Source organism: Pagrus major, chromosome 6 (genome assembly GCF_040436345.1).
Source record: "Pagrus major chromosome 6, Pma_NU_1.0".
In the NCBI taxonomy this organism is placed as follows: Eukaryota; Metazoa; Chordata; class Actinopteri; order Spariformes; family Sparidae; genus Pagrus; species Pagrus major.
The window spans coordinates 15,270,113-15,385,261 of record NC_133220.1 but is presented as its reverse complement, the minus strand read 5'-3'; the positions used below and the strand labels follow the sequence as shown (position 1 = coordinate 15,385,261).

The window sequence follows — 115,149 nt, the reverse complement described above, 5'->3', positions numbered from 1 at the left end:
TTATCACCTCAGTTATCACATCTGTATTCCTAGAGGGACTCCATGTGTGCCTCAGCAATCTTCGGCTTCAGCATTGGGACTTGTGACACTTTTTTAAAAATTTTTTGTTAAAGTAGGATAAGTGCAGCTCTTTTAGGGCCTCTCTCTTCCCTCGCTTTCTCTGTGTGCCTCAGTGTGTTTGGAGAGGCTGATCTTGCGCGTAAAACATCCCTGATATTTGAGGCGCTCCAGGGATTTAGCGAGCATGCCCAGTGCGCCCCTCTCAGCGGCAGAGGAAACCACTGGTGCAGCATAGGAGTCATACCAAGCATAGCCTGCGTGTCAGTGCAGTCGACTTACAGCTGGCTGTGAGGAGAACTGACGCTACTCTTTTTGTGTTTGCTCTTTATCACCGCGATACATTCACCCGCATTCAAAAAGAAAAGAAAGAAAAGTATCTCAAACTCGTTAGAATAACTGCGGATATCCGGTTTCTCTCCTCTCTGCGGGGTTTTATTTTTTATTACACGAACTAAAGTTGGAGGCTGGGCCTTTAGCTTTTTGACCATCGCTCGAGAAGAGAAGAGAAGAGACGAGAAGAGGAGAAAAAAAAAGCTGGCCTTTTTTCCCGTAAAAACTCGATAAATGCTACTAACGAAAATGGACCTGTTGAACTACCAGTACCTGGACAAAATGAACAACAACATCGGCATCCTCTGCTACGAAGGTAAAGTGAGTGTTTTTGCGGGTGTCCCTGCGGTTGTTTTTTTTAAACCGCTGCCGCTACGCTGCGAGTTAACGTTAGCGACGTAACTACTAGTTGAGTCGAAGTTTTACCTGGAGTCAGTCGCGCTTAGCTGCTACTTTTCACACGCCTTGGAGAGAAAACAAATGTATATTTCATTACACTTTGGTTAAATTGATCTCAGCATTATTTATAAACGCGGTTCAACTTTTCAGGTTCGAACTTCCAACGTACGTTAATGTTCCGCTGAACGTAGTTGTTGCCGCTAGCAACGTACAGCAGTTAGCCTCAGTTTTCACTTTTGGCTAAGCTAGCACGCTTATTTGCTCGTTATCTCAATGAACTGGATGTGTGTTTATAAGCTTGACTTATCATTTCTGCTCTAAAGGAAGACCTGGCTAATGATTGAGCTGAAAGGCTGAATAATAGACGGTGTGAGCCATGCATGTGTGGGTTTAATGGCTCTCCTATGGCTGACTCACTCCATTACTAGTTGCTCAGTTATTCTGACTTTCTGCTCTCTGTTATTCATATCAGCCTCCCGCATTCCTGGCTTTGTCATATTTGTGGTTTAATGTCTGACTTTAGCGGAATCTGAAGTATCAAGGGTTGACACCATGTGTTGTTTACAGATTTGAGCTCAGTAGAACAAACTGATTTTGCGTTGGAAAGTCTGTTTCTGTTGTTAAAGGTGCACTGTGTAGATTTGGGGAAGACATTTTGATCAGGAGAGAAAGATCTTCATTGACTGATTTTTTTAAATTTTTTAAATGCACTCAAAAAACTTGTTCCTGTTCATGACTGAATAAACAAGCTGACCTCAAAGGACAACACTACTTCATACTGTTTTACCTTGTTTATGTGTGGCGGACCCTGCCACCTTTCTGGTTTCAAACAGTGTTCTGGGGACCTTATTTTCCTCTGAGAACAGCTTGTTTATTCATTTATGGTGGGGAAAAATGTATTATTACCTCATAACTAATGTAAATATTGAAATTCTGAGTTTGAATTTCTTCTCCAAAACTACATAGTGCCCCTTTAACCTGCGTAAAGCCCAGCATAGAAAAGTAAATCCACCTGTTTGGATCCAATTGTTAATTCATTTATAGGAAATAATAATATTTCTGAGTTTGTATTATTATAAATATTACAATTCTGAGTTTGAATGTCTTCTCCCAAACCACATAGTGCCTCTTTAAGGGTTGGGATTTTTTCTTGTTCGTCTCATCTCTCCTCTTCACTTCTCTCTGCAGTGTGAACTACAAGGTATTTCTAGCATGAGCAGAATAGGATTTCATGTTATGTCATGAACGTACAGAGCAGGAGCTTTGATATCTTAGCAGAGTTGACTGCCTTTGGAGTAGTGTGACTCCCGTCCTCTGCTCTGTCAGTGTTCACATGTTAGGGGTTGTAATATCATCTAGTAGTCTTTCAGGGGGCCAAATACAAGTACCTTCCTCTGTCCTCCTGCCCCTGACTTCTACTGCAACGTGCAGAATTAACTCTAGCAAGTCCACTTTAAGAGCCGGATTTTAAAAAGAACTGCAGCGAATTATATGTTTTAAAGACAGGTGTTTCTACACATGACCTAGTAGAAAGAAAATGTTGGGTTTATTAATAGTAAAGATCTGTTGAAGGTGGTGACCAGTGATTAATCTCCATCTGAGGTTGACTTATATAAAATGCAAAAGCTGCAGCAACACAAAGCAAAACATTTTCATGCAAAACTGATCAGTAGGCTTTATTTTTATTTTCATCTCAGCCCATTTTTCCTCACACTACTACTGTAACACAGCTAGCAGCTCCTCTCTACATGCAACATATAATGAACTTGTAATAGCTCTCCTATTTAGACTGCATGACTGAAAAGCATTTTGCAGATTTGCATGGAGGGTCAGAGAGGCTGTTCGGCAGGTGGCCAAGTACCATTTTACAGGAGTAGGTAAAAGATGACAAGGTTTTTTTAGTAGTAGTTAAAAAAGCATGTAAATTATGCTCTCTGTCAACTGAGTTGTACTCGTGTCTGTTTCCAATGCATTGCAGGAATAATTGTGTTTTGTTGCTGTAAATGCTGTTTGACAAACTTGCTTTTAGGCATGTGACTTTTCAAGGTGTGCTCAGGAGTTTGAGCTTACTGTCACTGAAATTTCACCAAAATGCCATGTGTGTCCACTCTTGATGATGTAGCAGATAAGAGTGCCCCTGGTCTGGGATTGAAGTGTTTTCTGTGTCACTGTTGTGCTTCATCTTCCTCAGATTTAATCCTGTATCTCAGTGAAGAAAATTACAGGAGTAAAGAGGGAAGAGGACTACTTTTTAGTCCTATTTTTGTACTTGTTTATCCCTTGGGTGTGTCTTTTATGAGCTGGGTTTAGACACAATGCTTTATTTCTATCTCTGGAAGCACATCTCTTCAGGATTAACCCAAATATTCGTTTTTCCGGGTGTTATTTGTGTGTTGTTTTTAGCTGACTGAGCTTAAAAATCTGACTCCATCATGTGCCTCATGATAAGAAAACAGAGATACAATAACAGGAGAAGGAGGCCAATGAGTAAAAAGAGTGAAAGAAGAGCCCTTCATGTTCAAACATGTTGAGCCAAGCAGGGGTTGCTTTGTGATCGTGTGGGTGTTCTGGCTTGTTGTTGAATGCATGAGCACTCACATTCAAATACATTCCCCCACAGACAAACACATACATGCTCATATATACTGGTACCCTGTCCAAAGAGCTTCAGTGTGATAAGAGCAGACATGACACTTATTATCTTATTGTAGTAGTGGTGTAGCCTGAGCAAGACAAGTGTTATGTGTGTCAATACAGCATGTGGCCAATTTTTTTTTTTTTAATGCCTACCTTTAATGTACATCATGACAAAATCAAACCTACATGCTACATAATCTGACGCCTTTGGAATACTGCCTTAATATAATTGTTGGAATAAATTGTTTGGATAGTTTGCATTAATGTAAGGTTCAATGATTTGTTTGAGGATCATTTGATTTTGGGATGGTGAAGGATGAAGTGGCATACAGAAAGCACCTTGTCTTTGTCATTAAAAAAGTAAGAAACAACATAAATTGATTTGTTGTTGGGGTCCATGCATTGACACATAAAGTTTAGTAAAGGGCAGCATATTGCGATTATTTAGGACAATAGGATTGGGAATGACTCTGTGACTTTTCTGGCCCATGGATGTTAAACAAATTGACAAACAGAATCAGACGTAGGTGTTTGTATGCTTTAGTAAATTGAAAGGATATTAATTCTTGGTGTGTTAATTGGGTTATGGTACCACAGATTTGTGATCTTTATGTGACTGCCGAGGTTTGGATGAATGAGTCCAAAGATGATGGATGGAACAGGTTTGCATATTACTTCTGGGATTTCATGCTTAATCATAAACGGTACTCAACCCTATGCATGCATGACAGATTTCAATTATTTATCAGCAGTAATGAAGTCTTGTATTGCACTTGGCCTTGAAGTGCTGGCAATCAATGCTTATGATGCCAGGAAGCATGGCAGGAAAAGATGAAAAGAGTTCTCATTGCTGAAGTTTAAAACAAGAGTATGAATTTCTAGTTGTAAAGCTGTGATTGATTTTTATTAAAGGATACATACAACAAGGCTAACATGACAACAACAACGACTTTTCTTTCTTGGCTAACAGCAGAATTACTGTAATAAACATGAAATAGCCGCAGCTTGTACCTGTATAACAATACTGCATAAAATACTACTGCAATGCCACACCAGATGATTGCTCCAATTCATTTATAAATCGTTTTGTTTCCCAACCATATGAAACTGTGGAGTTGCTTATATTTTTGGAAGCGATTGACTTGCTCTCAGTTTTTGTTTATGCACTATATGACCACCCTGCAGTGTTTTAGCACTTTCTCTGTTTGTCCATCTGTCTCTCCCTTTGCAGCTCTCCCTTTCTCTTTCTGTAAAGCTGCTATCAGTTGTAGTCCTGGCAGTGAGGGGTGCAGGGGAATGCTGACTGTCCCTTTTTCGCTGCTGAGCAGGAGAAAACAAACAAGGTTGAAAAACCTCCTCAAAGCCATGTACTTTTGTCAACCTCTCTCTCCCTCTTTGTCTGTCTGTCTTGCTCTCCCTTCCTCCCTCTGCCAGAGATCAAACCAATCTAACATCCGGTTTAAAAGTTCAGCTCACACAGACAAGAACTTCTGTTGAAAGGCTTTTTTGTGTGTCCTTTTAAGTATTTAAAGCCCAGAACCTCTATGGACTTAAAAAATAAAGGCAACCCTGAGGGGTAAGTTCAGGTTTCTGAGAAACTCTGCCAAAAATAATCAATTTGCTGCTTTGCAGAGAAGGAAGAGGACATCATCTTTTTTTTAGTATCTGAAGGGGGAAAGAAGGGAGAGGGAAAGAGAGAGGGGAATGGAGAGATAGAGAGGTTCGCCCCCATTTGTAATCCAATCTCATCCTGATTTCAAGCTGTTTGAAGTTCTGTCAAGAGAAATAGGCTTTGATCATGTGGATCTAATGAACTGAGAGAGCAGAGAGGGGAAAAAGGTAGAGTGGAGTTTTACTTCTAACAGGCCTCCTTCTACTGATTGGCTGCTGGTTGGATAAAAAAAAGCATTTCTTGTAATATTGCAGTGTTCTCTATTTACAGAACAAATATGTAGGATGGATATGCCCATAAACTATAGTACCTTGAGTCTGTTTTAAGCTATAGCTAATTTCCTCATGTGTTACACAGCATGTCTTCTTGTCAGTTGTTTTATGAGTACTTGGCTTCTTTCCTCATCTGTATTTTGATTTGAAGGTAAATTACATGAAAGACAGATGAGGATGGCAAAGTTGAGTCGCGTCACACACATTTCACATGTAGTTTACCATGTATGCCTAGCTATCTAATGCAGTCTAAGTCACTGTTGTTGAAGCTTGAAGATTTTGTTGAAGCACAGACTACATCCTCCAAAGAAGAAGAACAACAAAAACAGACCATCATAACCTTCACAAATGTAGGATTTATTGCGGGGTTGCAGTGGTTTTATATAGGTGCACCTAACTGGAGTGCTATGTTGCTCAGGTTCACTTTTCAGCAGCATTTACATTAACAGTGTTTGACTATGCTGCCAAATGTCTTATTTGTTTGCAGGGGAAACAGTCAAAGATCCCCCCCCCCAATTGATAGCTTCACTCCTGAACCTCTGATGAGCTATTATGCGTCCTGGATCCTGATTGGATGGTGTGGTGTCCCTTCTTTTATAGCCATCCCTCTGTCCTGCCAAAACAATGATGTCACCCTTGTTGCCATGGTACACAGTGGGGCGAGCAGGAACATGCCAGAGAGAGAGGGAGAGGAGATGTTGCTGTGTTTTGGAGGCCATGCTAAAACTACACATGCAAAGACAAACAGTGGAGCAATAGAGCGCATTTTACTACACTACAAAACCTTTTCTGTGTGTGTGTGTGTGTGTGTGTGTGTGTGTGTGTGTGTGTGTGTGTGTGTGTGTGTGTGTGTGACTGAGTGAGAACGCTAAAGCTTTCTGAACGACTTAATGATTACAGTCATTTTCAAATTGGTTTAAACTGGTTTTCACTCAGATTTCATGACTTCTCCAAAACAATCTATTCACTATAGTTTACAGTACAGCCTGATGCTGATACTGGATTTTTGGGGGCCGATACCAATATTGTGGGGGTAAATAAAAACTCTATATGGTTCTTGTATACACAGAATATGTGCATGTGCAGTGTAGTTTGGAACTTTAATATAAAAAATACATAAATATTTCTTAAAGAGTAATCAACATTCGTTTAATATTGTTTGTAATATAAAAGATATTGGAAATGAATCAGGAGTGACCAATTGGTGTTTCACTATGGGAGCAGTTATGGAGAAAGTTGCAGTAGGAATGGGCGTTTAAGACTTTATGTTTTGTTTTGGGAGAAGTCAGACAGATACATGAAGCTGGAGCAGTGGAAAGTCCCCGTGCTGAGACAGAGCCAGTGGTAGTTTTCCTGATTCTCTTCTGCTCTTACTCCCACTCACTGACAGCTCTGTAGGCCTTCTGTACCAGGACAGGACTGGAGGAAAGCAGAGAGACTCAGACACACAGAGAGAAATAGTTCACACCACATGCACGTATATGCAGAACCCATCCACAACTATTTCTTCCAAAACATTCCCTACCAAATACTCCTCTTCTTCAGCCAGAGGTTTGTGCCTCGCTCAGTAAACTGTACAAGTCAACAAATTCAAAGTTTGAGCTGGAACGCAGCCTGTGCAGTGACACTGTCATGAAGTAGTTTTTGTGGTCGACTTGTTTAAAGTGGCAATAAAACAGCTGCCTTCTACTTTAAAAATACCATAATTTTGACTAATTCCCATAATTCACATTCATGGCTCAGCACTCTGTTGGGAGTGTGAGCACGTGACAGCAACAGCACGAGTGTTAGTTCATTCTCAGCCATGTTTGAAATGACCATAAGTATAGTCAACTGTTGTTCTGCAAACTCGATGAAAATTCAAACTGTACAATAACACAGTTGTTTTATTAATTGTACTTAAAATTCTGCCTGGTTTAATCATATCCTCCTCTTTTGGAGTTTGTGTTAAGGCAAAGTTAACCTCATCTCTGCCTCATATTGATGTTTAAATTCTCAAACTTTTTTTGTCTCCCCCCCTTGCAGGTGAAGCAGCTTTGAGAGGGGACCCCAGACTCCAGTCCCTGTCTTTGTCCTCGTCTTCCTCCTCCTCATCCTCCTCCTCTTCTTCGTCGTCATCTTCCTCATCCTCCATCTCCAGCCACAGGACAGGTCCTCCTCCCATCAGCCCCACCAAGAGGAAGCTGAGCGGGGACCAGGGGGACAGCGACATGGACGACAACGAGCATGTGGCAAAGATGAGCCGACTGTTTGCTGCACAGCTGTGAGTACACGTACTGAGGAACACACGTTTGTTGTTGCATGTGGGAACAGGCACTTTCTAATGAAAACCATAATGGAGGCCTTTATTTAGTTCTTTTCTAAATGCTCATTTCCTGAAGTGCTAGTTAAAAACATCTCCAATTTTCTATCCTTGCACCCTTTTCAGTCTCTATCCATCTCTCTCTCTCTCTCTCTCTCTCTCTCACTGCTTTTAAAAGAAGTCATTTTGACTTGTGTTTCTTTTGGCCATATATCTGCGGGCTACTCGCTTGGTGAAGCTGCTCATAGGCAGGCTTTCTCAGATGTCCCAGTTTGGACTCCAGGGTGCTCGGCCAGGTTTAGCTGGCTCCGCAGCGTTCTCCTTATAGCCGCAGATCTCTGTAGGCTTGGAAACAGGGTCTGCACAACAGAAAGATTACTCACATCTCCAACGTTCCCACATTCCCACTTCCAGAGATTCCAGAGATTCTGGAGCACTTAATGGTGGTAAGGGACTGCTTGAGCTGGGGGGCCGGGGGGCAGTGGAGTCAAAGCCCCCCCCTCTCACCCTGTCTCTCTCCATTTCTTTCTGGGTTTGACTGAGTCAGTCATGGGACTCCAGCCATTGCTATTTATTGCAGGGACAGTCAAGGAGGTGTTAGAGCTGTGCAGTTGTGCATGCATGCTAACTCGTAGCAATATGTCCTGTTGCTGAAAATAGTAGTAATGTTAGGAATAAATGATAGCTGTTGATTTTATATCAGTCAGCTGTTTGTCAGTCAACATGGCTGCAGGATGACACAATGGAACACAGTAGCGTAGATGCACTGGATATACTGGAAGCCCTGGATTAAGAGAATAGCACAGTTACGGGCAGTGTATTTATGTGGTAAAGCATGTGCAAATACTCATGCAGTACTAGTGACAGACTGATGATTAGGGCCAATATTCAGCATTTTTTGAATTATTGGTATTATTGGTGTTTTTTGTGTCAGATTGCCGATAAAATAAGTCAATTTAAAAATACCAATACTTTGGCTCCGATGCAGCGTCCTCTCTCTGGCTGTAGTCACCACTCTGTGGTCTAATCAAAGTCCTGCCCACAACACTGTCTGATTGGTTACAAGTCACAAGTAACAGCCTATCAAGACTGAATCTGCAAAGTAACTAGTAATGAAAGTTATCGAATAAATGTAGAGGAATGGAAATTTAAAGTAATAGAAAATGGAGATACTGAAGTAAAGTAGCCCAAAATTGTACTAAAGCATAGTACTTGAGTAAATTGTACTTGGTTACATTCCATCACTGGTTATTGTACATTTTGACACGAAGATTTTTATTTTTACTACCAATGTTTCTTAATAACGGTTATCGATCCACCTGATTACTAACAATCAGTATCGGCCCTGAAAAAAACACAGCGATCAATCCATTTGCAGTCATTTGCGTAGGCTAGCACAAAAACCTTTAGACTTCAAAGCTAACTCAAAGAAGTATCCATAGCATCATCATCCAGTCCTGTGACAAAATGATCTTTATGTTTAATATGTTTCAAACTCCTCATAACCTACATAAAGTTTCTTTGCTGTGGTTGTTTGGCATATACTGAGTAGCATTTTTCAGCATCTTTTAAGGACTTTAAACACGACAAAAGTAAAGCAGGGGTGGTTCATGTTTATTTGCGTGTGTGACAGGACAGAGATATTTTGCACAGCTTGTGTTACAGGTGTCTCCTCAGTCAAGTTGTTCCAGTGGCACAGGGGGGAAGGGTCTTTGTTCCTTCATCTTGTGACTGTCTGGTCTCACATAACAAAGGATTAGCTTGTGTGTCTTGACATTTGTGCCGAGTCGTCTTTTTTTCTGTTGTGGATGTGTCAGTGGTGGGAGAATTACCATTATAGTGTTCAGAGAAACCAGGCAGTAAATCCGTCTTCCTACTTGGTGTTTTATTCCCTCAGTTGTCTCGGTTGTTTTTCAGTCTCTGAGATACTTTCATTGCACCATGCGGTTAACTTCTGCATACATTGATAAGAAAATGCTCCTACTCGTGTATCACGAGTTGGATTTTATTTTGTAAGTCTGTCTGACATAGTACAATGGGAGTTATTGTCATATCAGCTTTCAGTTGGTGTCGCAACTCCCTGCTGCAAACTCTTGATGCAACTAATTTGTGTAGTTGACAATAAAAGTGATCTTAAAAGTCTGTGATGTTTTAAGGCTTTTCAAACTGCTCATTGTATTTCCTAGAAGTAACCCTTGATAAGCCATAATCCCTTTTATTTAATCTTCATGTTAATTATGACCTTGAAGTACTTTGACTCTAGGGCTGTAGGTTAATCTCTACCTACGAAAAGTCAATTGCTAGTTGACTTGCTGCAACTTGAAGTTAAAGTCAGGGCTCTCTACAAAGCCTCACCAAGATCATTTTTTCATCCTGGAAACCTATATGCCTCAGGGCCATCCTGAATACGTCTTATTTTTAGTCACTTAATTTAAGGCTTCTCTGAGGGCTTTCTTTCCCTGGCAGAGGTACCTGCTGAGTGACTTGTTGAAACCTGCAGTCAGAGTCAGCCTCCAAAAAGTTTTCCTTCTCGTTTGAACAGTCGTGCCTGTCCAAAGAACGGTGATTACACTAAGTGGAGAATGATAGGTTGTTGTTACAGAAAAAGTTAAGCTAAAAATAGCAGGTAAAAACAGCCTCTATAGAAAACACTGTGGGGTACGTCTTTATTTAACATGAACGAGCTTTCTGCTTCATTTAACTCATCTGTCAATTGTAGGAACAATGATTAGGTTTAATTTGAAAACAATGGACTCCTTGGGAAAAGGCTAGACAGAAAAGCAGAAAATGAACACACACACACACACACACACACACACACACACACACACACACACGCACACACACACACACGCACACACACAGTTCATATGCCCAGAGATGGTTATCTGACACCATTCTAGCTGTTGGATTTTGCTGGCTGCTTCTGTCTGTGTAGCTTGTTTTTTTTTTTTGTCAGCACTGATTGCTCTGCTCAATGTTAACCCGTTTAGAAGCTTTTGTGTTCATTCACCTCTTTTTTTTTTTAAAGAATAGGTTTCTCTGTTTTGCTTGAATGGAAGTCCTTTTTGCTGACTATAACAGTTAGGGTTGTTTTTGCTTGAACTGCTTGTAGTTCTTCAGTCTGTAAGTTCAGTCATATTTTCGGTGAGTGTTGACACAGACGGACACCTGACACCTCAGACCTGAGGCGAGGCCATGAAGGAGGAAGCTCAGGTTTCCTTTGTTGTCCAATCACGACAAGCTGAAGTCAGGGGGAGGCACAGGCTGGGGTGAGAAAGAAGACTTTCTGAACCAACTCATTTTTTTTTAAATGTGGGACAGCATTAATAAGCATGTTAAATGAAAGGATTTTGTTCAGTCTGTTTAACAATGTGGTTGTGAGTATATTCTCAGCAGTCTTAGTGTTTTAATAGAGTCTCTTTCTGTTTTTACTATGAAGTCACTACTGCAATACAGAAAAGTTTATGACATGGTAAATTCTACATATAAAAGTCTGATTTGAAAATATTGGCAGCTCTAGTGGCAGGCTGATGTGTGTGGGGCTGCATGTGTTTGTGCAGGTATGCACATGTGTCGTTGTGTGTCCTGTCTGTACACGCATGTGTGCTTGCCAATCTGTGATCATCTGTGTGAGTGTGTGTGTGGTGAGTGGGCTCCTTGTCAGGCAGCAGGGGCTACTTTCTCATTTTCTCTGAGGAGTAGGAGGAGTCTTGAACAAAGAAGCCTTATCCTGTCCACTGGAGCCTGCGGGCTGGAAGCTTGCTGCTGCCTGCTTGCCTGCCCGCCACCCTGCAGTTGTAGACACGCCAGTATAAAAGTCCTCTTGCTCAGCTGTTTCATCCCTACTTAGGAGTAAGAGCCAGTCACAGAGCATAGGCTTTTAATTATGGAGTAAAACTGCAGGAAGTATCAAGTATTTACTGTCTTTAATTGTAACCATAATGTGTGTTTTTCAAAAATTATTAATATTTTGCTCTGGAAATTACCAATGACAAGCAATTATTTAGTCGAATTATGATGAACTTAAAGAGTTGACATTGGTTGGAGCAATTGTTCCTTTCCTGTGTTTTTCTAGTTCTTTTTGCTGAAAAAAATTGGACATATGGATAATTATTTAGAGGTTTTAAATCACAGTAGTACGTGAGCTTTCTTTCTCATTCATGCTATGTAACCCTGTAAAGTAATGTTGTAGATAAGGAGCTAAAGCCAAATTCAAGTTATTCAGTCTCCTGCAAGACTGTAGCTCAGAAACTGCAGCTGCTTTCTACTGGGAACTTCATCAGTGAGTTGTTCTCATGGAAGTTTCCCCAAAAGCCAAATGGGGAGAAAATAAGAGAGAGGAAGACTGTGTGTGTGTGTGTGTGTGTGTGTGTGTGTGTGTGTGTGTGTGTGTGTGTGTGTGTGTGTGTGTGTGAGAGCGTGGCCAAGGCTGGTGAAGTCATTGTTACCCTCTTGTTTTACATGGGACTATTTATGTAGTGTATGAGCTTGTGAGGAAAGGAGGGAGAGCATGTGGGTGTTTTTTTTTGTCTCAGTGTGCATATGTCTTTGTGTGTGTTCACATATTGTTTTCTTTGCCTTCTTGTTGTGGTTGTTCCCATATCCGATCGGTCCCAGCTTTAATAACAAAGACTTTTCCAGTTTTCTTTCTCTTCAGTCAGTTCACTCTTAAATATGTGCTTGATTTCTATCAGTACTTCTGCGGGAGTTAAAATCTGACTTTCTTTTAACAATTATGCATAACATGATTAAACATAGCATTTTCATCAATTTCATGTAAAGTTTTATATTATCTGTTTTATGTCAATGAGGATGACTTCATTTATAACAATAATAATCTGTAATTGACACCTTTTACAGTGCATTTCCTCTGGGTTTTGACTATTCTATTTTGAAGGATACAAAAATTATCACTAACTTCCGCTCAGCCCTGCTACTAAAACTTGGAGTCAGCAGAGTAAACTGTGTTGAGTTGTTTGTATACTGTATATACATAGCTTGGGTAGGCCCCCGTGGCTCGCAGTCTATGTGTGTGTGTACATATATATATATATATATATATATATATATATCCATTTTGTGGGTTTCTGCAGACCTCGCTTGGGTCTGGTTGTAACCTGTGGTTGAGCCTTCATCCTCCTCTGCTCTTTTTTTATTTTTTGTCTTCCTCTTCTCTCTACACCCTGATTCTTCCCAGATGTTTCCTGTGTGTATCTCTCTCTCTTTCTCGTCTCGCTCTTTATTTATTTCTTAAAGGAGTAGGATATGAACCTCTGCCCAACCGAAGATTTGTAGTGAGGTTTTCTCTGAAGACTTTGGAGCACAATTGTGAGAAAAAGCATAGCACTTTTATAGCTCCTGCATCTTTGCCTCAAAGTAAAATATAGCTAACTCACTAAATTGGCAGTGTACTACAGAGCTAAACCTGGCACACTTTTGAAAACTAAACCATATTTTTAAAGTACTCTGTTCATATGTTTATATTTGTTTTATTTCGTTTTCCATTGTGGCAATTAGATGAGTTAGGTCATACAAAGCTGCTTGTCAAGCCAGCAAGAACAAATTACAAGTTTCCAGATTTTACAGGAATACAACAGTTTTTTTCCCCCTATAAGTCATTCGAACACATGGTCACGGTCAGGATCTTTAACTTGAGGTTAGCTTGAAGACAGGGTGTCATGTGAATGGTTACTTAAAAGGCTGTACTTAATGACAGATCCCAGTGTTGTAATATTGTTCGAGATATATGACTATATCATTTTTGTATCGAGGGTTGGACTCTCTGGGTTTTAAATGAAGGGATCTTTCACTGAGTACCCACCACATTGACTACCACTAATGCCAGGCTGCACATAACCCGGACACTAGTAAAATAGAATCAAATAGATATCTGCTCTTTATTTTATTATGTCAAGCTGTCCATTCTGATGTCAGTCACACGGTTCTCATTTTCACAACAAGTCAGCCAAAGAAGAAAAAAAGGCAGAGAGGTGCTCCACAATGTTTTCAACAGCTTAAATACTCTCAAGTATGTTTTTTAGTGTAACAAAATGAGTTAAAGATATAATTTTGCTAACATGTGTTGACATTTGATTAAAATCAATTTAGAATGAGTGAAACAGAATGCACTCCTTGTTTTACCTGTTAAACAAAAACTGAGTCATGAATGAATATTTTTAAAAATGTAGTATATTACACTGCTCAGATATAATATATATCTGAAGTGAAACTTCACACTCCAGTGTGTTCACATCTAACAAATCTGAATCCATCCATCAACATAAAAGTCCATCAAGAAGCAACACAGATCTGTAACCAGATTTTCTTAAGATAGTTGAACACCACTATGTTTGAAACTATGGAAACCACCTCAGCCAACTGGATGTCACATGATACTGCATTATAATGATGAGAATGATTACACATTGAATGTTGTCGTGTTTACTGCCATTTATTTACCGTCCGCCATTTTATCTGAGCATCCAAATCAGGAGTTATCCACTATATAGTTCCCTAAAAAATTCACTGGATGGAACCAACATCAACAAGTAGTCTTTGGCATGTACTGCATTTTCTGCTAACAATGTCGCAACGTAACAAAGCAAAAACCTTCGTAAGAATCAAAAAATGTGTCAGAAATCTTTAGTAGTAGTAATTGAGTGAACGAGAAGAGATTCTGGACACAGCCAAATGGTACGTGTCCACAAGATCTGTCATTTCCAGGCTTCCCATTCATTGTCCGTGTAAGTAGCCGTGCTATGCATACTGATAGCTTTGCATTGCATTTCAAGAGACGGGGCATTGCTTTGCCCATTCTTCGCTTGCATAGTTGAGACCTAGGCTACTTGATACAAGTCAACTGTTTGGCTTATTTCTCACCTAAATGGTCTCCAGAAACACATTTCGGTGACCTATATTCAGAATATAAAAATGTTTTCAAATGAGCCAGGATTGTGTGCAGGATTAAAGAAGGAGGGTGATGGTCAAGTGTTAAAAAATGCCCTCATGGACACATACCATAACAGTAAACTGAGAGATTCTGATCACACTTTACAAGTCATTTACACTCAACTACTGGGTATCATGTAAACTGCTAACAGGTAAAACATGTCTTTGGCTACATGTTAATAGGATCAAGATGCACTCACTCCCTGCTCTTTATTGCTTTCATTGTTTGTTCAGTATAATAAAACAACTCAGTCTAATTGATTTGACCTGCAAAATATCGAGTCTTGCCTATGTTGAGCCAGTTCGAGAACGCGGGTTGGACTGACCTCTCCTTGAGGAAGGCAAACGTTTTATTTTGTAGTTCAGCTAACTTATGGAAGGATCGTTATTTATCCACAGCAGTCAGTTCAGCAGGCACCTTCTTCTATAAATGAATAGCCTACAGTCATTATTCTGGTAATGAGAGCTTACTTGGTTGTCATAATTGAGAGCTTTCTCTCACGTCTGTACATACATTATTAAATCTGAGCCTCTTGCTCACTTTCTCTCCCTGCCCTCCTCAGTGTGCGGTGTTTACCCCATATTGATGTTTGATCCAAGAGTGATTAGTAACCCAGTGAACATTTATTGTGAAAAAAGATTAAGCTGCATCCCAACCTCTTCCCCTGTCTTTTTCTCCAGTCAAGTCCTCTTGCCTTCTTTCTTTTTTTTATTCAGTTCGTCTCTTCCTACTCCTCGTAGGTGCCAAGTCTCAGACTTCTTTACTTTTCAAAGGCTCCCTCCAACTCTCTCTCCCACTTCTAACTCTCATCCTCTCCTCTAGCCCCAGACCTAGCAGCCCTCTCTCTTCGGCTTTCGCCTTTGTTACTGCCCCCATCCCCATGTCTCATTCGTAGCCCTCGCCGTCCGCCCTTTGCATCCTCTCCCTCTCTCCCCAGCTGCGACCCGGACAATAATTGAGAGGTGAGTAAGAGAGACAAAGACACAGGGTGGGTTTTGAATGCCTGATCCCTGGCATGAAATGTGGTACGGGGTTTGGTGGGCAATCAGGCGAGGGGAAGGCGGGGGCGGCGGTGGATTCGACAGCTACGCCATTCATTGGTTGGATTTGTTGATCCCGTTCACTGGCTCCTGCAACGGCCCCTCTTGTGCGAGGATGTGGGCATGCCCGCTCTTTGGCAATGATTAAAGTTTGGAACAACTTCCACAACCTAACTCAAGACCCAGCTGCTGGGAGGAGGATGAGAGAGAGCGAGAGAGAGAGGGTTATTATCTGTTTGCCTCTAAGCTAATCAGGGGGTTGTTTATATTTGAAGATAACAGTTATACAGGAGGACCTTGGTTTGTAGCATTTGATTAAAAGTTGATGTAGAAATAATTTAAACATCATATTCACTTGAGCAAAGTTGTGATTGTGGTGACCTGATTTGTTTGTTATAAACTCCACAATGCAGTCATTATTTTTGAGTATTTGATTAAGAGTGAAACGGATAATTGATGCCACTACGGGAAAACATAAAAGCTTGTTGGTGAGCTGCCGGCTAGGGTTTATAAAAGCGCTGCCAAGTTTCTCCCTCTTTAACCCCCAGGAAGTTTGCGGCCGATTGTGAGGAAAAAGAAAGACAAAGAGAGAAAAAGGGGGGTCCCTGCAAATGTAAGCTCTCGGCACAAACGAAGGAAACTACCGACCTCGCTCTTTCTTATAGTAGAGGTCTGGACTATTCACACGTAGCTCCCCCTCCTCTCCTCAGCTCTTCCTCTCTCCCTCTCTGTATTCTGTGGGGACTATTTTTTTGTGGAGGAGGGTGCTGTGGGCTCCAGATGCTTGACCCAGCAGTCAGGTTGCCTGGTCACATGGAGCTACAACTGTTTGCCTGAACTTGTTGTTGTGCATCCAAACAAACCTTTAAAGGGCTGCTGCAGCTTTTGTATTCTCATTCAGACTTTTTTTTTCACATGGGTGAGGAAATGCCTCCATGTGTTATCTGGTGAGGAATAAAGAAGGAATGTTTGTGCCGATCTTATTTATAGTCAATTGAGGCTTTATTGTGTGTGTATAGTGTATATGTAAGTGTAGGAGGAGGAAGTCCTTTGTGAATGGATGTGTGTATGGAGAGAAAAGAAGAGATAGCGAGAGGCAAGTACAGTAAGTCTTGCTCCCTGTAACTGGGCCTCAAATTGTAGGAGGGGAGTGGAGCTGCAGTAAGGGTGTAATACACAGTTGAACACACACAGAAAACACAGACCACATTTGACGCACTGAGCAGAGTAATTGCTACCTGTTAAAGTGCAAGCAAGTGTGCTCAGTATCAAACATTTCAAAGTCATTATCATCAGAGCCGGGAGCTGGAAGAAAAGAGGCCGAAATCTGGGTTGTGTTAAACTGTCGTTACTCGAATCCCTTATCCTTATCTCTGCTTTCTCAACGATTAAAATATGAGATCACAGTTTGTAGAGAACGGAGAGATTTCTCTGTGGTCGAAAGTGTGTGGCCAGCCTCTACCGTCTTTCACCTTTAGTATTCAGCTCTTGGTTGTGCGTTGTGGACAAGAGGCCAAAAGAAAGAGAGTGAAAGACACAACAATGACAGTGAGATTGGAGATCAGTCCTCAGATCACGTCTGTGCTGCATTAGCACTGCAGGACTTTTTCATCTGACAGCAGTGAGTGCAGCTGGCATCATGTTCACCGGAGAGATAAAGTTGATTTGCTGTACTGAGGAAACCACTTTAGAGCTTTGAACTTTGTGCCCGTTTGCCCCTATGTGCAGTTTGGAGTCCATCCATGTTGGATAAAGTTAGAGTGTTCCTTCCTCCTTCCTAGACTCAGCAAAGAGATAAAGTGTGTGTGTGTGAGCATGTACTTGTACCAAACAGTCTTATCAACCCCTCCAGCAATCTGAGAAGTAAGAGTGTGTGTATGAGTGTGTGTGTGTGTGTGTGTGAGGTCGGTATTAATAGCTTCTACTGGTCCTGCAGTGTTTGACACAGAGCCCCATTTACAAAAGTTCTTTTGTTTATCTCCCCTCTTTTCTCCCTCATTTTCTCTCTCTGAGCCCATTTTTATCTCTCTCTTTCCACTCTTTTCTCTGTCCGTTTTCTACCTCGACATTGGCTAATCTTGTTTTATTTTGAGACAAACCCAAGGTTTGTTTCTCGATAACTTTGTATTTTACCAACATGGCACCAGATCCAAAGATTATTTAAGCTCCAAATTTCTCAGCAAACCTCTTTTTAGTAGCAAAGAGCAATGTAGAAATCATTGAGGAAGTAATTGAGCTTCTTAGCAATCTGGCAAAACTTAAGTTTTAGTTTATTAGTCTTTCTTAGTTACAGTCGTGTTGTTTGATTCAGAGTCACTATAGTGCCAACAGACCCCAATCCTAAAATAAATGCATATAAAATAAACACTCCTAACGTGCAGAGTAAATGAATGTACCCCTCTCTGTTCTCCAGGAAACCTAATGGAGACTACCGCAGCTCTCCCCTCTCCAAGGACCGCAGCCGGAGCCCCATTGAGCGTGTGGTGGTGCCCAGCGCTCTTGGAGTCCACAGCAACCACCTGTTCAGCCATGCCCACCACCACCATCACCACCTGGCCAGCTTAGCCGGCATGGACCAGCCACTGGCACTCACCAAAAACAGCATGGTGGAGTCTGCACGCAGCAGCACAGCCGCTATGGCCACCGTGCCGCACACAGTCAGCGCCGTTGAGCGCCAACAGGTAAGCTGCACATCCTGTTTGTTTGGTTCCAGTACTGAAAACGTCTCTTGCAAATTGTTGGGTAAAACCTCAACTCTGGTAGGTTCCCCACATGATGTGACTAATGTGCTTTCATTAGCCCGGCTCCTTGGATGGTGGAGAGTAGAAATTTCCTATTTAGTTTGTTAGCCAAAACTGTTTTCAGACCGTGGTGGTCACTGAATCATTCTTCCTCCCACAAGCTTCAAACCTCCCTTTGGTCTGTCGTCTTTACTTTTTTGTGAATTAACGAATCCGTTTTTTTTTTTTTACGCCTACTCTTGACACACTCTTGTGTGTCGTTTTGGTGATCCATAAATGTTGAATTTGTCTTTGTGTTTCAGAATCGTCCTTCAGTGATCACATGCGCCCCCGCCAACAACCGCAACTGCAACCTGTCTCACTGTCCAGTCTCCCACAACGGCTGCTCAAGCCTCTCCAACAACTACAGGAGAATCAACAGTGAGTGCACTCATGCAACTACAGACAGACAGAAGACATACTAGTTTTTTCTATCCTAGTACTTTCTTCAGTTTTTTTTAGTACTAATTAATACTGGTTGTTACATAGATACCAATATTGGACTCAATTGTGGATGTGGATATAATTTTGGAAACAAACAAGTTTCCCATAGAGAACAGTTTGTGGGAAACCTCTCCACGAGTGCAAATCACCCTCCAGAGAGAACCCAGCCTGCTCATACTCTCCACATTCAGACTGACTTATATAACTATCGATGCTAAAAAAAAGTCCTCCCAGTTTTTGTCGGTGAGTCTCAGAGTGTTTCTGTTTTTAGTATGAGGCCTCAACAATCTTTTACTACAGTGTCTGTTATCTCTGTGTGACTTGAAGCCTCAGCCAAACACACGTCTGTTTTATTTGTGTCAGTCATGTTTTCTGTGGGTTGATAACTTAACTGTGGCTGTTTTTATGATCCCAGTGAAATCCCTATGATCTCATTGAGGTTAACAGTGAAATTTAAAACAGTGATTTAATATAAAAGAACTGCAGTGAAAGAGTGAAATAGATGTAGGAGTTAGTGTTTTTCCATTGACCTAAAATACATAATACCACTGTTTGAACTGATGCTAGGCAATAAATTGCCCACTGAATTTTACACAAGTGAGTTTTAGAGATGTTTCCCTTTTTATTATGGGCACTAAAAACTCTTTTCTTTATCTTCTTTCAGCCAACACAGCCTGCGACCCAGTGATCGAGGAGCATTTCCGCCGCAGTCTCGGGAAGAACTACAAGGAGCCCGAGCCCACTGCCACCAACTCGGTGTCCATCACAGGCTCGGTGGACGACCACTTCGCCAAGGCACTGGGCGAGACCTGGCTGCAGATCAAAAACAAGGGGAGTCCCTCGTCGTCCGGCAGCAGCCCAAACTCCTCCCCCGACAGTCACATGGTCAATCACAACCACTCCCCTTCTGTGGTCTCCTGAAGGAGGAGGGGCTTAAGAGGGATTTGCCCCCATTCCCCCCTACCCCCCCAACCACCTCCCGGTTCCAACACCCATGCCCCCGTCACTTTGGTCTGTCACCAGCATCCCTGAGGGAATGCCTGCCTGCTGGTCTGCTAAAAACATCCAAACCCCTCAAGCCTGCTCTCTCTTTCTATGCACTCATAGAGGATCAACCAAGCAATAACAACACGGTCTTTTTATCCTCCTTTGCTCTGGTGTGACAGTGCCAGACAATAATCAGCAATGAGCGATGAGGGTTGGACTTTGGGACTTGACTGGAGCATCAAACTGCTCCCTCCTATCATTCATCACCCCTGCATGTCAAGCTTTGGAGCTGAGCAAGCGTCTGTAGTTATATGTACATAAAGAGAGAGAGGAAAGGCGGTGTTTTAATTATTAATTTTCTTCTTTGTTTTTTGTTTGTTTCTTTAACAGTAGTTTTGTGTAATGCTTTTGCGTTATGAGATGCCCGACATTTGAAAGAAAAGATAAGTGAGAAACACTTTGGAGAAAATAATCACAAACCACCTGACTGTGCTACCAAAGAAACCTCAGACACTGATGCTTATCAAAGCCCAGTTTGAAAACAAAACAACAAAAAGCCATCCTGTGATCTCCTCCCTCTGTTTTCACTCTCTCACCCTCCTTCTCTCTCCCTCTCTGTCCTGTGTATGTGATCTGGTGGTTCTGTTACTGTATGTGTACACTCAGTGATCGACTCGGTCTGATTTGCACTACTGCCGTAGAGGGTAAAGGGTGGCATGTCAATACTGTAATCTGGCACTGCACACACTGAGGCTGATAAAGCCGATTTTGACGCAATCTGATATAGTCCATCTTTTGTTAGAACCCTTTATTTGATTTCCCATTAAGGTTTTTTTTCTTTTCTTTTTTTAAATCTACCTGGGAATCATTTCATCTTGGCCCTGACAGAAAAGTACAAGCCGCATTTTGTATGCATTATTTATTGAATGCATTTTTGATAAATTGAAAATACATGCCACTGAGGCTGGGCAGTATCAAATGTTAGACATATGCAAAAGTATTTTGGATTTGGATACCGTGTGTTTGTGTGTGCATTGCATGGTTAAAAAAAAGGTGGGTGAAACAAAGGTTCTTTGTATTGCCACTTCTGGCAACCACTGCAGGTCTGACAATCTCAAACCAAGCTATCGATGGAGCAACTTTTCTAGGTGAGGATTAAACGATGTGAGGGCATAAATAACTAGGTGAAGTGGCCACTTCCCACGAAGATTTATGTGTGAATACACATGTAGGAAGAGGCCAGACAGAATTTAAAGGTCCCACAACTTTGTTCATCTCAAAATGTGAATTCAGTTGAATTTATGAGGAAAAAAGCTATACAACACAGTATGAATCCTCTTTATCCAAAATAAATTTGGTTTGCGAATACATCACACTGCTGCAACTACACATGCAGTTTCTTAATTAATTGGTGTTGATTGGTGTCAGCTTAGATAAATATATTGCTGCCCCAACAAAGAGAAACAAAACTACTTCAGCCGCTTCAATCCAACTCATTTCATGTTAAACGCACAGTCAGGTTATCAAGTCAGCTAACTGTAGAAGATTAGGACTGAAAAGAGTCGTTCAAACCTGCAGTGTGTTGAAGGTTGTGCTCTGCTGAACATTGTCCTTTGATGTGTTTCATGGGCTTAAATGTTGACAGTGATGAGGGGATAGATGATGCTGCACGTCACTTTGTGGTTGAGGAAAAAAAGAAAAAAGTCTGGTTTGTAGACCGGGGGAGAGAAGATTATTCAGATCTCTTCAAACACGCCTTTGTTTTTTGTAACTCTTTGAACACAGGTGTTGTAATTATATTTGGCTTACACACCCTGCTATCCCTCCCTCTCCTACACACTGTGGTTTGATAGATTTCAACAAGGTTTGAAGGGTAAACTAATGCTTTTACAGATGCATGTTTTTTTTTGTTTTGTTTTTAATAGCTGGTATCTATTAATGTTTTTAAGCATTTCAATCTTAACTACTATTAGCCTTTTCATTTGGACGTTAGTTGTTACTTCTTTCATTGTCAGTAACAGACATAGACACTATACACTCACTGCTGGGTCAGTTTTACTCCATATTATTATTGTTATTGTTATTATTACAATTTTGTATTGTTGTTTTCCATTAATATCAGTATGGTAACAAACATCTATAGTGGGACAGCCTCCGGACAGGCTCTGTTTAACGATGAGGGCAGCGTTTCTCAAATCCATCTCGCCAACGGTGATCGATCAGCTCATTGCTGCAGCAGCAGAGCAGTGACAGTTCTGGTGTCGACTTGGCTTTGGGATTCGCAGCTCGTAAAGGTTTTCTTAAGATGTTGATCCATCGGTGGTACAGGATGCTACAACCTTCAGCGTGACTGAGCTGAGACACCAAATTGGGACAAATTTGTCAGCAGGGCCTTGTTTTCCCCAAAAGCACCTTCATTCTTCTGAGTCTTCTGAGCACCACATTCTCTGAAAAGTACTTTGAACAGCACAGGCTAACACAGTATGATGCTTTTGGGAAACAAGGTATTGTTGTGATGACGGCTGTAAAACATCTTGACAATGTTTTAGAGTCGTGGAAAACCTAGCAGAGTTGGTAGCAAACAAAACAGAACAAAACAAAACACTTGGCTGATAATTTGGTGCTGATGTCACAGCTCTTTAAACCGTCATCAGTTGACCGTTTGTGCCCTGACTTGGTGTCCAGACTTATTTTTTGTTGTTGTATTTCAATGCTTCATTATATTGTTGCTGCAGTTAAGCTAGACTGCTGCAGTCTGAGAAAATGAATCTAACTCTGTAATCGAGCCTGCGCCAAGGTGGCATACATTCCTCCTATAGGGAACTTCGTACAGGCCTCATACACACTCAGTATCTCCATATGATCAGAGAGAGCTAAGAACCAGACGGGGCTAACTGTCCCAGAGGTCCCTGCCGATAGGGTTTGCGTGTGTCTTTACCGGATTTACAAGGTGTCCACTTTTTATTTTCTTTGTCTGCGTTAAGCAAAACGGCCATAAATCCATACAGTATGATAACATTTTTATGGACATTCAGAGCATAAAATTTAGAGAACAGTTGACATTGAACAAGTAGCAGACTTGCAGAATCTTTTGATGTTTTTGTGTGGTTTAGGTCCTGTTTTATCAAGCATAACAAACACCATTACAAAGCTCTCTAATGGAACACTTTCTCAGTGTTCTAGAATGCACACACATTCCATCCCCACCTATCAGAACAGACCTAAAAGTTCTAGAATCTCCAGATATACACACAAAACGAGAATCATAACACAACTGTCAGTGCATTAATTTCCTTAACAAAGGACGTACTTTCTGATCTAAATGTGCTTTTCTGAGACAGGTTTGGTGATCTTTAGCAGGCAGGTGTTAGGAGGGGGTGGCAGAGCTTCAGGAGCTGAGCTTCTGTAAGCCCAACCTGTGTGCCATGAGACGTTCAGCTGCCACTGAAAGTCTTTTCAAGGTCTCACAGCGGTGCCTCCCCCCTCCTCTCAGATTTAGTCGACCCTGATTCAGATTTGGATGTAGAACATGTTAGAAAACACGAGGGAAAGGGGCTCAGTGTCCAGAGGATTTTGTTTTTCTATTATTATTCTTTCTCATTATCATTTCACTACCACCCTGTAGGTAGGAGGCTCTCTTTCTGCCTCGGCACACACTCCCTACACACTGTAGGAAAATCACTTAATAAAAAAAAAACTTTTTTATAATAGGTAACTATAAGACCATCATTACGCTGTGCGTAACGAATGTACAGAGAAAAAAATCGTAGGTATTTTTTGAGGAACAATTAATTTGTTAATGATATGTAGCTATTTAATTGTTGGTTTTCCCTGTCCTTATATTGTAATCATTGCATTTTCTTTTTTTTTTTTTCGTGAAAAAAGTTGATCTTTTTTGTTTATAGTTTGTCTTGTTAGAGTAAAGGTTCAAGTGCAGGAACACAGCAAACGTATGAAACCACAATAAACCACTGGTGTGTCGGTGACAATCGCTACTTCCATTGGTCCCCGATGTTCTGCAATCATTGAACTTGTGTTCGATCATGTGACTTCTGAGACACCTGAACAAACGTTTCAGTCATGAGCAAAAACAGGTTGTGTTAGAGGCCTCTCGAGCAATTTGCATGTTTTGCATTAATGGAACAAAAAACTTTGCCTCTAGCTCAGCGAGTCTTGCTGGCCATTTCCATTCAACTATTAAAATAACATAACATTCAACATTAGTGATGGGCTAGCAGGCAGTCAAAATTTCCACCACAGCATGCAATATACATTGTGGATTTTCAAGGTCTTTTGATGACTGTTTTTGGTCCACAGATGGGAACTTGGCTTCAAGTAAAACCATTTGAGAACATTTGTCAGACTGGTTTAACTTCACTGAAATCAAAACACGAAAGCTCAACCGATGAAACCTGACAACATTTTCTTATACATTTGTGCAAATGAAATGTATGGATGTCACCTTGTATCTTGTCACTGTTCCCCATCTGTGGAGCCATTTTGCATCTGTAATCAAATGAACAACATGAAATTTGTGCAGATAAATCAAAGAGAAGTTGGTTTTTACTCTTGACTGCACCGCATTTCCAAGATCCTTTTTGAAGTGGAAGTAGCCTGTACTTAGTGGTAGTAATACTCTGAACTGTAAAAAAAGAAAACTGTATCAAGAAAACAGTCAATTTGTGGCTCTGTGTCTCCTCCTACTAAAAAGGTTTTGGCAGGCCACCTTTTTTGTACGTAAAATAGCCCTGATGAACAATAAAATGCTTTTAAACCACTGTCTGACTGTGTGGGCCTCTGTTACTGTTCTGGTGTGTTCGTGGCTGTGTAATGGTGAAGACTGAGATGCTAGAAAGGAGGGAAATGGGTGTTGGAAAGATGCAGCTACACTGAGTTTATGGAAGGATGTATTAGAGTGTAATAAAGCTCACAGACTGAACAGAAATAATAAAGAGACATTTTATTCCAGTTTTTGGTGAAATAGTTTAAAAGGTACAATATGTGACAATTTTCTTTTAAAACATTCAAAAATGAACATCAACAGAATGTGAAGAAGTTACAGTTTTGACTGAATGTCTGAAGTTAGCATGCTGTCCGGCCTGTCCTGTCACGTAATACCACTCCGAGCTCCCAGTCTGGATTTTTTAGCATCAGTTAGCAGCAATCATGGTGATATGCTGCCCCCTATTTTTTTGAGCTTTGACAGGTGGCCACTTCTTACATATCGCACCTTTAAAGAATGAAACTTCAATCTCTAATTCTGAAATTAATCTCAGTTCTCTTTTTTCACATTGCACCAATTCATCTTCCATAAATTTCCATGTGGCTGTTGAAGTTTACATTTCATTACACTTAAAGTATTGTAAATGTTAGCAGTTCAGACAAATAGGCTGCGTTGGAGTAAGAAAAGCAATGCAAACTGCGCAGACGAACGAGCATGCATCAGCAAAAACAAACCATAAAGACCTTCAGTCTCTCCGTAGATTAAACTGCAGTTGTAGGTTCCATGTGGTCCTACAGTCCCAGTAGATTTTTATACAGTTCAGTCGCTGTACAGTAACGTCTCTGTCTAGGCTTCCTGTTTTCAAAGCAACAAAGCTGGTTAAGTATTAACTCTACTGCATGTATCGCAGCCTCCAGTAAACGGACAGGGAGACGGATGGATTTGCTGAGTCTTCAGCCTTGTTTTTGTATTTTTCGTAATTTTACCTGAAGCTCTTTTCCAAACTGAGTGAGTGAGCAGATGCAGTCTGTCAGTGTCTTGCCAAAAGACTCTTCAGCAAACCCATTAAATGTGTTGATGGAGAGACTGTGGGAGGGATTGAACCTGCGAGTATTCAGTGAAGCTTTCAAAAGTGTTAGACAAAAACAATAAAGCCCCTTAATACAAAAAACAAAAACAATAAAACAAAATTGTTTTATTGTATTTTTGTTGAGGAAATTAAAATACTGACCACATGTGACTGATAAAACATCATCAAGTGACAGGAACAAGTACATTCTGCTTTAAGTGCAACAGCTTCATACACACTAACACACAAACCATGTGGAAAACTAACTTGTTCAAGCTCTGATCCTGTTTTTAATGTAACAGTGAAAAACAGTATGATTCTTTCGCTATTTCTGTTTTTACTCCAACATTTTGGTTGATCTTGTATCTAAATTGAGAATATTAAGAATTTTAAAGCTTTTTTGGCTATTTTTCTCAACGAGTTTTTGTAATGTGCTTGTTTTTTGATTATTACAAATTTGACCACCCTGTTTGCTGATGACTGCAAAGCCCTTGTCCCCTTGTCGATTGTAAATATGAAAATTCCTTTAAAAAGAAGTAGACAGAAACATGGAATGGAGTGTCCAGTCCTTGGGAGGCTCAGGGTTTGGTCCTCCAGTTCCTTAGATGCTCTCATCATCGCTCATGTCCCAGATCTAATGAAAAAAGACACAAAAGAAAAAGATATTAAAGACTGAAAAAAAAAAAACCCTGTGGAGTTCGGCTGTAAACAAACAAATGCATTGTGTGTCGTGTGGTAGGTAGGAGGGGTGAAGTCGTCTGTTGCGTTGCCTCATGTCGCCTGTTTCTCGGCCAAAAAGCTGCACTTGAACACACCACAAAGACTACAGCCGGCGGCCAACAAACACATACATTCTGCACCTGCGCGAGGGGAAATACCTCTGGGTAACCTCTGGGAAACTAGAAGATTGTGGATATACAAACTGTTGTTAGGATAAAAGAGCGAAATAATTTAAATGTCATGTTTACTGTGCATGTCTGATATACGTAGTGTACTCATGTAAAGTATGTACATACATAGAGTCACAAGGTATCACTAACATATCAATGAAAGCGCTGTTGGGCTGTTTAAAGTAGGAATAATGAACTCAGTACAAATCTCAGTACATTGTAACAGAGCAACAAGGGCTCTGTTTACAGTTAGCCACTGATGTAGGTCAAAGTGTTCGGACCGTGGAGGCTGCACTGATTTGATACACTTCTACTAACAGCTATGGATGTTTGATTCAATTCACGAGAAGATAAACGGAATAAACAAGCGACCTGTCGTTCACAACAAAATGCACTTCAGTGAACTCACAGAGTCTGCAGCTCTCTCTTCTTGTCTACATGCACCAATCGCTCTGAAAATAATTACCCACAATCACAGCTAAAAGGTCTCTTACCAGGAAGTGACAGCAGCATGTGACCCTCACACACACACACACACGCACACACACACAGGAACCTCCTTTTCACGACTGTGTCAGTAAACAACAGCGGCCTTCTCATGGCAGCAGATTCTTCACATTCTCTCTCTGTAAGACGTAATTCACATACCTCTAACACTGTCTGGAATGTTACACACACTGCTCCAAGTGTGTACACACACACACACACACACACACTCACACACACACACACACACACACACACGTGTACACACAGTTTCTGACACATACACGCTGCATTCCTTTGAATGTGCTGCTCCACAAGCTCAAAGAGCTGCAAATGCGAATTCCAGCGCAACAACTGAAGCCCACTGAAAACTGAGAGAAGAGTGATAAAACTTTCAGCTCGGATCTTTTTCTTTTTGAGTGCCTGCAACACTGAAATACATTTGTGCATGCACGCAGACTCAATGTACTAGAACACCCGTATCTAAAAGAAACAAAGAAAAAGTGGTTTATTTCTTTTTAAGCGGCCTTCAGGAAGAACATTTGTAATCATTTAGAAAAAAGTAAAAATATCGTAGTGCTGCGGCTGACAATTCTTGTTAATATCAATTAATATGCAGATTATTTGCTTGATTAATTGAGTAATCATTTTGTCACGAAATGTCAGAAAATTGTGCAATGTCCCTCACAATTTTCCAACTTTTCCAACTTCAGATGTCTTGTGTTTTTCTGCTCCAAAGTTGTCTAACAAAGATTAATCAACCACAAAAATTGCTGCTCATTCCTTTTCAGTTACTTGGTAATTTAATTAATTTACTGATCGTTCAAGCTCAAAGAGAATGTTTCACACACAAATGCATAAATGTTATGAAAATCAAATTAAGGTTTACAAGGTTGACTGTACAAATGAACATCAAATGCTCACTAATAGGTTTAAAAAACTATTTCTGGCAAAGCTTTATTTCTCAGGTCTTCAATCTCCCAAATTCTTCCCGAGTGCTTTCCATAGGAGGTTTCCTGGTCAGTCTACATCGTCTGAACATGCAAAAATGTGAAGTGAGTGCAAAATTCAACATATATAGAAAGGAAAACTTTCTGATTCTAAATGAATAATGATTCATTATTATGAAAGGTTTCCATGGAGCCATTATTTCAGGGAAAATTCATACCAAATGACATATACTCTCCTCTCCTCTCCTCTCCAGATCTGTAAAATAAAACACAACCATGTATTTCTCTTTCTAGGTGAAGACATATTTTGTGCTTCTGTGAAGAGAGCTGAGACTACAGGGAAAAGAGACTATATTTATACACATAATTACAGAAACTACTGTGTGCACTAAATGACTTCAGCCCTATGACGGGAACAGAAAATGGACAGTACAGTACATATCCTCAACAGTGTACATCATTTACTGTCCAGACTTGGCAGGTTCATGTGAAACAATCAATTTATTACATCAGCATGGCATGTTGCATTAAGGCAAAACAGCTTTCGCAGAAAAGGCAACAGAAGCATCATCAGCTAAACTCACCATTGATGCATCTTGGCTGAAAACAGCCCCTGTACTCTGAACCAGCATCTGTACTGCATGTGGCTTTTATCCTAGGTAACACATGTTGCTATGACTGCACGTGAAATCTATTTCTGGATGAATGTTTTTCAAATGATGAAACGCAGTTAATTTCCTTTTAAGTTCAATGTGTGGGTTTTAGTAATAATTTTAGGAAATTTCTAAAAGTAAAATGAGCTGATACCACTAGTTGCATATTAAAGCTGCCGTAACTGATATTTTCTTATTTAAACAAGTGTTAAATAGCCCTATACTGCAACAGTCATCACTGTTATAGAGTATTTGGTCAGTGTCCAATGTCTTTCGTCCCTTCGCTTGTGCGGTAAAAGGGAAAATACATTTTCTGGCATCCCTGTCCACTTTATCCTATCAGGACAGAGAACTCCATAAAGATGCGGTCCTGTCTGCTTGTGAAGGAGTAATGTAGGAGGAATGTAACCAGAGGTCTTTGTGCTTGTCCTTCACCTTGAGTGGGAACAAGGGAAGCAAAAAGTCGTCTAACCTGTTCTGCAGGACGTTGACCTGAGCAACGGTTTTGTGTTCTAGTCCCAATGATTTCATTATTCTGACTTCAGGAGGCCTTTTTCAGAGTGTAGCTGGAGAGTCACAGGACAGTGTGGAGAACGAGGGACAAATTCATATCAAAGCTCGACGTTCGGCATTTCTGCTCCACTGCTGCTGGGGAGCGAGCATCAAAAGGACAGCGAGCAAAGAGCTCTTTGAAACGGAGCGACACTGGAGCCCCTCTCTGGACCGCTGCCATGCCGCACTGATGGCGTGTGTGTGTGTGTGTCTGTGTGTGTTTTGTGAAATCTTTTGTGCGAAATGAAAGAGAGAGGGGGGAGAAGAAGGAGGCAATCTGAAGGGGGGAGAGACCTTATGTAACGTGAATAGCTCCAGCAAACTGAAGCCAACAACTTTACTACACTCTTTCAAAACAGGCCTGAGTACTTGCAATGTTTCTCAATCATTCACCTCTGTTGCTGCAATGCATAAGCAGATTTCTGTTGAGCCGAGATCAAAAATAAATTACAAAACAAAACAGATTACTTCTCAGTTTGGTACGCTTAGGGAGCTTATTGGAATCTTCAAGTTTACAGAACACACAATTTAAAAATCCATTATTGTTTTTGCCTTTTCCAAAATGAGAAAATGTGCTGCTTTCTTTTCGCTTTCTATTGTTAAAATTAAATATACACCATGACAGCAACTGAACATTCACTAAACCCCTCCCCCGAATATTGATTGTCCAATCATAGCTCAGCAATGTGAGCAGAGATGTGCATTAGGCTGCAGTTACAGCGATGCTCGTAATAAATCCGTATTTGGAGAGTATGTATCTCCTTTTCAGCGTCTCTGAAACCAAGACCACGAGAACATGTGTTGACATTAGCATGTCCAGCGAACTAGCTTACTACCTCGTACAGTAGTATCTGAGCCAATGAGCATTTTATTCTTTGTGGAGTTACCGATTATGCTTAAAATAAGGATGCTACTATATCAGAGTTTATAGTAAAGTTAGTGATTCGTTACATTTTTCACTCAACTTGGGAAAATCACACTCCAGCAACCCAAAGTTAACGACATCTGAGATCGGAGTGTTCGCTTCTCTGGGAGATTGTGATAGGCATTTTCTTTGTTATTTCAAAGACTAAACATTTAGAGAAAACAATCACCAAACTGAGCAACAGTGAAACGACATAATTGTCAGTTGCAACCCTTGCTTGCTTGCTTGGTTGACCCCCAGCCCACACAAACACATAAACACACCATGACAGCACCTCAAAGGGATTGGCAGGAACACAATCGACGACACATCTCTCACTTTGAAGCAGCCTTATCGCTTCAGGACCTTGAGCGACTGCAGGTCAAAAAAAGAGGGTTTGCTGGATGTTTCATAAAGTCCTGCAGTAAGCTGCATGTAATCATTGTGTGAATGTGTTTGTGTTTGTAATCAGTTGGGCTCTAGCTGATATGACATCTATAATTCGGGCTACAGTAGTTGTTGAAACAAGGCCGGGATCTGATCAGATAGAGGAGGTTTTAGCTGGAAGCCGAGACCGCTGCACTCACAGCCAACTCTCTGCTGCCACTGATTATTGTTCCCACACAAATACAACACAAGCATCAGCATGAGGGTCTTTAGCAGTATTTGCCACTCTGCAGGGCTGGCTCGTAGCGCTGCATGTGGAAACACCAGCACTACAGTATGTACTGTCTAGAATCACAGTTTTTTCAAGAAGCAACTTTTCAGATTTCTATAATATCACCACTTTCAGGCAGATGTCTCAGGATTGTTTTCTTCACGTGAGCGGGTTCAAACTACTGAGCCTGCTTACAGGAACACATCCGAAGCGTGGGTGGCCCCAGTGGGAATCCAACCTCTAAAGCCATTTAACTAGGCAGCGCTACACAACCACTGATGGGCTTTGATATTAAACACACATCTGCTTTACATATTAGAACTGACACCAAAGCACAAAGCGCAAAGTCAAGCTTTCATCATGGAGACTGGCTCCATCTGATATGCAATTAGTGGACCACACAGAGTGACGTGGTTTATGGCTGCTGGATGCAACAGTGAGGAAGAAAAGTAAGAAATCCAGGCTGACTAACTCTCTGTTTCATCATTGTGATTCGGGTAGTTTATGTGAGCTTTTACAAAGCTTACGAAGCAGTGTGGACTGTGACTGATACCTGTCATTACAAACACAATGCCACCCCACTGCTTACTGGGGAGAAGCTGCCAATAAACTCCTTTTCAGACATGGAAACGTGGCTTTGCTGGCTTCATCTGTTTGTTAAAGTGATGGATTTTTGTTGTTCAGATATGGTTTTATTCAGATAGACAGGTCCACGATGCCAGGGTAAAATTTGGCTCTTGCTGCTGAGCTGTGAGTTCAGTTGTACAATAATATGACAAAGAATGTTTTCAGTTCTCACAGGCTTATGTTGCAGTTGAAGCCTTAAAGATATAATATGTCAGAATTCTGAATTACAATGTCTAAAAAAGACTACGCCTTTGTTGAGTTGTGTACTTTCATTATCCCAAATGTTTTCAACAATGTTCAAACCCAGAGAAATCCATACGTTTACTCAAAGTCATTTCATTTTGGCGAAGTCAGCGAACAAGACTAAACTTAACAAGGAATAAAACATTACCTTGTCTGAATAGATTTGCCCTAAACAGCCAGATCACTTTACTGTACAGGAGCCATGAACTAGCAAGCAATGACACACATCAGGGTTTGTTTAAATTCAGGTCAACCCTCATTGAATTCAGCACTCACCAGAGACCCTGGTTCTCTCTCTTCTTTTTACCCTCTCCTCTCTGAAACATTACATTTGTGCAGTAACGTACATTTCCTCTTCAGCCTCAGTCGGCAGGCAACATCACAGTACATCACCCAACAATGGAGGTAACTTCCGTGGATCACTGCTGTAGTCAGGTTGATAAATGGGAGTGAAGATAAATCCACTTTTTAATCCAATGAGTAAAAAAACCAAAATAAATCTCTGAGCTCTCCTCACGTCAGTAAACGGCTCCAGATGAGAGCAGAATCCTGTGACTCTGGGTGTTTATTTCTCCAGAAGGTCTGGCTCTGCACCTGACTCTGTCCTCCAAACATAGCTGGCTCTGAGAGGCTGCAGCGGCAAGTAGTTTCCCACCACAGCTTTGAAAAGATCATCGATCAATGTCTTAAAATTGAACCTGATGAATGGCAGCCTGTAGAAACATCAGCTCTGGGCAATTACTTCAAACTTCACAACGGGGTGTCAGCAATGGAAATCTTGTTTCCTTTAACAAATGATCTGAACATCTGTTGACCAGGAGGATGCGTTTGATGATTTATGTTAATGAGGGGGGTGCTCCCCCTCTCATCCCCTCTCATAAGGCAGGTTTTATATCCAGAAGGGGAGAGGAAGACCCACAAAGCCACAATGAAACAGAGATTAACTTGTTTGGAAGTCTATAGTGGAAGTAAATACACTAGTTTTGAAATTTGTTCTAATTGTAACAGTTTGGTGATCACCAAATCCTTCCACACGTCAGATCTCACATCACTTTACATTACTGACGAGACTTTGGGAAAAGAAGTTTCTTCCTCCATTTATTTCTACCCTCCACAGCTTCCATCATCTTTTTTCTCGTCATCTCTTTTTTGGTTTTTAATTCTGCCCTGGCCAACCACAACCCACTCAACATGGAGACACTCTGAAACACACTGAAATGACTGGAAATTACCTAAACAACAAAAACAAAAGCAGGTGTGTTTGTGTTTATGTGTGTGTGCTGACCTCACAATGCTAAAATAGTTTTGAAACCCTGGATGACATGTCCACTCACAAACACACGCAGCCGACAATACACCCACACCTACTGACGAGAATGCACACACATATAAACCGTGGTTTCGGGGTGATTGATGTAAATAAATAATGTAGTTTTGGGTGTAGCCTTTCTGAGGATTCAGTTTCTGGTATGGTGGAGCATTCAGGTGTTAAACGGCACCACTTTGAAGTACAAAAGAAGTGATAAGGTCTCCCATCACCTGAGGTAACAACCTCTATCTGGATTAACTGAAAGCTGAGCCTTTATCTGGGATAAAGAAGAAAAGAAAAACTTCTAGCCGTTTTCTTTGCTTTCTTTTTTCAAATCTTAACTAGATAAAGAAGCAAGAGCTCCAGTTTTATGTGTTATATGTGAGCTCCAGGGATTACTGCCATCCCGTCACTTGACATTGGATTCATTAAGAATCACCTCTGTCATTTTAATTTCAGTTTTCCTTTTTGGTGTGTCTTCCACTGAGAACTGCTATTCTATAGAGAGCACTTTCAAAGGTACACACATTAAACTGGACATATTTTTCTTGTTTTACTGATTTACCGACTTCTCGTGGTCTGCTCACAGCCTCGAGGTCTGATTATGGTGGTTAAGGTCATGTCTGCATTACATAACAAATGTTTGACTGTTCTTTTTGTAGGGATGCTAATCTGTTTCTCTGTTGGTCCACAGTGTAATGTCTTGACAACTATAAGATGGAATTTGCTACAGATATTTGATGTGCTACAGTTTAATTCAAGGATAAATTCTGATGACTTTTGTGATCCTCTAAATTTTACTCAACAGCAGGTCAAAGTTTCCACTTATTATAAACTGTATCTTAGCATCTACTCACTGGATTAGCACCAAATTTCATACAGCCATTCATGGCTCCTGGATGAATTTTCCTTAATGACTTTGGTGAGTCTGTGGCTTTTCCTCTTGCTCCACCAGGAGGTTTACATTGTCGTTTTTTATTGAAATATCTCAAAAACGTTTGGAAGGATTGCCTTAAAATTGAATAAAGTCATTCATGGTCACCAGAGGATGATTTGTACATAAAACAATGATCCCCTGACTTCTAATCTAGTTCATTATATACTTACAAATACCTACAAATATATATTATACAAATATATATATATATATTATTACAAATAATATACTATACAAATACCTGAAAAACGAGTAACATTCAGCCTCAGCTGCTGTACTTTGCTTTGAGTGCTATTTAGCAAATGTTTGTTATTAACAAGCTAAACTAGCTAAACATTATACCTGCTAAACATCAACATGCAAAAATATCAGCATGCTGATGTTAGCATTTAATTCAAAGCATTGCTGATGATTGTTGAGTCTCTTTCACAGCTCGTCAACTACTGAAACTCTGGATTGGCAGGTTGGGCTGGCCACCAACCCAAAGCATCAGTAGTTGTTAATGAGTCTCAAAAATCAACTCTCTCACAATTTGGACCTTTAAGTATGACCTCATAGAGTTGCTAGCATGACTGTACACTCTAAATCTTGTTTGACTGTACTTGACAGCAGCTATTACATTTAAAAACAAACATACATTTATTTTATTGTGTTCTGTTAATTACTAAGAATAACTGTACCAGGCAGCAGGGAGATGCCTGAGATAAGACCCATCCTGTGACACCCTGTCCAGCTGAAGCAGCCCGTCACCAGTATGGAAGTGCTGCATGTTATCTGAAGTAATGTGGGAGGCCTGCCCGGTTACTGTATGTGACTCCACAAAACAGCATATCTCAGTGGTCCATTTCTATCACAGTACATGTGCAAACACTAGCTGTGTTTGGCCTCCAAGCTCAGCTGCTTAACTCATAGATAAAATGTCTTTGCATCCTCCATGCTCCCGAGTGTTGCCAGCTTTACTGATCCCTAAAATCCATAAAAGTCTTTTGACAGCTTTAGTAAACAGAGAATCACAACATTCTGGGTCCCATAATGACGAAACAGTCTTCTTGTCTTTATAGGTCATACAACAGACTGACAACAAGTCTATTTAAAGTCTAATTTTCTCAGTAGTCTACCAATTCTAATCTACTGATCCTCTTGCACAATTTGTCGGAAAACATTACTACAAACGTCAGTGGTTAAATAAATATTCAGACTTAATCTCGGTCTGGGAAGACAGTGTGTCATGCACCCGTAAAAAAGATCGGCTAGGATTAAGAGAGTTAAACCCTATTTTGTTTGAGTCTCCTCTTCTAGTAACACACTTTAATGGTCACACGCACACAAATGCAACCACATGCAGCAAATGTATGCAGACACAGATGCTGGTGAGAGCATGTGCATACCCACTTTCAGCAAAGAAAATGACCTCATGCAGCCCAACGTAACCCTGCTGCTGCAGCACGCTGCATTCCCCACTACATTCCTGACTTCCCCTCGGACATTCCTGCACAATGTGGCGGGAATCTGCAGTGCGGTGGTTTCACCGGTTTAAAGCAGGGTGAAAAGGTAAAAGGTCAAATCCCTTACAAAGCCAGGATAAATAAGAGAGGCTGTGGCCTGAGTTTCTGTGTCTAAAACTGAAGAGTGCCTCACGGTGAAGGTAGGAGAGAAACAGCCAGAGAGAAATACTTCAAATACCACAAATCCTGGGAATGCAATTAAAGGATATTTTAACGTAAAAGTTTCTTGGTAAGATGTTCTTCCAACTCAAGCTGCTAGAACATCTTTGTTGCAAATTAGTAAATATTTCCAAATCTCTGAAATCTGTTCCTCTGTAAGATATTCCCTCATTTGATGATGGTGGTGGAGAGTGCCGTCTATCACATCAGTCTAAAGGCCACGTGATTCACATCAGCACAGAGCATTCATAGTATAAAAACAATCTGTAAAAGCATGATTGACCTCATTCTGTCTTCTTGGAGAATATTCAGACTAGTCCTGTGCAGACACTCGACTAGGATTCTTTGTGGCACATTCAAATGCTTCCAGTCTGTGACTCTTGGTGAAGTTGGCACGGTTTCTGGTTTGGTGGACAGAAACCCTGCATTTCTTAACAAGGCTTCTATTGTGAAACATTTGCAGGAATGTGTTGTGGATAACTCATTCACTTGCAAGATACAGGTACGTGAACCGTAGCTTCTGTAATCTATTCTTCAATTTTGATGTTAAACTTCAGAATAAGAAAAGTGCTGCTGTCATTTATGGGCTCTCATTATGTTCCTCTTGGGAGCGGCTGAGTCACGTGCGACAGCTAGTGAGGAAATTCAGTATATCCAGTCCAGTCAGGTGTTAAGAGTCATATCAAACCATTTTGAACATGTCTAGATGGCCCAACCCTACCGCTGAGGGTAAATGTGTCTCATCTCTTGGAAATAAACACATCAGACGATACAATAAGCAGATTAATAAGGCAGTTGCTTATCTAATGTGTAAAACATGCAGTTTACTGCTGTATAAAAATTGCGGTAAGGGGTGTGGTACAGTGAAATAAAATTAAACTAAATAGCATAAATGATAAAAGAAGATGTCGAGATCCCATTACAATATTGTAGGCTTTCTCTATGTGTTGCTTGTGGGAATTTATGTCGCAAAAGTGTGTGCTGTGTAGTGTTGCAGTCGTAACAAACACAAACTTCACATTACTGATGAAGTCCAGAGTAGAGCACAACCAAACTGATGCAGCCTTACTTGATTCCAGCAAAAAATACGTTTTCTGTTTTTTTCCCCGATGGAAATCCCACCCAAGTTACTTAAAACTACTGTTTGATGACTACCACAACAGCTGTGTTTAAAACAAACACTTGTGGTTTATTTCATCTCGCTACACAACTTACAGTAACCACCATCGTCTGATCCGCAGTCCACGCTGTGCACAAAGCTTCGTTCTGTAATCCAAAGATTGCCTCTAATGTGACCAATCTGTAAAATATTTTAGGTGACACATGTCAGAGCCCGTGTGAGGAGGGCCGTCATGTTCTTTGGTGCTTTTGCAGGGCTTCATCTTCTGCTCATTACTACTTCAGGCTATCTAAAGCAACCCGACAGCAGAAACACAGACTACTGAAGTACTCTAAAGCCTATAATGTCTTCCGTTTAATAAAGTAATGTCTCCGGGCAGCAGACACAGTTCCACACAATAAGCGGAGCTTTGGCTAATATTGCTTGGCAGTAAAAACACTCATTTGATAAAGTAGTTCCAGATGCCACAGTGGATACACCGTGTTTGGACTGTGTGATGTGAAGCTGTAGGTGTGTCTGATCTGGACGCAGAGGGCGTCGTCTAAAACTGGGAACAGACCTTGAGAATGTTTGAACCTACAAAGTCTAGACGTCCCACACACAACAGCTTTTTCTACCAACATACAGTCAGAACTTGACAGTCAGAGACGGGAACATTTTGAAGGACTCTTCCTCTTGCACTCTTTTTTCCTTCTCGCTCTTCTTCCGCCTCCTCTTCATGCTCGTCTTCTTCTAATTTGTGCTCTCCTTCTCCGTCTTCCTCTTTGTGCTCTCCCTTCTTCTTCATGCTCTTCTTCTTCTTCCTCTTCCTCTTCTTCTCTTCCTCTTTGTGTTCTTCTTCTTCTTTTTCTTGCTTTATCTGAGTTGGCAAAGAAATGGCTTTGCCTCCGCAACCTTTCTCCCTCTGTTTATCACATCGATGTGTAATGCAGCCTATACTGCCAACTTTTAATGAAACTATGTTTTGCATAGCCTTGTTTATTCACTTTTTTCTTCTTTTTTAAGGCCATTTAAATTTTGGTTTTGATCAAAACGATCTTGTGATTCACATCTCAGCAGCAACTGAGATCCCATGAGAACATTACACTAATGCTTGCGTGTTCATGAACAAAAACAGAAATGATTAACCATCAGTTCAAATTTTTTGGAGACACTCATTCATTTTCCCAGACAGGAACAGACACCGTACATCTACTCTATGATTGGTTCAGTAACCTTATGCGTGTACTCGCCTGATGCGCAGCCTCGCTGTTGTCTCTACAGTCAAAACTACTGATCCTGTAGAGCCTAACATTGCACTTTATGTTACTTTTCCTGCCAGAAAATATTGTAATCCAAGTTCAACAACTCAAGGACTCAATAACTCATCATAACACATCATAATAAGGCATATTATATAGCAGCCTGCCACATGGTACCACACTAGCTATTCCTTATGTTAAAGGAAAGCTAAGTGAGCCAAATCTAAACCGTTTCCACATCGAACGCTCCCTCGTAACACAGCACAGTATGTCTGGACTGAGAGCACACAGATTAAGGTAGGTTTTTCCCCCCACCGTGTTTTAAATGATCACTTTGTGCTCTTCCATTTCCTGCAGCGATCCCCTGTGCTCTCTCTGGTGTCCTCATTGTTCCAGGCCTACAGCTCTCAGGGGGGAACAGGCTTGATACGTCTGTGTGTGTGTGCAACTGTGTGCGTGTGCATGACTACACGTTCTATTCACTGAGACTTGAGACAGGAAGAGGAAGAGGAGATGGGTGGAGAGAGGAAGAGGAGAGGCACCTACTAACCTAACCTGCCCTCTCAGCAGCATATGTCCTCTGGGTCAGATACAACACTATATCTAAAACGTAAATGTTTGCAAATTTAAACGATAAGGATTAAGGATTTAAACAAATTCCATGAGAAAACCAAAATCAACAATAGATGTTTCATTCCCTCAATTTCATACTCAATAGGCCCATTGGTTCCTACTGAAGACTAAATCTTTAAGAACAGGTTGGCCTTAAACAGCTGGGCACTGTAGTTATTAGTAAATTCGACACAAACTGTACATTATTTGGGGATTATTTTTAGCTGTGGATTAATACACATTTGTCACATTTGGAGATAGATGAAGCCAGAGAGGGGCAAAAGGCTGAAGATAGGTGTAGAGAAGGGACAACAGAGGCCAAGTGAGGGATGATATGTCTGGGAGTGAAAGTTGTCTGCCACTGGTTAAGAGAGAAAAGAGGTGGTTTAGAGGAGCTTTGGTGGGAACAGAGTTAGTGTGTAGGTCCCAGCTGAGGTCACGTCCCCTGGCTGTGTTTTTATAAACTCTTGAGTCTCGGGGTAATCAAACAAAGCACCGGCCCAGATAGCAAACCTTGGAACCAAACCTCATAACAGAGAACCGACAAACTAGGAAGTGATGCAGCAACCGCCTTTTTCCCTGCTCGTCCCATTTCCTAACGAGGGGCGGCCGCGCGCTCCTCTTCCCTATTTTTCTTTTCTTTACTCTATGTCGGTCAAACTCTATCGCAGCCGCCGCCACCACCTCCGCTTTCTCCCTCTTTTCTCCCAGAGTCATAAAGGCCAGCTACAACAACAAATGGAGTCTCTCTCGGCTGGGTGTGGTGGCCTGTGGAGCAACAGCTGGGTCCTGTTGTTTCTCCTGAGACACCGGCTGACTGCTCGCCCTCGTTTTCAGGACAGCTCTCCCTAAATGTCCTCAAGCTTCTCTTAAATTTTTAGCTTTTATTTCTGCTCTCACATTCTCGTGATTGCTTTTCAAATTCTCTGATTTTCTTAAAGTGAATCCCTTACTCTTACATGTTTGTCCTCTTGTATACTCTTTTCTCTTAAAAGTTTGAATTTTTTCTAGATCCATCTGCTTTGCTCTGCTTTTCTGTTGTTTTCTCTCACTTAATCTGTCAGTCCCCATCTCCCTCTTCCCTTCCCTCTTCCTCCCTCCCTCTGTATCTCCCCCCGGTCCCCGTTTCCCTCTGACACATTTCCTGTATGCTAGAAAAGGTTATCAACTCATTCTGAGTCATACTAGTGTTTCATAACGCCACCAGTCTCTCATACTTGTTAAAAAAAAGTGTAAAAATGTACAAAATTAACAACACATAGTGTAGATGTGCAGTTTTCTATAACTCTTATTATTTATTGCTATCATACATGAGGTAAAATAGAACATTACAGTCCTTACAGCTCGAAGCCTCCATTTAGTTACGTTGCTGTTGCCCGTGAAGAGGCATTAGCGTGTGCATGTGTGTGTGCAACCAGGATAAACTCTACCTAATGAACCGTTTTGAGCGTGCAACTACCCAAATGGCAATAACAGATCAACTTCAGAGGCGGTGTGTGTGTGTGTGTGTGTGTGCGCTGTGCCAGTTCAGACCTGCCCTAGGTTTAATTAGAACTGTGAGTCAAAGCCAACTGACGTGTGGTCAGAGGAGCAATCAAACACAAGTAGGGCCCCATGGGCACGTGCACAAACTTGCGCACAGCATGTGTGCTTGCTTGCTTGACACACACACACACACACACACACACACACACACACACACACACACACACACACACACACACACACACACACACACACACACACACACACACACACACACACACCCTATCAGGGGAATCAAAAAATTATGAAATCAAAACATTTTTTTCCCTTATTTCTGTTGTTTTGTAAGGTCTCAGCACTCAAAGTGACTTAGAGCGAATAACATTTCAACTAACAAATCTTTATGAAGCTACAAGCCCTGACACACACACAAACACACACAAAACACACACATACAGTGAGAGAGAGAGAGAGAAAAGAAGGCAAAATGCCTAGTAAACCACAGTCGAGGATCTTTTGATCTGATGCTAAGAGCACCAGACAGTCACAGTCTTTCATTACAAAGACTTCTTTTCTCTCTGAAACAATCACTGACGACAACTTCTTCTTCTTCTTCTTCTTCTTATTCTTCAGAGACAGTAACAGGGAAAGATCATTTTTGGAAAATCAGTTGATCAAACCATGCAAAGCTATTATAGTCAACACTTGTCCAAGAGCTGATGGCACAATATGTTTTTTCCACTTCATTGTGGCCACACTGGAGGCTGCACACTGGAGGCTGCACACAGATGTTCCTGAATAGTAAATAAAGACATTGGTGTTGTTACATTTTCCTATGCTAGTGAGTAATGAGTGTCACAATATATCAGACACGGCATTATATCCGCCAGAAGAATATTGTTTTGGTCCCCCCTTGTGCTGCCAAAACGGCTCTGACCTGTTGAGGCATGGAGGGGAGGAATCGACTGATATGGTACAGCCAATCAGAAAGTGTTGTGGGCGGGACACTGAGGCAGACAACAGAGAGGTGACTACAGACAGAGTGAGACGGCTGCGTCAGAGTCAAAGTAGCGCATTTTTAAGTTCATTTATTTTATCGGCAACCAGACACAAAAAACAAGGAAACTGCTGAATATCAGCCCCGCGGTCTGAATAGGTTGATAGCCAGTGACTCCAAAAACTGTTCCCAGAACAACATGACTGTTGCAGTGACAGCCGTAGAAGACCTTTGTCATACGCTTGCAGTTTGTTTGGGTTCAGGAAAAGAAAACTTGGTTAGGTTTAGGAAAACATTGTGGTTTGGGATTTAATAAATACGTTAGTACATAACTGCAGTAAGGTTATGTACCTATGTACGTATCTTCACTATATTAAAAGATAAAATAACTCACTTGTGGCTTTTAACCTTCAACCTAAATATCCATAAGGCTTGGATGATTTTAATATATATATCACGATATCGTCCCTCCCAAATATCGCGATAGGCAATATTTTTGTATTACGGCAAAGACGACATGTAGCATCATTCCGTTCCCTTGGCTCTTGGAAATATTGCCAAACTGTTAAGCTGACGCTCTTCTTAGAAACTAAGAACTCCATGTCTGTATGTTAAAGTGCTACGTGCATGCTGCTACATCAGGGCCAACTAACCAGTAGTAACATTTGCCAGCCCGGTCTCATTCCTACATCGTTAAATATTGTTGCCTCCGCTGCCACGACAGCTCAGCGTGGATTTTCTTTTCAAAAAATAAGCCTGAACATGCCCCAACAGCTGTTCGATATTCGATATTAGGAAAAATATTGCAAAGAACTGCAAATATTCAGGACTGCGATATTCAATAATGTCTAATATTGGCCCAAGCCTACCATCCATCCCCAACCTCCTCCATATATGGCCTTTTTCGCCTTTTATCCTACTTCTCCTCACTTCCTTCTTTGCAGCCATAATGATTACTACAGTCCCTAGAGGTCGCTGCCCAACAACAAACTCCTTTCATGGTCGACCAGTGTGGTTGCTGTTTTCCTGATGTTGACAGGCTAATTCTACTGCAACAATGTTTGGGTGGTTGGTACGTGTCAAAATAACATTATTACTATCATTATTATTATTATTATTATTCACTTCAGCTGTCTTTGGTTTTCATGTTGTGGCTGATTGGTGTATATTCACACATTACGCACAGGAAGACCTTCAGTGTCTATTTTGTAGGTGGACTGAAGTATGTCATTAAAGTGATTTTGTTTTCACATGAAAAACACCTCCAAGGAAACGATGCCGTCACAGACATGCGTGTACGTGAGCAAGTGGTAGTATGAGGTTGAACAAACACACACGAGTGGTATATAAACACAAATGGAAACATACACATGCGCGCGCACACACACACACACACAGATCTGTACATGTATTATTTCTGCTTGTGTGGGAGAGAGTAATTATCTGAACCACAGGCTTGATGCTATCACTGTCTTCCATGTGCTGAACAGAACAGCATCAGGGGGAAAAGATAAGAACTGGCATATTGCGTGTGTGTGTGTGTGTGTGTGTGTGTGTGTGTGTGCGTGTGTGTGTGTGTTTCTTTTTCAGGCCAGAGCTCCGGGGCAGATTACCTGTGACCAGCCAGGCAGGCAAGAATCAGGCTATATAAGATACAGACACGCACATGCAGGCATTGATATGCACACACACACACACACACACACACACACACACACACACACACACACACACACACAAGCACGCACGCACACGCACACATGACCGGCTCTTATCTTTGTCTTTGATGCAGCTGCAGCGTTTTTCTGTATCAAAGATTATCCAAACCAGGAACAGAAGAATAAACAGTCCTGCACTCAGATGGGATCCATGAAAATACTTTGTTTATGCACATGTAGTTCAGTAGTGGGTTATGTTTATGTAAACGTAAATCCGATTTAAATTTGTGTGCAAAGGAAGTCGTGTGTATGCACATTCACAAACAGGAAAGCAGGACTTTTTTAAATAATTTACTTACTACATTACTTATCACATGCTCTGTGGTCATCTGACAGTCTTAAATACATCAACTGTGTGTTAGTCAGAGAGTATGAAACAATAGAGCATTAACAGGAAACAATGTGTGCTTAAACATAAAGATAACATTCACTTCCTGGGACTTCGATGAAATGGTTTAGAAACTCCCCAACAGCATAGACTTGAGCTCAAAGACAAAGTCAATCAGGTTAATATCCTTCAAATTCAGCATTCAGCATCTTCAAAATACCTTTAAACTTCTATTATAATAATTCCACTCATTCATAAATCAAAACTTTCAGTTTGTTTAAAATCTTATTAAACTGAAACCTCAAAGTCCATCATCTGTGTAAATGCGGTGTTGAATGCCTAGCACAGAAGATATCGTATGTTATCCTACATTCAAATGGGACTCGTCATGTCCTTGATACACAACATGATTGGCGTTCAAACATTAAAGTCATTTAGTAAAACAGTCATGCATGAAAAAAATCACTGCTTCATTTATTTCAATGAAGCCTCTGTGTCGACACGCAGCCGTTTGGAACCGCAGTTTATCAAGGACACTACTTGCAGGATCGGGCATTCCATCTCATTAACATAACGCTGCCGGGCAACTAGCTGTATCCAGGAGAAGTCAGGTTTGGCAGGTGTAGCTAATTATCTTTATTTTGCATTCTGAGTTTTCCTACTTTCCAAAAATGGCAGAGACATGTTCGGTTTTTGGCTACAAAGTCGGAAAAGGAGAAAGTGCGGGCAATCATGTTTTACCAAAGAACCGGATAAATTTGGGAGATATGGGTGCAGTTTATCTGGAAAAGTCGTGATGTCCCAGCCAAACTTCCGCAGAAAAGTTGTCCATTGTTTTGGCATCTGATAACCAGGGCTTCCTGGATCACACTGCACACCTGTATCTGAACCAACTTGCCCTCATCAACTGAGCCCTTTGATTTCTTTTTTTAAAACACAAGTCTGTTTTGGCTGAAGTCCCACCAAGTTGTGAGAACTAGGTTGACTGGCAACAAATAACTATAAAAAAGGATGCCATCTTCATCCCTTTTCAAAAATAGGAAATGTATTTAAATTCCATGCTATGAATAAGAAAATTGGTAGACAACAAGGATGTAATGATACACTGAATTTTACGACTTCACGATAAAAACGATTTTTGTGGTTCTGGTGGTCCGCTGGACAACAAGAGGGAGGGAGATCGATGGGACCAGCGGTTGAGTGCCTGTTATTGGCTGTCCTCCTCACACCCCCCTGGGTGCCCTGGTGGTCCCGCTGTACAACCAGAGGGAGGGAGGGATTGCTACCGGCTGCTTCATTGTTTTGCCATATTACATGATCCAATGGCTACTTTCTACACATGCGTAAGTCATGGCTAGCTGCTTTTATTTTTCTTCTTTACATGATACGCCTCCGTAGTGAAACGATCCCCCTTGATGTGTGAGTGGAGCCTTCGGAGCTGAAAGTCATTTCTAAAAGTGTAATGCTGACACAGACACAGAAATAGTAGTTAAAAGCTACTGAAGAGGAAGAAGAGTAGGAGCTAAAGAGGGACGACTAGACTACTACTCAGTCTGTTGCAACCCAGACATCTGTCTGTCTGACTGTCTGTCCATGTATTCAGCCAGCTGCCAGGCCAGAAGAAGGCATCACTCTGGACTGAGTGGCGCCGGGGAGGAGAGGCCATGTATAGGAGCAGTGAGTTTCCCATGTAGTGAGGGAAAAGTTGGCTTAATGACCTATGAAAATAACTCCCCTATGATTGATGATTGGTAATTCTGAATGAAGCCTCATTGGGCTCAAGACGTGAGACAGCTGTCCTGGGTGCCAATGTGTCCCCTTTGCCCCCCCCCCCCGACTACAGTACACCTCGTCACAGGCTCAAGCCCCGTGCACAAGTGTATTAATAATATACAGCCCACCAAAGTAGAATCACTTCGAATTGGAGTAATGTGCTCACCAAAGAGATTCAGATCTTATCACCTGCTATTCTTCACTTTACCCTCTTCATCAATTTAATCCCTGTAGGAAAAGTCTAAATAAAAACTTAAATAAAATAGCCTCTGACTAAAGTTAGCCTACAGATAACCTAGTAGGTTTAAAATCTCTGGAGAAGCAGATGTAAAAATTATTTTTTTTTTCCCTCTAATGATGATAAAACAAGACAAAAGAACAGGATACATCACTGACTGGATATTCAAATATCATTATATGATATTTTTATATGTGCTGTATGCATTCTGGGTATTTATATTTGACTGGTATTTTGCTGAAGATAGCACCCTGTAATAAGGGGAACACTGAGCGCCTATGCTGGCTCTGAGACTCATATTACCTCAGCTACAGAAACAGGAAGGGGGGAGGGAGGGATTAAAGGAATGATGACATAGCCGGCCCACCTGACCGAAGTCCTAAATGAGTATCTGCCCTGACACAGAATGTGTGCTATTTAACAGATTATTTCCCCCCCTCTGTTGTCCAGGGCCAATATAGACTCAGCAGGATTTTCCCAGTATGGTGAACAAATCAAGTAAAATAGGCTTCTTCCAAACTTTAACTGAAAGACAGCTGGATATTAAATATGTGTCTCTGTTTAGTGATTTCAAAATCTATGCTACTAGCGATGTTTAACTACGATTGTAAATTGTCTATGTGGCCTAAACAAAACAATAAACCACATTTTTAGCAAAGATTATATCGGATATGTTATACAGTACAAAACCAAGGGACCTTTTCAACAGGGATGGGTCATGATTTCCAAATATTCAAGTAGTTGTTAGAAAAATTCAAATAGTTCATGTGACTATGGTTTTGTCTGTTTTTCGGTGTTTTTATCTTGTTTGCCATCACGGTTGGTTAGTAACAGATACATGTAATCAGAATTACACAATAAGATTACTAAAAAAAGGTAATTGCACTGATTACATTTGAAAATATGTGCAATTACATAATAGTTAAACAGACATGGATTAACTTCTTTTTTATTACGTCTTTAAATTACAGCCATATTTTAAAACAGCTAATGCATTTTATTTGTGGAACTCTAATGTTTGTGTCTGCGCCTATTTTCTTTAGCGGTGCAATATTTTCATTGTTTGATTTTGAAGTAATAAAAAAAGTCATTACAGGTGAGCTCAAAGGCATTTAATGTGTGAGCTCATTCCATTTTTTTTGCAATCCAATGGATTATACTACTTATTGCAAAAATTGCCATGTAATTTTATTAAGTAACTGGCTGCTTTTGAGAGCTGACCCAATCTTGTTTGCCATATTTGTCGAACTAATTCTACCTAATAATTTTCATTTTTGTTCGTATGCGTCGTCAGCACTCAACCAGGACAGGATTTCTAAATATGCTGTTTGAATGTAGACTCTGGAAGCTAATGACTCAGACATGACTCAGACACTGGACTGCAGCTATTAACACAAATAGCTAATGACGAAATGCACTCTAAACCCCAAACCTGCAAAGAATATTTGTCGGTAACGAGTCATGCGGAATTAATTTGTAACCTGGGAGGACACCATGACAGGTTAGTTAAAATCAGTCAGGACAGTTGGCAGGTTAAGAACTGTTAACACATAGATACCCTGGAATCCGTACTACCAAATATACAAACATCCACAACAGAGAAAAACCTTCTAACACTCAGGAGAGGGTTAGGAAGGTTAGCAAGGGAGGTTATAAGTCAAGCCACTGACTGACACAAAGTTTCTGAATTTAGCCTGTAAAGACCAGGGAGATTTAGACCAACTATGTATAGTGTTGAATGTGTGTGTGCATGTTTGTGTGTGGGAGAGACAGCTACACAGAGGAAGAGGTAGCTATGTACAGAAAGGAAGGAGAGGAGGTGCGATGTGTCTGGACATAGCTGACATACATCCTGGCAGTAGAGCACACATTTATAATTAGCAGTACATTAGATAGCTAGCAGACATAGCTAGCATACCTACAGGACTTATATACAACGTGTTTAGTGCCAGTGACACATGATACTCACATACATTTGTGAAGAAACAGGCAAATTATATTATGTACTTCATTTATATTTCTCTAATGATTTTCTTTTACGGTAGGTTGACTTGGTACCAATTATGAAAATTGAGGTTGCATTCAAATGTACTTTCAAATAAGTCGTTCCAATTGGTCACTAGTTAAACGAGCAATAGACCCTTTTCTTGCTTTAACTCATCATCATGAAGTGAATGTTGATGACACAATGTGATGGCTATAAAATAATGACTATGAAAAAATAGCAGCCCACACTATTCCAAAGTTAAAACAGTTTTGGTGCTGATGAAGGCTAGTACATGTTTGTTTTTTGCCCACAATAAAACTTGACTGGTTTTCTGTCCTCTTTCACGATGCAATTTTGTCTGCTACCAAAATCTCCTGAGAAAAAAGAAGGCTGGCTGGCGGTCCAGTCAAGCTGGCAGCTTTGCACCATTTCTATCTGCTTTCACATCTCTCTTATAGACTAAATAAATGAATAAACTCACTTCATGTCCTGAGTTGTTGTAGATGCTACAGCGAGGAAAAAGGAAAGCCATTCAGCTGTCTTTGCAGCAGCGACGGTAACAGTAATTCCACTTTGAAATGCTCACCCAACCCGAACCCTACAATTCAAGTTATGAAGAATAAAGTTTCCAGTAGTTAATAGCTGAATGAATTTGTCGGGAACAACTGCTTACAAACTCTACACTAACTAAAATAACTTCTTTTGGGATGTTTTTCTCAGACACATTAAAGATGCCGGTCAATGTTTGCCTACCTCCATATAAAACTTTGCTTCTCACTATGTATATCCTTACTATATTAACATAAATCAATTAAAGTTCCCAAGAAATGGTGTTGATTTTGTAAATCCTTTTAGTCATTTACATATTTCTGCCTGAAACGAGATGTCAGGCACAAAGACTTCAGAGCGATTTTAGCATTTGAGGATAGCTCGCCTTTGACATCAACCCTAATTAAATAGCAAGGGAGGAGGACAGAAAGGAGGCCTGTTAACATCTCATGCATGTGTAATGGCAAGATACGGTTTGTTTGACCCTGTAGCAGTGAGAAAAACTGTTGCCAAAATCATATTTCCAATTTGATCTGCAGGTAGCGATGATTTTCAATATAGATTCATTGTTTGTCTAGAAAATGTCACATAATAAAAATCTTTAAAAACGGCACCCTCATATTCCTTGTTTTATCCATGCATTAGTTTAATTTACAAAAAAAAACAAAAACGGGGAAAAACATAAAATCATATTGTCCTTTTGGCTGTTACCAGTGAACATCAGGCATTTTGTCTTCACAGTTAGCTCAAATGATTAATCAATTATTGACTGATTAATTGACTAATTGTTTTTTACACCACTTCCAACCCATGTGAATGTCGCTACTTCTCGTGACGAAGGTAAAGTTGTAAGTTTTGGTGAAGCGTGGAGGCAGAATCTCATTCTGTAATCACATTTTATTGAATAACAATCCTTTAAACTCCTCTGAGTGTTGGAAAGAAGAAAAAGGGTGGGACTTTTATACAAACAGACGTAAAACTGGATGTTTTGTAAACATAGCAACAAGAACACAAAAATCATTTTTGATTTAATTGGATCTTAAAATAAATGGAAGAAAATGGAGATGGAAAGATGCAACCACAGTGGCTGACAAAGGTCCATTGTGTTCGATTAAAAATTTTAAATTAATCATGCTTTTTTTTTAAATGTCTCTCTCACTCTTCTGCCCCAGTTTCTCTCTCTCTCCCTCTCTCTCTCTCTCTCCATCTCTTGGGCTCACAGGAGGGTGCGCAGTGTGCTAATGAAAAAGCAGACTTAATATGTTTTCCCCGAGTCCATCTGGTAATAATTGTAGCATGTAGCAACCGTAGCTCTGTTTGGATAAAGCTCTGACATACATGGGGCCCTCTGACGCTCGAGTGTGTGCGTTGATGTGGGGGTGAGAAAGAGAGAAAGGAGGGAAGGAGCATGTGACTGATGAGGGGAGAGAGTCTGTGTGTCACTTTGTATGCGTGCGTGTGTGCATACATGCTTGCGCTTGTGTGTTTTCCAAGCTGCTGGGTGATGAGCCAACATAACTAAATCAACTTTATCGCCAGCACACTGTTTTACGTAGAGAAGCACAGGCCAGAGGAGGGCCGAGCGTGGGTGGTTGGGTTGCCTCTGCTCCTTCGGGGCATTAGCATGACTCAGGGTGATGATTTGTGGCATCTGATGGCGCACAGACTGCTATCAAGCAGCCAAACACGCAAGTGTGGAGAAACACAGGTGTCTATATTTACTGAACATTGCCTCTGTTCACTGGAATCAGGCCAGAAGGTGGTCTGTGTTAAGACCTAGGATTTTTATCAAGACAAAGATTGTCTGAAAGAAGGTATGTTATGCTCATTTTCAGGTTCATAATTTTATTTTGTGTTACTACTAGAACAGGGTTACATGGTTTAGTGCTCAAAAAACACATCAGTTTTCTCATACTGTCCAGTGCTGCAGCTCTGTATTCTCCCCTCTGTCTGAAACGCTCTGTTTTATCTCCTGTCCCTTTAAGGCCCGCCCTCCAAAATACCCAGTCTGCTCTGATTGGTCAGCTCACACACGCCTGACCCAGCACCGCTTACAACAACAGAGCTGTGCTTAATCAATTTGTACATGCCATTGCATAAATTATGCAAACGTATGACATGGTGGCATAGTGTGGTGTCACAAAGTCACGGAATTAAAGGCGGCACTACTGACGTGACGTTTCAGGAGCAGTGTTTTCTGTGGGAGAGAGGAGCTTCTGTCGATGCGGACTTTGACCTTTTTCACTTTCAAGACGTTTTTTACATGCACAAGAACTTATACAGTATAACAGACTAAAGGAAAGGAAGAACACAAAAAAGCATCATAGGTCTCCTTTAAACTTGTTGGAAGTCGGGTATAGTTCAAACTTTGGGTAAATTTAGCTAGTAATGCAATTTTCTACCAAAATTATTGCACATATGCAGGTTTTAAAATGGCAGTAAACCTGCTAAAAACAGGCAATTGAATATTTTCCCATTGACAGTAGACAAGTTTACCTCTGTTTGTTAGTTTTTTTTGGTGCGTCACGTTCGACATCACAAACACCCTGGAGAACACGGTAAAGTGGAAAGCAGCATGGACACTGGTGAAAAATTACCGGTGATCACTTTTTGCACATGTGTTACGTCAGTCTCTCTTTCAAACTCTGAATGAACAATGTTGGAGCACTGCCTGAATGGCAACAGATGGAAAACTTTTTTCACACCAGCATCCTAACAGTAACTTGCCTCATGGCATTGAAATGGAAAATGGGCCAAAATTAGCGTGTGAACCAGGGTTTCATGTTTCCATCATTGCCAATCGAAGCTGGAGTTGGTGAATATCCCTGAAAGCCAATGTTACCCTGTTAGTGGGTGCTAGGGAGTTTTTGGTCGAGTGAAAAAGAAGTTCAAGATTGCCCTGAAACTTAATAATCATATGTTCGATACACCCAGCTGTGAATGAGTCTTGTTGAACTGTTCTTGAGCAAGACACTGAACTCATCATAAGTTGCCCTGGATATCTGGAGTATCAGCTAAAAAACAAATCGGGGCCCCCAGACCCCAAGGAGTCCTTAACATGGAAACTTCCAGGAAGGTCGCATATTATTAAGGAGTTTCACAATGATTTCATTTCAAAATACGACAGTGAGAGGATGATGCTGTACAAACACAGGTTACACCCTCAACAGTATTATTGCATAACTAAATCCACAATATAAACCGTCTCTATGTCACCCAGTTCTGTTCTAAATCTATGGACAAAATCACATCACATGCAGACTCTTCCTCCACATGAGTTCTTGTCACAAAATTGTTTGAAAACCCTTAATTATAAGATGTTCTGTTGAGTTCAACACCCATTTAACAATTTCATGTTAATCACTTTGTAGGAGTAGCTGTGGCTTTTTTATTCAAATGAGACTCATAAAAATCATGTCACAAGATCAAACCAAAACAACGACTAAAGTGTGACAAGTGACACATTATTCACTGTCAGCGTCCTTATCTTGTGACTTACTGGCAGCGCTGGTTGGAGTAGGTGGAAGGGAGTGGAACTCTGCAGAAAGACCCTTTGTACTGGGAGGGTCACACATCCTCTGTATGGGGCATTCACAGTTAGACAGATTAATGCGTGCGGGAACAGACACACATGTATACACGCAAGCAAACGGCACTGCTTCCTGAATATGACAACAGCAATATTGAATAGGAAGAATGAACACTGATCACGAGCTTCCGTTAATATCAAGTGAAAAAGTAAGTATGGTGGCACTGGAAAAATACAGTAATCACACGTCATCTTTAAATTTCATTTCTCAGATGTATGAAGTTGTTTAATCCAACTTACTTAATAGCATGGACATTTCTAAAGGGCTGGACTGACCCATTATGCCAGTAGTTCTTAATCTTTTCGAGCAGTGACCCTTCTGAAAAATCAGGTTGGTGTTCCTGACCCCCCCAGCACTGGGACCTTTAACTCACAACATCTCATATCATCCTAAAAGTACCAAAATGAAAAAAGAGGGTTTTTGTGTGCGTGTCCAATCAAATCTCATGTTCACACACGCTTTGAGTCTCACAAACAAATCAATAAAATCTATTTTAACCACCAGAAGCCCAAAAGTCCCCAAAACCCCGTGGACGACTTTAAAAGACAAGTTTTCTTTGGGATAAATAAATAAAATCGCCATAATTATACTATTTCTCAAGCTGTAAAATTGGGAATTATCATTGGATTTTCAATTTTCCGACAGTCCTTGCACAAACCATGTAGTAAGAACACTTCCATTAGTAAATGGAACCGAATCTAGGCTTAAAATAGTGTGTTTTCACCAAAAATCACTTAAGGCAAACTATATCACCGGTACAGGCAATGGATCATAAAAACTACTCCCCAGTCTAAAATATGTTATTTTAATTATTTTCTCCACAACCATTTGTTAACCCCCTTGAGGGTCCTGAACCCCAATGTTGAGACCCAGTGCACTAGCGCATAACATTTGTGCTGAAGCAAAGGCACTACATTAATATCATATATAGGTCTTCATACTGGTACAGGCCTTTAAAATTGTGCTGACAGAATTTTTGTGAGGAGAAAATCCATCTCCCTTGTCCTCTTACATAATATGGATTATCCTGATCCCTGTACTGTATGTGCCTATATGGATGTATACAGTATTTTATATAACTTTTAAATCCGCCGAGCTAAAGACAGCGTAAGAGGAGAGGTACAGTGTCCTGTACAGACACTCATTTCCTTTCATGCTCTGTGAGTGTGTGTGTGTGTGTGTGTGTGTGTGTGTGTGTGTGTGTGTGTGTGTTGATTTGTCCGACCCAGGCCTTCACAATGAGGCTACATTCAGGAAGGTTAATCAGCTAACACAATACAGTGTTCTGACATGCTAACCCAGATCTCCACTAAGACACAGTTACCTGATTTAACATGTTTTTAAATGCAGGGTAAAAGGGCTCAGTTCAGTTCAGGCGACACCTCTAATGTGACCACACAGTTGATCTGAATGGACCGGCCAATGTATGCCATTTACAGGTATTTCTATTATGGATGCTAGATTTTTTGAAAGTTTTAATGTTTAACCAAGATACTGAGTCAGCACCAGTGTTTTATTTCAAAAACTGACATGTTTATACCTAGAAAATATGTTTATATCTGTTCCAAATGGAGCCTGGCTGCTTTACACTCAAATCCCTGATCGCTCTTTAAGCACTGTGTATCTTTGGTCTTGATGAAATGAATTATACACTTCCAGACTGCCTCTAGTCAAAGGCATTCATAGTGTTATACTTAACTGAGCACATGAAAAGTGACAATGAATGGAAAAAAGAGAGCTTAAAGATATGCTACGCAGGATTTTCCTAAAAAAAAAGTTGTTTTTTGGCAACCAGGCGAATTACTTTCTACAATCAATCTTTCTCCAGAATCTCTTATTGCACCTTTGAATGGTGTGTTTACAAAACGGCAAAACCAACAAATCTCGCATAGTGTGCCTTTAAGAGAGAAGTTTAAGCCCTTCCTACTCCTCACAAATTTTCTCCCTGGCCAATTGCTACGTGAGGTGGGCATGATGTGGGTTTGTCCAAAAGGTCCCCCAAATTGAAAGCAGTGACGATTAGGCCAATGTGGGGCCGTCCTGCGCCACTGGCACTACTCAGCGGCTTTTTGAACAAATGAGCATGTTGAATCGGTGGTTGAGCCCATCAGTGATAGAAGTAACTCTGAAACAGTGCAGGTGAAGAACCAGAAAAAGAAAGAGAAAGCCACTTGAGCCTGTTGCTTTTATATCCACGTTTTCATCCATTTAGAGTGGTTTCTCCTTGTTTTTTCGCTTCAGCCTCTTTGCCAGAGCCTTTTACAACTTTTTACCAGATATATTCTTGATTAGAATTGGCTATATTAGCAACAATGGTGTAAAACAAAGAAAATGGTTTGTTTATCTGCAGGCCTGAGTGTTACGATTTCCATTTTTTTAATGAGTAATACAGACTACTGCCACCTGGTGGTATGGAGAGTTATTTCCTCTCACGCAGGTGCAGAACATACAAGCCGAGACACAGGTGATGTGAGGCAACACATCAGTGTGCCTTCATCGCCGCTAGTTCTTTGATGTAGGTTTGTTGTGTCTGGGCCCTTAGTGTTAAACCTCAGTTTCCGATGTGATGCCAATATCGGCACAATGTCATAGTTTGTTCTTTCCAAAACTGTTACAAATCATTTAAGAGTCTTTTATAATATTTGTCACAGAGATTTTGCCACCAGTAAAGAGACTTACAGTACAGACGCTGTTTGAAGATCTGACAAGCAGTTCATTGAAGTATACTGAGGCCTTAAACTCTGGGGAGTGACAGTGGAGGAAACGGTTACAAGGGTGAAACTGGCCATACCAAACTGTACAGTAAATGCTGGAAAACACCCAAGTACAAGTACAAATCATGTCATAAATATTTAAAAATGGTTTGCCGTGTTGGATTTTCCTCGCCACAAATATGAATGATCTCATGAGGCTTAACATATAGTATGCTGTATACAAAAACAAATGTTCAACAAAGTTTCAATAACATGTAACTATCCAGACATCAGATTTGTAGTACATTTTCCACCCTGCCATGCTCCAACCAGAGTATGAAATCCCAACAGGACTGATCTCACAAAGAAGCCATTCACGCTTTTGCATGCTCACACACAGACACACACGCACAGACGCGGACACGCGCACACACAGCTTTCAGTGAGTCTAAACTTTTACCGAACTTGAACTCCTCCAAAACCCTGTGGTGACCGCGTAAAAAGCAGTTCTCAGGTTACAAACTCGCCCAAAATAGGCCATAAGTACATAGTACTGCGATCTGGTGACGTAGATTATAGTTTAGAATGGTTACACACGCTTGAACGAACAAAAGCACACACAGATACACACGGCCTGGAATGAATTCAGTACCATGCTTTAGGGAAAACGACAACAATGAAAGAATATTCTTTTATGCAAATAAAGTCATTTAAGCCCACTGAAATCCATGCCTACACATGATGTAATATATCATCAATTCACATCAGTTTAAAAATCACAAACCTACAGTGAGTCTGACTTCTAAACTTCTTTTAAGAACCCTTTGAACCCCTATTTTTTACATTAAGAGTTATCATTATTTCAGGCCAGTACTTCTTTAAATATGGAATATAGACGTGAAATGAGCCTCAGGCTTGTTTCTAGTGGGTTCCCGCATGAAATAAGTAATAACATGCTTTCACAAGCGGGACGAGAACTTCTGTCCCTTCCTGGAATTGGAAAGAAAAAAAAAGCTTAAAGGGACGTCCTCCAAGTGCAGTAGTTTTCAGAATAGCTAATCTGTGTACAGGAAACAGGCGCTAAGACTTCTGGCGCTAGTGGGCTGAGCAATCAAAACAATCTCTCCATCTTCTGATTGAAGAGAGAGGGACCAACGCCAGACGCTTCAACACACTTCATCACGGAGAGGGGGGTGAATAGAGAGGGATGGAAGAGATAGAGAAAGATAGGGAATGAGGGGAAGAGCAAGGGAGAGAAAAAGGAAGGAGGTTTAAGAGAAGAGAAGGGGAATTATGATCTTTCTTCGCTAGACTCTGCTTTTCTTCCTCCATTATTTTCTCCTTGTCTTTTCTCCCTCTACTGTTTCTCTTATCTACACTCCTTCCCCCTCATACCCCTCCTGCACCCTTGCCTCTACTCTCCTCCCCTCCTCCATCTGTGTGTTGTGAGTAGGAGTCGGGGAGAAAGTACGTGGGATTTTCCCACAGCTCGGCAGGACCAGACCCAACCCCACACCCACTCATTTTCTGTCTCTCCCTCCACTTCCCTCTGTCTCATGTCAGAGGAGAGTCTTGAGGAAAACCACCCATATTCCACCACCAAGTGTTCTGGATGTTTGTTGGAACTTTATGCTGCTCGTTGTTCCACAGACATCAACTGCGTGCTGCTATGTCGACAGAATAATTAGAAGAACGGTACCGGACAAAAATATCTCTGCCTTTGAAGTTGAACAGTGTATGCTATTAAACATTTCATTCAAGAAATCCTACTAATTAAACTCTTACAGGAGGTCCTAGTTTCCAGAGGAGGACAAAGCTTTTTGATACTGTATGAAGAATTATGTACGGGTTTCCCAGGGTCATAAAACTTAATCTGGTCCTGAGGGACCATGGTAATCTCTATCTACCCATCCATTTTCTGCCCACATTCAGATCCAGGTCATGGTTCCAGCAGGATAAACAAGAATGTCCACAAGTCCTTCTCCCTAGACGACATGTCCGACTGACACTGCTTTCTTGAGTGCAATACTTGTTGCACCACTGCTTAATGTTTTTTAATAAAAAACTGGTCCAGGGATGTCTGCCTCACCTTCAACATTTCGGACTCATGTTAACCTCTGTTGAGCCAAAGCATGAGGCTGCTGCTGGAGTATGCAGCTTTTGAATCTCATGTCCATTGGTGAGAGGAAAAAAGCTGCTTTAAGTTTATATTTAAGTTGTCTTGGCAACATTTTATAGGTCACACAATATCAGGTTGTTTAATACGCTGTTAATGAATGTATTTATTTGGCATATTTGCTACTGATACGTCATTTTGGCCACTGATATATTCCTCTTCTGTACAACTACACATGATACCGGCAAAAAGCTGCCACATGTTGGCTAATGTAAAATATATTACATATATTTTCGCTACAAATGAAGAAGCAACTTGCTCAGGGTTTCTGGTTTTTCCACCATTTTCTGAATACATTTGTCTGAGACTTGGAGGTGGACTCAGCTACTTGGTATCACACCATCCTTACATCCTACGTCATCTGCAATAGGCAGAGATGCAATCCTGACATGACCAAAGTGAAAACTTAATTCCTCAGCCGTCCAGAATCGGAGACGAGGCACCACCTTGCTGACCCCTTTAGGATCCTTGCAAGAGTAAAGAGCTTGTCTATTGTTTAACAACCAGGACTGAAACTGCATCACTCCTGCTGAATCTGAGGCTCCACATACAGCTGCAACCTCATTTCCAACATGAAGATTTCCCAGGAAGGCACAGAAGTGTGATATTCCAATAACTGGAGCACACTCTCTGCTCCGTTTTTAAAATGGGAACTGACAACTCATGACATTCAAAAATATCCAGAACCCCCAGCACCTCAGGGCAAAATTCATCCATCCCTCGTGCCTCGCTTCTGCAGTGCTTTTTATGTTTATTAGTGTCCTCTGCCAAAATGATGGGCAAGGCTTTCCTGAGTCCTCAGTCACCCTCACCAAGTACATGTCGGTCAGGTTTAGAAGTTGCTCAAAGTGTTTCTTCTCTCACAAAACAATATTCCCAGTCAAGGTCAGTAGCTCTTCGCCATTGAGGAGAGCATCCAAGATTGTCAAACTGACATGATTGACATGACATCTCAAAACACAGTCTGTGAGTTTTTTCTTCCAAGAGCACAAAACTGGTGTTTTGTTCAGGTGTCCCGATATATGTCAGCTGATTCAAAAGAACAAACCATACCCACAAGCCTGCTTCTTTAGCTTGACAGTCTGTTAACAAGCAGGTTTGCTGCTACGGCCGGCACATACAACCTTCTGGTCACCTCATTTGCAACCCACAAGACTGCTTTCCTGTCGTTTGCAGGTAGTGGGCACAGGCCCTATACATCTTTGGGTGCCTGCAATCTACCCCACTGGATGCCTCGGCTTCCCTATTCCCTTCCCTATGCACAAGGTCCAGCTTTCCCCAAAACACAAAAAAAAAACCTGACCATCAAATATATAAAGTTTAGATAATCATAAATACGATTTTCTCCCGCCGCTGATAGAAAAATCAAACACCAGTCTAATACTCAACCAAAAAGTGTTGTGCAAACATTCAGTGTGACATTATGTTTTCACCCACATACGTGTTGACAGTGATCTGTGTCTACTAGCGCAGCAGTTTTGTGTGTGTCTGTACCTGTTGGTGCATGAGTGCAAATTACCTCTGCGGCCTGTGTCTCCTGGTGCAACAGTGTCAGTCCTGTCAGGTCCTCCAGGAAGGAGTGGGAAGAATTGAAAACTTTGGACAGGAAGTTGAAACCCTCCCTCTCATAGTGGTCCAGGACCTGGACAAAGAGACAACATGAAGAAAAAAATATTATAGGTTATTTAACAGGAAATGTTTTGCCTATCAGCTGCCGTACCACCAGACTACAGCAGCTTCTCTTCTGTGAGATTCTTTAAATTTGATCTTCCGCACTCCACCTGAAATATTATTTATTTATTATCTAATCATCTATTTGGAGATGTTTTTCTTATAAGTAGCATTTCGATGTACAGTCCGGGTTATTCTGGAGTCTGTTTTAAACTTTCTTATTAAAACCAGTGTGTAACCTGCATAACAGTCTCTTTTCTGACGCTTTTGAACCCACAGAGAGAGAGAGAGTGAAAAAAGTAGCTGTGTTCATGGAGGTCCTTTGTATGTGATACAGAGAGGCCGACCAATACATAATATACATTTGCTCTACAGCAAGCAAAATGGACGACGTTTGATTGATCAAAAATGATTTCCTTGAGAAGTTTTCCTGATAACCTGAAAGTTTAAACACCAGACTGTTTTTCTTCACTAAACATTACATGCTTTTAGTGGAGGGATGAGTCATGCTAATGCATCAGGACTTGTGAAGGGGTGTCCACTTAAATCAAAAACATTTTGAGGAGGCAGTTAATAACAATATTTTTATGGTATGAAATAAAAATGCACCTTTGTTGCTCTGATTCAAAGGCACAACCTGTGCATCACCATCACTCAGCACCTCTGCAATTGCGCTGTAACATTTACCTTGATCTCCTACGAGTACAGACTTCAAATGCCTACACCTCCTTTCCAAAACACACACACACACTCACATACACAGACACAGACACAGACACACACATACACACACACCCTCTGCCCTCTTGACTACCTTCCTAGGCTTGGCCGAACCTTTTATGGACGCCCACAGACCCTCCTCTGCAGGTGTAAAGTTACCTCTGGCTCAGACATCAACACACTGTTGAATCAATGCCTGCGCATGTGTGTACGTGTGTGTGTGTGTGTGTGTGTTCGCAGACTGACCTGGCGTCTAGTCTCTGAGCCAGACACACTGCACACAATACACACTGGCATGTCCCCCGTTCATCTTTTCAACCTCTCTTTTCTTTCCTTCCTTCTCTTTTATTTCTTTGATTCTCCACTTCCATCCGTGATATCTGTTACACGAGACGCCAACGGCCAAAACCCACTTTGTTGAAATATAGCTGCTCATGACACAGAAAGCAACATGATAACTTTGATAATCTCGTGATAACCTCAGTGAAGTCACTCCAAGCAACACGTACAGACACACAGTTAGACACACCAAACACACTTTAGCTTGATTTATGCTAGATGCATCTGTGAGAGTCGTGAGAGTTTGCATGACCAAAGTGACGTCACACTGTCGGACTAGCTACTTTGTAGAGATCCCGTGCGATGGATTTTCGCCTGCCCGGGCATGTCGGACATTTTCTAACACACACTACATATAGCCAGTATCTCAGTAAGACGGGGGGGAAACACTGTAGTCTTAGCACTAAATTTAAACTTTTGACTTTGATTTATTTTTTTGAGTTTGCTAAGCTCATTAAACATCAGCACTTTTCTATTTTTTATTTAACAATTGAGGTAATTGCAATTTTCTTGTTGCGTGTGTGTATAAAAACTTATACATAATGTGTTGGGAAATTAAATTAAAATTGAGGCAACCAGTGTAAAGAGTCAGTCTGGAGCCCTGTTTATACCATTTTCTTGTCCATATCAACAGCAGACATACAGGACCGTGACCAAAGTTTCAGGCTGTAAAAAATAAATAAATAAATAAATAAAAAATATGAAGAACATCTGTGGACACAAAGAACGGAAGACACCTGAAGCTTTACAAGATTTTACAGTGTTGGGATTCAGTAGTTATTGCATGCTGTTGATGGATTGCACCAATTAAGCCAAGCTATAAACACAGAGACATCAACATCTGGATTAGATGGTGTGCTGTACACATGCAGTATGTATTCACACACATGTGCACTTATCCGAAAGCATCCTTTTTATAGAGCCACATAAATCTCTACGTTCAGGCTGTATTTGACAGTGACGATGTCTTGTTTTTGAAGTTGTTTGTGAATTCATACCAATATCCATTTGTGGATATCAACAGGTAGCTGTGCGTGTGTGTGTGTTTGTGTGTGTCCTAACATCCATACATTGGGTGGTCCTGGTGGCTCACAGGGACCACCGCACTACTATTCAAACTATATAATGTAGACACGTTGCACTGACAGCAACATAGAATTAAACTAAGTATTTCTCAAATGTATAAATTATTAAGGAACCAAGTTCTTCTAACTGTCCCAGCAGTAACAGAAGTAGTATTATTGGTAGTAGTATTACTGGTAGCAGAATACAACACATTTCTTAGGACTGATGCAGAGCTATGAATGAAATGCTTCGAGACTCTCGGTCAGTGGTTTTGCCATGATGTGACACCAGCGTTATGAGTAAACACTTCCTGGTGATTCAGTGGCTTCGACTTCCCCTTAAAATGCACAAATTCCATACTGACTCAATAAGTAAACACTCAGGCATTATGGTATTTCCAAGAATCAGTACACGACACACAGGAAGTAAAGCCCGTTAAGTATGTGTAATTAACACACCGTGGTTTCTGAACAACACACACGCGCACACACACACGTGTCTACTGTATACGTAAAAACGAAAAATTACCTCCGCCGAGAAAGTTATGTTTTCACCAGTTTCCGTTTGCTGGTTGGTTTGTCATCAGGATTACAGAAAATTACTGAACAGATTTCCATGAAACTTGGATGGATCTTGGTCCAGAATAGTCCCCATTAGCTTTGCAAGATAGGGCATTTTCTTTTGTTTTGTTCACTTTGAACATTTTCATTGATTTCTCAGGGAAGAGTACATGGATCTCTATTAAAGAAATTCAGGCGTATTTAGACGGCTGGTATCTACGAGTGACTTCAATTTGATGCAGATCCTGTGAGCTTAATTATATTTTAAGCAGTTATGGGTGGTTTAAAATTTACAGTGCAAATTCAGGGCTATCAAGTTTGATATTGGATTAGACTTGATTGAATTAGAGGGGACTATAGGGCCTTGGTGGAGGTATGCACTCTACTGAGTGCCATTCTAGTTTATTTTCTTGAATGAGTTTGCAGAAATTGCGACAAGTGTGAAAATAATTGCCGGTATAAATGTAAAGAGCATTACAGGTGATAATTCAAGCTGTATGTAGGCAGTTGTGTATAATACAGAACAGAATCATCAGTGCTTTTCAAAGATGGAATGATTCCTGAAGGAAATATCAACAAAATTGATACAAAAACTCATGATCAGTTGGCACTTGGTTTAGCCTGAAAGATTTGACTCCACTTGGATCTTTATCAGGTCCCACAGTCTGACTTGATGAAGGTCCAAGTACGATTGCAAAATTAGTGTTAGTGTGTAGGCGTTGCTCATCTTTTCCACACCATTTCCTGATAGCCTTGCACCTTTGTGATGCAACTTTGCCTGGAAGATTACAAGATTTTGAAAGACTTGGGGCTGCTATAGAGATTATTTATATTATCAATTAGTTATAAATTAATCCAATAATTGTTAATCTGTAAAATGTCAGAAAGTGTTTACCACAGCACAAAGTGAGCTCTCTCTCAAATAGTTGTTTTGTCCAACTAATAGTCAAAAACCAAAAAATGTCAAATTCACAATTATCTAACATAGAGAAAAGCAGCAAATCCTCACATTTGGGAAGCTTAAACCGAGAAAAGTTTGGAATTTTTGGTAGCTATGTTGACGTTCATCGCAATTGAAATCATTCCCATTGAAGATTTCAGGTCAACCGTTTACATGGGATGGGATTAATGAGGTCCAGTGTTTACATGCGGAATAGCTGTGTGACATACGCAAAAGTGATGTCCAGTCATCGGATATTTTATCTCTTCTGGCCTGTGTTTGATCAGCTCAAGATGGATATCTATCATCACCTATATTAAGTTTGTATTAAAGACAAACTCTCCGCAGTAGACCAGTTCACCTTAGAAGCCGCCATCTTTGCCAAGTGGAGAAAGTACATAACTACGCAATCTTAATTAATGTGAGAATGCAGCCTTAAAAAATATCTTGGTTGTATCATTTACATGGGACAATTTTTATTTTGAAAATGTATCAAAAAATGTTAAATGTTTAAACAACCCCTCTGCAACGAATGCCATGTTGTTTGGTTTAGGCCTGTTTATTCTCATTGGGGTGTTTAAGTGAAGCATTTTCATTCTGCCTGGGCTTTTAAACCATTTATGATCGTCATAATAGGCTCCAAGTTAACGCGGTGTATTCTGTAACAAAATCACAAATCATTGGCGGGATTTTAATCTTTGCTGAGGGTTTTCTCATCCATAAAACTTGGTTCCTGTTTTTTTTTCTTTACAATGTGTGACAATGAGGACAATTCAATATAAGGTAATAAAACAACTCCAGTTATAAAAGGTTCAGACGGGAGGAAAACTTTAATAAAGAAAAAATCGTGAGCCATGTTAGTGAGCAGTTAAGTGTATTTTCAACACTTTGCACTACAAAAGTAAAAAAAAAAAAAAAAAAAAGTTTTTGCTATTAATAGTGGTAGCATATTTGGTAGTGTTAGTGCAAGTAGTTGTAGTAAGAGGTGTCTGGCACAGTTTAAGACAAAGCCACGTCAGCTGTGATTTACTCTCTGGCGTGTAGTTTTATTGGCTTGCAGCCCCAGAAAGAGTTAGGAAATGCGCGCGCACGCACACGCACGCACACACACACACACACACACACACACACACACACACACACACACACACACACACACACACACACACACACACACACACACACACACACACACACACACACACACACACAGTGAAAAGCCCCAACTCTACAGGAACTGCTCCAGCCCAGACAGGGGCTGAATTGTTTTGTTTCCATAGCGACCTGGCAGCACACAGCTGACTGCGGCAGGAATACACACAGACAGACATGCACTCGCTCACACACTCACACAACACAGAAGACAAAGACAGACACACACACACACACACACATTACAGTGAGCGGACTGATAGATGGACAGGGGGACACACAAAGGGACGAAGGATGTGGGGGGGAGGGAGAACAGGAAGGGAGAGAAGGTGAGACAGAGGAGAGGACAAGAGGGAGAGGTGGAACAGGAGTGGGCTGGTAGAAAAGAGCGAAAGGCAGATATGCGAATGCAAAACAAGCGAGGGCCAATATGTGTGTGGGTGGGATTAACAGAATCAAAACATAATTCACCAATTTCACTACACAACCTTTATCCCTGCCTCAGCAAAGGATCGTCTTTCCTCACCCATGTCGCTCATTGTTCCCAACAACACAGGCTTCACCCAATCCCTATGAAACCTCGTGAACCCTCCGAGTAGACCGAATAATCTCATCCGTCACACAGGCAGAAACATGACACCTTTAGATGGGGTGGAACAACACTTTTTTTTTTCAGAAGCAGCGTAGGTGGAGAAAACTTTAAACTTTTAGTGTACAAGCCAGCTCCCCCTCTCCTCCCTCTCCTCCCCCCCTTCAGCCTCTTGGTTTCTCCCTCTGTGTGTCTCTCTCGCTCTGTCTTCTCATGAAAGTGATAGATCTGGGGCTTTATGACCTCTTTATAGACACAAAGACTGCATTGAGATCAGGGGAGAAAGAGAGAGTGAACCAGCCCTCCACTCATCACAACACCCTTTCTTCAGCCCTGCACTTCCTCTCTTTATCCCTCCCCCCCCCTCCTCCCACCTCTTGCTTTTTCTACTTTTTTTTTTCCAACTTTCTCCCTCTCTAAGTTGTGGTCGCCCCCCTGCCTCACCTCACCCCTCCTGCTCTTACATCAATGCAACCAATCACATCGCTGGACACTGCTAACCACAGGGCCACCTGGGGCATTGATTGGCCAGTTGGCTGTGGACCAATGACAATGCAGTAAAAAGACATGGAGGCAATCTCTCCCACCCCACCAGGCTGATTTGGGATATGTGTGGACCCTTCAACAACCCGTCTTTACATGCACACACACACACTGCAGTGGTGGGAGCTAACTCCACTCATACGACAGTCACTGACATCAATGAGCAACTGCTGCCTGATTGCTACCAGATGGTTTTACCAGCTTTTCTGTGTGTGTGTGTGTGTGTGCGTGTGTCTTCAGTATTCCTCAAGGAACAACATTTCAACACACTGCCTTGAAAAAGTAGACATGGGAGGGATGGGAATCCCCAGATTTCTGTTAAGTCTGCAATTTGTGTTTAAAAACAATGCTGTAACATAGTAACAGAATCTGATATGTAAATCAGAACCTGTCCATCTACTTCTACGTTTCAATCCAAACACTGTCTTCTTAGTAAACTGGAGTTGGAGTGACATGTTTTTAAATATTCAGCGGAAACATGTGTTACTTACAACGGGTGAGCAGGCTGTGCATTTGTCAAAGGCCAGGCTGGCGGGCAGGACGTTGTCGAACCTCGAGAGAAAGCCTCGGATCTGTGGAATCAAGACATCAGAAACTGACGTGAAACAGGGGAGCAAAATAGCGTAACAGCACTCAAAAAGGGGCCTTTCAAACCAAAATTATATAATTTTGTGTAACACCATGGAAACAACAACAACACAATGACAACAAGAAAAAAAAAACATAAACGTAGACATGGAGGGCAAATATATAGACAATACACAATTACAATGACTGTGATCAGCGATGATATTTGATGATATATTAGGAGTCCAGGAGTCGAAATTATCTAGAATAGTTTGGTTATATGTGGTTAACATATGTGTGAGTATGTTTGCACATTTGTATGATATGCTGGTCAGGTAGGTTTGGTAGGTGTGTGGGTAAGGAGTGAGATGAATGATGGCAAAGAGAGGGAAGGGAAAGAGAGACATAAAAAAGAGGCCGGGGGTAATGTAATAGTGGTTCTAAATATCATGTTACTACTAAAAATATAGAACTAATGAGTTGATTTAATGTTAAACAAGTGCTTTCTGGGCAGAGAATATTCAATTAGTGGGAAGAGGAAGCAAACATAAACATAACAGTTGTGAAGTAGTAAACATTGAATCTGGGGCTTGAAAAGGAGGCAGTGTCCATTTCTGTTTTCTTCATTTTTAAAATCGTGCTGAGAGCGCCCTCTGGTGCCAGAGAGGCTGCAAGCTTTTTCAGCACATCTCTCATTGCTGAAAGCCGACACTCCTATTTATGGTTATTGTAATTACATCTAAATACCTTTACCCACATATACACACACACTCCCACCAACAACACTTCAGCGGCCCACATCCTGCTGTTTTTTTATTAAAAGCACAACCCATTATGTTTCCTGGTGACGTGCGAGGGCCAGAGCATGAAAGGACTTCTTCTTCGCTATAATTATCTGGTGGTGAAACTGACAAATATATTGAACATTTGTGACCAGTACCTGCGTAACGCACAACAAGTGGACAAGGGTGGAAACCCCACATTGGAATCAAATGTGCACTAGCCCAGGCTGTGTGGTAACCTCAGGCTACCAGGGTTGGATGTACATCTCACACTGTGTGACTGATAAACAAGTATAATGTGGTGCAGTACCGCATGACAGCCTTCCCCCGAGGCTCATTATATTAATTTCTTCTCGTCTTTTATATCTTCCCATCTGTATGATGATCATTTCAGTGAAAATTTTGTGTTTAAGTAAACACAAAGAGAGCAATAAAGGGTATAGAAGGACTGAAAGAAATGGCTGCAGAAATAGATATAACATGAATGTGAGCGAATGTGTCCAGTGGATGAATTAACAAATGAAGAGGTGAGAGGATGAGTCAGACCAAAGAGTGAGCGTGGGCAAAGTGAGATGGACTTGAGCTCAACATCAAACTGCACAACTTTTATATTGAGGAAAGGATTCTAGGTATTTATGCATCGTGAATAAGTAGGTTCTCTTTTTACACGGTATGATAACACATGGAAATAAGTAATAGTAGTTGAAGCACTGCATCTAAGACATCTAAGAAAAGAGAAAGGTTAGACTTGTAATTTGCTTTGTGGTCAGTAAGTCATATCCAAAAAATACCAATGCACACTGCTTTGTAAAAATATAAAGAATCCTTTAATAAATGGGCTTAGAGCCTTGGTAATTTTTGGTTATGACCTACTGACCACAAAGCAAAGTACAAGTCTAACCTTTCTAACATTTCATGATACGTCCTTGTATCAAAAAAGGCACCTTTGTCTATTTCATGTCTGTCTGTCCTGGGAAAGTCCACCTCTGTGGCTCTTCCTCAGGTTTCTTCCATTTCTCTCAGGGTTTTTTGGAGGAAATTTCCTTATCCAAACCAAAGTATCTACAGTTAGCGGGCATCATACACAGTACAGATTGTAAAGCCCTCTGAAGTACATTTTTGCTTTGTGATATTGGGCTATACATTGTAAGTATAATTGATTTGACTTGTGTTAGGGACATGTTTAATTAGCTCTTAATTTTAACCAACAAACTATTTCTATTGCCCCTTAATATAGATTACTGTAGTTGGCTTAGACACACAAATTTACCCATAAACAAGCACAAAGCATTTCTGTGGATTTTAGAGCTGGTCAGGGAAAACACTGATGTGTGAGTTTTATTTATGGAGCTAAGTGTCAAGACTATACAAAAGATTTTAAGAAAAGCTGATGGTGGTAAAAATTATACATTTATAAAAGAAAAGCGTTACAACGCTCAAAAATGTTGAGTCAAGTGTCACTTGTGAATAAATAACTTATCCTGTAGTTTCTGCAAAACACCACACGTTGTCACTGTGGCACCACAGACAAGATCGCTTGCAGCTCTGCACCAATCAACTGTATTTGCACCCTCATGCATATTATTTAGCCAGCATTTTTCTCTTCCTGTGGTTCCCTCACCTTCACCCACTCTCTCTACACGAACACACACATACACACACACAAACCACAACCCATTTGCATGCCATTTTTCTCCGTATTCATTTAGTTGAAATGCCATGAGCAGCAGAAGTGTCAAGCAAATGACAAAAATTCAGATTCTCAGGGTGATGAATACTGATGATGATGCAAATGGAGGTGCTGAGACACTTGAGTGTGACAGCGGTCAGTAAGTAAAAGGGCACAGCTTGGAGAGCTGCAGCTCGTCTAGTCTTCGACTATTTGCTGACCCCCACAGTCCAGAGTACATCATTATCATTTTAATTATGCTTATTATGGTTTGAAAAGGTTTTGTATACGACAAAGCAAATATTCATTTAAATATAGGCTCTTTTCAAAGTTGTTCCATTTACCATTGTTTTCAATATGGCTTCCCTTCAGGTCTTGGTCAACTAACAACATTGTTGTCTGTGTCTGTGCTTTAAATTAAACAATAGGAAATGGGAGCCACATTCGTACTTGCCAACCTTGAGACCTTGAAAATAGGGAGGATTTCAAAACTTAAGTGGAGTTTCAGATAGAGAGTATGTCCTTCCCCTCCCCATTTCTCTGTCCCTCTCTCACTCACTGAGGTGGACGAGGCAAAACAGCACAGTAGACTACACGCTGTACCATGCCAGAAACAGGTTGTAAAAAATAAAAGATTAAAAAGGTTTGAAAATTTCCCATAAATCCTCACACATTCTTGAAAATAGGGAGGATTTCAAAACTTAAGTGGAGTTTCAGATACTTTGTTTCCTGCATTCTGATGACTTTTAAAGACTGAAAATAACCACATAGTAAGTACACTGCAACAGCAATTTTAAGTTAAATACTTGGCGTGAACTTGAGTGAGTCTCTGGCATCAACTAAAATACATCCGTTTTCATTCACTCATTCATTCATTTTTTCTCCTGCTCCTTAGAGAGTGTGTGCATGCCACTGCCCCATGTTTTTTCAGCCTCTCAATGGTGAGTTAAAAATCACCAAAAATCAGATTTTCCAAATTCATGCCCATTTGCTTGAAAAGCTACTGAAACAGACAGGAATTATTCTTTCGAGGACGTCTTAAATTTGCCAGAGTATGTCCTTCCCCTCCCCATTTCTCTGTCCCTCTCTTACTCACTGAGGAGGACAAGGCAAAACAGAACAGTAGACTACATGCTGTACCGTGCCAGAAACAGGTTGTAAAAAACAAAAGCTGAAAAAGGTTTGAAAATTTCCCATAAATCGGGAAAAAACAGGAGAACTGTGACCCCAGGAGGGAGAGGGTAATGAAAAATGGGATTCTCCCAGGAAAATTGGGAAGGTTAGTGAGTATGACCACATCACTGACCTCACTCATTCTGCAATTTTTGACGGATTATTTTTTTCAAGCAAATCAACTAACAAATTAGTGAAAGAAGTCCGCTGACTCTCAGAAATGTGTAATCTTTACTTACTGGAAAGGACGTTTAAAAACCAAAACAAACAGTAGCAGCTCCATAGAACTGTGTGTGGCCCACATTATTCTAAAAAACTACTCATAAATAGAGTTAAAGACAAAAATTATGGGAAGGGAGGATGATAAAAAAAAAAAAATGGCTGCACAAAGGCCCATGTCCAGATAAGCAGAGGTTACGCACACAAATGAACTTCCCTTTCTTCTCTACAGCTGTTTGGGAAGCATGAGCCAACTCACTGATAATGACTATATATAATGTTTATATATTAAGCTCTGAGTTTCCTCATTAGAGAGCTGCGTGACCCACTGCTTCCAGCTTATTATTGTCTTAACTTGACCTCCACCTATGAGACTGAATTAACTTGTTCTCCACATCAACAGCACTTCAGATTTAGGCTTTAATGGTGAGCCACAGGGCTTTATCCTCGGCCCATTCATACTTTCCAGCATTCTAATTAGGATAAGATTCAGTCCAATGGATAATACACAATGACGTGCATATCTGCAGACTAAGCTTGCATATCATAGAATGTCTTCCTCTCACAGTTAATGTGATTCATATTTTTGGTCAGACAATGCAAAAACCTCTTTTTTTAATTGAAATGGTTCTATGTGACATTGAGTTCCTCCATTAAGAAGTCATTTTTGTGTCTGATATTTCATTTAAACACATTGACTGACCATTAAAATTACCAAAATAAAAACCCATGTGCATCGTAAATTAATTAAAAACAACTGTTATACTGTAAAATTGAAATTGAAAATTTTCAAATGAGGTAGACAACATATTTGAAAAGTACAGCTTCAAATGTACCATAGAACTGATTTGCCAACAAACAAACCACCATTTTAAGTAAGGTAGTATTTAAGTAATGTTCTTACTGTGGTGGTCCACCACTCCTGAATCAGTGTAGAGAAAACAGTGGGCAGATAAAGAATGGGTTGTGTTTGAGTTATATTATGAAAGTTTTTATTACTTAGTTATTATGTACACTGAATAAACAAAGACACAGGTGTATCTGTCTGTTTATTAAGTGTGTATAATAACTACGTAATACAAACTTTTATAATATAACTCAATTATGTACATTGAATAAACAGAAAGACACAGGTGTATTTGTCTGTTCAGTATACATGATAACTAAGTAATACAAACTTTCATAATATAACTCAAACACAACCCATTCTTTATCTGCCCACTGTTTCCTCTCCATTGATTCAGGAGTGGTGGACCACCACAGTAAGAACATTATGTCCACAGCTTGATAAAATGGAAAATTTCATGTTATGATCAAAACATTTGTCATTATCTGATCATTCATCATGATCACATAACTAAGTATAAACAAAATTAGTGCTGCACAACTAGAACCAGACTAAGACCAACAGCGATGGAAGAACACCAAAAATGACCCCATGCCACCACTGCTACAAAACAATTGCAGAATGTGTGCCGAATGCTGAGAACCTCATCAGAGCAATCATCTCTCTTCTAGACTTGACTATGGCTGTTCACTGACCTTATCAAAGTTGTAGTCTTGGTGAAATGCAGCGCGTTCAAATAGCTGATGCATGACATGTCACCAAGGCCAGAGTGTAACACATAAACAACACTACAGACTCCTTCAGTGAGATCTGGCTGAATACTTCATGAGCTTGTAATATGTACCTTGTCACCACTTGTTACCCCATACAAGTACATGTATATGTCATTGAGGGTCCGTACAGTCTCAGGATGTACACTCCGTCTCAATTATTAAAAAAGCAACAAGCCACAGCATTTTCCACACCGTGCCTCTGGAGCACATCAGAGATGCTAATGTTGTAGCTTGTTAAAAAAAAATCAGCTTTTAAATTTGTTTTTTGAAAGGCATGAAATCATGAGATACTGACATAATTTTATAGCTATATATACAAATTTATACCTGTGGTAACATGTATTTTACTTCTTATGATGACTTTCTCATTATTTGTTAAAGTTACTGCAATTTACTGTATTTTTTGTAAAATTTGTAAATGAAACAGTAAGACACACGCACAAACACTAACAACATGCTAACAACAACAGTTACTTAGCAGTTACTTAACTTACAGTTATTAATGCGATGATAAAGCATCAAACATGCATTTTAGATGAATAAGATGTTTAAAAAAGACAATTACATTTCAAGTAAGCTAATGCGTGCTGCCGGTGTTGTCTACCAGGAAGTTATTGCAAACAGACATTGTGACTGGCTCTAGAGATTCAAAAGTTTTATCCTGAGGAAATTGTTTTTATTTCTATAGCAACCCCATCAGTAGAAATATAGGAGAAAGGTAAGAAAGAGGCCGTGTCAGAATTTCAGGCTTACAATTACACTTAGATATAGAGTGACAGCTAAGACAGGCAAATATTGGAGGGGGCAGGTAAGTGTAGGTGAATATGTGAATAGTAACTGAGTCTGTGAGTGTTTTACTGTGCGTCAGTATGTCTGACCTGATGTGGTACAAGACCCAGAGAAGTGGGAGGTTCGTTCATTCTGTCATCACTGCTGCTGGCCACTGCATAGCCTCTGAGGATGGAGGAAGAAAAGGAGAAGAACATTATATACTTCACTTGACACTTTCTTCCCCATTTGCCATTTCTAGATGATAAAATCACAACTTATGCAACATTTTCCTGCCATGCAAAGATCGCCTTTTTGAAAACCAAACCATCCCAAATACTATCCATCTTATGTCAGAATTAAGCAGAAAATAAACCTAATGCATGCTGATTTGTTTTACTATATATAACTATGATGTCTCAAAAGGTTTACATTTTCCATCTGCGAGCTGCTGCTTACCAGTAAATCTAGCCAGGTTTAAAAGATCTGACTCCCTCTGAATAACAATATTGAGAACATAAAGTATCAAACTGAGCTCAAAGTGGTTCTGCATGGTAAGAAATGTCAGTCAAACTGCTGCAAAATCAATCCCTTTGTTAGCGTTGACCATGGCTGCTCATATAAATGCTGGTATAAGGGCTTTAAAGGTGATGGAAAGATGGAGGGAATAAACAGCTATGAAATGAAAAACAAGGACACAGAGAGGCAGATACAAGAGAGGAGATCTTGTTGTAAGGAAGGACACGCAGTTACACAACTGAAGAGGTACAGAGAGTCCATGAAAACTCTCCTTCTCTTCTTTCCTATTTAAGCTTTTCATCCAGGATAGGCAGTGCAGTTCTGTAACAGCTTATAACATCTAAAAAAAAACACTCTAAGAGAAAATGGCTGTCTTATCAGGCCCAGAAAGCGGCCACTTAGTCATGACTTTCACCAGAACAGGCACACACAATATCATCTACACAAAGACCAGTGCAAATAAACACACACTTAATAGAGATGAAAACATCCCCATCAGTGTTGAAAAAAGAAAAAAAAAAACACTTTTAAGACTCTGAAAATATGGAGCTGGAGCAGATTGCCAAGTGAACTTGAGAGCGGACTGAATCGCAGTGTTGGAGCTTTTAAAGCAGAGACGGATTATAAACTGCAACAAAGCTTCCACAGTGAACACAAGCTTCTGGGCTCAAGTAAATTCGGGGAGCTGTGCAACAACCAAATTAAGCATACTGTACTACCTGCAGTGCAGTAAGACCTCAGCTGCAGTGCTGCTCCACCAAAGAGCAAAAATAAACATGTAAAGCCGAACCTCAAAGTCAAAATCTGTAATAGTGCCAGCATGAAGCTCTGATGAGAGGACTACATGGTGATACTGGTGATCCGGGCTGCTCACTAAGCAAGGTGAGTGTCTGACCTTGCAAAACCCTCATGCTGGTTTTACATTGCATTCACTGTATCTTTTCTGCTGGTCTCTCTCTCATGTTTGGTTGTTTATTACAGCACAGGAAAAAGCTTTGCTTGTGAATAGGCTGCAGGCAGCAAAACAAATTACTGCTGAAATTTTTTTTTGGGGGGAAATCAGATGAGATGGCTCTGGTTGTTCCGACTAACCAATCAGTGGTCTGCAGTGTTTTGACCTGACCTTTGAGTATTGGATCAGTCTGCTTGGTAGATCAACAGATGGCTACCGAAGAAACACGATGGCATAGAGCGGTTCTTTTGGTACCATCCACAACTTTTGATAATGGAACTGAAAAAATAACTACCAGACTGCTTGGTGGAAACAGGGCTTTAAAGTGTTTGCAGGGGTCACAAGTAGACTCTAGTAGCTGTCAGGGAGCATCCAGGCAGACAGGTCAGAGGCAGGAGCATCTGCCGCTGTCAGCAACAGAACATCAGGGCAAAAGGTCGTTCTTAACAACAACAACAGGATAAACTGGGCTGAGGCTCACCTTGAAGGATCATTACTGTTTTCATGTTTTCCTGACTGCACAGAATTGAATGAGTACATTTTGTGTATAATATTAAATTGAACAATTGAACTGTCAGCAAAGTTATTTAATCGGAGAACCTTCTTTGAAGTGCTCCATTTGCATGCAAGCAAAAAGGGCATGATAAATTATGTTTTTGTATCCTTACACTTACAGTGCTGTGAGACACAAGACAGCATTTCTTTAAACGGTCTGCGGTTTCCCGTTGTAACCTTCCATATCAAGCACATACAGTAATTCTGTGCTCAAGACTCCATACTTTGAATGTGTTGCCATAACACTAACAGTACCACTTATATTTCTAGTAATAATAAAAATTGGCTTATATAACTTTTTTAAGCCCGCTGTGTCCACTCACCCTTCACTGTGCTGCAGAATGGACACCATCATCTCAACAGCCAGGGCTCCTGCAATCATGGCCAGGCCGGGTCTGCTGACTGTACACTGCTGATCCAGAGTCCGATCCCTGGTTGACTGTATATACACACACACACACACACACACACACATACAAACACACACAAAAACATAAACAACTGGCCTATTAGTTCAGTCCACGAAACCTAAAGAGTTTTTTCTGCAATAAGGAAAGAAGTGGAGAAGAGAAGTTTAGAAAGGCAGAAAATATTAATATTTTCTTTTTCCCAGCTTCCAGCAAGTTCACCCAAAAAATTAAATACAGTCATTATCTACTCACCCTGCATGCAGATGGAAAGTCAAGTGAAGTTTCATTGTTCACAAATCATATCCGGAGATTAACAGCAAAACAGGGTTTCAGCAACTTTGAATCTCAGGGCTCCGGATACTCGGATTACACCAGACGAGCTGTTTGTAGCCATTTTATGGTTGGATTTTTTGTGGTTGGTTTTTACCTTTTAAAGCAAGTCCCCATCTCCTTCAGTTGTTTAGGAGAATGCTGCAATGCTGTTTTGCTACGAAGCTCCAGAAATGTTTTGTGGACTTCGAAACTTCACCCGACTTTCCATCGGCATGAGGGTGGATTTTCATTTTTTGGGTGAACTGTTCCTTTAGGTTGATTGTCTGAACCAAAGTGGCTTAGGTTTATCTAGTTAGCTAAATTGCTCTAACATTTAGTGAGAGAGTTTCAGACTTTAATTCAAATGTTGATATTACTATTATCTGTGACAGCGGGCTGGCACCATATGCCACTTTTGTAGGAGAAGCCAGAGCTGAATGGCACAGCTTCTAACAACTGCCTGTGGCCTTCAAAAGCTGATAAATTTCTTACATAAATTACTCATATCAAAATGTCATGAGGGAGAAAAGACCAAAAGGAGAAAGAGAGAGTGTCAGGGCTTCAAAAAAATGGGCAAAGGCAGAATATGGTTGGCGAGAGTAATGTGTTTCTCACAACTGGAGAGGTTGTCAAGTCTCAGTGTCTCCCCTTCTTTTTATATCATTACTAAACACAGGAATTCAAAATGCTACAGTTTTTGCAGCATATCACAGCGCTCAGGAGGACAATTCAAAATAATTGCATCAGCAGACCTGCATCAGTACTTTGACATCATCACCTTCTAAAGTTATTAAAGTGACTTTTTGCATTTGTTTTTTTCCCCAGTGCATTATGGGAGTTGATTAGTTGATTGTATGCTTGTTGTCTGTGTGTGTTTCCTCTCACATCTCCTGGTGCCACAACATCATTGCAGAAGTAGCAGCCCAGCTTGTGCCCTGGGATGTTGGAGAACAGAGAAGATCCTGGGACGGAGGGCGCAGAGCCGGCCGGCGTGGAAGACGAAGAGGAGGCAGAAGAGCAGGAAGGAGAGGAGTCTGGTCCCGCACAAACACTCTGACTGACGGGGGGTTTCTTCAGGCCATGCCGCATCACCACAAATGTGTCAAAGCCGAGAGCGGCATTCACCACAAGCTGGAGTGTGAAAGACAAAAGTTCATAAATCATGGTGATAAAAGGTTTTTACAAAGCCCAGCACATTCCAACCAAATCAAATTAACTAAATGGCTTGTTTAAACCCAACGTGTTGAATCATTTCAGAGAGTAATGACATGAAGCATTAATAGGCACTTTACAATGTTGAAAGCATCTAGACTTTCGTAGAAGCAATGGAAATAAATTGTGAAGCCAATTTGCGGTGAAGCCTGAAACGGCCCCACAGCACAAATGGACAAATAAGCGCTCAGCTGAGCAGACCATGAAGAAAACCTAATCAGCAGCCCAAGAAACACTTAACTGCTGCTAATATAGCAACATAAGAGTTTCATCAGCGATAGCACTGGAGGCCTCACAAGTTCCTGACACAGTGTTCAATTATCGATCGTCGCCTGGCAACAAATGTAATTCCAACTGGTAAACAGAAAATTTGACAGAAACAGAAAATGTTTTTAAGCAATTTCAATTTCCTGGAAGAGATGTCAAACAGTCCCAATTTCATGTTCCAGCTTTCAGAACGATGATTTAAAGACATAAATGTCTCCTGTCAGAGTGATGCACTGTGACTCCACGTCCACTTAGAGCAAAGTGATGTGTTTAAAGCCTCAGTCTTGATTCCTTCAATCAACCTGCCATCAAAATCCTCTGAATAATGTGCAGAAAACATTTTCTTCTGTCTATATTTGTGACCAACTATTACAGATCAAACAAGGACAAGTTTTGTTTAGAACTACAAATAATTTTTATTGGCCTTGGTCATATGAAATGCAATATGACCAAAACATACAAATGTGTGGTTAAAATAAAATAAATCAAATTCAGATTATGATCTTTTTCCAACAACAGCTGCATCAACCACTTTCTTTTTTACCACAAGGGGTCATAACAACTGCCTTATAAAGCTCTTTTGTTTAAACCATACAACATTAACAATCATTTGCACTATGTGTACAACACCTGGTGAGTGTAAATTCAATAGTGAATTTAAGTACTCATTTTTTTAGCTTTTTTTGGTCTCTTCCAACTTCTAAGAAAACATCTTCAGGTGCTACATGTTTGACTTCAGGTAGGTTTGTGCTGGACAGTAGGTTTATCAGAGTGATTAACAGCTGTTTCCCTCAGCTTAAAAAAACCTTTAATGAGAGAGGCCGTCACTTTGGGCGACCAGTCTGTCCCCATTTTTACAAGAGAGGTGACACTGAGCAAATGTGCAAACTAAAACAATGCACTAAAAGAGGCTCAAATCTCCACACAGACATGCAGAGTTTTCATTGGATTGATGTTTACATAGGAAATGAAAATGCAGTTGTAATGATCCCGCCCCATCAGTGACCCCCAAACATGCTGCTCAGTGACGGTGTGGCTGTTCGTTGTACAATCTGCACTGTTCCTTCCTACCTTCCTCTTGCTGGCAGCTATCACTGTAGGCAGCCAGCGGCTCTCCCGCGTGTCCATTAGTAAGAAGACGACATCATGTTCTGAAATGAGCTTCTCCAGCTGCTCGACATCCCTCTGGGCCTGGGAGAGAGTGGCCTGAGAGAAATTCACTGGGTGACCGGGCATGGGGATGCTCATATTGTAACCCTCCGCATTCTGCAGGAAGAGACAGAGACAAGAGGCACTGCTGACAAACTGAGCCCAGATGTGCAGTCAAATGTCCAGATCATATTAAATTTTATTCTCTATGCTAAATTAGGTTTTTTTTTTTTTTTTTGGTTTTAATTTTGCAATTGCTTAATTTCCTCCAGGATGTCACTTAGCAGCTTAATTGCATTGTGGGTAATGTAGGCACCAGGTTTTGAAAAGCAGTCCACTAAAAAATCTAAATAGAACCAGAGATATCACCTTTTTTTATTCCACACATTATTCCTCCTTTTCAAAACCTGATGCCTACATTACCCACAATGCTGCTTAGCCACTGAGTGACATCACTAGTGGCAGTTAATCAGATTACATACTCCAGCTTCCTCTGGAGCCACAAAAGGTTTTATACTACTTTTTTCACATATGCAGTAGTCCTCCCCTAGACCTCTAAACATACTTTAGTGTGTAAAAATGGTGGAGTTACACTTTAAGCACTGCATTGCTGTGATTGATATGTCTCGAGAAAGGTACTTCGACCTTTTGCTAAGAATTTAATGCAGTGTGTGCATGAACTGACTCTTGTCTTGGACATACTAGTCTAGACAAATAAATGAGGGCACAACAGACGCCATCACCAAACAGCTCTTTTGTGTGATGTACAATCACGTTATCGACACAGCTCACCTGAGGCCAGTGTGGATTTGGACCGCCTGTATATGTCGAAAGCAGATTATGAAAAAGGAAACCTTGAATCACCACTTCCAATTCCACAGTTTTGTCCAATGCCAAACTTGTATTACTGTGAAAATCTCCAGGGATTGCAGATTTGTCAGAGAGACAAATGGAAATGTCAAGAGCAATTTCATAATCAAGAGAAGGACATAAAGGGCAAGGCTGAGGTGTCAGATCTTAACAAAACGAAATGCCACTTTTACAGAATAAGTACATCTCCTTCCTTTGCTCTCCTCATCTCAAGGGCATCTTGAATTTACATTTCACTTTGACGTAAGTGTTGCTAAGCAAGCAGGGGCTGGTTTCGGGCTGCATAGAAGATAATTATATTTCAACTTCCACTGTAAACAAGTTAATCTTGCAGCTAGGAAAGACTAAAGAAAATCATTCTGATTGTGGAAAAATCCTCTCCTGAAAAGATAAACAGCATTTCATGACAATCCAAGAATGCCACTGTTGATATCTTCAACCAGCTCTGACCTGACTGTTGACACAATGTCAAGAGCAAAAAAAAAAAAAGTTGTTGCTAACACTACAAACTATCCTGTAAATGTCAGCTGACAGTATTTGTCCACAGACAAAATATGGAATCTGCTCATGACCTTTTCAACATTGTGACCTTATATGAACCACTTCCTCTCGGTTCAATTGATGCATTTCTGCTCACTCTCTTCATTCTTCTTTCTATCTTTCACACCGACACCTGATGCCCCTGTGTTTGTTTGAAAACAAGCATGAAAGAGAGAGAAGCGGGCGCACACCCACACTGATAAAAATAGCAGGGCAGCTATGGATGCAGCTAGTACACGAGGTAGACAAACAAGTGTCTAGACAGCCACCACACATCATGACAGCACAGGGTCATCCATCAATTGTTAAGCCTCGGTTCTTTACTTTTTATTCCCAGAAGAAGAAGAGACAGTCAGAAAATGAGAGGGGTTACAGAGAGAGACTCGAATATCAAGTTGATGACATGGTGACAAGACAATTATTTGTGTGCGTTTGTGTGTATGTGCACATTTAAAGGGGACATCACAGGTCTTCTTGTCTTTGACACTATAATCTCGGCCAATTGTGTCTTGTTTCAGGAACAACCAATTACTGAGCTGTGATTGCAACTTTGCAGGGTCAATAACTTTAAAATGAGGCATCAATCTAACTGACGTCGAGGTAAATGACACCAGTCTGCCACTGTCAGACAGTGGAAGTCTCCTGCCTCGAAGCCCAGAGGGGGAAACATTTCCTAACACAGCCTGTGCTCTACTTTACTGATACAGGGCATTCAATATGCATTTAAAAGGGCCCTATGTAACAATTTGTAATAAATTATATTAATGAATCACTTTTTATTGGCGTTATGTGGCGTTAAAAATGAGACCTTCCTTGTCTCACTCTCGGTTGCCTATACAAGCCTGTGGATTATTTGGTTAAGTTGTTTAATACCGCTGGACTGTGGATTTCTTTGTGAAGGACTCGGGTCAGATTTTCCACAACAGTGGGAAGGATTTGACTTTATGCACGTTCTCGAATGCCTCATCTCAGTGTCTCTCTCTGCTCTGCTAACACAGAGCAACAGTAGATAACGTTAGTTTAGAAATGGAGGCAGCTATCATAAACTAAAATCCAGCGTCCAGCACAACACAGAATTTTCACAGAGCCCCTTTTAAAAAGTGATATATGAAAGCTGAAGAACAATGATAAAACCTGATAAAAAAAAAAACTTGGGACGAAGTGTAAACAATTTAAACAGTGTGTGATCATTTGCTGATCGTTTTTGTCATAAACAGATCAAAGACAATATATTCAATGTTTTACCTCATCAACTTTTGTAAATATTTGCTTATTCTGAATTTGACGCCAGCAACACGTTTCAAACAAGTTAGGACAGGGGCAAGAAAAGACTGGGAAAGATGTGGAATGCTCCTCACAGGTAAACAGGTTCATTTTTAACAGGTGATAGTATCATGATTGGGTATGAAAGGGTCATCTTCGAAAGACTCAGTTGGTCACAAGTGAGGACGGGGTGGGGTTCTTGGCCAAGTTGGAGCCAATTTTAACTGCTTCATTTGGGTAATTTAATCCATAACAATGCATCATATTATGTATACCATTGTTTGTGCCTTTAGCCTTTATTCAGATTGACCCTGAGCCACTTGCCTCAGTACATCGTGCACATTCTCTACCACGTGAGCAACCAAGTCGCCCCAAACCTGAATCTTAAAAGTAATAAGTAACTTAGCTGTCCATGTAAATGTAAATGTAGTGAAGAAGAAGTGTAAAGAAGCACAAAATGGAAGTGTAGGGTCAGTACCTAAAAGTTGTAACTGAATATATGTACTTATAGACTTTAACCATTTCATTACAGATCCACAACCTGAGATCGCCAGCTGGGTCCCAAGATAAATAAGAGTGCTCACCAGATGATTAAGTTGATTTTTATGATTATATTACTTTCCTCAATTTTAGTTTTTTCTTGTGAAAGACTGTATTCTGGAACATTTTCAGGTCCCTTAAGACACAGACTACACACATGATAGAATTTTAACATTTGTGATCTTTAATTCCAGCATTGCATAACAGAAAACAGGAGGACAGAAAAAAGGAAAGTGAATCATCCTTTCATAAACTGCTTACTCCTTCTTGCAGAAAGAAACATGCATGATTCACATCATGAATATGCATTTTGGTCTATGTGTTTCCAAGTGGCTTAATAAGAGATGGGTGCACTCTTTCACACCCAAACAGAGCCCTGCTGTGAGTGTTTGGCTGATTTATCATTTGGTTATATAGCGAAATATCTTCCCCAGAGAACCCATTCATTAATTAACAAAGTAATGAAGCCAGCAGCATTAATATGCAACTAACAAGTCTCTTCATTTCCTGCATGGTTTTTGCCATCACATCTCAGACACGACCAACCAAACAGGAATACAATTATAAAGCTAGCATAAACAACTTTCAGGTAAGTGATGTTGATGCAGTCACATAGTAGTGATGTTTTGAAAAGCTGCTTGTCGACTTCACTAAGAAAAACTGATGAGGTTTTTGGTTTCCAAGATTATCTGATCTCAGACTTCCAGAGAGGAAGCAATGATTTGATCCTCACATAAGAAATGATATAAAGATATCATTATTTTGACTTTGAGTACTCACCACACCAGGAAAGATTTTGGTGAGTCGGTCGACAGCCGCCATTGCTTTGGACTTCCCTCCTCCCAGACAGTCCTCAAACTCATAGAGCGGCTGCCGAACTGGGTTGGAGTAGGAGATCTTTGCATTGTCTACAAATGTGATGTGTCTCACTCCCCATCCCTGCAGAGCAAAGGAAGAACATAATTCAGATTAATTTACATCAGTTTGAAACACTTGACCACTATCAATTATTGACATGAACACCGTCCTCAGCAGCATATTATAAGCAGCATCAGCGGCAACGAGTGGGCGGTTGTGTGCCCACTGTGTATCAAAATGTCTAAGTATTCATCTTGAATTAATGAATGCATTAGTGTGCAGGTGGAACAACCTTAAGTTGATCAAGCTATTTTTCATTAGTATCACCCTGTGTTGACAATAAATCCTGCCACACTATTAAATACATTACATCAGGGTATTTATCGTGTCTACGCTGTCTGTGACTGCTACCTAAAGTGCCCCCAGAAAAAAAATATAAGGTGGAAAAAGTGCATTAAAATGATCACTATAACTACAGGCAAAGATACACTGGCAGCTCTCCAGTGTAGTTCTTAGTTTTTATGTTTCTCACAATCAAACGTAACATTCAGAACACATTTACCTAATTTATTTACTGCAAAAAGACAACGTATTGTATTCTGTGTTTTTGCGCATCTAAAGGAGGTGTGAAGCAGTGATAGTAAGATCTGAACAAAAAACAGTAAAGCTGAAAGTCTGAATTAGTTTTTGAGAAAATGAATAATTGACTTCATAACTCGCAGGTTGTACTGTGGGAAAAACCTCCAGCCTTTTGGATCTGGTCACTGAACAGTGCACATTCATTAGATGCTGGGGGAACTTGAGAGAATGACAGGAGGTTCTCGCTTAAATCAGCATTATGTTATTCCAAGTGTTACTGTATAAACGTCATAGGAGCTCTGCTGTTGTCTGCTGTTATAAAACAAAGATTCATGCCACAAAAAAGATGAATCTTTGTTCAAGTTATTAATTTAAGTTATCAGAACTCACAGCTCCTGACAAGTTTACAGAAGATGATCATGTTATAACAACCATGAGAGGTGACACATTTTTGTGTTTCTGGTCTGTATATGGAAAAATAGCAAAGTTCAAGGCAAATCTAAGAGCAAATTTCATGCTACACCTCTGTGCCTAGTTTAGCCAGTGGACATTGGGCAAGAAGAAGACAACATCAGTTATTTTTGTTTGGGGGCAATCTGTCCCCTCTGTGCTGAAAAGATGCTGCTTACAACAGTTGATGAATGGTGACCAATGAAGTTGAAACACGTTTTGCAGAGTGTGTACAGTACGGATTTGTCAAAGTCTGTGCAACATGATGATTACTTTGTGAACAGCTGGTAACGCTTCACTGATCAATAATAATGAACTGAGCTTCTGTTTGCCAAGATGCAATGACAGATTCACTTTTAAAGAAATGTGGGGAAAATTAAACTGACATTCGGAGTAAGCTATAAATTCATATCCTGTAAAGCTGTGTTATGCTGAGCTAGCTCACTGGTAGGAGACACTGGAGATTTTGTGAAATATTTCCCCAGTGTTTATATCCGGTTTGAAAAACACAAATCTTCTGTATGATTTAATGACACTTCATAGATTCTACAGCATCTGGAGGCGGTATTGTTGTCTAAGGCACATTGACACTAATGATCTCAAACTCCAGTGGGTACGTTTAAAGACTTGACTGATTAGAAAACATTATAAACAAAAATCTAATACACTCCTTAAACCTTTTTGCTCACGTACGATATTATACAATTTGCTAACCCCTAAAGTCACACTGTCAAATTCCTTCTCTACCTCTAGCCTTCCACCCTTACCATCAGAGTCCTGGCTACATTGCAGCCCAGAGTCCCGGCTCCCAGCAGAAGACACTTTGTGCTGACCACCTTGTCCAGGTCCAGGGAAGGAACCAGCCTCCATCTCATGAGCTTCAGGTTCAGGTCCACTGAGGACTCTGCCAGCCTGCAGACAGTCAATGGAGACAACTGAATTATTTTTTTTATTTAGCCTTTACTGAATCAGATTAGTCCCATTGAGATCACATATATCTTTTACAAGGGAGACATTGCCAAGAATGGCAGCAACACAGAGTTACAACAGCAAATTAACAGAAAAAAAGACACTCAAATGATCAGATCAAACATTTGCACACAGACAACGTGGACTCAATTGATTTCACCATAGTTTTAAAGCTGTTCAGTGGTACAGTATTCTGAAGTCTATGTTCGATCTGTAGATTGTTCCATGTAGTGGGTGCTGAAAACCTAGACCCTCTGAAGACCCTCTTTGCCCACAAAGTGCTCACAATGCTAACAACAACATAAATTACATTTGTACATGGATCAAAATTATAGACTCTGCTGTAGATGATCTTAGATTGCCTACATATTGTTGAAATAAAATTACTTAGTACATTCTTTTTAATATTCAATAATTGCTGAAATAGGCTTTGTGCTGTAGGCTGACAGTCCAGTTACACCCTTACACTTCTGCACATTCTGCATTGTGCTTATTACCTTTTGGGGTCCATGCATTCACTGAGGTTGACCATCCTGGGTCCCATCGCCCCCTTAGGATTCTTCTCCCAACCTACACTTTTAGGACATGCTGTGAAAAAAAAGACAAAAAAACAACAAAAAAAACCAAAACACATTAACACTGTAAAATAAGCGTAAAACATCCCTACTACAAAGTGAGAGCTGTGAAAAGTGTTGATTCGCCCATTACAAAAAAAGATAACCCTAACCCTAACCCTAACCCTAACTCACCACTAGAGGTATCTAACCATTCAGAAAAGTTTTAATACATCCATCTCTGAGATTTCTGCCTCCACCCCGATACAATGGGGGTAAATGGATTTTCACAGCATTCGCAGCATTGAAAACACACAACAACAATGTGTCTTATTATCAGGAACAACATTCTTGTCATTCAGGATTATGCACGGAGGTCATTGTCACCAGGTTTCATTGGAACTATTTTGTCAAGAAGAAATAGTCCCTGTGAAAAGTGCTGACAGCAGGACAGATGAGAAAAACAGATCTTTTATTCGAGCCTCTTTAAACATACAATAACTAGGGCTGTGACATGGCAAAACATGCCAAACTTTGCCCATTCTCTCGCTCTTTACTTCATCTTCCGGGGTGGATTAATCTTGAGGACAGTTTTTTGTTCATTTTTTTTAACAAAAATTAGCGATTCAGTAAGGGATGTTAATGAATAAGCATTAATCATCTTTAAGAATTTAACCAGTTACAAATGTAGGGCAATCAGAGATGGGCTCATACTTGGTTATCATATATATATATACAATTAAATACAACATACTAGAAAGAGATATGTATTAAATTAAAAAAAGTCATTTTGTAATTTAAAATACAAAAAGACATTCTATACAAACTGATATTTATAGATTTTAGCCATGTATTAGCCTCAATATGAGTTGGATTTTAAATTAAAGTGAAATTACTATTTTGTGTTATTTTAGTTCATCATGTTTACTTTATCTGTTCCATTAACTTCTAATGTAGTTTACTCTGATTTTGCATCAAACATAGGTTAAGTCATTTTCTAATGGAAAAAACATCCAAAATATTTAGTATGTTAATGATTAACCGATAATCAATTGCTCAGGCAGCAGACTATTAATTAAAGAAATTGCTTAAAATTTGCATCACGTAATTACTTAATTTGTTTAATTTAATACATTAGAATTACTTCAATAACTTACTGTAGCTGCATGATATGCTACAGACTGTTGTGGCCAGAACCAGTCAGTCAGCCAGTCAGTCATGGAGGAGAACCCAGTAATAGTTAGGGAAAGACTTGTTTTACTTGCTGTATATTAGTGAAAAATAAACAAAATACAATTTTCACTTTTTTTTCTTTCATGTTCACTCATACCTCTCTGTCTTATACAGTTTTGATCCTACATCAGACTACGTCTTCACTGGTCACCTCTGGCTGTTAGATGCACAACTGTTGCTGTCTAATGCAGTGCAAGATTAACAGCAAGTTGTGTGGACATGGGCAATTTAAATAGCTAGCTTGTGGTAAATACTAGACCAACAAATGTGAATGTTGTTGCAAGAACTGTGTCTGGTGTATCTGAAAAGTTGAGCTGAGGTAGACTGATTAATCCCTTTCAAAAAAAGACCAAATTTGTCAATGCAAAAACCAAATAGATAGCTGAATCAATTTTTCTTGCATGAATACATCATCTGTGAGTTCATTAAAACCCAAGATGTGCTGAAGAGGTAGACTGATGTAAACAGAGACACCTCAGATGAACTCAAACAAAAAACCCTGCAGATCACAGAGCCGCCTCCTTCCCCATCCCACCATTACCATTTAAATTACTTTCATGCCGTATTCAACAGATAAAGGAATAATAGAGAAGCTGTGTGAGATTATTGCAGCTTGAAAAGGAAGAAATAGTCTCAGCAGGACAAAAACAAAGACTGAGGGTCCATATCAGTAACGATATACACAGAAGCTGCTCATACATTCAGATGAACAAAAGGATGTAGAGACAAAGACTTGTGACATATCAGCACACATACACACGTTACACATTGTCACGTGCATAAATATGCACACACTTCACATGGAAATTACCTGAGTTGAGGGGAAGCTCAGGCAGTTTGATCTGGAAGATGAGACTGTGCTGGATGGAGCGGCTTCCCTGCAGAGTTCTGTCCCTGAAACACAGCACCTCCACCGTGTCCAGCTTAGAGCCCCTGACACACACACACACAGACACAGACACACACACACGAATAAAGGAGATGCAAAAGTCAAACAATGAAAACAACACATTAATCATGTCCAGATTACAGATTTAAGTGCACAGTGAAATAAAAAAAAACATTATGAGAATCTCACAAAATATCGAAATGCAACATGACCACAAAACTAACTGACACACGTGTGAACGAGCACTCGACACATATCCACATACCAACACATCTCCCCGTATATGGTGTTAAGTAACCACAGTCAGATTACACAATCGAACGCCGGTGAAACAACTGAATAAGCGAGACATCGCGGCTACGCTGTAATTCTATCTTCGCCCATCTCAGCCAGTATCAACAGTTTGTGTTTAACGCTAAGAGAAAGTGTAGTCATGCACAAGATTGATGAAGTTTGTATTGGATAAAAACTGCCTCGGGCTACAGAGCATGAGGGCTAAGCTCTCTAAAGGTATTTGCTGCTGATAACCACTGGTATCGCAGGACGCTGTTGCTAAACTGGCCTCGATGGGAGTTCCTTGTTTAGATGAAAAATAATTATGCAATAAAAATATTTTTGAAACAGCAAGACGAGTGCCAGGAAAAAGTGCGCTCTCTTGACCTTATTCATAATAGCGGTTCTTTATTTTAGTGGCTTTTTATCATTATTTTTCTCTTTTAAAGTCCTGACTTGAGTACTTTTATTGTGTTTGTCTATTCTCTGTGTTGTTTGTTTACCTACAGATACCAATAAACCAACTTGAACCTGGGAGATTAGTCATTGCTTGTTCTTGTTCAGGATTAGTAATGCGTCATGGCTGTTGTTATTTTTTTGTCAGAATCATTTTAAAGTTCAGTTAAACATCAAGCTGCATTGCCGCGGAAATCAATTACCTTTGATCTGTCAGTTCACAGAATAAATATTCATTCAAGAAAAGTATATAAGTATAAGTATTCAGGCAATTTCACATTTAATGTATATGTTCCTGGAGTAGAGAACAGGCTTCCTGCTGGTTCTGTTTATTTTCTAATCTGTGTGTATCTTTTGACTTAATTGTTTCATCACTCTCTAAAGCTCATTAAACCACTTCTGTATCAGACTGCAGTCTATGAATGAACTTGATAAAAATAAACAATGTCCATCTGGGTTAGTGAAATTCATGCACTTCAGCTCGCTTTGGAAATGGTCAGCACGAATATAAAGGGTAAGTGATTTGTCTTAACCTGCAACACCTTGCAAAAACAGTGTCATGGTAAAACAGTAGCTGAAATATAGATATTTGGTTGTGTATTCCAGGATATCATCCCCTAATCTGGTCTGCAACAAGATAAGGAACTATTTTAAAATGATATCAAAATAGGAATGCAATAAACTCTTGAAGCACAGGCTTGTTAAAATGTTTTATTATTTTTAAATTATATCTATAAGCCTGCTGTCTGCTACATTAGTAACAGAGAAGTATATCGGGCACTGTAGATAGCCAAGTTCTTTCATCATGTAACATTATTGTTTAATCCATTCTTTCCTAACATTGCACCAGTCTTTTGAAATTGCTTATTTTTTTCCTCCATATTTAAATCAGACTACAGTTACTGGATGTTGAAATAGAAGTTCTCATTATGAACTGTGTCACAAGAAGAATAAAGATTGGCTAAGTTAGGAGCTGACACAGGATTAAGATGTCTGAGTGACACCTGCAGCATATGTCACCCTGTGTAAATATTTAAAACACGCTCAGACAGACATTCTTGGATTAAATCTCGAGTAATACATTTTACAACCTGCGCCAACTCCTCCACACGCGTGCTGAAATATTTCCTCTGTAAATATTTCAGTCAACACATACAAGCCTCCGCACACCACCATCATTTCTGCAACAACTAGAGTCAGTAAACACTTGGAGCTCTAACATTATAAAGTTGTGAAATCTGTTCATCTTATTCACTGAACAAGAGGTTAGATGTTTATACTTCACTTATTTCATGCCTTTATCTCAAGACACATTAGGCCAATAAAGGCTGTAGCAGTCCCATTGTGTAACACTAGCTATCTTTCTTTGTTTTGGGCTGATTTTCAAAATCCCTCTGGACTGATTGCAGTGGATTCAGATCATCTGTGCACAGGATGGGGAGACTGACTCGTAATTATTGAGTGGAAGCAGCTTGGGGCATTCCCCTCCCAACCAATCAGGGTGCGACGACGCCCTTTTGTGAAGGCTGAATCTGTCTCTAAAACACTGCAGAATTCATTCCATTAGATTGCCAGCAAGAAATTCTGGTCTGTTCAGGCCCCTATTTTGATTTCATTCTAGTGAGGAAAATTGTGTTTATTCTTCAGCCAAGTTGAGTGACCACAAAGTTACCAGTCAATTAGGGGCTACCTGCATCAGGGCCGTCCTTATGTCCTTAAGTGTTGCTTGCCTTGCAAATAGCGGGACACCAGCAGATTTTCTTTTGCTTTCTTTTTGTTTTTTTAATTATCCCCTGAAGAGGTATTTGTTGATTATCCAAGTAGTTGACATTGGGCATTCCCTGTAGATGTACTTAGTTCTTGTTTATATTTTTTATGTAGGTTGGGGCTGGTTTGTAAGCATTTTACTGCCAGTACCGCCACAATGTTAAAAGATTAAAGATTAAAGGCTCATTTATGTGTCATTTTACAACATCAGGGTTGTAAAACGAAACTGAGTTGGAGTCACTTTATGCTACATAGAAGAAACATTTAATACTGGTCCCAAGTCCCTCCCATGTTCCTGCTACGAGACATCTCCTTTAACTTTTGAAGGAAGAAGCAGAACGGATAGAAAGTCTTTACATCAACGGCCACCTAAAGTATCACAAAATAGTATTATCAAAAATGATGTTAGTGAGAAATGGGAAGCTAAAAAACTTACAATATTCAGGAGTGTCAAGATGCTGCATGCTGTGTGTGTGTGTGTGTGTGTGTGTGTGTGTGTGTGTGTGTGTGTGTGTGTGTGTGTGTGTGTGTGTGTGTGTGTGTGTGTGTGTGTGTGTGTGTGTGTGTTTACACAATCTAACCTCTGGTGTCCACATACAGCAGCTGCTGTGTGTGTTTTATAGATGGGTCTGGTATGAGTTAACAAACCAGCCGTTGTAGTTCAGCCAGAATGAGCAACTGCCTGGCCTATTTTACAAATAATAACATGCAACGATCAGGAGCACAGAGAAGTGCACATATGAATGTACTGTAATGTTCTGAGAAAACTTATTTTTTTGAGGAATTTTGGATAATGTTGGAAACCTTGAAGTGGATCTTGGAGGCTATCAAGCAATGAAGTCCTCACTGAAGTGTTTATAGACAAGGGCGACTACATCAATAAATTTTATGGTTGTTTTAAGAGCGTGACGTGAGCAACATGATATTGAACCAAAACCGACCTTGTTTATCAGGAAAATTTACAGCTTTGTAGACAAGTAGTACAATCTTTACAGCAATAGTCATGTTCTGCAAGCCAGCGCTGCCATCAAGAAACAAGTGCAATTCATCAAGTTTATCTCGACCTCACTAAACTCTCACGACACCACTGTGGCTAAGCAACAGCCAAACAGTTTTGTGAGTGTCACAGAAAATGTGATTTCAGCCTTTCTGTAATGTTACAAAGCTTTTCATGCTATTCCATTAACTTTGGAAGTTCATATCAGCATCTCTACTCACAGCGATGTGTGACCTGCTCCCTACACTTCAGAGACAGGAAATTAGTTAAGCAGTGGTTTCCTCTTTTACTTTGTGGCTTTGCGCCTAAATAAAGAGTCGCAGTGTAAGCTGAAAAACAGTCACGGCGTGAGGACCTGTATCAAGTCCTCTAGAGAGCTTCCTCATCTTTTCCCAACACACACACACACACACACACACACACACTCCACACAGCAGAGGTAGGGCTTACCATCGGTAAGCTAAGAGGACCAGCAAATTTCTCAGAGGCCAGCCCGGATGTTGAGACAGAGTGCAGGGATCATAGACGCCCACAGTAACCTAGAAAAACCAAACACGGTGTGTTTACATTACCAAAGTGTGAGTGTGTATGTGTGTGAGAGGGCGTGTAGCATAACAGAATCTAATCTGACGGTTGGGATGAGCCACAAAAAGCACAATAGATACTCTGTTTACAGAACAATCCTACAATACCTTAATCTTTAAACACAGAGATTTTATTAGACTTTTGTAATCATTCTAATCTCACTGCATGTTTTTTCTGTTGCTTTATGAAAAATACCAACAAAAAAAAAAGGAGGTAGTACCTTCTTAGCACCAGTGAAGAATGCATCCCAGTCTGAAAGTGGGGCCATCTGAACAGTTTCATCTGTGTACTTCAGAAGGAAGTAGGGAACCGCAGTGGTCTCTCTTTTGATACACAGGTCATCATAGGCTTCCTGCAAGGCTGCGATCTGAGACAGAAATAATTAAATGTCAACAAAAACTTTCTACATTAAAAATCAATAGAATACGTATATAAAGAGGGAGCGTTAAAAAAGCATTTTCTGCCATTTATCAGGGGCCAAGCTGTGGTGCTGCTTACTGGGTTTTATAAAACATAATATAGTAAATTCTGACATTTTACTATTAATAAATAAATATTGTAAAATTTACAAAGGATACAGAAATATTATGGCTCTTATTACACAGATAACTCTTGCCGTTAGTACTTAAGAACATTGTTTTGTTTTACCGCTTATTTATACTCATGCCAGCTGCTCATATACTATAGATTCACAAGATACTGTCCTTAAAACTCATTTCTAACTTGCAGAATATGTCTATTTTATGGATGTTTTACAAGTTTCAAAAACTATGCAAATTATCTGGTGGAAATGTTTTTAAAATACAAGACAGATTTTTAACAGCTCTAACATAATTTGCACTTTCAAGGTACACACCTACCAATTATTGTTACAAAGCTATAATCAGCTTGAAACACATACAAAAGGTCTTCAACAGTGACAGCTGCCTCACAGTGGAAGTTTTGTTCTATTATCTCCAAAACATCTACATTAATTCATGAATGAAAATCAAAGATGTTTTTGCATTTATCTGAAAGCTGCTGAAAAAAAGTTTGGTCATGTAAGTTAGAAAAAGTTTTCAACCTTAAAAGACATTTGTAGCCTTTTCTTGCCTCTGCTGAAGTTGCACAACAGCTGATTAATGTCAGACTGAGAGACACTGGTCAGTGAAGTTATATTGTGATTCTGGCTTCATCTCAGTGTTGAATTGATTAAAGGTTTGAAGGTCGCAATGTTGTCTTGCAGCTCATAAATCTCGGCTTCAAACTGTCCATGAGTTAAATAACATTGGTAATTTAGGTTGACAGAGGGAGAGAACAGACAGGGAACAGCGACACACGGAGAAGTCGCTGTCGCTGTGACCTGCAGTTGAGATCATGCTGTTCATGAGTCATTCTACCGCTGTCTTAATGAGGTTTTTTTCACTCCTGACACATAAATAAGAGGTAACAATGCACCTCACCTCATTATACTTTTCTGTTACCTACTCAATATTACAGAACAGGCAGATTTAGAGAATACCGTTTGACCAGAACACCCGAGAACCCCAAATTTAGAAAAGAGAAAGAAGTAATCCACCTGTAGTATAATTTCAGTGTGTATTTTCCAAACTATTCATTCCAGTGGTTTTATAATAATCTTTAAAAAGCCAACCTGTTTCGCTGAGAAAACTTGCTCTAGGACAGAAGGCTGTCGGACAATCTTTATTCCCTCTGGGAAACACAGTGCAGGGAAGCAGAACCAGTAGTAGAAATGGTACTTCTTCAAATCCTGAAGAAAGATTGTCAGAAAATAAAAGAAAAACAGAAAAAATAGTCACATATAAAGTCATTGATATACAAAACCAAGACTTTTATAAGACATTGTTCATACTCACTGCAAAGGTCAGCAGATTGAATCTGCAGAGGATGGACGGGTCCTTCAAAGCAGCACCAGACTGTATAGCATCCCATATCTACGAAAGAACAGAGATGAAAAACTGAATTCGTCCAACCTTTTAATTCTCAGTTGCACAACTTTAGAGACCATTCCTGTAACAGATGTCTGTACGTGAATATGTTTGTGTGAGTGAGAAAATTCCTGTGGATGTCTTTTACCTCCTTGGCCTCTTTCTCCAGCAGAGCCTTCTTATCGGTGGTCTTGAAGGCATCGAGTGTGTTGGTGTTATACAGAGTTCCGATGGCTGGACAGCAACGCGCTGGTGTCGGACCATCCCTGACAGCAAAACACATCAGAATTTTGCATTTAACTGTAATGAATGGAAACTGTATGAACTAAATGTAAACTTGTCTGTGTGCAACATGAAGACAGTTGTTTTATTGGAGGCTTCGAATCCAAAAATGTCCTGGATGATAAACTTTCAAGGATATTTAGCCATCCAACAAAGAAAACTTCTCTCAGCTTGCTTGAGCACTGTTCAGACACTTTAAAAAGGAAACCACCACAGTAACTACATCTGATTTCTTGACATGTCTTTAAAGTTTTATTTGATATATAAAAAATGCACTGCTGGTTAATTTCTAAAAAAACTGCAATGTACAAATTAATGATGTAAAAAAATGTTTTTACCGAAACCTAAAGCATGAAAAGACTAAATAACAAGAGAAGAACTTCAGGTAAGAGTAGGGTCACACTTACGCTTCAAAAGCACTGAACTCCAATGTCAGACGAGTGGGCAAACCAAGTGGGTCACCTACAGGAAGGAAATGTGGATGAAATGAAACTATTTTTTACAGTTGTTATTTAAAATATACTGATCTAGGTCAACATGTTTCCATGTGTGTGATACTGAATGATAAACATACTGTATGTATTATAAAATGTCCAGAATTGTCAAAAAAATTAAAAACAGCAACTGTACAGTCGTCATTGTAACGACTCACCATTGTAATAATAGCCTTTGATTGATTTGGGGCTCTCATCCAGTCTGTAGTCGTTGAGTTTCTTCTGAGTGAGCTGGTGCCAGAAGCCGGCCTCCAGAGCACTGCTGAAGGGAGCGAACTGCAGCTTGAGGTCTGCAGCAGAGGACGCTGCTTCACTGGTGTCGGACGCCATCGCAACTTCACTAACAGGCCAAGAAGCCAAGTACTATAAGCTGTGAAATAAACAGTTGTGGGTTACAAAACAGTTGCAGGCTCATAGACACACTTAGTTTCACACTTACATTCACATTGATATTGTAACTAACAGGCTTAACATAAATGCAGAATAAAATTACAATAACTTATCAGCTACAGGGCTTTTCATTTTCCCGCTTGTAAAACTAACCCCGACTCAAAATCTTTTATACTCTATTATACTTTATAGACATAATAATTGTTGTTTTTATTGATTTTATCAAAACTATTTATTAACATCATGTATTTATAGATTTTCTTTATTCCACTGAGCTCCCTTGCATATTAATTATTTACTTATTTATCTGTCTACTGTACATGTTACCGTGTGTTTTTTTTTCTTGTGTGTACAATCTGTTCAAACAAATTGCCCCTGGTGGGATTATTAAGTTGTCTGAATCTGAAAAAACAATCCAGTAAAGAAATTGTGTATGTCACTTACACAGTGAAATGATTGAGTTAATTCCCTCAGTTCATCAATCAGTCAATTAATAAAACAAGAAACAAATAACAGACGAACAACCCAGTTTAGTGCTTATGGAAAAGTGAGAATTTGGTATACTTTACATCTCTTATCATCTTCAATAGTCGGGTGTAAACAAAACACATTTTTAAATCATTCACACATAAGGATCAAGATAGGTGTTGTGATATGAGATTGTAAAGCCTTTTGTGGCAAACCTGTGACTTATGGCTACACACATATAGATGATTTGACTGAACATATCATGACATACAGTAAGTCAACCATATGCATGGATATCTTATACAGTTATGCTAGTAACACAGACTGAAATCGACTGACAGCAAATAAAATTTACCTAAACTTAACATCTGAATAAATGTATTAGTGATTTATTATATACATAATCAAAGATATTATTAGAGCCCGACCAATACTAGATACCCCATACACAGCAGTGCTTCTCCTCTGGGTGCAGCCGGTACAGGGCAAACCACAGTAAATTAAAAAAAATCAATATTACAGTGCACGCCAGGATACGACTGACACTATGTTATTATCAGTTACATTAAAAACAAGAAGGAGCGAACCACGGAGCTAATCTGATGAAGCTACATGAGAAACGTGTTGTCGCTCCTTCTTGTTTTTTAATGTAACTGATAATAAAATCATGTAAATCGTGTCCTGGTGTGCACTGGAGTGTTGATTTTTTTTTTTATCTACCAATATATCTGTGATAGGCCAACCAATATATCAGTCAGGCTCTAGATAATATACCATAAGAGAGGATATGACAAGATACTGCAAAACAAAACTTAATCGATCCATGGAGGGAAATTCAGCAGTCAAGACTTTGAGTTTTGTGACTAAAGAAACAACTTAGAGATATTTCTTTAGACTCTGTGGTAAGTTGTGACAATCATTTACCATTTACCATACCATTACATTTTCATCATACTATCTGTACATCCACCTGCTATAGTGATAACATCTAACACTGCTCACATCAATATTTTGATACAACTCTGCTGTTAAAATACGCGAAATTAGTCAGGAATATTGGGATGTTTGAGTGAGTCACTTGAATGTTCATTCTGTGACATATCTTATGTCAGAATATTTTCGGTCTCCAAAACTAATGCGACACATTTCATTAGATTTTTTTTTGCAAATCCATGCGCATGCATATATGCACCCATATCCCAATATTCCTAACTAAGTTGGAGTAGTGTAAACCAGAAATGCAACCAGTCTTGTGTAATGTTGTCATTTCTTATTGGCAATAAATGGGCACTTCTAACCCTTAAGACACTTAAAAAGGTCTTCTATAGTGTTTCAGGTAAACTACCCTATGTTCAAATTTTATATTTACTTTTGTAAATGTCACTTTCACACTTGTCAGTGTCTGTGCAGCAAGTTGACACAGACCACCAAGTGAGAGAGGAAGCAGACAGTTTAAATGCTTCAACGCTTTTACACAGGACGAACATCTCCAAGAAAACAAACGACGATATTAAGACACATCTATCGTTCAAACCAGATACATTGGGGTTACGTCAAACGTGGCAGAAACCCGTTTATATGTCAAACTGTAACAAGCTGAGCTTTGTACACTCACCAGAGATCCTCACTTCCTGGTCAGGTGGGTCATGTGATCGCGGGAGTTGTCAATAAAGCAATGCACTCTGGGTAAGAAGCCTGACAGCTATCGCTAGCTTAGCTGCTACACCAGTCTAGCTCTGTGCCTTATGGAGCGTGTATCATTGAGTAAAATATAAAGAACCAGAATATAAACAAGAAGACGCAAACGATAAAGCAGGAGAAAACAGATAGAAACTTGTACGTGCCGTTTCTTTTCATGTCGGAGTGAACAGATGTGTGCGGATGTTAAGGGTGCAAGCCACCGAGAAGTAACGTGTAGTTTGTTACATCCGTTTCAGGTTTAAACAGGTTGTATCACAAACTTAACCTGACTGTATTTAAACATGAAGAAGTCCACGATTCCAAAACAGTAGGAAAATGATCTACGAGGTAATTTTCAGCAGAATCATCGGCGGGAACTCAGACATTAGCTTCATCTGGACACCCGACTGCTACAGTGAGTTAGGGACCGTCTCAAAACTACGCAGCTGGGAAAAAACGCAAAGTAGCTAGTTCAAGTTCAGAAATGCAAGACAGGAAGACGACATCAGCTTTATTTAAGCTCTTGTATGCAATTGATTTGTTTTTAATATTGGAATATGGGTGCATATATGCGGGTGCATACATGCATGTGCATGGATATGCAAAAACAGTCAAATGAAATGTGCCCCATTATTTTTGGGGACCAAAAATATTCACAACACACAAAGTAAAAATTCAGATGTCACAGAATTAAAAAAATAAAGTGAAACACTAAAACATCCCAATATTCCTAACTCATTTTATATAGTGTGTCAGTCCGAGGACACCAAAATAAACTCCACGAACAAGAACCAGTGCAATGTCATTGAAATGTCTCTTTTTATTATTTCCAAATATATCTCTTCAGTTAGTCTTTAATTTCTGTACATTTTATTTCCCAGTATGAAGGTCCAAAAGCTGTTTCAAAGCCTTCCACACACTATAATAAGACTTTTTCACGTTTGTATTTTGTTACTTTATAGTTTTATTTTATCTCATTTAAATTTTTGGTCATTTTTAGAATAATTTATTTATTAATTATTTAAAACTCCAATTGTTATTTTCGGTTTTTAGTAGGAGGTCCTATGGCAAAGAATGCTCTGTAGAAAAGGAAAATTAAATAGAAAGTACAAAAAAAAAGACTACTCAAATACAAATATAGTATAGAAACACTGAGTCTCAGGATGGAAACTTAAATGCATCCACTATCACTAGAAAAAGAAAACCCATCTGACTCTCGGCTACAGCTAGCTTCCTTGAACTACAAAACACAGCAACTGTCACAAATATTTAACAAAAAGTGACATAAACAAATTAACTTGTTATTACAGTTAAAGCATTGGAATATTTTTAAGTAGCGGTTGGAATTTTGGACAATTGCTGTGAAATGTTGGAATAAAATGCCTGAAAATTGATTTACCACTCAGTTTACTTGTGAGCAGTGACCTCATTGAACCTGATGCTCATCTGGGTCATTTTAAGTTCAGTGACGCTCTGTGAGCAAATTTAACTGGTTGAGTGAAACAAGGCAACAAATCTGACAGTGAACTGCTGGTCAAACCGGCTTGTGTTGCCACCTCATACGCACCTATTAACATGCTGGATTTAAGTTGCACTCATGAATCCAGTACACCTACACCAACCACAATTGTTTTGTTCTTTCAGAAGATAATTATTATCAGTAATTATATTGGGTAATGTAAGGGTACAATTTGTGTGGTTTTACTCAGCTGTCATTCACCCTGGTTAGAGCAATTGTATGTTTTAAAGGTAAACCAGGAATAAAAGTCAAGTTGTGGCCCACACACTTCTGTTGGCATTACATTCCTCACAGCCAATTAGAATAAATCAACATAATTTTCATACAATTAATTTCATGATTACTGCAGCAAATGTAGCTCTTGTCATGTGAATGCCAGAAACATAATAAAATGATAATGCCACATTCTCCTCGGCTTTTATTCAGTTGTCAGTCTCTGCTTCACACTTACCATTGTCCTGTTTTAATTTTAATTTTCTTCACTGCCAGAAGAATAATGCCTCTTCATTTTACTTGATCGAAATGCGGTGAATTCTTCAAAACAAACTTGCACGAGTCACAGTGGAATTTACTAGAGTGGGACGCTTGTCAGTGGTTTATAGGGCCATAATTTGCAGCAGCAAAGACAGAGGTTGTTAATGCAGAGTTAAGGCAGTTAGCTGCAGGCAGACGCCATCGTCATGCAGTCCACTCCTCTTTATACATGTAGACTATTATTCTATGTACAAAGTACAGATACCCTGTCAGATCAAACTGCACATATAGACTCCACACCTCAGAGTCCATAAACTATTGAAGCCCTTTTCCACCAATGTGATGAAAAAAAACATTCTGTAAGTCATAAAATTGAGAAACTCTTAAAATATTGACTTGGTATCTCAAAATAATGAGGAACTTTAACTAAATAATGACTCAGTATCTCAAAATATTGAGCGGCAAAGGGCTTCCATAATGGACCACTACCATGTATTTGTAAAGAGATGTTTTGAGATGCCGTGGATGAAATAAAAAAAGGCCCTCTTTACAACAGTTTCAACACAATGACCACTGAACCAAGTGCCTCAAACAGTCTCTGTGTGGTTTGCTGTATATCTGATTAATGAGCACATTACTGTTTTAGGCAAACATGAAAAACAACTATAAATCCTTAACCATAAATTAACTGCAAAAATAATAAAGGACAACTTTAATCCTGTTTCCTGTAAAGAAAGAAAGATGAAGAGGGATAAAGTGCAGAGAGCCTTCCTGACTCACTCACTCAAAGAAATAAAAGCTGACACTGAAGGTGATGATGTTATCGCTCATAAGATTGGATTCTGGCAAGTTTTCTTACAATAACAGTAAAATAGTATGAATTATATTTCTGTTTGTTTGATCGAGGAGATATTTCATCTGAAGAGCTTCAGCCCCCATGGCCACTATGTACTGCAGGTCTATGCTACAACATGTAAAGTAATACGGGTTCTATGATGTAAAAACAGTATATTAATGCCAGGCTGAGGTTTCATCTCAATAAAATGAAGAATAAAAGATATTTCATTCTTCTGACAAATAATACTTCACTGGACTTGACAGTGAGGGAGGCCTAATAAACCAAGTGAACCACTTTGACACGTTTACCACTTTAAATTGTTTTTACAGTAGATTTTGTTTCAGCTGGGAGTATAGCTTGTATTTCAGATTTCCGTTCTCTCCACATTTTTTATTACAGTTCGTGTTGGTTTTGGCAAATCTGCACATGCGAGCTATATTTGTACAACTAACAGCGTGCTTCTTCCTGACCTGCAGAGTCAAAACTAAACTGAGGTTTAAGAAAGGTTTTAAATTTAATGTTAGTTTTGAGCTAGTTTTAAAGTTTGGTGCAACAAAATTTAAAGGTGCAATACGTACAGTAAGACTTGGACACCTTGAATTAATACTCCCATTAAATATGGGCAGCTAACACCGGATTACCTGCTAACTGTGTTCCTTTATACATCGATGACTGTAGCTGCAGTTAGTTTAATATCTCAGTTAGCTGGTCAGCCAGCCGGACTGCCAGGGTAAAGTTGGTGTTTACACCACTAGCACAGGAGCTTTGGACAGCTGGGAGAAAGAGGTTTTCAGGCCCGAGATATTTGATCAGCATGCTAACTTCAGTAGGTATCTCTTCAGAACAACACATAGACATATTTGGCATAACATCAACACATTCTGTTGATAGTTTTTAGTTTAATTTTGAATGTTTCGAACTATATTTTTTTTTACATATTGCACCTTTTTAAAGTTTAACCATGATTGAATCAGGTTTTAAAATTAATTGTTGTAGGTGCAACCCAGCCACAGTCAAGTCAAGTTTCAGTTAGTGTTATCAAAATCAACCGTCACTGTTGGTCCTGCTTTCACTGTTCCCATGGTTACAACCAGCACAATGTTGTTCCTTCGCTACACTGAAAAACACAATTGTGCCACTTGAAGGTTTGTGTGGACAGATTACACTTAATTCAAACTGAAGGTCTAAGGCTAGAAGGTGTTGTATGTTGTACACATTTTAAAGCACTTTGGTTTGGATTACATAAAAACTACTGAGCGGATTCCAATGAAACTTGATGGAGGATGGGTCTCGGCCCATGAATTTTTTCTTACTTTCTTAAACATTGTGCGATGGAGCATGTCAACATTTTTGTTCATATCTCGGAATAATGCATGGATCTTGATGACAAAAATCAGGCCTATTTAGGTGACTGGTATCTATGAGTGTGTACAATTTGATGCGAATCTTAGAACTGGTGAGCTCAAATTATGGTTAAGTAGTTATGGGTGGTTTAAAAGAGTGATACAGGGCTATAAAGGTCTGAAATGAATTAGGCTTGATTAAATTAAAGGGTACTTTTGGGGCTTTGCGGAGGTATGCGCTCTACTGAGTGCTGTTCTAGTTTGTATTGTGCTCACATGGTCCATTTTCCTAAGAAAAGTAGTATTTCATCAAGTAAAAACAAACTAATTGACATAAAGGAAACCTAAGGCGGGGTTGTTGGGTGAAGGTTTCTGCATCTCTGAGCAAAACAAAAAGAAAGAAAAATTATGGGATGGGAACTTGCCTGCAATGAGGGCTCTCCCCAGAGCCCCTAGACAGGTTAATCCAGACAGCATATGCTTTATGTACATAATAGCGTGCGTTCACACTCAGAGTTTATGCCCTTTGACTACTATCCTTCATTTTTAAGACATTATTTTAAAAAAACATCATCATTAAATTAAATTACCAGGAACTTTGCTCTCTGTTGCTGCTAATAAAACTCAGAGGGAATTAAATTAAGCCAAGACGGCTGCTAGAATTGATTGTTAAAGTGTGCAAATTGAAAATCCATTTGTGCACAAATGTCCATATGATTTTTATGAACATCAAAACATTCAGTGGGCGCATGATGAGAGAATTGTCACAGTGGGACAGAATACGCAGTCAAGTTAGTGCCAGATGACGGCTGCAAACCAGCAGAACTCAACAGCTTTAAATCTGTGAACAAATTAAAAAAGAGCATCTAAAAAATCATTGTTTTGTCCTAACACCACCCTGGCACTGGCTCCAACTTGCTGACCGAGATCTACTGTAGAGTGCAATCACACACATGCTTCGTCTGTGCACATCATCACCTCTTCCTGCTCACTTCCACCCCCCTCTGATTTGTTTGATTTGGCTAAGTAGTGACTCACCAACCCGTCTGCATTCACTAGACACAGGAAACATAACGGGCTTCTTGATCTCCATTTTGTTGGGAGTCATGGCAGTTTAACCTATTATACAACCTTATTTCGGACATAGCAACAGTCATAGGCCTCTGATGTGAGAAAGATGTCATTTATTGGAAATGACAAACTATTTTTGAAAATCTGAAAACATTGTTTGAATGGACAGTAAAATGTGCAAACCTATTTAACATCTCAACAGAATCGCAGGCCAAACCTTTTCAGATGGGAGACATAATTGCGCTGTAATGGTTTGTCTCCAGAGCCTGATGGATGCAATTTGTCTGATGTGTCTTTGTTCCAAACATTTAATCAATACAGATGCATTTCATGAGTCCCAAATTTATGGTTGCTTGCCCACAGGATTGTGAAATGACTGATGAAATGAAATGAATGATCTGATGCTCTTTGGCTAATGACATGAAAAAAAGTGCTTCATCACAAAACAGAATAGAAGAGAATAGTTTGGCAGGTGCATTTAAAGGGGCAACGCCACCAATTGTATTCATTAAAGTGTGTTTACAGGTCTTGGAGTGTACTCTTGTATATGTGGAAAAAGTAGTACAAAGCCTTTTGTGGCTCCAGAGGAAGCTGCATGTAGTCTGATAAATTGTTCCCAGTGATGTCACTCAGTGGCTCAGTTGCATTGTGGGTAGTGTAGGTGGCAGGTTGTTAGAAGGAAGAAGAATGTGTGGAATAAAAAAAGTGATAACTCTGATTCTGCTGTATTGATAATTTGTTTTTAAACTGTCCATAATGAATTGTGAATTGTAATGAAGTGTTACAGGTGTACCTGGAGCCTACATTACCCACAATGCAACTCAGCAAATGAGTGACATCACTGGTGGCTGTTTGTCAGATTACATGCAGCTTCCTCTGGAGCCACAAAAGGCTTTATACCACTTTTTTCACATGCAGTAGTACTGCCCAAGACCTCTTAGATTGTGTAAAACTTGTGGAGTTACCCTTTAAGAAGTCTCCATGCAAACACAACCCCTTCATGTAGCTTATAGATTAATAAGGTACTTCTTAGTAGTTCTTTCTTCACATTACGTTTTTGTTGATACACTCATCTATTCTACGTGATGATAATGAAGAGACGGCAAAGCACAAATGAGTGAAACAAGGCCAGAAGATTTCAGATTTCATTATTATTGTTAAAATTGTGTTTATTGTTTTAATGTGTTAAAATCACAATAAAATCATTTAAAGCCACAGTGTGCAGGGTTTAGGGGGATTTAGAAGGACCTATTGGCAGAAATGTAATACAATAGTCATAATTGTGTTTTCATTAGTGTATAATCACCTGTAAAATGGAATTTTACAGGTGATTATACACTAATTTTTGTGTTTTTGTTACCATGGCATGAGATTTTTAGAGTGGGTCCTCTTCCATGGAGTCTGCCATGTTTCTACAGCAGCCCAGAAAGGACAAACCAACCACTGACTCCAGGGACGGCAGGTGGGAGGGAGGGTGAGGTGAGGTGTATTTCTTTTGTTGCAATCTGTAACCTCACCGCTACATGCCACTTAATCCTACACACTGGTCCTTTAAAGCTTGCAACTGCACAGATCCCAAACTAACCTTCCCATGGGTAGCATCTCATTAGACACTTGGCAATATCTGTGTTTTTCCTGGACTGACATTAAAAAGGACGACTAATGTCCTATATCCTGTTTTAATGATGAGAAAACAATTATTACATATTTCAGGATCATGCTGTATCATGTCACATGTCTGGTTTGATCCACTGATAAAGCTAAAAAATAAATAAACACAAAAATTTTCTTTAAAAACACATTTTTTCCCTCCATTCTGGACCAGAGCCAAGACATTCAGGCTTCTGTCTCTCAGGGGGAGAGATCAAATTCTTGTGAGTTTAAAGATCTCCAGTCCTAGACACACTTTATTATCACTAGCATGACAGAGACAAAATAAATAACATTAAAGTCAGACATGAACCTCAACTGCTGCTCAATCTCAATCAGAGGGCAGTAGGTTATAAAAATAACAAACATAAAAAACTGACACTCAAAATACATTTACAGTTTAATCTACACTTAAAGAGCTCACCTATGCAAAGGTGTATAAGACGTAATTCATGCAAAAGTCTTCTCCTCCTTTTCTGTGAACACCAGCAGCATTTAAACATCTAAGATTTTGTTCTCTTCTTGTCACAAATTAATGTTAAGAATGTTTTTGAAGACTCGTTTAAAGTTGCCGTTGCAGAGCGGGTATATAAAAGGGTTGAGAGTGGAGTTCATGTAACCGAGCCATATGGTAAACATGTGAAGGTCATGGTGCACGCACTCTTTGCAGACCGCCATGACCATGAAAACAATGAAGTACGGGATCCAGCACAACAAGAAAGCAGCAATTATGCAGCCCAACTGCTTGGCCGCCTTGTGCTCTTTATGGATCCTCAGGCTCTGTATTCGCTGACGTGATTGGCCGATAAACCTTTGCCACGTCTGTCTGAGGGTCACTGCGTTAGCTGGGTCCAATTTGGCATCTTCGACCCCTTCGTCAGTCCAGGGCAGAGCGTGACTGGGGTCGTAGTTGTTGTACAGCACAGAGGGGAATCTCTGTACATCTGACACCTGACTGACATCACAGACGCCGCTCACTGAGTTTGGCACCGTGACGTGACATTCATTCAAAGACGCCTGAAGTTTGTTCTCGTTATGCCCCTCTGGGCAAATGACATCATGTGGCACCGACGATTGACTCAGGGGAGTCTCAGTGTCTGAATGCTTGTCCTCAGGGGACAAGGAGCACCTTTTGGCCTTTTGTGCCATTCGGAGTCGTTTTGTTGTGATGGCAAGAAATGACGTCTGCTGGCACTTTACACCGATTTTTCTGTGAGATCTGGATGAAGCCGTTTTAGATTTATCAGCATCCTCGAGGGAATACGTCTGATCGAGAGTGTTTTGGTCCAACAGGCGTTGTTTTTTGGAGAGTTTCAGTGGAACCTCACATTCCCTCTTGGGTGATTTAGTGTCACTTTTCACGGGCGATTGAGCATTTTGTACATTCTCATTTTCAGCAAATGAGTCTGTCGGATGAATGATTCTTTCCCTGTCCCTGAGATGTTGCCTTACTGCCAAGTAGATGTTCGTATAAAACCACAGCATCAAAATTGAGGGTACATAGAAGTTGAAGACGGCAGTAATAACCTTAAACCACGTGACAAAGCGGAAATCTGTGTCACACTTGCTCTCCTCCTCGGGTTTAAGGTCTACATGAGTGAAAGACCTCCATCCTAAAATTGGAATAATCCACATAATGGACAGCAGCCAGGCTCCAGAAATCATCACGGTCGCTTTTCCCCGTGTTCGATATTTCAGGTACTTGAGCGGCTGTCTGACGGAGCGGTACCGATCCAAACACAGGATAAACAAGCTGAAAATTGAGGCTGTGCTCGCCACGTAGTCCATAATAAGCCAGAATTGGCAGACGGCCCGCCCAAGCTTCCATTCATCCTCTAACAAATACACCAGGTTCAGAGGCATGACCGTGGTGCCCACAATGAGATCTGCCACAGACAGGCTGACGATGTAGAGGTTCCCGACGGTGTGGAGGCTCTTCTCTCTCTTCACGGCGTAGAGAACGAGCAGGTTCATTATGACTGTCAGGAGGGAGAGGAGGCCCAGAATGACACCCAGAAAGGCGTTGTGGACGCGGTCATGGAGGGTCAGGGTGTGATTGCTCGTAAGTGGGTCACCATCGATGAGGCTGTTGTTGCTGTTATTGACATAGCTGTTGAGGGGAGGAGGGTCTATGGAAGGAGACAGACCAGAATCCATCATGATAGGTGAGATGGTCACCTCTAGATCCAGTCACATTGTGGAAAATGACCTTTATGTCAAAAGGTCGTCCTTAAAATACTGGAAAAGGCGTTACTTTGTGTTGTCTTGCAAATCCATGAAATCCAAAATGTTAACACCTGGAAAACATAAAGAAAAAAGAAAACATTACAATGAGTCACACGTTCGTCCTTCACTCAAACATGTATAATGTATAAGTTACTGTTACTTCACTTGAATGTTCATCAATCACTGTGCAGAAAGATGGATGTGCAGAGTTTAAAATGAGAAGACTGTTTACATAATCACCAGCTGAAGGAGCAGAGTTTCTCTGTGCTTCCCTGAAATCTGAGTTTACGTTTAAGACGTGCTGATCTATGTCTGATATACAACCTGTACAACTACTATGGACTTTTCAGTGAAGTAGGAGACATCTAATCTAAAGTATTCCTTTACAAGTAAAACTGCATTCAAAATACAATATATTGCATAGACTTATATGTTTGTATGTAAACTCTTAATCTGAGAAATAACAAGTTAGTAGTTGTTAAGATGTCAGATAATTGTAGTGGAGCAGAAGTAACACAAAATGAAAATACTAAGGGAAGTACAAAATCCTATAGTACAGAACAAATGTACTGACTTGTAACTTGTTTTGTGGAAAATGCCTATATAAAGAAACTTAAAAACAGCTCCACACTTGCTCTACTCTTTTTACTTTTCTGATTTGGATATGCAGTATTAATAAGCTAAACTCTCTTTTGCTCCTTCTTTCTCACTGTCCAGCTGGCTTCCTTTAACACTCACATAAGGGGAGGGTGGCAAATCCCATCATCGACACAGCAGTAGACAAACTGCGTGATTGGAGGATAGGTGACACTGACATGCTGCCGGTGGCTTATGATGGAATTTAAGTCTGGGAAAAATCCTTTACTACACCATGTTTGATCAAACCTTTGAGTCTGCAAAGCACAGCAAGACTTCTCATTGTAAAACATATCAATGTATGCTGCTGGAAAAGCTCTGGTCTCAACTGTTCGTGGCATTGATTTTAAAGAGAGTGGACTGAAAATAAACCGTTGCCATGGAGGCAGATGGGTGTTTCTCTATGTATCTTCTGCAGACGTGCCTTTCTGTGATTAATGTGTTAATTCAAATACGTAATATGGCCTTTTTGGTACCTTCACGCTCAATATAAAACACCTTTTTTTTTTTAACTTATCATGCATGTTTTTTTGCCAAACATCACCTCCCACTCAATTCTTCACAACATTGAAACAAGGAGTTTCAGAGTAATAGATTCAATAATGCCAACGTACATGTGAATCAGAATCCTCATGTCGGGATCTACAGCAAAAGCCAACGAGTACATGAAAGAATAAAACTGTAAAAGGTTTAAGAATATGGACATGTGAGGTTTGGCATTGCATCATAAAGAAATGGATTTCCAAACTTATATGTAACATGTACATATGTGAAATCGAAAGACTCGAGATTCAAAGAGTCAACGATTTATTTGTCAATTCTGCCACTTGTACAGGACATACAGTGGATCGAAATGTTGTTCCTTCAGACCCACAGTGTGGAAAGAAAAGATAAAAGATGAAAAATATAGAGAAATATAAAAATATAAAGTATAAAGAAAACAAGGCACAGGCAAGCACTCAAATAGGGGGAGGGGTAGAGCTGGGCAATATGGCCTTAGAACAATATGACAATATTTTTAGGCTATATACATGATATATATCTTGAAATCTCCAATTGTACCAAATACAGCAAAATCAATATTGCAACAATATTGTTGGCATGACAGTTGGTACTGATGAAAAATATTAATTCCTGCACACATTTCTTTGTATTATCTCTGCATTGATTTATTCAAAAGAGGTCGACGTTCCGGTCACAAAGGCCTTTCTCAAGACTTATAAAACATCTTTGTGACCTAAACATCGACCTTGTTTGAATAAATCAATGCAGAGGTTTAAAAAAATGTCTGCTGGAATTAAACTTTTTCATTGGAATTGAGTTTTGGGGAGTATTTGATTCCCTGCGCCACAAGCAAGTGGTCTGCATGTTTCATTTCATCCTTCCACTCATCTTGTGCAGGACTATTGGTGCTTTCACAAATTATCAACACAATAATGATAAAGAATCATCCATACTGTGGATATAATTCAACATGGGTACAGGAAATGTGGATATAAAGTGGGTAAAGGTCTTTTAAAGTCTTTTTACTGTAGCAGACCAGCCTTTAAAGTTGCAATATGAACAAATTTAGTTTAAAACATTCAAATGATCAACAGGATGTGAGGAAACAACAGTTTTGACATTATGTGCTATGTTGCAGAGATATCTACTGAAGTAAGCATGCTAATCAGCTAGCCCCAGGCCCAAAAACCTTTGTGCTAGCGGCGTAAACACCAACACTACCCCAGTTGTCCGGCTAGCTGCACAGCTAACTGAGCTAACAAGCTAACAGTGCCAGGGTCATGGATGTATAAACAGAATACAGGTAGCAGCAGTTAGCAGTTACTCTGGTGATATGTTGCCCTCTATTTGTTGGTAGTATGAATTCAAGAGGCGGCCAATTCTGACATATTTCACCTTTTAAAACCAGGAAAAAAAAATCAACACTTATGCCATATCCATCTATCAATCTGAGAAGATATACTCTCATCTCATCATAACGATATAATATCAATATGTTGCCCAGTCGTAGAGGAAGGGAACACTTTTTGCTGATAACTAAGCAGAATTCCTATAGAAAAAGTCAATTTTCATTCCCACTGATCTAGTGTCTTTCGTTGTTGTCTGGTCGACATCTTTATATCATTCTCTAACTATGTCTGAATATCTGCGTCTGCTTACTCATGAGTGATGACACAATTTGGAGGAGAAAGGAAAAAAAATTCACAAGTGTTTAGAGATAAGTGGGAGTAAAAATCCATTGACAACAGCAGTGGGGGCTGAAAGGCTTTCAGCAGTGCATCATCACAAACTGACTCATCCTGACTGTCATCGGGGTTTTGATATGAAAATGGAGCAATGTTGGAAAATTCAATTTTGTCTGCTTCCATCAGTCTCCATATTTACATATATTCACCTCCACCAAATTATGACATGAGTAAGACTGAAAGTATCCTGTGGATGCTGTGTGGTGGAGTCTCCACTGACTTCCAGGAGTCAGTGAGAGGAGCATAATGCCAAGAGTAAAAGGTTCATATTGGTGATAAAGTCACATTTTAGACCAAGATGTATGTGTGAAGGGCAAAGAAAACACCCATGTACATACAGTATAAGCCTTTGCTGTCCTTCATGGAGTCATTGGAGCCTCACAAAAGAAACTTTAATTGAAAACACTCAGATGAATCGTCATCAGCTTCCTTAATGCTCTTTGGCTTGGAATCTGAGCTGAGATGTTTGATTGTAAACCTTTTCCTCCCTCTGTTTACAGCCTCTGTGTTTATACATTCACTGCCTGCGCAACATAAATATTTAATAGCCTTATTACTCACCGAAATCGCAAAGAATAACAAAGATTTACAACAAAAAAGGATGAGTAGCAAAAAAAAAAAAAAAAAAAACACTAAATCGCTGCGCGTTTTCTGCGCGTCGCACCATAAAGGGTCAGGATCTCTATCCAACACTAATGGTTCAATGTGATTATCAGTAATGACCACTGCCTCTCTGATTTCATTACAAAAGAGCGGGAACACAGATGAATCGTGCAGTCTTTTGCCCTGTTTTAGACCTGATGGGAGCCTCTCTAACAAAAAACGAAGAATGGCTCCAATAATGTGCCAAACACTACGAACCACCTGTTGAGCCGCTGCGGGGACTCACGCATGAAAACTTTGACAACATTTCAGTCGGACAACAACACGGCTTAAAAATAATATATAATACCAGTGCGTCTCTCCAGAGAGAGTTTCCGACTTACCAGCTCTGTGCGTAAATTACCAGGGAAGTCCGTTTTAATTCCAGCCTGTATTCCGGGTCAGAAAACGAGTGAAGGACAGAGGTTGGAATTACCAAGAAAAAGTCTTCCTCCCTCCCTCTCGCTCTCCCTCTCTCTCTCTCTCCAGTTCACTCTCTCCGTCTCTCTACCACAGCTCTGCACTGGGTTCAGACTTTGGAGTTTATATGATCCATAAAGATTACCTCGTCACTGGAAAGGGTTACCTGATGCAGTGGCGCACACTGACTCACTGTATGATTCACTTATCACAGTTGATTATACTGTAAGCAGGAGGAGGGGGTGTAACTTCCTCTCCTGACCCCATGAAACCTGGACATTTAAATGTTTGCAGTATTGTAAAACATCTATGCAAATCTCTTAACTTGTACAGCTGCATCAGTCAATGGAAACCCTGTATCAGAGAGAGAGAGAGGTAAGAGTGGGAGCTGCATGGAGTATTAGTAGGGTAGATGAGGACAGCAGTAACAAGGGACCATGGTAACATCATATATTCCTCCAATCACAAGACACAAGCAAAAATGATGAAACTCAGTGTGCCAAGCAGTTGTCAATCAGAAACACGCTGCTGTTCTGTCAACAGGATCACTCATCAAGCAGAGAGTGATGATCCTGGTTTCAGGCGTCTTTTGCATGTTATCTCCTCACCTGAAGAGCCAGTCGCTCCAAGTGTGAGCCATACACCAGCTGTCCACCCACACCAATGTGTATGCTCCAGTGTATGTTGAGCATAAAGATGACTGCTATCCCAAGTGTACGCTATCAGACGTGTTGTCAGGTTAAGAACAAATGTATATTTAGTGAGGTGTGAATCAGATGCATTTCCTTTGGGAAGAGTCCGAGGAAGCAACCTGCAACAGAGAGATCAGTTATGAAAAATAAAAATACTCATTTAATGTGTCAGAGAAACACTGTCAACCCAACACCAAGCAAGTGAAAGTGGGAGGAAGGGTGTAAAGGGCTTAGGTGTTATCTTTTTTTATTGCCACAAGTTTTTATTACACCTGTACCAGACCCGAAGAATATTTATTTAGGGCAGACTTGTTTTTGAGTGTGTACAATAGCGTCAGAGAGTCTGACACCATTTGTCAAAACACAATAATGTTTGTGTTTGATATTTCCCACATTGGCTTTAATGACAGCGAGAACTCAACCTGGAATGGAGGAAAGTCCCTGACAATCAGGACGAGTAGTTTTTTACGACAGGTTTCTTTGCAAGAACTATTTGAAGACTGAGGATCGAGGAGAAGAAGTACATGCTATTTGCCTATTATAACTCGAGCGGAACTCAGGAGAGTGCCTACCTCTGCCAAGGTCAAGTAGTACCCTTTAATTCATTCAAGTCCAATACAATATCAAACTTGAAAGCTCTGTTTTACTGAAAAAAAATAAACCACCGATAACTACTTAACCATAATTTAAGCTCCACAGCGAATTGTACTCACTCACAGATACCAGCCACTTAAATACACCTGATTTCTTGAAGATTGATGTATTATCCCCTGAGAAAACCCACCCTATCTCACAAAGTTAAAGCAACATTGTGTAGAAATTGGTATTCTGTGCGATTTGGCGCCCCCCACAGTTTCTGAGTGCGACACCACTGTCGTAAATACAAATCCCAGGTCTGTAACAGTTTTTCAGACATAATGCAGGTGCTGACTACAAACACAACTAGTTACATCATAAGAATGTTATGTAACGCTGTGATCCTACCCTCTCACTGAAGTTACATAGTGGCTGAGACAGAGACACCATTCACACTATTACGAGACACTGTACCATCAAAATGATGTTGAAGCTGTTACTTTAATGTCAAAAAGTTACATAATGTTGCTTAAACAAAAATGTATAAAAGCACCCTATATCACAATTTTAAAGTAAGTGAGAAAATGGATTCGTCCCTTTAACTGAATCCGCACCAGAAGTTAATGGGGTCCGTTCTGGGCTGAGACCCATCTGCCATCTAAATTTCGTGGAAATCTGTTTAGTAGGTGTTGTGTAATCCTGCTGACAAACCAACCGACAAACGGGCAACATAACCTCCTTGGCAGAGGTAATTAATACTTCTATTGTAAATGGCTTCATTTGAGTTGCAACACCTTATAATGCAATGCCAATAAATAACAACTGCAAACCAAAAGGAATCCAAGTTTCAATATGAACACCTTCAAACACTGAGAGCTAATAATGTTGAGCATTAGCTGTCACTTTCACAATCAACATGACGTGACATTTGCCAACTATGAATTATGATTTTCTGTTCTGACAGTGTTCTCTCTCGACAGCGCCGGGTTTCCCATTGGGAAAGCTCTGATAAAATATCAAGCCTGTTTGATAACATCCAGCACATCTCACAGCGGTGAGGTGACGAGGCTCTTAATGATTTTCCTCATGCGCTGATTCTGAGAATTAGTCTGTGAAAGTTCATGAGTCAGAAAACTCAAGTAGTTTCTTTCTGTCGCAAGCATTACATAGACAGGAAACATTTAGGATTGATGAAACTGTATCTGGAGATACACAGTTAGAAACTGTAAGTTAAGCCTGATAGTGGAGTAAAGGGTGACATTTCTTCAAGCTGGGAGTGTGAACTGTGGTACAAAGTTTGGTCTGTATGCAAGCAAAAGGTCAGGAAACACAGACATTGGAAAATAAAAACTTTGGCCAAATGATGTTATTACAAGAAAGGTCACAGAGACACTAAAGCCATTAGATGTTGCCCTCGTGGGAGTGTGTATAGGTCGACTGGATTTTCTCCACAGTTTTTGAGATATCTAAACTAACCTCTGCAGTAGTGCCTGAGGTTCATACAAAGATAATTTGTATAGTTCTGAACATGAAACTAACCTCATATACGTGAAAAGTCTCACACTAACATTCAATGGCTACACTAAGTCAGTGAGTATGTTACATACATAATGTATTTCTACAAGAATGACTATCATAGATAAAGATTTACATTAAATACATGAATCTTTTACCATTAAAGGAGTTTGGTCATTGTCAGAATATGTACGACATTACTCATCTAGCTGTCTTAATAACCTCTCAACTATTTGGAAATTTTGATGCCTTGGTGGAAAAAAAAATCAGGTCGTTGAAATGGGCAAGAAAAACGTGGAAATCAAATGATGCAGCGCAGGAAGGAAGCTGACGGCAGTTGTGTCATAATCTCAGTCAGACTTCATTTTTCTGTTATCTTGAGATAACAAGTGACCGGTTTTGATGAGCTTTGTCTGATGAGGCAAATTTGAATTAGAAACACAGAATACATATGGTACAAATGTTCTCAAAATATTCACTAGCTCAGTGGTCCCCCTATATCCCAGTGAGAACATGAGATCTGATGATATGAATACTTCTGGTTTGGGTAACACCATACAATAAGGGTGCATTAATTCATATTAGTTACTGAGTAATAAGCATTAACTAACAATTAATTAAGACCATTAATAAATGTTTAATTACGGTTAAGTAATGCTGTTTCATAACTCTGATGCATTTACAAAGTGTAACTTAAAGGTCGAGTATCTAGGATTTAGTGGCACCTAGTGGTGTGGTTGCAGATTGCAGCCAACTGAACACTCCTCGTCTCATCCTCCACAAGGCAGAAAATGAAAAAAGCCTCTCTCTTGAGCCAGTGTTTAGCTTGTTCTGGGCTACTGTAGAAACATGGTAGTGCAACATGGTGGTCTCTGTGGAAAAGGATGCACTCCCTCTGTCCAGTGATCATAACTTTTACCAAAAATAGGCCAAAAGTTGTGAATGGACAAGTAAGTGGATAATAATTACCTTCAAATAAACACATATGGAACAGTTTTGTTTTCATGAAACGGCTTGGCTGTGAACTTCATGACTACGTTAATTCACAGCTTTATCAACCATATACTGATATACTTTGAATAGCATGTAAACTCTTAATAAAGTTAATTCATTCGTATTATTGGATTCATTAACTGGAAGTTAATGCTTACTGCTATATGAAATGTTGTTAAATAATGTACTCCTATTGTAAAGTGTTACCCTACTGGTATGTTTTATATTTCTGTCAATGCAGTCACAAAACAATCAACTTTAATCAAATTGTTTAAACTGATATTTGTTAAGTAACCCTTATATGCAGCAAAAGGTAGTAATTATTTTCAAATTAACATGAACATTTCAGTCAGGCATATCATTCTCGAAGGTCAAATTTCCAAGCTCAATTTATTATTTACCAATGTCTTGAATAAAGCGATGTGATTATATGATGCTGTGTTTCAGCTGGTTGCGCTGACTGTCTGTGTAACATTATTTTACATGGCTTAATTTGCATGTTGTTTGCCTTACTCTAAGTTTTATTTCCTGTTTCCTGCTCTGTTATTACATCTTGTGTCGCTTTGTTTCATCATTTTAATCGCTAATTTAGCGTCTGAAAATTTGCCTTTTGGCTAACACTGGCTCATTTACAGTAATGTTGATCCATGTGCATTATCCCTGAAAGAAAAAAAAGGTATTATCTTAACATCATAAACATCAGATGTTTTAGATGTTTTCAGTCTCCCCTTACGGACTGTGCGAGCGTCCTCAATCTCCTGTTTGTTTCGTTGCATCTGTTTGGGTGTTTGGTGACCATAGCAAACCCCTGACTTCACTCTGCCCAACTTCAGTTTGAGAAAAGTTCAAAATCATTCGGAATAACACCTTTTCTAGGTATGTGTATGTGGCGCATGCAACGTGTCACCTACACAATAGAGACAGCTGTGAGTCTGCCGTCAGACAGCTGCAGACTTGGACAGTTGAAAGAGGCTCTGGGTCACATGTATAAAGTGTGCATGAATTGTGAACTGTTACACATCCAGGTTAGACAGCTGCATTGGCTATGCAAGATGGAAACTTAGCTGTTATTTGACAGACAGTCACAGTTGAAAGATGCCTGGTGAAGACTAACTTGAAACACGTGTCATAAGGTATTTCGTGTTACACCTGTTCCTTTTCAAGCAGGGGAGTCGTTAGAATTAATCTTGATGTTTATTTCAGTCTCGTTGTGCAAAACGGTGGATGCACTTACAAAATCATTATATCTGTGTCGCTACCATGCCTTCTCTCCCCTACAGGAAAAGCTGCAGGGTGAAGAGGTGATGAAAATAAAGAAAGGGCGGAAGGAAGGAAGGAAGAAAAGGAGGAAGGGAGAGAGGGAGGGAGGGATGGTGTAGTGAGATGGAGAAAAGAAGGATGAGATGAAAAGAGGGAAGAGGGTTTGAAGAAAGGGACCAGGGGTGTGTGTGTGTGTGTGTGTGTGTGTGTGTGTGTGTGTGTGTGTGTGTGTGTGTGTTTGTGTTTGTGTGTGTGGATTGAGGAGAAGATAAGACAAGGAGGAAATTGTAACCTAAACTGAAGATTGTGACAGAAGTGACCTCAAGATCTCCAGATATTGAACTCCTGGCGCCCTTGGGGAAAATCCCTTTTTTAACAAATACTGTCAAGGTAGTCGAGTATAGTTTCATGAAAACAGGAAGGCAGCCATTGTTTATAAAAAGTGTGAATGCTTAGTTTGCCTCCTCTGGATAATGATGTTAGTTTCATATGGGGAGAGGGACATGAGCAGGGTAGCTGTGGGACACATGAGCCACCAGGAAACTGATATGGACTGATCAATATCTACATTCTATAATTCAAACAAAATCAGTGTAAGATGTCATCACCATGATCCAAACTGTACATAAACGAAGATTTAAACTGGCAGACTGGGATATGGATGCGCAGCGGTGACAAGATTTGTTTCCTATCCCTGCTGCACAGCTGTGTGTGAGTAATCTGATTTCTTTTGTGTGCGTGCACCTGTTTGTAGTGTCTGCGCAGTCAACGTGAGAATGTGTGTACACGGTCTTGTGCGTGTGAATGAGCACAGAGGTCTCCCTAATTTCATTAGGGTGAATCTGTACTATGGGAGTCCATAATAGCCCATAATTACAGAGTGTAGGGAAAGAAACAGGCCAGTTACAGCGCATTGTTGCGTGGCGTGATCCTATCTACCGAATTAAGCCAGATGCTTCTAATGGAAGTCAATCATTGGTCATAGACGTCAAGTGTATTATTTATGCTGCTGAGTTCCATTTATTATTTGAAACTAAACTAAAAATCTTTGGCTTTCTTTGACCTTAATCATTTACTGCTCGCACAAAAAGCAATATTACATGTCTCTTTTGTGCTCCCTTGCCATAGCAACACTTGAAAAATCATACAACCATGTCTATGTTTTGCAGGCCAATGGTGACATCTACTGGTCACTCCTGCACATGCTGAAATATTCCATAAAAGAGGCCTGGCAAAGGAGTGATCACCTTTTATGTGGTGATATGTTGGGCATTAACAAGCTCACAAAACAAATCAGAGCTCCTGTTTGTACTTTGAATCATTATAATCTTTTCTAAATCCTTTGTGAACTCGAGTCCAGTCAGATTATCTCTACCATCAATCGCACTTGAGGTGAAGATCTCTGGCTAATCTCCCTTCACATGTGGGAGTTGACTTTGTAACCTTTCAGTTCAGCCTCTGTAAACAAACCCTTCAATAGTTAAGTCTTTAAAGTAGTCAGAAAGATGAACCTTAATGACAGTAGTTCATTCCAGGCTGCTAATCAGTGTTTTATCCTCTTCATTTTACAATATATACTGCAGGAAGAGGAGCTGACCTTCATTTCTCCCATCCTCCTATGACTGCTCGTTCCCCCTGTTCCCCATCCTTTACTCCTCCTCATATGTTCTCCCCTCCAGGCATCTCTCTCTCCCTCTTCTCTCTTTTCTCTTGCCAATTTCAACACCTCCTTACTTCTTTCACTGCAGCCACTTCCTGCCTGTCCAGTTCACTTTGTTTAAGATGTTCTTATTTCTGAGACTCTTGATATCATCAAAATTACAGAATGCATGTCATTTTGTCAGGTGGTTTCAGGCAGTGTGCCTCCAAACCTAATAATATTGAAACAGCAGAGTGAGACAGTGATGGATGAGGATACTGTATGTATGAAAGTACTCATTTACATGTAAAAGTCCTGCATTGAGAAAATGGTACTTAAAGCAACATTATGTAACCTTAAAATAACAGCTTCAACATCATTGTGAAGAGTGAGAGGGTAGGAGAGGGTAGGATCACAGCGTTACATACATGTTTACTTCAAGTTTTGTTTGTAGTTAGCACCTACATTATGTCTAACAGACTGTTACGATTGTGGTGTTGCACTCAGGAACTGTGGGGGGCGCCAAATCGGCTGTAACTGTAATACGATCATGCATTATCATTAGAACAGCATTTTTCTGGAGCTGTTTTTGTAACAATCTCACATAGGGCTGAAACTTCTTTTTCAATATGGATTAAGCTGTTGTTTATTATCTCAATAAATTCCTCAACTGTTATGTTAGCAAAACACCCGAAAATTGTGAGAAATGATGTCACAATACCCCAGAGCACAAAGTGACATCATCAAATTGCCTTGTCTGTCCCAGCCAGTAGTCCAAACATCCAAACCGTTAATCTCTCAAACAGTTATTAACATATGTCAAAGACATCTATGAGCTATGTTGCAGAGATGTCCACTGAAGTTACATGCTAACCAGCTATCTCCTAATACCACTCTGTACCTCGAAAGGCAATAGTCTGATAGCCCCTGCTCTTTCCGATGGGAGATGCAAAGCAGTGAGTTCACTACTTAGCCTAATAAGTAAACTAAATAAACCCACAACATATTAAGAAAGAAAATATTTTTTACTTTTATTTTCCTTACTAAACAGAAAGAAACATCCATATATCATCTAAATTCAGGTTTTACTCTTTTGCCTGACACCTAACAAAGACAAGCTTGTCCTCAGCTAATAGGGCCACTTAGCTCCATGGATAACTGAGCTACTTGCTAATGGCGGTCAGCCCCTGCATCCAAAGATAGCTGCAAAGAGTAAAGTGAGCAGCTGTTATGCTTCGCTCTATAGTTCTGAAGCTACCTTTAAATTCCAGCCATTTCTGACACATTACACCTTTAATCTATAATAATGCATCATATATTGCAAGCTTTTCATATGTTTTGTATGTAGTTGTAAAATATTTACAGCGTAATAAAAAGTCAAATATTTACCTCTGCATGAGTATAAAGTGATGTGAAATGGAAATGCTCCCATAAAGTACAAATACGTCAAATGTGTATTTTTGTGCAGTACTTGAGATTCCACCGCTAGAGTGGATTAGTCAGCAGGGAGCTTGCCTTTCAACTAGAGGGGGGGAAAAAAG

At 40.0% G+C, this 115,149-nt stretch overlaps 3 protein-coding genes across 3 annotated transcripts; 1 reads left to right on the top strand and 2 right to left on the bottom strand.

Moving 5' to 3' along the window:
- The first annotated feature begins 328 nt into the window (after positions 1-328).
- Positions 329-24,653, top strand: vgll4b (vestigial-like family member 4b). The gene is made up of 5 exons (XM_073467761.1): positions 329-706; positions 7,396-7,633; positions 18,078-18,345; positions 18,708-18,825; positions 19,553-24,653. Exons 1-5 carry the CDS (start codon positions 625-627, stop codon positions 19,807-19,809), a joined length of 963 nt encoding a protein of 320 aa, XP_073323862.1. The 5' UTR covers positions 329-624; the 3' UTR covers positions 19,810-24,653.
- Positions 24,654-24,820: 167 nt separating this feature from the next.
- On the bottom strand, positions 24,821-94,278 carry atg7 (ATG7 autophagy related 7 homolog (S. cerevisiae)). The gene is made up of 19 exons (XM_073467759.1): positions 93,801-94,278; positions 91,486-91,697; positions 91,241-91,295; positions 90,700-90,817; positions 90,480-90,557; positions 90,257-90,373; positions 88,844-88,990; positions 88,489-88,577; positions 84,468-84,589; positions 82,367-82,457; positions 81,668-81,812; positions 79,794-79,952; positions 75,723-75,917; positions 74,058-74,303; positions 72,774-72,889; positions 70,535-70,610; positions 64,118-64,198; positions 57,567-57,689; positions 24,821-26,301 (listed from the first exon to the last, which is right to left on the bottom strand). The coding sequence occupies exons 2-19, from the start codon at positions 91,655-91,657 to the stop codon at positions 26,269-26,271; spliced, it is 2,163 nt and encodes a 720-aa protein (XP_073323860.1). The 5' UTR covers positions 91,658-91,697; positions 93,801-94,278; the 3' UTR covers positions 24,821-26,268.
- A 7,007-nt stretch (positions 94,279-101,285) lies between these two features.
- On the bottom strand, positions 101,286-102,956 carry hrh1 (histamine receptor H1). Its single transcript, XM_073467490.1, is given in 1 exon segment — positions 101,286-102,956. A coding segment is annotated over 1 exon segment (1,671 nt).
- Positions 102,957-115,149: the final 12,193 nt, after the last annotated feature.

Coding starts and splice junctions, on each gene's coding strand:
- vgll4b (XM_073467761.1), top strand. CDS start 625: ATGCTACTAACGAAAATGGACCTGTTGAACTACCAGTACCTGGACAAA. Junction 7,634..18,077: donor CGACTGTTTGCTGCACAGCT/GTGAGTACACGT, acceptor TCTGTTCTCCAG/GAAACCTAATGGAGACTACC. Junction 18,826..19,552: donor CAACTACAGGAGAATCAACA/GTGAGTGCACTC, acceptor ATCTTCTTTCAG/CCAACACAGCCTGCGACCCA.
- atg7 (XM_073467759.1), bottom strand. CDS start 91,657: ATGGCGTCCGACACCAGTGAAGCAGCGTCCTCTGCTGCAGACCTCAAG. Junction 90,818..91,240: donor GAGTTCAGTGCTTTTGAAGC/GTAAGTGTGACC, acceptor TTTTGCTGTCAG/GGATGGTCCGACACCAGCGC. Junction 57,690..64,117: donor GCACAGCCTGCTCACCCGTT/GTAAGTAACACA, acceptor CTCTTTGTCCAG/GTCCTGGACCACTATGAGAG.